General features: G+C 42.5%; 1 protein-coding gene across 1 annotated transcript; it reads right to left on the minus strand.

Moving 5' to 3' along the window:
- Positions 1 to 3,989: 3,989 nt before the first annotated feature.
- QRFPR (pyroglutamylated RFamide peptide receptor) lies at positions 3,990 to 118,719 on the minus strand. The gene is made up of 6 exons (XM_082247956.1): positions 118,119 to 118,719; positions 49,941 to 50,099; positions 35,629 to 35,690; positions 17,099 to 17,334; positions 6,597 to 6,694; positions 3,990 to 4,727 (listed from the first exon to the last, which is right to left on the minus strand). Exons 1-6 carry the CDS (start codon positions 118,456 to 118,458, stop codon positions 4,357 to 4,359), a joined length of 1,266 nt encoding a protein of 421 aa, XP_082104082.1. The 5' UTR covers positions 118,459 to 118,719; the 3' UTR covers positions 3,990 to 4,356.
- Positions 118,720 to 144,179: the final 25,460 nt, after the last annotated feature.

Here is a 144,179-nt window from a genome sequence, read left to right on the forward strand (position 1 = left end):
GGGGGGCAAGAGCACTTTGCTGCCCCAGAACTTGAAGAACAAGTCCTTTCATGGCAAGTGGGGTTCTGCGCCTAGATCCACTCAGGGGTCCTTTCGTGCCTTTTGGAACCAATCTGAGGGCAAGCCCTTCAAGGCCCAGGGCAACCAGAAAAAGCCCTGGGCGGGTAAGCAGAAGTCAGGCAATGCCGGCTCGGCGGGTCAGTCCGCCTCTGCCTGAAGGGGCGCCCTCACCCATTTCAGGGGTGGGGGGACGTTTGCGCGGTTTCCTCCAACCTTGGCTGCTCATCGGGACAGGTTTCGGGGGTTTTATTCAAATTTGTTCTCTGTGCCAAGAAAGGAGGGCAAAGTGCGTCCTATTCTGGACCTGAAAGCGCTGAACCGTTTTGTGCGTGTTCGGAAGTTCCGTATGGAGTCTCTCCATTCGGTGGTGGCCTCCTTGAGTCCAGGAGAATTCCTGGCCTCGATAGATCTAAAAGATGCGTACCTGAACGTCCCCATTTTCGAGGGTCATCAGCGGTACCTTCGGTTTGCTATCGCAGAGGACCACTACCAGTTTGTGGCGTTACCTTTTGGTTTCGCTTCGGCACCAAGGGTTTTTACCAAAGTGTTGGCGCCAGGTTCTGGGCCTGCTGAGGGTAAAGGGCGATCTACTTCTGAGATCAAGTGCCAGCCAGGACCTAGTGCGCGATCTGTCCACCACGGTGCATATGCTCCAGGAGTTCGGATGGACCATCAACATTCAGAAATCGACGTTGTCTCCATCGGTTCGTCTTCCCTATCTGGGATTGATTCTGGACTCTGCTCAGGCAAGGGTGTTTTTGCCGGAGGACAAGCTCCGGACCTTGCTGGACGAGATCAGGTCCCTCAGGGACAACCCGTCCTCGTCACTCAGGACCTGTATGCAGGGCCTGGGGTTGATGGTATTGGCCTTTGAGGCGATACCCTTTGCTCAGTTTCACACGCGGGCTCTCCAAGCGGAGATCCTGGCCAGGTGGGACAGAATGCCTAGGTCCCTGGATCTGAGTGTCTCCTTGAGTCGTCAGACCAGATTGGCTCTTCTGTGGTGGCTCCAGTCCCCGTCGGTGGCGGAAGGCAAGTCCTTCCGTCCGTTGGTGTGGACGTTGATTACCACGGATGCCAGCCTGTCGGGCTGGGGTGGAGTCCTGGGCAGTGCACTTGGTCGGAGGAGGAGTCCTCCCTCCCGATAAATGTGCTGGAATTGCGGGCGATAAAACTCTGTCTCTTCCAGTGGTCGGACCGTCTGCGAGGCCGTCCTGTCCGGGTACAGACGGACAATGCTACCGCGGTGGCATACATCAACCACCAAGGGGGCACCAGGAGTGCTTGGGAGGCCCGGGAGGTGACCGACATTCTGTCTTGGGCCGAGACTCATGTCCCGGCGATCTCGGCAGTTCACATTCCGGGTGTGGAGAATTGGCTGGCCGACTATCTGAGCCGCCAGACCCTGGACCAGGGGGAATGGTCCCTACACCCGGAGGTCTTCCAAATGCTGTGTGCGAAGTGGGGATCTGTTCGCATCTCGGCTAAACCGAAAGGTGGAAAGGTTCGTGGCAAGAACGCACGATCCGCTGGCGGAAGCCTCGGATGCGTTAGTGGCCCCTTGGCACCAGTATCGTCTAATGTATGCCTTTCCTCCGATTCAGTTGCTATCCAGGTTCCTCCGCAGGTTAGCTTCGGAACCGGACCTGGTGATTCTGGTGGCTCCGGACTGGCCACGCCGGTCCTGGTACGCCGACGTTGTTCACCTGGCAGTGGCGCCTCCGTGGCTACTGCCTCTGTGGGAAGATCTCCTGTCTCAGGGTCCGATCTTCCATCCTGCTTTACAGTCGCTGGCTTTAACGGCCTGGCTGTTGAGACCCAGGTCCTGAGGGACAGGGGTCTCTCCTCTGAGGTCATTTCTACCCTTGTCAAGGCTAGAAAAACCTCCTCTGGTAAAATCTATTACCGTACCTGGAAGGCTTATTTCGCCTGGTGTGAGTCCAGGGGGTTCTCCCCTCGCTCGTACTCGGTGTCGAGAGTGTTGGCCTTCCTCCAGTCTGGGGTGGACCAGTGCCTGGCGCTGGCCACGATCAAGGGCCAGGTGTCCGCACTGGCTATTCTTTTGCCCTGTGGCGTCTCATTCTCTGGTTCGCACCTTCATTCAAGGTGTGTGACATTTGGCTCCTCCCAGGAAGGAGCCCTTACCTCCATGGGAATTGAACTTGGTTCTGTCCGTGTTACAGCGTGCTCCCTTTGAAAACATTTGGGATATATCGTTGCCTCTGCTGTCTAAGAAGGTTGCCTTTTTGGTGGCGATCACTTCGGCTCGCAGGGTGTCAGAACTAGCAGCGTTATCTTGCCGTTCTGATTCACCGGGATGAGGTGGTCTTGCGTCCGCATCCCTCCTTTCTTCCTAAGGTGGTCTCTGAGTTCCACATTAATGAGGACATTGTCCTGCCTTCGCTTTGTACGAAGCCTAAGCATCCTAAGGAGGTTGCTCTGCATTCCTTGGATGTTGTCAGGGCAATCAGGGTTTACCTGTTGTCTACAGTATCCTTTTGTAAGACGGATTCCCTCTGTCCTTTCTGAGGGACCTCGGAAGGGCATGGCTGCATCTGCAGCGACTATTGCCAAATGGATCAAACAGACCATTGAACAGGCTTATGCCTTGAAGGAACGGGTTCCACCCTTCCCTGTTAAGGCGCACTCTACCAGATCTGTGAGTGCGTCCTGGGCCTATTGGCATTGGGCCTCGGTGGCCCAGGTGTGCAAGGCTGCGACTGCAAATTCTACAAAGTAGATGTTCTGGCGTCAGCTGATGCCTCCTTTGGCCGCAAGGTTCTCAGTGCGGCAGTGCCATGAAGGACTCTTGTTTCTTTTATGGGTCCCTGGCTGTTGGTATTTGCTTTCCTGGGCTGTTGCTCCTGTTGAGCATTGTTTTCTGTTGCCCAGCTGGTTCTCTTACTGTGCATGTAAGGTTCCTTTCTCTGATGTGGGTACTGCGTTGCCTTTTCTACGGTTGCGTCTCCCACCCCTCATGTCTATACTGCTTTGGGACATCCCAACAGTGATGACTTAGAGGCAGCGGCGACTGTCGGAGGACGTAAGAGAAAACTGAATTTTTGTAAAATCTTACCTGTAAAATTCCTTTCTCTGAGTCCTCCGACAGTCGCCGCCCCCGCCCCTCTTTTGGGGTTGTGTCTTATTACCTACTGCTATGCTACCAAACTGAGTTGGGAGTGGTCACTGCAGGGGGGTATTGACCAGATGGGACAGCCCCCATGGGTGTGTATATGCAAATGCCTTTGTTCTTTTGACTAATGGCCATACACACTATAAGATTTTCTGAAGACTTTTTCCTTTAGATTTACCAAAACCAGATAATATGAGGTCAAACCTAAACACTTTCAATTTGTATGCAATCTGGCAGGCCCTTGCACTACATAGAAAAGGTAAATCTGAAGGTAAAAGTCTTCAGAAAATCTTATAGTGTGTATGGCCCTTTAGTCTTTATGCCTAGCTACTCCTGCGGAGCGGAAGTCAATACCCAACAGTGATGATTTGGAGGCGGCGGCGACTGTCGGAGGACTCAGAGAAAGGAATTTTACAGGTAAGATTTTACAAAAATTCTGTTGTTTTTTTTTTCAAAATTGTCGCTCTTTTTTTGTTTATAGCGCAAAATCTAAAAACCGCAGAGGTCATCAAATACCACCAAAAGAAAGCTGTATTTGTGGGAAAAAAAGGACTTCAATTGTATTTGGTACAGCATCGCACGATCGTGCAATTGTCAGTTAAAGCAACTCAGTGCAGAATCGCAAAAAAGGGCCTGGTCATTAAGGGGGGTAAAACCTTCCGGGGCTGAAGTGGTTAAGTACAGTATAAGTAAAACCCTTAAAGGAAATTTAACTCTTGAGAGAAAAGGATGCAATTGTACACCATACTAATAAATAAAAATACTTTTTTCTCTCTTTATAACCTCAGGCCTTAGATGTTTTTATTTGAAAGGATTCATAAAACACAGTTAATCTTATATAAAAGAAATAAAAATAGCATTCATTTTAGATGATTGTACATGTGTCATATAATTATATAAATGTAGTTACCTGATAATGTCTTTACATTTAATGTGCTGTTGACAGGAGTCCATTGTATGCTGTAATACATTTTAGGCAAAAAGAATCCCAACTGAAAGGTAGCATACAAATCACTTTTCATGTTTAAATCTGCCACAAACACATTTATTGATACATTTTAGATGTTCTGGAACCTGTGAATGCAATCTATAGCTTTTTTAAATAAAGGAAATGGCTGCTTTCTAAATAATAAATGACAAATCATTTTTGTGTGTTTACATGATCACGAACAAACAGTGAGTTCGGAGGAAAACAAGTGAAGATGCCTTTTTGAGGTTCTTTTAGAAACAGGTTGTTCAAAAAATTTCACCTCAATATTACCTTCACTAAAAGCTTCTCTCCTGGTCTCTTCACTAGTATTTTCTCTTGATTTTTGTTGAGTTAATGTAATGCCAGAGTTCCCAGGTCTCCTTGAGGGCGAAGAGGAGTCTTTTATGAAACAAAAACATATGGCAGACAAGAAGTTTTTCTTAAAGTTTTCATTCATAAAAGCATATACAATTGGATTGCAAATGGAGTTGAAAAATCCAATAATTTGCACAACAGCAAATATTATCTTGATCGTGACATCGTCATAGTCATTTTCAAAATTACCTGGAAAAAAATGCAGTAGTTAAAACATTGTCAAAATAAATTTCACATTTTTTGTACTAGCAACCCTATACAACAATTTTAAAGCCATAATTTGGAGATTCTTCACTTTTCTTATATTGCTATCCCATGCCATTATTTTGTATACATCCTTTTTCAACAGGTAGTGCCTCGACCTAGACAGTGTAGTTCTCAGTTCAGGCCTGAGAGGCCTTTGTGATTTTGTCAGGTCATGGAACTGTAAGTATACTTGGATTTCTGATGTTTACAGGGATATATATATTTTTTATTATTTATTATATACAGTGTACACATTTATACATTTATATACTGTATTTTATAATAATGAGATTAGACTCATTATAACTTCCAATGGCCTAAAGAAAGTCCAACAAATAGTGGTGCTATAATTATTCAGAACAAATAATTATTGGCTGGGAATAGGTATACATATTGAGTATTATGATAATAAACACACAAAGAAAATTACCACCATGTAGTACTACCAAGGTAAATAATGTTCTCATAGACAGATAGACAGATACACAGTGGTATAGTAACTGGAGTAGCACTGGATAATTAAAAATGGATGTCTAAACCCTGATAATGTCAGGTCTTTCATCTAACTTTATTGTACCAAACAAAGCAAACTGCAGTCTCACCTGGGACAACCCCACTTTGAGGCATATGTTCCTTATGCAGGACAAGTCATAGAGATCTCTGTGATGAAGATTACATAAAAGTGAAACATGTTAAAGTGGGACACTTCCAGGCAGGGCTGTTGTGTGCTTTGCCTGGTACAAAAAAAGTTGGATGGAAGAACTAAAGCCCCATACACACGCACAGATTGTTGGCCAACTGATCGGCCAACTTTTGTCCAGTGTTGTTTGTTGGTTGAAATGTGCTCTAGACTTGCACTGGACTTTTGTTGGCCAACAAAAACCAACTTCAGAAGTGATGTCATGTGATGGTTGACTTTCTGTGTGTTTTTTCTTCTCTGAGAATGCCCAGTCTTGCTCATCTGATTTTTGTCTGCCGGAATCTGTACTGACTGAGGAACAATCGGCCGTTCTTTGGTGGCCAACAAAAATTTTATAGCATGCACACCAGATTTTTTTCGGCCGAAAATTCACAGTTGATTGTCGGAAGCATCATACTAACAAGCCTACAATCGGCAGATCGGACGCTGGCCAGCAATTTACGGCCAACAATCTGTGCGTGTGTACGGGGCATTACTGTTAGAGTGTTAAGGAATTGGGTGGGTATATTGCCCAACAGAGTAAGGGATTAAAAACACACATTTTCCGAGACCTGCTGCCCAAATAAATTACTGGCCAAAATCACAAAATGGGGCTGTGCTAATCTTTAAATAAAAACACATTTAAAAAAGAATTAAGAATTAAAAACAAATTGGGAAGCAGGACAAGAATCAAAGTAAACCCAATTCCATTACATAATAACAGCAGCACAATTAGTTCATTTAAAAAAAAATGAAAGGCCCGATTCCAAAAACGTTATCATAAATATAGGGATCTTAATTTTAGCCACATGGCTGTAATTTACAAATCTCACTGGAATGGGATTAACCATCATTTGACTTGATGTGTCACCTATGCAAACCAAGCCTTACACATAAGTTATTTGTATGGTGGCACACAGATGTATTGTACTCCTAGACTAGAGTCTAGTTTGTGTCTAATTTTGGGCAATTTGTATGTGAACAATTTGAGTTTCGTTAAGCAATTTTCGAGAACCCACTAGATACAAATTATCCTTCTCATTATGTGTGCTCTTTACAAAAACTGGAGGAAGAAAAGCCATAAAAATAGGATCAAGCATTAGCACTAACTAAAAGACACAGCATTTACTTACTGTATTCTATCATCATGTGCACAACATGAAATGGTGCCCAGCAGACTGCAAAAAGCACAACCACTGTTATCATCATAATGATTGCTCGTTTCTTCTTCCTGGCATGAAAATGGTTGCTGATTAATCAGGATCACGTATCATGCAATGTGTTGTATAAACAATTCTTTATCTTAATTGTTAAATGTTTATTCATTTATCTGTTTAAACACACATATGTATATGTATATATATATACAGTGCCTTGCGAAAGTATTCGGCCCCCTTGAACTTTGCGACCTTTTGCCGTCATTTTTTGTGAAGAATCAACAACAAGTGGGACACAATCATGAAGTGGAATGAAATTTATTGGATATTTCAAGCTTTGTTAACAAATAAAAGACTGAAAAATTGGGTGTGCAAAATTATTCAGCCCCTTTACTTTCAGTGCAGCAAACTCTCTCCAGAAGTTCAGTGAGGATCTCTGAATAAACCAATGTTGACCTAAATGACTAATGATGATAAATAGAATCCACCTGTGTGTAATCAAATCTCTGTATAAATGCACCTGCAGTCTGATAGTCTCAGAGGTCAGTTTAAAGCGCAGAGAGCATCATGAAGAACAAGGAACACACCAGGCAGGTCCAAAATACTGTTGTGGAGAAGTTTAAAGCCAGATTTGGATATAAAAAGATTTCCCAAGCTTTAAACATCCCAAGGAGCACTGTGCAAGCGATAATATTGAAATGGAAGGAGTATCAGACCACTGCAAATCTACGAAGACCTGGCCGTCCCTCTAAACCTTTAGCTCATACAAGCAGAGGACTGATCAGAGATGCAGCCAAGAGGCCCATGATCACTCTGGATGAACTGCAGAGATCTACAGCTGAGGTGGGAGACTCTGTCCATAGGACAACAATCAGTCGTATACTGCACAAATCTGGCCTTTATGGAAGAGTGGCAAAAAGAAAGCCATTTCTTAAAGATATCCATAAAAAGTGTAGTTTAAAGTTTGCCACAAGCCACCTGGGAGACACACCAAACATGTGGAAGAAGGTGCTCTGGTCAGATGAAACCAAAATCGAACTTTTTGGCAACAATGCAAAACGTTATGTTTGGCGTAAAAGCAACACAGCTCATCACCCTGAACACACCATTCCCACTGTCAAACATGGTGGTGGCAGCATCATGGTTTGGGCCTGCTTTTCTTCAGCAGGGACAGGGAAGATGGTTAAAATTGATGGGAAGATGGATGGAGCCAAATACAGGACCATTCTGTAAGAAAACCTGATGGAGTCTGCAAAAGACCTGAGACTGGGACGAAGATTTGTCTTCCAACAAGACAATGATCCAAAACATAAAGCAAAATCTACAATGGAATGGTTCACAAATAAGCATATCCAGGTGTTAGAATGGCCAAGTCAAAGTCCAGACCTGAATCCAATCGAGAATCTGTGGAAAGAACTGAAAACTGCTGTTCACAAACGCTCTCGTTCCAACCTCACTGAGATCGAGCTGTTTTGCAAGGAGGAATGGGCAAAAATTTCAGTCTCTCGATGTGCAAAACTGATAGAGACGTACCCCAAGCAACTTACAGCTGTAATCGCAGCAAAAGGTGGTGCTACAAAGTATTAACTTAAGGGGGCTGAATAATTTTGCATGCCCAATTTTTCCGTTTTTTATTTGTTAAAAAAGTTTGAAATATCCAATAAATTTCGTTCCACTTCATGATTGTGTCCCACTTGTTCTTGATTCTTCACAAAAAATTACAGTTTTATAACTTTATGTTTGAAGCCTGAAATGTGGCAAAAGGTCGCAAAGTTCAAGGGGGCCGAATACTTTCGCAAGGCACTGTATATATATATATATATATATATATATATATATACACACAGTATCGCAGTGCTGGAAAATAGTGGTGGCCACACAAAATATTGACACTTTGGGCCCAATTTGGACATTTTGACTTAGGGGTGTACTCACTTTTGGTGCCAGCCTTTTAGACATTATTGGCTGTGTGCTAAGTTATTTTGAGGGGATAGCAAATTTACACTGTTATACAAGCTGTACACTCAGTAATTTACATTGTAGCAAAGTGTAATTTCTTCAGTGTTTATTTACAAAAATGTGAGAGGTGTACTCACTTTTGTGAGATACTGTATATATATATATATATATATATATATACACACACAGCGGGTAAAATAAGTATTGAACACGTCACAATTTTGCTAGGTGAATATATTTCTAAAGGTTCTATTGACATGAAATTTTCACCACGTCAGAAACAATCCATGCAATCCATACATACAAAGAAACCAAAACAAATAAGTTCAGACAGTATGTTTTATGTAATAAAATGGAATGACACAGGGAAAAAGTATCAAACACGCTAACTGAAACTTTATTCAATACGCCGTACAAAATCCTTTGTTTGTAATGACAGCTTCAAGACGCCTCCTGTATGGAGAAACTAATCGCATGCATTGCTCAGGTGTGATTTTGGCCCATTCTTCCACACAAACAGTCTTCAAATCTTAAAGGTTCTGTGTGCCTCTTTTATGATCTCTGATCTTTACTTCTTTCCATAGATTTTCTATTGGATTCAAGTCAGGTGAATGGCTGGGCCATTCTAGCAGCTTTATTTTCTTTCTTTGAAAGCAATTGCGAGTTTCCTTTGCTTTGTGTTTGGGATCATTGTCTTGCTGAAATGTCCACCCTCATTTCATCTTCATCATCCTGGCAGATGGCAGCAGATTTTTATCAAGAATGTTTTTCCATTTATCCTATGCTGAAAAACAACCCCACACCATGATGTTCCCACCTCCAAACTTCACTGTTGGCGTGGTTTTTTTTTGGGTAGTGTGCAGTGCCATTTGACCTCCAAACATGATGTGTATTATGGCATCCAAAGAGTTACATTTTGGTCTCATCTGACCAGACTATATTCTCCCAGTATTTCAAAGGCTTGTCTAAGTGTTGTGCAACCAACTTTAAATGAGCCTGAACATGATTTTTCTTAAGCAACGGAGTCGTGTGGAGAGCGTGCATACAGGCCATGGCGGTTAAATGCATTACTTGTTTTCTTTGAAACAATTGTACCTGCTAATTCCAAGTCTTTCTGAAGCTCTCCACAATTGGTCCTTGGTAGTGTTGAGCGAACACGGACTGTATTATTCGTGTTCGTACCGAATAATTGGATTTTTGTTCCCCGAACATGAACCCGAAAACTTTACTGTATGTTCGGGTTTAAAATTCTGTCATTTTATTTCCTGTTTTGTATGCAATGGCGCGCTTTTAATGGCGGGCTTTCAACAGCCAATCAACAAGCGTTTAACTGGTGTGCGCCATCACAGCCATGCCTACTAATGTATTAGTAGCTGTGATTGGCCATCTGAAGCATGTGACCATGTCTTTATAAGTTCGAGAGCCCCAGCGCGCCGCGTCATTCTGCTGTAGTTTAGGGACAGAGCACACATCACACGTGCTGGCTGCTCATTAGGGACAGACAGTGATTCTGTGAAAAATTGTGTCCGAAAAGAATGCAGGGACAGGTCGGAGTGCAGGCAGGGAAAGTTATTAGAGCATTTTAGGAACCGGCTGGAGATTAGGCAGGGTCAGTCTACATCGATTTTGCTTTGTGGGGGGTGGTGCAGTGAACGATCTTATTGAGCATATTAGGGCCAGGCTGGAGATTAGACAGGGACAGTCTACATCAATTTTGCTGTGTGGGGGGTGGTGCAGTGAATAATCTTTTTTCCCTCACTTGAGCCCACTGAGGAGGAGGAGGAGGAGGGAGAAAAAAATCTATTTTTATCAGTCTGTCGTGTGCAGCGTTCAGCTATATTTCACTACAGATTGCTGTTCTAATCTGCTATTAAAAAATTAATTTAAAGGGGAATTTTTTTTAAGAGCACTTGCCATGCTCTTAACTACATTTTTCTGCCATTTGCAGCACTCTAGCCCTTTCTATTGGTGTTTTAGAGGCATTTTAGTGCCTGAAAGTTCGGGTCCCCATTGACTTCAATGGGGTTCGGTGTCCGGGTAAAGTTCGGAAAAAGTCCGGGACACGGACCCGGACTTTTTTTTCAAGTTCGGCCAAACCCGCCGAACACGGACATCCAGGTGTCCACTCAACTCTAGTCCTTGGCTCATGGACAACTCTTCTGATAATTATTTTCACTCCTCTGTCAGAAATCTTGCAAGGAGCACCTGGTCGTGGCCAGTTTATGATGAAATTATGTTTTTTCCACTTCTGGATTATGGCCCCAACAGTGCTACCTGGGACATTCAGAAGTTTAGAAATTCTTCTGTAACCAATGCCATCAGTATGTTATGCAAATATAAGGTTGCGAAGGTCTTGAGAGAGCTCTTTGCTTTTACCCATCATGAGATGTTTCTTGTGTGACACCTTGGTAATGAGACTCCTTTTTATAGGCCATTAGTTGGGACTGAACCAGCTGCTATTAATTTGCACTGACAAGGGGCAGGGTTGCTTTCTAATTACTCATAGATTTCAGCCGGTGTTTTGGCTTTCCATGCCTTTTTGCACCTCCCTTTCTTCATGTGTTCAATACTTTTTCCCTGTGTCATTCTATTTTATTACACATTACCTAATTTCTGAACTTATTTGTTTTGGTTACTTTGTATGTATGGATTGCATTAATTGTTATCGACATGTGGTGAAAATGTCATGTCAATAGCACATTTAGAAATACATTTACCTAGAAAATTGTGACGTGTTCAATACTGATTTTACCCACTGTATGTATTATATATATATCTATATATATATATATATATATATATATATATATAGATATATATATATATAATTATTTATATTGCACACTTTTTAAAACGTGTTCTTTGTTGTGAGTTTTTGTCTGGCGACTCCGTGAGGGGGGTCTCTTCAGCCCCCCAGTGGTTAGCAGTGGCATCACGTCCCAGCTGTGCCTTATTGTGCTGTGCTTGAGCTGCTCTTGGTTCTGCCTTTTACAAATTCATACAGCGGGTAGAGGAAAAAATAACCCCCCTTTAATAATCACATTTTGTTGCTTTGCAGCCTGAAATGAAGACAGACACAGTTTTTGTTTTTTTTTTTCAGCTGTGTTTACTCCATACAACTTATAACATCCAAATGAAAGATATAACACCAACATGTCAGAATTTTTTTTTAAAAATTCAAAAGCAGAATCACTGAGTTGGAAAAAGGATCACCCTCCTCCTAAAAATGACTTGTAAACTCAATCAGGTGTAGCTAATCGCCTTCTCTGTGGCACACAAAGCCATTTCACTTTTAACTGAAACCAGCTGTAGTCATTTTGATTAGCTCAGCATGAAAAGAGCTTTCCTGGAGCATTTTAGTCGCGGTACCGGAACTAAGCTACTCAACTGTGGATGGCAAGGCACTGTAAAAATATTTCTGAGATAAAGTCGTGGACAGGCACAAGTTAGGAGATGGATACAAATACATTTCAAGGGCTTTATCAATGCCTAGAAGCACGGTGAAGTCTATTATTAAGAAGTGGAAGGTATTTGGTACAACACAGACCCTCCCTGGATCAGGACGTTGCTCCGAACTGGATGAAAGAGCCAGGAGAAAACTGATCAGAGAGGCTACCAAGAGGCTACAGCAACTCTGAAGCAGTTGCAGGAATTTATGACAAAGAGTGGTCATTGTGTGCATGTGACAAGAATATCAAAATTCTCCACAAATGTGGCTTGTATGGGAGGGTTGCAAAAAAAAAAAAAAAAAAGCCACTCCTCAAGAAAGGCCACATGCAGTCACAACTGAGCTTTGCCAAAATGCCCCTTGAAGATTTTAAAGGTTACATTGGAAAAGGCATTATGGTAAGACTAAAATTGAATGATTTGGCCTCAACACCAATTGATATGTCTGGCAGAAATCCAATACTGCTAACCATCCATATAACACCATTCCTACAGTAAAGCATGGAGGTGGTAATATCCTGTTATGGGGGTGTTTCTCTGCAGCAGGGACTGGAGTACTTGTCAGGACTCAGGATAGAAAAAAAAAAAATGAATGGGGCAAAATACCATCAAATTCTTGAGGAAAATCTTCTGCCCTCTGCAAGAATGTTGTCAATGGGAAGACGGTTTACCTTCCAACATGACAATGACCTAAAGTACACAGCAAAAATGACCAGAGAAAAATATGAATATCCTTGCATGGCTTAGTAAGAGCCTAGACTTAAACCACATTGAAAATCTGTGGAATGACTTGAAGACTGCAGTCTACAAATGGTCACCATCAAATTTAACTGAACTTGAGCAGCTCTGCAAAGAATAGTGGGCAAAGATCGCAAAGTCTAGATGTGCAAAGTTAGTAGAGACATATCTCAACAGACTAAAGGCTGTAATTAACCACATCAATACCAGGCACTTTCACCCCCTTCCTGCCCAGGCCAATTTTCAGCATTCAGTGTTGTCACATTTTGAATGACAATTGCGTGGTCTTGCAACACTGCACCCAAACTGAATTTTTATCATTTTGTTCCACGCAACTAGAGCTTTCTATTGGTGGTATTTATTCACTGCTGGGGTTTTTAAATGTTGCTAAATGAATGAAAAAAGCCTGAAAATTAAAAAGAAAACATTTTTTTATAAAATGTTGCAAAAAATAATGGTTCTTCATTCATTTAGCCTAAAATGTATTCTGCTACATTTCTTTGGTGAAAATAGCCCAAATCAGTGTATATTATTTAGTCTGTAGGAAAATGATAGAGTCCGCAAACTATGGTATATATATATATCTGAAAATTAATCAATCATGGTGTACTGACAGCTCATTTCTTGATGCTCTAAAATGCCAGGACAGTACAAATACCCCACAAATGACCCCTTTATGGAAAGTAGACAGTCCGAGGTATTTAGTAAGAGGCATGGCAAGTTTTTTGAAGTTGTACATTTTTTATCATAACTTTTTGGGAAAATTAAGAAATAAGAAAAAAAAAAATATATATATATATATATATATTTATATATTTTTTTACATACTGTCACCAGTGCTGTACAGCATCATCATATAACTGGTATGGTAGTGATCAGGGAAATAACTGGGGACAGCACAAAATATATTTATATAATTTCTTTTTGTTACATTTATTTATTTTTTATTTTAAACACACTGGGATCAGAGCAATATAATGTTAACACAGTAACATTGTGCTACTTTGGAGAAGTGATCAGGATTTCTTTTTGTTTTTACACATTATATTTGCTTAATGCAGTAAGTTACATTGCTACAAGCAAGCATTTTATTTAATTAAACTGATTGCTTTGTTGTGATTAGCTGTGATAGGTCAAAGCTAATCACATGGTAAAGATGGGCTGTGATTGGCCCTGTCTGTATCATGTGATCACATTGTCCAACCACAGCTAGCAACACAATTGTACACAATGGATGGCATTAAAAGAAGCCATCCATTGTGTACAATTGTCATGTGACCTGCTATGATTGGTCACATGGTACCGGCAGCAAGCCGGTACACTGATCAGTCATCTGCTATGTCCCGTGGACACAGCCAGTGACAGATCGCCAAACTTTCTGAGAGGACGTCATCTGACGTCCACTCAGAATGGTAACGCCACCGTCGGGCCATCATCCTGCTATAGGCCGGGAGGGAAGGTGTTAAAGCAAAAGGTGAATGAACAAAATACTGACTCAAGGGAGTTACCCTTTTTCCAACTCAGTGATTTGGTTTTTGCATTTTTTTTTCAGTTGGTGTTAAATCTTTCACTTAGATGTTAATTTGCATGAAGTAAACACAGCTGGATAAAACAAAAATGGTGCCTGTCTTCATTTCAGGCTAAAAAGCAACAAAATGTGATTATTTTAAAGGGGGTAGGATAGGGGCTTATGAAAAAGCTTGAAGCTTGGAAACGCATTCCTGTATCCTACTGCGCATATGAACATCAGCTACATTGGGCAGCCTCCACTTCCGGGGGTTGTTCATCTGTAACAGTGTTTCTTCAGTGACAATGTCTTTATTCTATCACATGTTCTCTCTTACGCCCTTGCTGGTGGCCAAGGTAGGGGTCTTGGTTCACACTTCAGGTGATCCAGACTGTTATGTCTAGCACATGCCATCTTTGTGAGGACAAGTTTATCTATTTATTAAATGCTTTCTGCTTAATTTACTACACTTTTCTCTTTCCTTCCAGTTCATAGTTCCAATGAAACTTGCCATATCTGTGTGATATAATTATTTTATATAATCAGTGGCACCATTTAGTGGCCATACTACATTCTTTTTCCTGATTGAATTATTGAAAAAAAATACAACATTAGGATAGGTTCACACCTCCCCCTCACACCCACGCATTTCAGCATGCAGCACTTTTGTGGGTGCATGGTCAAAAAGACCATGTGATTTCCATGCGGCCGTGTTTTTGATAAGATGCGTGCACCTTTTTTTATGCAGAATTTCAGGCACAGCAGCCCATTCATTTGAATGGGCTGTCATGCCCACACAAACGTGGCCTGCGCAAAACCGAAAGTGTGAACCTAGGGTTAGGGCTACTACATGACACTAACAATTATAGGAGATAATCATATTACACATAGTATAGAAAGTTTTGTTGGAGTTGTGCAGATGTGTATCCTATTATTTAAGCAAGCTTTCTATAAATAAAGTATATAGCTTGTGTGTAGGAAAAACTCAGATGTACCTTTAAGAAACATGACATCCCTATGTCTTTCAAACCAAACAATACACAGAGGCTTGAAAATCCAAAAACCTCAACGTAACCACGATAAATTGATATATGCAGTGCAAATGAGTGAAAAATGGAAGATCCGTAATTTACGGAGACAAAAACAACCCAACATAGGAAGACAAATTCTACAGGCAAATGCAAGAAATACAAATTATACCAACTAGCTAAAGCAAATGTAATTGCCTGAACTATTTTTAGTTTGATAAAGCATTGTGTATCAAAAAAGGAGTCAAATTGTCTTTTTTATTAAGATACTTTTTTTTTTTCATACTTTCTTGTATCTCAGTGCTGATGATCTCCTGCAGACTCCTTGCAGCCACTCCCTGTTATCATGCACTGTTTCCAGTGATGGCCACATGGTATTATTTAAGTTGGGTTTTCCAATAGTGATTAGAGTTGACTTTGCCTGCTTATTGTGTAATAAAATTGGCACTTGTGATCTCATGTGGCAGGTTCACAATGCAAGTGCACAGTTGTGAGACAGGGACAGTGTTGTCATGATAAAACATGAAGTGACTGAAAAACTACCTTCATAGAAGGATCACCGGGTATGGTTTATAAAGCTGCAAAATGTAAATTAGTAAAAATTACTTTTGATATATGAATATATTAAAACGTATATAAGATTTTACTGGATGGATTTACATATACTTAAAAGCCCCACTCTTGATAAAATCTTCCTACCATCCCTCCCTATCCACCTCCTTTGACTCACCTGCCAGGTTTAGTGGTTGCTTACCCTGTGAAGACAGCTATACTCACCTAAATCCCTTATCCAAGTCCCACACCATCGCTGTTTCCAGGTGGGTGGAATGCTAATTCAGGCACTTCAATTGCCCCTTGAGATCCAAGGTCCTCCTCACTTCCCTCCACTGACATCAACCTTCTCTTTGATCCTTAAAGGACCCAACACTAGCCATCCAATGTCCCTTTCATGCAGGCAGTGATGTGGACACCCAAAGAAGTAAAACAGAACAGTAGAAGGCTTTTTGCCAGCGTGTTACATGACAATGGCTATGGGCACATTAAGGGGGGCTTTTATATAGGGTTTATACTGGTATAGTGATTAGTTAGTTGGCCAGTGTGTAGGGGGCTAACTGAATTAGGTACCTTGTATTGGGAGGAAATATTCTCACACAGTTTATAGCGCACCAAAAAGCTTTATATATCAAAACTTGCACAATTTGGTTACAGCAAAAAACAAACTGTTCCTCAGTACCAGTATAAGAAATCCAGATGACATATATTTACAGTATATGTTACCTAGGGACAGATTTTGTTACCAGGGGTAGCGACCCTTCTTTGAATAGGCAGAGGATGTTTCTGCAGTCTGCTCTGGCTCCACACCAACACACCACTTACCAGAGTGTTTGAAATTAAGAACGAGACTTCCCTGAGCTATCTCTCCTCATCTGGAACATGACCCTGTGCTAAGCACTATCCCTCACAAGCAGGTTCCTCTATCTACCATACACTCATCAGAAGTGCGCCAAAATAATGTGGGGTTCTTTACTTAAAAGTTTCCCTGGCCCAAGATGGCCACCAAAGTATCTTGAGAGTTTGGTGTCCAATCAGACTACCTTCCTCTTTCAAGCCACTGGACTGTACAGACCTTAGAAGACAACCATTCCCATGCAATAATGGCACTAGGCCACCTACAGGTGGGAAGCCTAACTGCACCTGCCTACAGGTGGACAGAAGGTGTGGAGATGGGGTGACTTTATCCCAGAGTGGGCTTTAATTGACAATGATTGGTTACAGACCTAAATAAATATAAAACTAACCTGGCTATTTTAGACATCTCATTGCCATGGATAGTTTGAAGCACTGATGCATCTCCAACTCGTTTCTTAATCCAGAGTTCGTAGCCAATTTTACTGTAGAGCAGAAGCATCAATGTTAGTGGAAGGAGAAACAGGATCACTAGAATAAAGGTTGTGTAGATTTTCTGGTGAACAAGTCTGTTCCATTTTTCCAAGCAGCACACGTATTGTTTTTCATACAAAAAGTCATATTTAATCTGAAATACAACAACAATAAACACATTAAAAACCTAATCATGGAATAAATATGGCATATTACACTAAATACCATGTATACAATGGCTTAACAGTCAAACGTATGTCGCTTGTATTTGACCAAAGTAGCTAGAATAAACATAGTCACTTAGGACTTTATATAGTAACATATCAAAAAAGACCAATCAAGTTCTGCAGCCTGCCTCCAACCACAAAATTACATATCATAAGATGATTTTAGATCAGTTGATACATTTACTATACAAAGTTTGATCTTTACTTGACATCACTATATAAAATCCATAATGATTTTGCTCCAATAAAAAAGATCTGAACAAGACAGTCATTTTCCCTCTTTTCTAAACTTGATCATTACTCTAATACACCAACACATTTCTCTGATTTCTGGAGGTAAAGTGAATCGAGAGTTGAATATTAATATCTTGTTCATTGTGTTGTTGGAGGAATCATGCTGTCTGCTTTATATTCACATCTATTTTTCAGCTGTATAGGCCAACAAACAACAGAAAGATGAGATGGTTTCATGCTTTTTGACTACATGCTATATCCCCTAAGTCCCTTACCACTACAGATATCTTGCTGAATTCAGCTATATATGTCCAGAGGAGACCAGAAAAGGAAAGCACAATAAATGTATAATTTTGATGTACGTTGTGATACTTAGTGCAGCCTCCTTTAAAGCCACTGTCCTAGGAAGTTGCTCACAAATAACATTATGAGAAATACTAGCCTGGTAAAAATCATAAAGCTCGTAGTCATATAATGCTAAATAGTGCATCTACGAAAAATGTCAGCTAAATTGAATGTTACTAGGCTATTTCTCTCCAGGTTGGATGTTCTCTAATCATAAAAATAGAGTGAATCAGGAAAATTTCACAACTAGGTGTAGCTGATAATCATAGTAAACAAGCATGTATTTCTTATGATCATCAGCTGAATCTACTGCAGTGTCTATAACATTGTAGTTTCCTGACAAAATAGGCAACATTTGATTTTTTTTTTTTTTGACATTCACTGCACTGAATTCTGCAGCTTTGTAGCTCTGCGATTTTTTAGTTTTATTTTTATAAATACTCTCCTTAGTGTTTGTGTACACTTTGTTGAGGTAAGCAAGTAACTATGCATAATAACATTTACTGACTTGACATGATTACTATGGCTTGTGATATCAGAGATTAAGGACAATACAAAATGTTAATTGCTTTTGTGTAAATGCATACATTGCTTATATATTTAACATCTACCCATGCAAACATTCATAGCTATAAATAGATTATATAATGCGCTACCAGGCCGCAGGATGCCTAGGCGCAAGAGTTATATAGGTGCCACATCCCTTAGAATAGGAGTTGAGAAGGAGAAAAAGAATTGGACTTTAATGGCACAAGTACTAAAAATTATATGTTTTATTAAGGAATAGTATAAAATTGTTGAACAAGAAATCAAAGGAAAAACAGACAAACATACAATCTTAAAAATAAGGCATACAGCCTCAAATACATGTGCAAATTCCGTCACACAAAATGTAGTAAATATAATTCTCAAATGACAACAACAGTAGAATATATCACATATTTGATATGTTCATGAGATGGCTGTAGAAGGAAATGTACAACTGTCTCTGAAATCCATCTATACAGTGTTGATAAACAGACGTTGAGTTAATCCAGGTTGCCCTACATGTTTTCACTATTCCTGTAGACTGGAGCTTTTAGACTGGTGCTTTTAGACACCTGGCTGTATCAGTTTTGAAGCCTTTGAGTCCTTCTTGGCATCCCGACTTCGGGGTCCCCCTTGTCAGGCTCCATATTTGATGCCCTTTATAAGCATCTTATACCTGGTCATGTGGAGACAATTACTTATGGGCTCCATTACAAATACTACCATACAGCCCTGATAACATTGGTGCATGTATAGGCAGCATACTCCAGTCTCAAAGAATAAACCCCCTTGTTATCTGTTACATCTTGTAAGGTTTATCCACCTTGTAAGTACTTATCACCTGATTCTCACTCAGATGTTTCATGTACCACTTGCTCCAGAGGAAGCTTACAGTAATAAGCGAAACATGTAGGGCAACCTGGATTAACTCAACGTCTGTTTATCAACACTGTATAGACGGATTTCAGAGACGGTTGTACATTTCCTTCTACAGCCATCTCATGAACATATCAAATATGTGATGTATTCTACTGTTGTTGTCATTTGAGAATTATATTTACTACATTTTGTGTGACGGAATTTGCACATGTATTTGAAGCTGTACGCCTTATTTTTAAGATTGTATGTTTGTCTGTTTTTCCTTTGATTTCTTGTTCAACAATTTTATACTATTCCTTAATAAAACATATAATTTTTAGTACTTGTGCCATTAAAGTCCAATTCTTTTTCTCCTTCATAGCTATAAAGCCACACAATAAAATAGAAACTTGACAACTAATGCCATAGGAGCCGCTGGATGATGCTTGTCCTCTGGTGCTGCCTTGACCTTGTAAACCCCTCAACCCTTCTGACACTCTAGGTTTAGACATATTCTGCACACACAACAGCTCTCTGATAGCAAAGTAGAAGAATAACACGCAGGTCTGATGCAGTAAATACTATATTGAAAGAAGTTGAGTATATGATTTAGGATACACACAATATTCAGTGCTGTGATAAGTGCAAATAAAGTGCGAAACTGCAAAGAATTACAATTATAAATGAAGTGTTAACAAATAGTCCGGAGTGAAAAAGAGTCCTTCTATATCTCACACTAAACTAATATCTTTCAGTGATCCAAAATGTTGAATATGAGTAGTAAGGATATTAATTAGGATTAGAGGCTTAACGGAAATATTTGCTGCTCAATCAAGTGCAGCAAACATGCACAGGTTACGCCAAACTTGGAGAGTTGATATCTCCTCTCAATAATCCTAGATCGTAGAACTCCAGATGTATCCAAAGATAGAAAACTTCTATGATGTAATATTGTTATGCAAAGTAATGATCCCACCCAGGAGAGTAGAATATCACTACATACATCACCAACCTTTACCCCCATGCAATGCACACTCACCCCCAGCTAAATCTTTTATAGCAACATAGGTGAAGTGGACAACAGCTGCAGGCATCAGCATGAAAACTCCTTCTGAAACTCTCTCCCTTTTCAGGGTGGTGCTCCATTTATATGTCCCAAAATACCATAGGCAATAGACAAAAATGCGCCTCATAGTGTAGTATTTATTGTAAAAATAGACATAAAATTAAAAACGAATAAATATAAAGCCAATGCAAAGCCACCTAACTCACATCAAACACCCCCACCCCGGCCCGGATTTTGTTGTAGGATAAATAAAATAACAATTGTCGCCATTTTCTTGTAGATTCTAAGTTATATATAGACAGAAGATGTTCTTACTGTCTGAATTAATTAAAATATTATGTTTTTAGAAAACGTAATGCTCTCTGGTGGACAAACGGAAGCAATTATCGAGTTGCAAATCAAAATGATAAAAAAACACATATTAAAAGGATAAAGCCCTTATCTTTTAAATTTAGATTTGAACTTCTGGAATTGGCCACATAAATCTAATAAACATCTGCTTTTTATATAAAAATGATGTACCATATACAAGCATCTACCCAAAGTGGGACTATATGTGAAGACCCATGTAGATGTGAAAAAACACTTTCACAAATAACAAACATATACAGGAATGCTAAAAATATATAAATTTGTTGATAAAATTATATATATATATATATATATATATATATATATATATATATATATATATATATATATATATATATATATATATATATATATAATTATGGAAAAATTGAGGAAAAAATATGAGGAAAGAAATTAATGGACTCATATCTATAAAGCAATTACAGCCCATTCTATATTATGTTCATGGAGCGCATGGGACTTTAATTTGTACAACCAATATATTTCCATTTTTGATATCTCCCTGGTATGGTTGCAACATCTACAATTGGGTTGGAACCTGGCTATACCTACAAATTTTTAATCACTAAGATCTCTATTATGATTTTTCCAGAAATGCATAGATAGACTGTAGATAGAGATTGACTTAAAGAACAAGTATACAGTATTATGTTCTAATACTGTATACATGTTCTTTAAGTCAATCTCTTAATGTACGTGCTGTCCTACCTCTGTACTGTTTATGACATGTACACTCAAGAAGATACACCATGTGTTTGTTTTAGGATAGCAGTTAAACAATTTTCAGGTCAACTTCGGGGAACATTCAAATATCACACCGACAGTTAGATAACACTAGAATTACACTAGCAATATGAATATAAGGATGTCAATCTGGATATGTGGGTTAGCTGTAGAGATGCAGGACATTAATGATAAAAATGGACAAAATGCACCTGAACAGTATGATCAAGTGCAACACTGATTCCAGAGGAAGAGACTATAAAGCAGGTCAACTACCTCTGGACCACTGATACACTGAGCAAGCCCTCTGATATAGCACCAGCGGTAGCATAGAGTTCCCCTTTATGATATCCGCAAACCGTCAATAGTAACAGTTCATAATAGTATTAACAGCAATAGTAGGGCAGTTTCGATGTAGATGTAAGGGGGCCCATAAACAAGATTTAAATCTTTGAGGATTCATAGTGCCAGGAAAATGGTGACTGAAATAATGGTGTAGTGGTTACTTAAATTGTCACAAGTATGATGTCTGCATGCTGTCTAGGCAAGAGAAGGACAGGATGAAGAGTTTTGTGTACTCGCCCACATATCAATCCATATTTGAAGAGAACCCCTGCGGTAAAAGCACAAAGCTACATAAAAGCCTGGCTACATAAAAGATGAACTCTTTAAACCGTATCACTATAGGTTTTTGTCACTGTGGATAGTAATTTTTTTTTACCTTTAAGCTATGTACACACTTATGGAGTGGTGGTGACCTTAAGTTGGCTAACGAAGCTTACATTTTGCTAATCTCTATGTTAGTCATAGGGTCTTTTAAACATTTTACTAATGTACAATATAAAGCACAATTTATTTGTATTTATTGCAGGAGGACTTAATACAAAGTAGTAAGTGCATGCACCCTCAGTGGTAATGAAGTCCAATACTCTCTAAGATGACATCTATCAACTGTGTAATTATGGAAACTAGTTACCAACACTGAGGAAAGTCAAACTGGAGCAATAATGAAGCAGTTTCTTTGCTTTATTGTCCCTGATAAATCAAGCAGGTTTATTGCTTTTTTAAGGCTAATATAAATGAATCACAATGCAACTGTATACTGTGCTGTGGGACTGCACAACCAGTAGTAGTTTGTATGCATATCCAGAGACTTGATGTTCCTTTGAGCAAAATAATACAACTTCTGCACAGTTGAGCAGTGGCTAGCACTGATTTGCATCACTGAAGTCCTGGTTTCAAAGCCCACTAAGACCCTTGGGCACAAAGCTTTTATTTTTCTTCCTATGTGCGTATAGATAACTTTGTTGTCCATCAAACAAAAAAAAAAAATATATCAACAGACTTACTGGATTCTGAGTGAATAAAGCAGGGATCCTAGTTTCCACCATGCACCACCAATGGGAAAGAAAGCAATGTGAATAGTAAATATGCTCTGTAAATTTCTGCAGAATTTGATGATGGTGTTGCAAAACTGTATTTAATAATATGCTACTGTAACTTTCTCCAGTTCAGCAAGGATTATTTTACAGATATTGCTACAGTTAAATGCTGTATGTTCAAATCAGTAACATACCACTGACATTTCAACTTTTATCAGTTTATAGTAGTCACTCACAACAAAAAAAGCTGATTTCAGATTATAAAGTTTGCAACACATTTTAAAAATCAACATATTAAAAAAACAAACACTATTTAATTTGCATCTCTATTTTTGTGCACTATCAGATGAAAAGATGAGAGAGTAGAAATCTCTGCACAGACAAGATTAGGAACAAGGGAAAAATCTTTTTGCCCTGAGGCAATTAATCTTTCCAGCCTCTAGATTTTTATGCCTGGTGCCCAAAGATTCAGAGATGCATTGCATCCTAAAATAGCCAAGGTAATATCAAAATCTTTAACCCTTCATGTAGACTATTTAACCTCTCTATGCAGTGTTTTTCACTAAGCAACTCTGTTTTTCAACAGTATGAGCATTACGCCTTGCCTGATAAACAGAGTATCGGTAGAGGTAAATTATATACCGAAAAAAAACGCCTACGTGCTCCAAGTAAGCTTAAGAAACTCAAGAATAAAGCTGTTGCAAAAATGACAAAATTACAGGTTTTAATCTGAAAACATGGACATAAAAATACAGATGTCTGCTATTATTAGACGTGGGCACCTTGCTTATTAGACCCAAATTATTTATGTAACAACCGTTAAGAGTAACATAAAAATGTATGTGAATCCTAACAATTAACTTGTCTTATTTGTTAACTTTTGCTCTTGTTAATACACATGTAGGTAGGTGCCTACTGTATGCTTCTGTTTTAATATGTTAGCATTAGGGATGATCAAACTTTTGAAAAGTTCGGTTCGACCAGAACACCCGAATTTCCCAAAAGTTCGGCTCGGATTCCAGAACCCCATTGAAATCAATGGGACCCAAACTTCTGGAATCAAAAAACACAATTTTGAAGCCCTAAAACCCAATAAATGCCCCTAAAAAGTGCCTAGGGTTCTGGGTCATGCCCCAGGGACTATTAATCACACAAAAAAAGTTCTTAAAAATTGTCGTTTTTGATAGAGCGCCAATTATTGAAAAAAAATATTGAAAAAAAATGAGATTTCTTTGGATTTAGTGTCTGGTGGGTTTAAAAAGTGTACCTGTGAAGTTTCAGCTCTGTAGCATGTCCAGAACCAGAATTATAGCATGCCAAACCTTCAAAAATGACTTTTTTGCTTAACCGCGCCTTTGTTTTGCTCCTAATCAACTGCACAGCCAAGATTAGAGTTTTTTTTGGAAAAAGGTACTGTCTCCTTAAATGTGGATATAATTAACGGGTGTATTTTCACAATGGGGCTATTATTAACAAATGTTTTCAAGAAGTCAAAAGATATATGTAGATGCACTTTATTTCATGTAAAATGGTGTTTGGTGCACTTTAACTTGAATTCTCACAAGAAACAGACATATATGCACGGATACATTGAGGGTTAGGGGTAGGGGCCACAATGAAGTGCACAGTGAACAAGATTAGAGATGTTTTGGATGAATACTGTTGTCTCTTGACTTTGAATAGAAGTAAAGGATGCTTTAAAATTGGGCCTTTGGTGGTGCCGACGATGACTTGACACCATAACCCTGTTAAAGTGCTGGTCATGAAGGCAATAATTGCCTTTGTAAGGAAAAAAATTGCAATGATATGCATCTGTGAAGCCATACCACCGTAAGCCCAAAGAGCTGGCATTGAAGAAGGCCTAAAATCTATGAAGGTGTGCACCTGTGGAACAGGTGCGCAAACATGGTATTTTTGGTATAACTAAAATGAGGTTCTGTGAACCTAAACAGAACGAGAGGAGGGTTGGAGGGTGGTTATCACTGAGGCTTTGCCAACTCTGTCCGGTGAAAAACGCACACTGCTATGCGACCCAAAGTTGTCGCTGAATACAGCACAGCAGATGTGTGTCACGCACAGTAGCAAAGCCTTTTGCACAGTGCACTTAACGTTTACAAGAACAGGCGTTGTTGTCACTGAGGCAATGTATTTTGCTGACTAGCAACCACGTATACCTGCTGTAGATATATCAGCAGTGCAACATGCTCACTAGACAGAACCCTGACACTTTTAACTGTCCCTACAGAAACTAGATTGTTGAATCTAACTACAGTGGTATATAGTACCCTAACTACACTGCATATCCCTTTCCTCACACTAAAAGAACAGCTCCATACAGCAGAAGACAGTTTCTAACTGACACTGTCCCTTTATTTTTATTTTTTTTCTAACTCAAACAAACAGCAAAATCGCTGTATTTCTAACTACACTGACTGTCTGTAAGCTGAATGCTCTTCTGCTGATATGGAGCTTTAGAATCACTCGGTTATGCACCAAACGTAGTGTAACAAAGCAGGAGTAAGATAAATGCTTCTACTCTCTTCAACAGACTCTGTATCACTGTGCTAGGGGTTAGGCGTGGCTATGTTATATACTGTGGGGCGTATTCACTCCTGATTGGCCTCTGGTCCCTGTAGTCACTCCAATCCCATTCCTAGCAGACTCCTGCCCCCTCATTGGCTTTTGTTGATGTTTCTGGGCCAATCACTGGCTTTTAAAGCCCAGTTCCTGTCCCATTGCATTTTGGGCGGTTCTGGTGGCCGAATTCCGAACTTTTACCGCAAAGAGTTCGGAATTCGGCCAAATTTCGAACACCCAATGTTCGGGTCGAACCGATGGTCGACCCGAACCGTTCCATCATCCCTAGTTAGCATATGTTTTTTATGCTGGGTATGATTACTCTAAATATTTCTGGCTGATGCTGTAGCTGTCGGGTCAGGTATGATTTACTTCCTCTGCAGATGTGTTGAATCCTGCCTTTTCTTGGTTATATACTGTATATACACAGGGGAATGACTTTAAGGGGGCCATGAAGACCAGTGCTGTGATGTAGCTTTTCTTATTGTCATCATCCCTCCAATGTGCCTGCTCTAAGGCAAACCATGTCTCTTGAACTCTAGTTACTATGGACATTTTTCATCTCAGGTATGGGCAGCAAAAGTTACCTACCCACCAATCTTGTACCGCTAGGGACACTGTCTTGATTCAGCAGCACAGCCAATCTGACTCCAAATATATTGCACAGCTAAATGTATGTTTATCAATTGCACATGTGGAAGAGATGTTCTGAAGAATGATGTGCTATGTTCATGTAAACTTTAAAGCTAAAATGATTTTTATAAATGAAGAAGTGGTCTGTGTCACCTACTGGAAAGAACGTTTTAGGTATAACAAGTGTAACTATGGTATATCACAAGAATCTGAATACTGTAAGTTGGAGGAGGGTGTTGGCAGCCCTGATGGTAGAGGAGAACTGGGTACTTTTTTAGGAGGCTGCTGTGGCACAAGGTTGGTCTAAACATGGCCTAGGAGTCAAGTCAAGCCTGCTATATGAGTATGCTTTGGTGTCAAGGAGAGACATAGTGGACTGGTGAAGAGCACAGCTTGTTCTGCATTCCTGCCTTGAAATACTATGGAATACTGTGAGTGTGAGGTCAAAAGGAGACTGTCTCTGTATTTTTGGCATGAAAAGTTACTGCTTAGAAAGTTCAGTGGTGTAGAATGCTACTTAACCACTTGCCGACCGCCTCACGACTATTTACTGCGGCGGTCAGCCCCTCACAGGCAAAGCGACGTACGTCTACGTCGCTAGCCTGAGAGGGTTCTAGGGAGCGAGCGCGCGCCGCCGGTGGCAGGCTCCTGTGCGGTCACGGACCCCCCCCGCGCGTGTGCCCGGCGGATCCGATGTCCGCCGGGCACTCGTGATCGTCCGTGACACCGGAAGAAAGGCAGGCGGCTGATGTAAACAAGGCCGCCTGTCATTATTCCCTGTGTAAGAATGGAGATCAGACGGTTCTACTATGTAGGACCGTTGATCTCTGTTCTTACACCAGTAGCCATGTCCAATCACAGTTAGAAGCACGCCCCTAGGACACACTTAACCCCTCCCTCTCCAATACAGTTAACCCCTTCACTGCCAGTGTAATTTTTACAGTAACAGTGCATATTTATAGCACTGATTACTGCAGTAATGTCACTGGTAACCCCAAAAGTGTCAAAAATGTCAGTCAAGGGTCCGATCTGTCCACCGCAATGTCGCAGTCCCGCAAAAAAAATCGCATATCCCCGCCATTACTCGTTAAAAAAAATGACAAAAATCTTTCCCTTTGTTAGTAAACGCGATAACTTTTGCGCAAACCAATCAAAATACGCTTTTTGCGATTTTTTTTTTTTTACCAAACATATGTAGCATAAAACAAATTGGCCGAAAATGTTAAAAAAATTTGATTTTTACATTTTTTTGGGAATTTCATATAAAAAATATTGTTATTTTTGCAAAATTGACACTCTTTTTTTGTTTACAGCGCATGATCAAAAAATCGCACAGGTGATCAAATACCACCAAAAGAAAGCTCTGTTTGTGGGGAAAAAAGGACGTCAATTTCATTTAGGTACAGCGTCGCACGACCGTACAATTGTCCAATAAAGTCAAGCAGTGCCGAATCGCAAAATAGGCCCTGGTCAGGAAGGGGATAAAATCTTCCGGGGCTTAAGTGGTTAAAGCGGCTCTTCGGTTATTATTTCATCTTTCCATCTATTAAAACCTCTGTCCTTGTTGTTTTAACTTTGGATAGTAAAACATTTTTTTTCTGCCAGTAACTACCTTTTACAGTCTACTTCCTTTTTCTTGTCTGGTAATTAGCCTAGGCTAATGGCATCATGCACAGCTCTCTCTCTCTCACTCTCGTGAGAGTTTGCCGGCAAGGGAGGGAGGGATGAGTTATAGGACAGCCAATGAGAGCTGCAGAGCTGGAGGGGGCTGGATGAGAGGGGAGATAACCGGAGACTGCAGAGATCCATGAGTATTTAGGAGAGTGAAGGCAAGCAGTGGTGTGAGTATGTCTGTCTGTTTATATATATATATATATATATATATATATGTAGCACCCTCCTAGCTAGGTGCTAGGAAAACCCATAAGGGGTGACCTGCCTGCTTATCAGGGGGGTCTGATTGTTCAGCTAGGCTGTCATGTGTTCCCAGGTGTGCCTGTTGAGCTTGGGGAGTCTCCCCACTGTGTCCAACGAGGACTCTTATTGGGAAGTGGAGGAAACCTGAACAATAGCAAACCAGGGCTTGTATCTATCTCAGAGCGCAGAATCTGCCGCAATGCATCCTGGGATGGGGTATAAGTCTGAGGGGAGCCCATGACCAGGTGTCTTTGGCAGGAAGAAAAGTCCCAGGAGGAGGGTGACGGCTGTCTCTCCTCCTGTCAGCACTAGAGAAGGTGTCCTTGGAAGGACAGAAGGTTGACCTGAGCTGCAGAGAGGGATCCAGTGTGCTGAGGACCGAGTGGAACTGCTGGGGCAGAAGTTTCCAGGAAAGCAATATCGTGAGTACTGTAAACTGCCCAGGGGTCTGCCTAGGATAGGGGACCACTCCAGAAGGTTGGAGGGATCTAGGAGCCAGCTAACTAGTAGAGAGGGCCTGGAAAGCTGGTGCCAGTGATTAAGCCCTGAAGATGAGTGTGTGTGAAAGAGGGTGCCGGTGCGGGCCCTGAAGTGTTAAGCAATGCAGCAGTCTTACAAGTAGCTACCTCAGTGAAGAGGGGTAAAGGAAGCTTTAATTAGGACTTTGTGCCACATCAAATTGTTAGAAGTCAGTTCAGCGTTAACAGACAGCAGGTCAGCGTTAACCAGCATCAATCAGCGTTGACCGGCATCTAGCCAGCATCAAGTCAGCGCCAACGGGCGTTTTTCAGTTGTCTCACTAAAATTGTGTATAGTTGAGCCAGAGGAGTATCCCACTAATCCCTTCTCCCATCCAAGTTCAAAATAAATACAAAAAAACCCCAAAGATACTGGACCGTTCCTTGTCTCAGTGCTCACACTTGGGGAACATGCTTAAATGTGCTGTTGGTACTAGCGGTAACCCAGGCGGACCCACATCCAGCAAAATGGCTGGGAATCCTGCTATATATATATATATATATATATATATATATATATGTGTGTGTGTGTGTGTGTGTGTCTGTGTAAATCCAGGAAGTGAACAGTCAGCAGCTTCAACTGCCCACAGTTAAAATGGCTGCAGCCAGACTTAGTGAAGGGAGATTTCTGCAGCATATTTGGCAAGTACAGAATCACAGTATATATAAAATAATATGCAAAGTGGTTGGAGGGAAGCTTCAGAATGGCAAAGATGTTTTTATTACAAACTATGTGCGCAGACTGCAGTTCATCTTTAAAGTATAAATAAAGGCAAAATGTTTTTTTTTTTTTTTTTTGATGGAGAGGAGAGGAATTAGGATCCCTGTATGTTTTTGCTGCTGTCTGTGACCCGTTAAGGCGATTCACCTTCCCTATTTGTAAAGTAATAGAGGGAAAATCTTCCAATAAGAACAATGGTTCTTGGGACCTGAGGGTCCCAAAGGAATTCCTCTCATTTGCATGGACTTCTTCTCACTTCCTGTTTGGTTATGGGACAGGAAGTGAAATCTTCAAAATGGAACACAGTTTGTGAAAAAAAATCTGGCAGGGGTTAAAACCCTCCCGTGCTCTATCCAAAAAAAAAAAAAATGGCCATAGTTCTACTTTAACACGGCTTGTAGATACATAACCTGCCCCTTGGAAGCAACCTCCCTACATAGCATTGATTTGTTATATCTGTTTGATCATTTAAAAAAAAAAACATGTTGTTCATGTCTGAAATGTAGAAATTTAGAACTGCCCTGTGTCTAGCGCACAATTCCTGTGCTATCTTAACCACTTGCCGACTGCCTAACGCCGATCTACGTCGGCAGTCAGCCCCTCACAGGCAAAGTGACGTAGGGCTATGTCACTAGCTTGTGAGGGTCTAGGGAGCGAGCGCGCGCCCCCGGAGGCACGCTCCCGCGTGGTCACGGACCCCCCCCGCGCGTGTGACCGGCGTACCCGATGTCCGCCGGTCACTCTGCGATCGGCGGGGGAGAGGGAGAAAGTCAGGCGGCTTGTGTAAACAAGCTGCTCGTCATTCTCCCCTGTGTATGAAGGATGATCATACGGTTCTACTATGTAGAACCGTTGATCACTCTTCATACATCTGAAGCCACAGCCAATCACAGTAGAAAGCACGCCCTTAGGGACACACATAGCCCCTCCCTTTAAAAAAAAGTTAACCCCTTCACTGCCAGTGTATTTTTACAGTAACAGTGCATATGTATAGCACTGATTACTGTAGAAATGTCACTGGTAACCCCAAAAGTGTCAAAAATGTCAGTCAAGGGTCCGATCTGTCCGCCGCAATGTTGCAGTACCGCAAAAAAAATCGCAGATCGCCGCCATTACGCGTTAAAAAAAAACAACAAAAATGACAAAAATCTTTCCCTTTGTTAGTAAACGAGATAACTTTTGCGCAAACCAATCAAAATACGTTTTTTGCGATTTTTTTTTAACAAACATAGGTAGCATAAAACAAATTGGCCAAAAATGTTAAAAAATTTAGATTTTTACATTTTTTGGGGGGGGAATTTCATATAAAAAAATGTGAAAAATATTGCTATTTTTGCAAAATTTACGCAATTTTTTTGTTTATAGCGCGTGATCAGAAAATCGCACAGGTGATCAAATACCACCAAAAGAAAGCTCTGTTTGTGGGGAAAAAAAGGACGCCAAATTCGTTTAGATACAGTGTCGCACGACCACGCAATTGTCCGTTAAAGTTACGCAGTGCCGAATCGCAAAATACCCCCTGGTCAGGAAGGGGGTAAAATCTTCCGGGGCTTAAGTGGTTAAGGAGCGTAATTAGCCCTCTCAGTTTGTATGTTGGAACTACTTAAGATTAGCCTTTATGTTGTAAATATGGGAGTGTAAAGCAGATAAGAAGTAGTTAGGCAAAAGAAAACTGGGCAGGGCTGACAACACTCATTTCACAAAAAAGTTGTGCAGTGACGAGCTGAACATAACTGGGTTTGGTTTGGAAAGATATTCCAAACTTTACTGAAGTTTGAATGCAGAATCCACAAGTAGGTGGCCTTGTTCCATTTCTGTATGGAAAAAAACTCCCAGGAGATTTGTCATTTTGGGTAAGGGAAACTTTTAAATAAGTGAACCCACAGCACCTTGGTGCGTCTCGGTAGTGTGGACAGGAACAGAATCCTGAATCCTCATTGTGAGGGACAGTACTTAGCACAGAGAAGACTCCTTCAATACTACGATAACTCTGGTGATTAATACAGGAGCATGGAGCCAGTGCAATTTGCTGAAATCACAACTCTGGTATTCCATCAAGGAACACTAACCTGGGTAACTGAAGCCAAACTCTGGTAACACGTCTTGTCAAATGCTTATCTGTTGTACTAATAAGCCTGATCAAGACCAATATAAAATACTTCAGAGCACCATACGGTGTGAGTGATTCCTCCCAACAAGGTACTAAAGGTATGCCCCCTCTTCACTGAAGGAAATATACTGCAAAGTGTTTGTATTGCATTGATGTACTACATATGTTTTTTTTGTCCTTATATACACTTTAAAGTATACATCCATTCTGTAGCAGAATTTTTGGCGAAAATAAAAATCATCCCTTGCATCGGGGCTCTATAAAGGTAGCAGAAAAAAGGACTTTTACTTACCTCATCCCTCGCTCCCCTGGAAGCCAGTGCTCTCCTCTTCTCCCTGATGCTCCAGGTTTTGGGCTGTCCCTTGGGGACCTCACATACAACCCAGGGCTGTAAGGCATGCATTGTACTTAATGATATCAGAGTGCCTGCAACCACAGTAGTGCTTAAGTGAAGAGGATGCTGGACCCAGCTACACAGCATGGACAGCATGGACACAAGCCCATTGAAGCAGGAATGAGGCAAGTAAAACATTTTTTTTACTGGTACCCTAGGAATAAAGGATCATTTAACTCTTGTAATGAAGATGGAGCCCCCTTTGTAAGGAAGCATCTTTCTTTTCCCTGGAGTTCAGCTTTAAGTTAAACTTTAGGATAATTAATTAAGGATTAAAATGGCTTTAGTAAATAACTAATTAACCATGAGTGAATGGAAATTTCCCATGATACCATGCACCTGCATTCAGAATATTAATTCACAATCTTCATAAACACTCTGTGCACAAAATGTAACTTTGCTCCTATGCTTTTTTATGCTTTGCAAACATACTTAAGCATAACTATATTGATGGTCCTTCACAATTGTATCATACAAAGCGTGATAATATTATCCTAATAATCTCCTATGAGCTCATATTGAAGCACTTGCTCTCTACATCAATACGTCAATAACTCCTTATCCCTGACACTGTGTAGGTGTCATTTCACTGGCATGGATGCTTGTTAAACAAAGAAAGATTCAGTGGCGGCTGGTGCTCAAAATGTTTTTTTTTGGGGGGGGGGGGGGGGGGGGGCAAACAGAAAAATGTAATAGGCATTGCTTCGTGGCAAAAAACGCAGTAAAACAATTGCATGCCCCAATCAGGCATGCCTTAGTTGGTGGTAGATTCAAAAGATATTGTACAATCAGATTTTATAATATATGGTAAGCTGGAGGCTGGCTATAGATGGATCAGTGTCTGATCAAAAAAAAACTGAGCAGATCCTACCATCCACACAGCTAAGGTCCTTTCTGCTGAGACATCTATGTTAGTGGAAGGAAAAATATCTGCTGCTTTGATAGATGTTGATCTTTAAATGACCATAGATGGATTGAAACTCACCCGGTCCTTGCAGAATCAGTCAAATTTCTATCCATCTATGGCCAGCTTTAGTGGGTCCTGTGTAAAATCCCTGTTTTCTTATACCTAGGAAGATTACTAAGCCTCCATATACATGGGTTATTTAGGGCCCATTCATATGCAGCGCAGATATGTGTGTCCTGTGCAGGGCATTCTGTTATCAGCACGGGCATGTACGGGCGCTGTGTGCGTCCCAGTCCCTCATTCTTTTCTTTTGGAACCCACTCCTGTGTGTCATTAGTATACAGAGGCTGTGTCCATGCGGCCTCATGTCCCAGTAGATATGAATGGGATGCTGGCATAGCGATGCGCACAACACCTATGTACCCCCCCTCCCCCCCGTGCTCATAAAAGACAGCCCTACATGGGAGACACATTGCTTGCACCTCTTGTGAATAGGCCCCTACTAAAAATAGAATGTGGAAGAACAGTGGTCTCCAGAGCTATATCACTGATATAAAGTGTGAAAGTGTGTTACCTGTTAGCTGAGTAGTTAGTGGCAGACTCAGCAACACAGAGGGGAGAGGGCACCACAGACACAGAGGGAAGAGGGCACCACAGACACAGAGGGGAGAGGGCACCATTCAGCAGCACAGACACAGAGGGGAGAGGGCACCATTCAGCAGCACAGACACAGAGGGGAGAGGGCACCATTCAGCAGCACAGACACAGAGGGGAGAGGGCACCACTCAGCACCACAGACACAGAGGGAAGAGGGAACCACTCTGCACCACAGACACAGAGGGGAGAGGGCACCACTCAGCACCACAGACACAGAGGGGAGAGGGCACCACAGACACAGAGGGGAGAGGGCACCACAGACACAGAGGGGAGAGGGCACCATTCAGCAGCACAGACACAGAGGGGAGAGGGCACCACAGACACAGAGGGGAGAGGGCAGCATTCAGATTGACAGTAGGGCTGGAGAGGAGGGGGTGAGAGGAAAAGAGCACAGGAGGAGAGGGTCACTACACAGACAAGGAATGGGCTCCTACATCGTCCAGAGCAGGGAAAGAAAAAAAAAAAAGAGGCTGGGGGAGGGGGGGAGGCGGAGCTTGTGATGTCCATGGGACACTCTTAAAGACAGACAAAGTAAAAGTGACAGAAATAAAGCGAACGGGGAGGGAGAAGCCGATGTTCAGGCAGAGAAGCAGGAAAGTTATATGCATTGTAGATCAATCAGGAAACATTGATGTCCAATGCCATCCCCACCTCATGTGCTGCACCTGATCCACTCTATTGCTGAGGGAATATTACAGTGCACTGTGTGCAGGCAGAGGGAAGGTACGAACATCTAGCTTAGATGCAGAAACAAAGCTGCTCTCTGTCTACTGTGTTGCAGCATATTCCTTAATGGGCATGGCTGTACCTGGCACACTGCGTCCTCTTCCCACATTACCCGAGTGAGTCCTGTCCCGCTCTGCTCACTGCATGCGACGCTAGAGGAAGGGAGGTGTTGTCATTAATGATGTGCCCGCCCCCCAACACTAGTGATCCTTACACTGCACTCTCCAAAACATCGCCCCTATGACATCAGACGTCCTGATTGGTCCAGGCTGGACCAATCACAGCACGGCAATCATGAATGGGAGTGTTCGGGGCGCATCCCTCTGTGCCCCGAGGGCACTCTAAAAGGCCACCAATCACCTTACAAGCAAACAGGCACATGATGCCAAAACCCCCACCCCTCCCATAGCCAGCAATGTGTCCGGCGCCCCGCTGTATTAACGGTACACTTTTTTTTCATGCCAATTTTACACAGTGACTAGCCTTTGGGGGCGGCGCCCCTGCGCCCCCTATTGACCAGCCGCCACTGGAAAGATTATCAGTTTTTGACAAACTTTTTCTTTTTATGTAAGGTGAGGTAGATCTCATAAATGACATTTGTAATGCAACCATTAAAGCAACCAGTGTCCGGTATGTGTAACACTTTATGACCTTGTATAATATCCTCTCAGGTGTTGTGACAAAATGAAGGCTGCACACCAATGATGCACATTCTTTCCCAAACAGCATAAAGCATGTCCCGACTGGAGAACTGCCTATTTATTATGTTTCACCCCCATGGCCTTATTTTTAGAGATCTCTTTACAATTAGGGCCATGGGGTGAAACGGGTAGGGAGGGGTGGCTCTCAGGCAGAGGCAAGCTGCATGCTGCTTGTTTTTATTAAGAAGTGATGTCATCAGCGTGCAGCCTTTCGTTTTTAGGATCGGGGATGGGCCCCTGCTAGTACCTGACATGCCCACGGAGAACAAGAGACTAAAGCTTCTGGCATGGTGCTGCTTGGTTTGGACCTTCTCAGATATGTTACACCCTTAAGAGTTTTACTTTGAGCATTGTTGCCTGAAAACATATTAAAAAAAACATACCTTATAGAAGAGCTTTAAAACCTGTGTTGGTGGAATGTGGGCTTGTGTTGATGGCATCAGTTTAACATAAGTTTGATATACTGTATCTCTGAAAACATTCAGAATTTATTTACAGGTGCATTTGACCTGCAATTGACCTGTTTGAAGGGGGTTTTGTATTTCCATAGACTTGTACGGTAATGCAAAACGTGTCCAACGTAAGCAAAAGCCCAATGACGCTTGGTACCCTTACTTTTAATCCATTAACCTTTACATTAAACTTTACATCTATTACAATAACATAATTAACAACATAACCAAACAAAAAAGAACAAAATAAACCCAATCTTTACTTTCTCCATACTGATCTGTCCAATCTCACATTGTTCCATCTAAATCGTATCCATTCCACCAAAGCTCTGGCCACTGTGTCAACTATAATCTGGGAATTACTTAAGACATTCTAGTTTATTGGTAAGAAAGATGTTACCTCTAAATGCTGTACATGCCACATAGGTACACCAACAAGTGCTGCTATCAACCACACGATACCTGTAAAAAGATTCAAATATTATAATACTTATGTAGTTTTAGTACACAGGAACACTACACAAACAGTTATACTTTTTTTTTTTTAACACAATGCTTACATTCCTTGTAAGGAACTTACCTGCATCTCCTAGATTTCCATACTTGTGTGTGTAAATATCTCCTAAGCTCCTTTGTAATATATTGTACACATGTCCTTGTGGCAGGGCACGCTCCCACCCAGCTTGTTCTTTACCTCATAACCGTAGTACTACGCCCGCAGGAGTTGCTGAAGTTAGGGTTCCCCACTGCTGCACAGCCAGTCACACCACATTTTCTTTCATCCGAACACAGAAAATTAGTTATTGGCTTGTTTTGTTGTTTTATTAGGAGATGATAACATGTATGGGGTAAGGGATTATGGGATGTCCTGTGTGACAACAAATGGAACTTTAGGGACAACTTCCTCCTTATTTACAGCTTCCTCTTCTCACTTCCTCCTACACACACTTGGTTCATCTATGTACATCTCATGCTGGTTCACTCTTGAGGGAGCTAGCTGTATATTGTTACTTCAGCAAAGGCTCATTACAGGCAGGAACTCTCAGTCCCTTTGTTGAAGTAATACATGTGCAGTTAACAACATAACGCATCTCCTTCTGCTTTCCTGTGGCCACTGATCCCAGTTCAGCTTGCTTGCAGATAGCTACAGTAGCCCACCTGGCTACCACCAGCCGCACCTGGCTGCTCTTCTTCCCAGTCTTCCTGACTGACTCTCTGCCTCAGTCTTGCCTGACTGACACACACACATGGAGATTCCCCAAGGCAAGGTTGTATGAAGACTTGGCACACCGCTGTCTTCAGAAGAGACCTGCTACAGATGGCAGTCTCTCCCCTTGTCTATCCCTGCACTGTACTGATTTACTCACTGTCTCTCCTTGCTCTCTCCACTGCCTCTCAGGCTTGAAACTCTCCAACTGCCTTCTGTGGTGGGTTCCTTCCAGACCAGCCTCCCAAGCTCCAGCCCAAGGTAACCCCCCCCCTCACAGTGGGGGTTCGTTAAGGTCCACTAACAGCCTCTTCTCAGCACTGATTCTTAATTTTCCACCTGAAATCCCTGCTGGTATGATCCATGTCTATATTTGGGTGGTCTTAGTCCCTGCCTGGACCACTCCTGGGGATTGGCTGAGGGTCCATACATATTCATGGCAGCCCCTCCTAGCCTTCACCCACTAGTTCCAGAACATTCTCCAATGTCCTAGAAAAAGGGGGAGGCACCAGAGAGCTACCAGCTCTAGCCTTTAGTAACCTTGACCCATATTTAATGACTCAGAAATGACCTACTCTCCCTACTAGTAGTGCACACTAGAGGGTGCTACATAATCTCTAGTTCTTCATTGGTAAATTCCATGTGGTTTGTGGCTTTTCCCTTTGTTTTGTTATTTGTCTCTTCCTGGTGACCTGTGACCATTGCTGCTGGTTAGTGACTTGGGAGTGACCATTGCTCTTTTCCACTTCTTGTTTGGTCACATGGGGGTGACCTTTGATCCTGATCTCTGATTTATTTTCTGTCCTATTTAAAATAATTGTTGTTCTTTTCTGACTTGGTAATGCTAAAGTTTAGTTTGCTCTGTGTATGTGTCTGCTATGTGTTACTTTTGAATTTCTGAGTCAGCTTGAGCCTTGACCTTTTTCAGTTTGCTGCCCAATCTGCCATTAGGGATTTAGCTCTGGTTTGTGTACCAAGGTTTCCGGCCTCTGGCTTATCCCCAACAATTATTCAGGAGTAACCTTGTGTACTACATCCTGCTCGCCAGCAAGGTAATCATGTGGTTTGCAGTCTATGATGGCTAGCAGCACAAGTCCATCCACACCATCAGTGGCCCCTAGGAACACCTCTTGTAGCATCCTCTAGTGTGCTTCTAGTGGTAGTACAGGCAGACCATAGTCTGGTCCAGAGAAACCTAAGTCACTGAATCTGGGTCAGGGTTATTAGAGTTTAGGGCTGGATGCTCATTCAGGCAGCTCTCTGGTGCCTCCCCCTAGAATATTGGAGAATGTTTTGGAACTTAGTGGTCAGATGCTGGGAGGAGCTGCTCTGCATATTTGGAGGTCCTTGACCAATCTCCAGGAAGTGGGCCTGGCAGTGAACCAAGGAGCCTTTAAATTTTGTGATGCCAGCAGGGGAGTCGAGTGGAAGATAGAGAAGCAGTGCTGAGGGAGTCTTGTCTGTGGCCCATGAGGGACCACTGCCAAGGAGGGCATTTACCTCAGGCCGGAGCTTGGGTGGCTGGCCTGAATACTACTACAGGAGACAGTTGGAGGAAAGCTTTCCAGGGAGGCAGCAGGAGCAAAGAGAGACATCAGCATGGTGCAGGGACAGACAAGGGGAGAAACTGCCAGCTGTAGCAGATCTCTCTTTAAGACAACTGTGTGTTTAAGTCTTCATCCTACCTTGTCCTGGTTGGTCAAAGTCCTCATTGTGCTAGTCTGGCAGGAGGACTGGGAAGAAGAAGCAGCCCACTGTTCTTGTGCACTAAAATGTCTATTAGCCTCCTTATTATGAGTTGTTTTTTTTTTTTTCACAGAAGAAAATTTAGACATTGAGAAAAAAGAAAAACAAAAAATGTAAAAAAACAACAAGGAACATTGAAACAGGTAATTTAATAAACTAAAAAATCCTAAATTCAGCAAAAAAAAACTCTAGTTTCAATATGTTTTTATTGAAGGTAGATTTTCAAACAGAAAACATACAGCCTGTAAGGAAAATATTCACATATATAATATAAAACAGTAAACTTTATAAAGAGAATAAAAAGAGAGAGGAAAAAAGAAAAAAGGGGGGGGGATCAGGGGAAAAGAAGAAGAGGACCGGGAGGTGGAATGCTGGTACGAGTGGGTACTATTAGGAGCAATAATAAGTGATAGACAATAAGTTTTAAAGGCAACCCGTAAAGGTAAGGAGTTACAAACTGTAAGGCCATGGTACATAGCATCAAGAAAATGTAGTTATTACAGAAGAGGCTTGTTAGACTAACACGACGCATGGGCTAAACATTACTGTATCAGGCAAGCATAAGTCCAAATTTTCATATATAGGTTAATATGCGATGTCAAATGTTCCGTGAGCAATCAGGATGTTGGAGCCAGGGAGACCAGTAACGGTAGGATTTATTTAGGAGAAGGTGAGCAAAAAAAAAAACTCTAAATAAAGTAAAGTAATGTTATTGAAATGAAATGAAATTATAGCTAGCAATCAGCGCTCAATTTACTTCTGTAAATTATGAATTTTAGTTGCTTGATTACACATAATACATAATTACTACAATTATTAAATTAATCCTCTGGTTTTATGCTGAGCCCTGTGTGGTTTGACCGTAAACTCAGTATGAAGGGTACTCTGCCAATCTGAAAAGAAAGTAACTTTAGAAAGTTCTATAAATCTGGTGAGTATAATTTGTTTTTCTTGTTCAACAAGTTTATTGAATATTTTCAGTAGGTACAACAAACAGAGTAAACAGATGCACAAAGTATAAAATGGTTACAGGTGGGGGGTAACCTTGGAAGCATCCAACTTGGAAGTCAGGGTACGCGATGGAGAAATTAAAGTGAACAGTTGCAACAGAAGAGAGTTGGACATGCACGAGTAAGTATAAAGTATCAAGGTAGGGAGAGGAAACAAGAGTAGAAGGGGTTTTATGCTGAGCCCTGTGTGGTTTGACCGTAAACTCAGTCTGAAGGGTACTCTGCCAATCTGAAAAGAAAGTAACTTTAGAAAGTTCTATAAATCTGGTGAGTATAATTTGTTTTTCTTGTTCAACAAGTTTATTGAATATTTTCAGTAGGTACAACAAACAGAGTAAACAGATGCACAAAGTATAAAATGGTTACAGGTGGGGGGTAACCTTGGAAGCATCCAACTTGGAAGTCAGGGTACGAGATGGAGAAATTAAAGTGAACAGTTGCAACAGAAGAGAGTTGGACATGCACGAGTAAGTATAAAGTATCAAGGTAGGGAGAGGAAACAAGAGTAGAAGGGGTAGGAAGCAAAGGGGTGGTCAAGAGGGGGAAGGGGAGAAGAGGGGTAGTTCCCAGGGATAGAGTATAATTTGTTGCATTTATCAATTAACAAACTACAAAGTGCATAAACAATAAAAGCTGATTTTCTCTGCACACCAATTCCTGTGTTTTCATGCATAAGCAAGTCATTTAGCTTTTTTTCCACATCAGAAATTTTGCTTTTCAGCTGCAAGTCTTCCATGAGGACCATTTCTAACTTTTACTGTAGATGGGTGTACCACGATCCAAGGTAATTCAGAAGCAGCAGCCAGCAGCCAATGGAAGGGGGAGACACAACTTGCATTCCCCCTATGGGTTCTCATCAGAGCTGGCTAACATAGCACCAGCATTTTATCGGCTGCCACCTCACCAGCATTAGCTACATTAGAATGTTAGGGAAAACCCAATATATATGCCCTCTCCCCTCTCAAACTGACATTTGTCAGCTAAAGGACCATGGCTTCTCTGTGTTGTGAGAAACAGGTGCAGCTACCACAATGCAGGCAGGGCCCAATGGCGGCTGGTGCGTTGGGGGCGCAGGTGCGCCGCCCCCCCCCTATCCATGCATCCGGCCCCCTAATCTACATGCGGGGCGCCGGACGCATGGAGTTCAATGGGGCTTTTTTTTAATCACCTGATTAGAGCCAGAGGCTCTAATAGGCTTCAGAGAAGGGTGGACCCGGGGCGCAGAGCAGTGCACCCGAGCCCACCCATTGTGTGACAATAGCGAAAGAAAATTCGCTATTGTCACACGGATCCTCCTCCTGGCCAATCAGGAAGCAGGTCCGAGACTCGCTTTCTGATTGGCTGAAAGGCGAACACATGCCATTGGCCGAGGCATTGATGGCATTGATGGGGGCACGCTGGTCACTGCATTGATGGGGGCATGCTGGTCACTGCATTCATGGGGGGCACGCTGGTCACTGCATTGATGGGGGGCACACTGGTCACTGCATTGATGGGGCGCATGCTGGTCACTGCATTGATGGGGGGGCATGCTGGTCACTGCATTTATGGGGGCACACTGGTCACTGCATTGATGGGGGGCATGCTGGTCACTGCATTGATGGGGGGCACGCTGGTCACTGCATTGATGGGGGGGCACGCTGGTCACTGCATTGATGGGGGCATGTTGTAGTAACTCAGCATTGAATGGGGGCATGCTGTAGTAACTCAGCATTGAATGGGGGCACGCTGTAGTAACTCTGCATTGAATGGGGGCACGCTGTAGTAACTCTGCACTGAATGGGGCACGCTGTAGTTACTCTGCTTTGAATGGGGGCACGCTGTAGTAACTCTGCATTGAATGGGGGCACGCTGTACTAACTCTGCATTGAATGGGGGCACGCTGTAGTTACTCTGCTTTGAATGGGGGCACGCTGTAGTAACTCTGCATTGAATGGGGGCACGCTGTAGTAACTCTGCATTGAATGGGGGTACGCTGTAGTAACTCTGCATTGAATGGGGGCACGCTGTAATAACTCTGCATTGATGGGGGCATGCTGTGGTAACTCTGCATTGAAAGGGGGCACGCTGTAGTAACTCTGCATTGAATGGGGGCACGCTGTAGTAACTCTGCATTGAATGGGGGCACTCTGTAGTAACTCTGCATTGATGTGGGCATGCTGTGGTAACTCTGCATTGAAAGGGGGCACACTATACTTTGATTACTGAAGGCCCCTTTCACACTTTTGTGACCTCAAAGTCATGCAATTTTTTGCCGCAAAGCAATGCCTATTCGATTTTTTCTGTTTGCCCCCCCCCCCCCACAATTGTGAGCACCAGCCGACACTGAGGCAGGCCCATCTGGCACTTTATTATCTTTATATTTTTATTTAACCATTCTTCTGGTAAATTAATAGTCTTTTCTGCTTTTTTATTATTCATTTAAATTATTTAAATAAAGTATTTTTTTTTCTTTAACTGTTGCTTAACTGTAGATTTCAGCTACCTATATAGTCATTTGCAGGTTACAGGGGTGGCTCCTGCTGAGTCACGTTTCTACCACTACCCAGTCACTCCCACTTCAGCTGCAAAGCCAATAGATGGAGGTGTACACATGGCACAGCATGACGGCAAGGCAAAACTGATGCCCCCTTTTGTGCTTTTGACCGGCTGAACACAACCTATTCACCAGAACGTGGCCAAGTCACAACCACCTTTCAACCTTTTGCAATGCATGTGTCTGTGGTGCAGTGATGTGGGTTTTAGGGGTTAAAACATAACACCTCCCCATTGCCAGTCAAATGTCCTCTGAAGAGTAATCCACCACAGGACCACTCTTCAGAGGGATAAAGCTTGTGTAAACTAGCCCTTACTGTGTATCCACTTGAAGACCAAACCTTTTCTGCCACTTTTTGTTTACAAGTTTAAATATTTTTTTCTTTTTGCTAGAAAATTACTTATAACCACCCAAACAGTATATACTGTTTGTTTTAGCACAGACCCTAGGGAATAAATTGTCAATTTTTGCAATTTTTTAGGTCATATGGTATTTGCGCAGCGGTTTTTCAAACGCAATTTTGTGGGAAAAATACACTTTAATGAATTAAAAAAACAAAACACAATAAATAAAATGCAAGAGGGATCTTGCGAGCTACCATGCTTGTTCACAAATTAGTGAAAGGGGCAGCTGCTGACACTGTTCACAATCCCATATGCATGTGCAATATACAATCAATTCAAAAGTAAGTGCCACGCCAAACCAAAATAAAATAAAAATATATACTATGGGTGCGTGAAATAAATATGATTAAATGCAAACAAAATCCTTTGAGAATATAAGTGAACTTATATTGCCTATACGTGCAAGATGTTTTCATGTAATAATAAATTATACTAAGGTGAAGTTCATAAATATTTGTAAAAGCGTGAGTCCATCAACAAATCAAAATTCCATATGAGGCTTTTAAATCTGGATTATCCATCCAGTAGTGCTCCAAAACCATAAATCAATGCGTCACTACACTCCCCAGTGGTATTATTCTCATCCCAGGGAGTGTGACCCTACAATTAAGTATGGTCAAACTAGCTTTTGAGCCTCTCCTGGGCTCCATCAATATGGATCAGGATCTCCCAGCATCTATATTAGGTCAATTAGGCCGCCAGTAGGTGTCATCAGGTGCCTGGCTGATGCTGTCCTATTCTGGAGGTTGATGTAAGGCTCCTCTAAAGAGTCTTTTATGGTTGAGTGACTTCTGACTCCTCCCAGCACGGTGACTGGACATGAAGGGGGAAATCTCTCCTAACTCTCGGCTTCTATTCCTCCTGCTCACAAGTGTCCACAGTCAGGGAAAAGTTCCCCTTAAATTGTCATTCCACCTTGTGGGGGGGGGGGGGGGGGGTCCTAGGCCTGCAATGTGCAGACTGTAGACATGAAGCTGATTTTGCTATGACCTATGTGAGGCTCTTCTCTGTCTCTCCTCTGTGTCCCCGATGGAGGATGGAAGCTGTTTGTCCTGGCTGAGAGGTGTGAGGGTTGTTCTGTGTCTGCACTCTGATGACACTGGCGGGGAGGGGGTTAACATCAGGAGTGATCAAAGGGTTAAATGTGTTCCCTGGGAGTGCTTGCTAACTGTGGGGGGGTGCTTTGACTGGGGGAAGACAGAGATTCGTGTTTCTGCTTAGCAGAAACACAAGATCTCCATCTTCCCCTCTCTCAGAACAGAGGTCTGCCTTGTTTACATAGGCAGACCGCCATTCTGCCTGTCTCGGTAACCCTGATTGGCTCTGATTGTCTCCCGCTTTGTCCAATCACGGCGGTAGTGGGTCACTGGCAGCGCGCACCCCAGACTTGAAGAAAGAAATCAAGTACAGGTACGTGGTTTTGCACTTAAGGGCCGCCCTGCCTCAGTATATGTATGTGGGGCTGTCCCAAAGCAGTTAAAAGCAAAGTGTGGGCACTAGTGATGGACGAACATTGGCCGGGGCGGTTCGCGAACGTTAGCCTTTAGGTCATATTTGCAGCCACAAAAGACTTACTAGCTAAAGACTTTTCTAAATCACCTAGAACTGACAGCAGCCGGTAAATACATGTCAAATACATATAGGGTTCATTCACACAGTGTCGGCCATTCCAGGCCCCAAAAATTAGCCCACATGCGTTTACCTGACAGCTAAGATCTTTGTATTCTGTGGCTGAAGGTACATTAGGCATTCACAGGATAAATAAGTAAGTGTCGGCCATGAAAGGCCCCAAAAATTAGCCCACATGGGTTTACCTGACAGCTAAGAACGTTGTATTCTGTGGCTGAAGGTACATTAGACATTCACAGGATACAGAAGTAAGTGTCGGCCATAAAAGGCCCCAAAAATTAGCCAACCTGGGTTTACCTGACAGCTAAGAACATTGTATTCTGTAGCTGAAGGTACATTAGGCATTCACAGGATACAGAAGTAAGTGTCGGCCATAAAAGGCCCCAAAAATTAGCTCACATGGGCTTACCTGACAGCTAAGAATGTTGTATTCTGTGGCTGAAGGTACATTAGGCATTCACAGGATAAATAAGTAAGTGTCGGCCAGTATAGGCCCCAAAAATTTGCCCACATGGGTTTACCTGACAGCTAAGAACGTTGTATTCTGTGGCTGGAGGTACATTAGGCATTCACAGGATAAATAAGTAAGTGTCGGCCAGTATAGGCCCCAAAAATTAGCCCACATGGGTTTACCTGACAGCTAAGAACGTTGTATTCTGTGGCTGAAGGTACATTAGGCATTCACAGGATAAATAAGTAAGGTCAAGCCTGCCCACCCAGTAGTCAAGGGGTTCATCACTCCTCAGAGCGTCCACATCGGTCGTTAACCCGATGTAGTCGGACACCTGTCGGTCTAGGCGTTCCCTGATGCTGGACTCGGAGTACAGCTGTGGATAGGTCGGCTGAAAGAAGGATCTCATATCTGAAGTGACCAACACATCTTCAAACCGCCCTCTTCTTGCAGGCGCTGTTGGATTGCTACCCGCAACTGTCTCTCTGTGACTGGAAATTCCTCTGCCAGCGCACGCAAAAGCAGAATGCAGCATTTCTCCCAGCAAGGCCTGGAAGTGCTGTATTCTGACTGCCCTCTGTGATGGTGGTAACATTTCCGCCATTTTTTGTTTGTACCGGAGGTCTAAGTACGTTGCCACCCAGTACTGGCCCTTGCCCTTTATGCTTTTTATACGGGAGTCCTCCTTAAAAAACTGGAGCATGAAGGCCCCCATTCGCACTAAACTGGACGCGGTGTAGTGGCCTGGCTCCAGCTCATCATCCAGGATAATGTCGTCCTCGTTCTCCTCCCCCCATCCACGGACAACACCAGGTATCCCAGACAGGTTTAAAGCATGCTCTTCTTGCTCCTCCTCATCCACCCCGGCACTATCCTCCTCTGACTCCTCTTCAAACTCCTGTTGTTGACTTGCCTCAGATGGAGTAGCACCCCCTGGGAATTCATCCAACATTGCGACTTCCTCATCTTCCTGCTCCTGCTCCTCGATGGCTTGATCAATGACACAACGCAATGCACGCTCCAGAAAGAAGGCGTAAGGTACGATGTCACTGATGGCGCCCTGGCCGTGACTGACCAGTTTGGTGATTTCATCAAATGGCTGCAGAAGTCTGCATGCGTCGAGCATGAGCAGCCACTGGTGAGGTGAAAAAACCCCAAGCTCCCCAGAACCTGTCCTGACTCAGAGTTCATACAGGTAGTCATTAACTGCACGTTTCTGCTGGAGCAGCCTATCAAGCATATACAAGGTTGAGTTCCATTGCATTGGGCAGTCACAAATAAGACGCCTGACGGGCAGGTTGTGTCGCCGATGAATGTCAGCAAGGCGAGCCATGGCTGTGTAAGATCTTCTGAAATGGCCCGAGATTTTCCTGGCCTGCCGCAAGACGTCCTGGACCCCAGGGTATTTGGCAACGAATTGCTGCACCACAAAGTTCAGGACGTGTGGCATGCATGGCACGTGTGTTATTTTGCCCTGTTTCAGCAGATTGGCACCGTTGTTGCACACCACTTTACCAACTGTCAAATTGTGCGGTGTCAGCCACTGATCTGCCTATAAACACAAAGCTGAAAGGAGTGCAGGACCAGTTTGGCTCTTGACTTCCAGGCACAACAGACGCAATGTCTCACCTGGCATGTGGAATAGGTTCTGGGGATCTTGGGCAGCGCAGCAGAAGAGATGGTGGCAGCGGAAAAGGAGGAGTCAGCCGAGGAGGAGAGGGAGGACAGAGTAGGAGGAGGAGAAGAAGGGGCAAGCCTGCATGCAATCCGTGGCGGTAAAACCAAATCTACACGGGTGCCACGGTTTACATGCTTGACGGTTCACCCAGTGGGCAGTAAAAGTGATATACCTTCCCTGCCCGTGTTTTCTAGACCATGTGTCTGTGGTCAGATGTATCTTGGCACTGACACTGTGTGCCAGAGATACATTCACTTGCAGCTGAACATGGCCATACAGCTCTGGAATGCCCTTCTGCGAGAAATATTTCCTGCCTGGGACCTTCCATTGTGGCGTTCGAATGGCCACAAATTTCCAAAAGCCCTCCGAGTCCACCAGTTTATATGGCAGTAGTTGGCGGGCTATCAGTTCCGACAAGCCAGCAGTCAAACGTTGGGCAAGAGGGTTATCCCGCTTCATTATTTTTTTACGCTCTAACATTTGGGCCACGGAAGCCTGTCTTTTTCCAGAACAACATGAGGACGGCATGATGGAAGGTGGAGTGGAGGACAATTGTGAGGAGAGAGGAGAAGGAGAAGAGGCTGGATGGTGAGAGCCTGGAGTGTGGCTTTGTGGGTTCTGACGGCGTTGCTCCCACTGGGCTCGGTGATGGGAGTTCAGGTGCCTTCTTAAGGCGGTCGTCCCTAAGTGAGTGTTGGGCTTACCGTGACTTTTGCGTTGACTGCAAAGGCTGCAGATGGCAACACTGTTGTCAGCAGCGGACACATTAAAAAAAGCCCACACTGCGGAGCCATGTGTCGGCGTCCTGGGAGTGCCAGATGTGACTGTACATGGTTTATGGCTCGCTCCTGATACATTTTCAGTCTGCTTTGTCCCTCCTGTGCAATGCAAGTTCCGCCTGCTTCTCCTCCCTATCTGCTGGTCCGTCTCTCCCTCTGAACTCCCCTACTCTTCCTCTCTTGTGGCCACCCATGTAACGTCCATAGAGACGTCATCATCCACGTCACCTTCACCTCCACTAACATTCGAGATCTCGGAGTAGGCAGCAACAGCGGGGACCAACCTCCTTGGGCTGATCTGGGTACTGCCGTCAAACTGCTGAGTGGCGGCTGTTGCTGCCTCCTCTTCCTGATCCGATGCCAACAATGGCTGCGCATCGCAAATGTCTTGTGATGAATCGGAAAATAATTCCAGTGACTCAAGCGGAGGGTATATGGTGGTGGTGGTGGTGGTGTCTTTGGAGGTGCACACAGCAGAGAGTGAAGAGGGTGCAGATAGAGAGGATGAGGAGGGTGCAGAAGAGGAAGGCTGAATGAGCCACTCAACCAAGTCTGGTGCGTCCTTTGACGTAATCGAACGCACCTTCTGAAAATTCACACTTTGGCTCCGGCCTACTGCTCCTGCGTAAGGGCCTGCCTCTTCCTCTGCCTGTCATTTTTTTTAATTACCCTGTGACAAAAGTCTCTAGAGAAGCGCAGTATATGTGGAACAAGGTATATAACACCCCGCTTCAATCTGTGGTATTGGGTGGCCACTGGTTTACCACACCAGTTCTACAAATAATTGGCCAGTAACTGTTTTTACTGTGTGTAGCACAGTTAACGCAGCAAAAGAGGCCAAATCTTTGCAGGACTAAAATACACTCTTATAAAAGTATACTGTTAAATAACACCCCACTTCAATATGTGTTATTGGGGGGTCACTGGTCTATCACACCAGTTGTACAAAAAATTGGCCAGTGAGTTTGGCACTGTGTGTAGCAGAGTTAACGCAGCAAAAGAGGCAATATTGTTGCAGGACAAAAATACACTTAGACAAGTATACTCAGATAACACCCCACTTCAATATGTGGTATTGGGGGGACACTGGGCTATCACACCAGTTGTACAAAAAATTGGCCAATGAGTTTGGCACTGTGTGTAGCAGAGTTAATGCAGCAAAAGAGGCAATATTGTTGCAGGACACAAATACACTTAGACAAGTATACTCAGATAACACCCCACTTCAATATGTGGTATTGGGGGGCCACTGGTTTATCACACCAGTTCTACAAATAATTGGCCAGTAACTGTTGTCACTGTGTGTAGCACAGTTAAAGCAGCAAAAGAGGCCACATTTTTGCAGGACTAAAATACACTCTTATAAAAGTATATTGTTAAATAACACCCCACTTCAATATCTGGTATTGAGGGGCCACTGGTCTATCACACCAGTTGTACAAAAAAATTGGCCAGTAAGTTTGGCACTGTGTGTAGCAGAGTTAACACAGCAAAAGAGGCAATATTTTTGCAGGACACAAATACACTTATAAAAGTATACTCAGATAACACCCCACTTCAATCTGTGGTATCGGGGGGGGGGGGCACTGGTCTATAACACCAGTTGTACAAAAAATTGGCCACTAAGTTTGGCACTGTGTGTAGCAGAGTTAATACAGCAAAAGAGGCAATATTTTTGTAGGACACAAATACACTTATAAAAGTATACTCAGATAACACCCCACTTCAATATGTGGTATTGGTGGGCCACTGGTCTATCACACCAGTTCTACAAAAAATTGGCCAGTGAGTTTGGCACTGTGTGTAGCAGAGTTAATGCAGCAATAGAGGCAATATTGTTGCAGGACACAAATACACTTATAAAAGTATACTCTGATAACACCCCACTTCAATATGTGGTATTGGGGGGCCACTGGTTTATCACACCAGTTCTACAAATAATTGGCCAGTAACTGTTGTCACTGTGTGTAGCACAGTTAACGCAGCAAAAGAGGTCACATTTTTGCAGGACTAAAATACACTCTTATAAAAGTATACTGTTAAATAACACCCCACTTCAATATGTGGTATTGGGGGGGGGGGGGGCACTGGTCTATCGCACCAGTTGTACAAAAAATTGGCCAGTAAGTTTGGCACTGTGTGTAGCAGAGTTAACACAATAAAAGAGGTAATATTGTTGCAGGACACAAATACACTTATAAAAGTGTACTCAGATAACACCCCACTTCAATATGTGGTATTGGGGGGCCACTTGTCTATCACACCAGTTATAATACTTTAAAAGTGCTTTTGTCACTGTTTGTAGTATTGCTGCAGAAACGCTCAACACACCAGTCACAATGCTGCACAGTGCACAATACAAATCCACTATAATATGCTTTCTATATTAGAAAGTATATTATAAGTGGATTACACCCCTATATAGTGCACTGCACACCTATAACAAATACCAGTCCTTAAAATTACTTTTGTGGACCTTAAAAGAGCCATTTGTGTCACTGACGAATCTGTCCCTGGTGCACACAGCAGACCTCTCCCTACACTGACAAAAATGAGACAGTACACCTATACCAAATACCATCCCTTAAAAGGACTTTTGTGGACCTTAAGAGAGCGATTTGTGTCACTGACAATCTGTTCCTGGTGCACACACTAAACCTCTCCCTACACTGACAAAAGAGACAATATAGATAGAGTACTGTACACCTATGCCAAATACCAGCCCTTAAAAGGACTTTTGTGGACCTTAACAGAGCGATTTGTGTCACTGACAGTCTGTCCCTGGTGCACACAGCCAACCTCTCCCTACACTGACAAAAAGCAGAATGTGAAATGGCCGCCATATAAGGTCTATTTATAAGGTAGGAGGTATGTCCATGTGCTGAAATGTTTCAATTGGCTGTCCCGTTCCACCTGATGGCTGTGTCATGGGTCAAAATTCTCATCAATGTAAACTAATGTGGCCGCCGAGAACAACGCTATATGTTTGCAAAATCGGCGGGCTGTGAATAAGCAAAGTTCACCGCGAACTGACCGCCGGGCGAACTGCAAGGCCATCCCTAGTGGGCACATCAAATAGCGATTAGAATTTGTTATATTCTTTTCTGTTTGTGCACTTTGTAAGTTGTTAATCGGTAAATAAAAACAGTTTATTGCATTCTTTTTTAAAACATTCTCATTTTACAGCATTTTTTCACAAGTGCCCAAAACGTTTGCACAGTACTTTTTATCTCTGATATGCTAAATTATTATGATTTCAGAAAATGACTCACCTAGCATGGTGAATGCTCTTCTGTTTGTATATTGCCATTTCATCTTCAGAGGATGTATGATTCCCTGATGTCTTTCCACCGCAATACATGTCATTGTGAGGATTTCAGTGACAATAGCAGTAGACTGAACAAATGGGACCATTTTACAAGCAAAGGCACCTGCAACATGATCAAAACAGAGGTAAATGAGTTATAACATATATTCCTATGAAACACAAAGGACACATTTATGCCCTGTTTACGTAGTGGAAACTTGTGTTGATGCTTGCAATTTTGTTTGGGCAATTCTGCGTGTTGCATTAAGGGCAGCACATTCACTTGAATGAGCTGCCCTATGAGCATTTGTCGCCCAAAAGGGTTTCATTCAGGATGAATGGCACCCAAAGACATGTTGCGCATTTTGCCATGATTTTGAATCGCGGGCAGAAACTCATCAATTCTGTTTGCAATTCCTAATTCCTAAGTGTGAATGGGGCCTAAGCTTAACATACAAAGTATTGTTACTAATCTCCTTCTGCAAGTATTATTATTTTTTAAATGTTTAAACATTGTCACGTCCATCTGGAATGCTATGGCAATTTTTTTTTTCTTATTTGTAAATACCTTATTTCCAATTATTTTCTGCAGCACTTCCGGCTGTGGCCACCTAGGCGATTTCTTAAATAGGGGATTTGCATGGACTCCTGGAATATCGGCATCATCAATCATAGGAGTCCATGGGAATCGCTTGATACCGAAATCTCCCGTTATTTCCAAACCAGAAACCTCTGACATGTTGCTATAGCAATGGGGTAGGGAACTTGCGCCGCCATTGCTATGGCAACCTGTCAGGAAGAAAGAGCACCGCGCAGTAGCATTACTGGGCAGGCGTGAAATTGGGAGGTGCATGCTGGGTAGCCAGCTGCACTGAATCCTGGAAATTAATACAAGGGGCTTCAGATGCCCACAGCAAAGATGGACCCAGCCTGCTTCCGAGATCAGGTTAGTTTTGCACAGATAAAACATAAAATAAAATGACCACATTAATGACATTATCTAATTGTTGCAGCTGAAGTAATGACACAATTACAGCAGAGTATTTTAAAAAATGAATTAGGGGACTGAAACTCCGCTTTAATGTTTTTATACAACAATTATTTTGATCTCTTGCCCTTTTAAGAAATATCTTAGCATAAATCTTATTCCATGTCATGAATATAAAATATCAAACAAATCAGCCTATGGATGTCATAATGCAGACATAGAAATTCAACTGCTAAAAGACATTTCCCTTGAAATGTTCCCGGAGCGTGCATATTTATCTCAATTCAAAACAGAGTGAGAGAAAAGCAACGTTACCTGTAGTATTAGTTTTTCTTGGTGAAAACAATACCAGCCAGCGGAAAATATTCAACATGATCAACTGCTGTTTTACCAAAAACCTGGTATTGAATCCAGTTTGATAACAAATGGGCTGTTAAAGTTCAAGCTACTTTTTGAATAAAATGAACAATGCAGTAAAGGGGCCGCAGCTGTTTGAACTCTGCTATGCAGTTTTGAAAAATAAAGCCTAATGTAATTGCCATTCCTGTAGTCTATTTGCGGCACCCCTAAAGCCTGGTGGAAAAAATCCCATATCCTTTGCTTTCTCCTGTCCTGGTTATTTTCTGTAACATGGCAGATGTTGAGCGGGTACCTGCATCATCGCAGGTGTGAGTGGTTTCCTTAGTTCAAAAGCTGCTCATACATAGTGCACTCTCTCAGTGTAAAACTCAGTGATACTACTACAGGGAGAGAGAGAGCACACTGTGCACATGCAGCCTTGTAACTAGAGAGAGTACTCATTCCTATAATGCTGGGGGTGAACAATGGTGTATTTCATCAACTAGCCAGGAAGAAATGCAAGCAATATGTTTTTTTATTTGCCAGTCTTCAGGGTTGACGCAAATGCCCAACAGGTATAGCAATTACATTAAGCAATATTTTTCAAAACTGCACAGTGAATTTTGACCTGCCAGGGCCCTTTACTGTATTGTCCATTTTATTTAAAGATAAACATAGTCTTTATCCAATCTAGCTGTATCAGACAGTAAACCTTTCAATATGTGCGAGAGTATTCTACTAGATAAGTAAATCACTCGTGCTCCTGTTCTGCAATATATCAATACATAATCATGTTCTTTTTTTTTGGTTCCAGTTAAGGCTCCATTCACACTAATGGGATTTCAGATGCAACCTGGGCTGCACAGAATTGGATGACAATGAAAATCTAAATAATTTATTACAGGTACTTATATAGCGCCATCTATTTATGCAGCCCTTTACATATATATTGTACATTTATTCAAATCAGACCCTGCCCTCAAGAAGCTTACAATCTAAGGTCCCTAACTCACATTTATACATACAAACACTAGGGCCAATTTAGACAGGAGTCAACTAACCTACCAGCATGTCTTTGGGGTGTGGGAGGAAACCGTAATACCCAGAGGAAACCCACGCAGGTACGGGGAGACACATGCCAACTCCAGATAGTGCTGTAGTTGGAATTTGAACCGAAGATCCTAGGGAGAAGAGCTAACCATTCTGTTTTCACTGGTGCCCGATCATATCAATGCAACTCTGCTTGGCGGCTTGTCGCAATTGTGGAAAAGGTTCCTGTACTACTTCAATGCGTTTCCAGCATGATTTGGGCCCCATAGGACATGCAAACCACTTCATAGTATAATCAAAGAAGGATCCAAGTTGCACTGCATAATCACACTGACAGTTAAATCAAAATCGGATCACAGCAAGCGAACCTAGCTTTAAAATTCCTGGAAAAATATTAATAGGTTTCAGGAGATAACATAAAAACAGATTCAAAATGAGCAGGAATCCTCAGGAGGATTGTTTTCCAAAACACAATTTCTTTCAGTCTTTCTTGGGAATGCAAAAGAGAGCGGGAGGGAGGGGCCCTCCCACCTGAGCTTCATCTGCTTTTGGATGCCCCCAAAGCAACCTAAATGAGATACCCTCATAAGCTGTATTTTACAGTGGAGCTTGATTGTTTTGCTTAGCACTGTGATCAGAATTTAAAAATGAAGCATATTCATATTCAGATGTGTTTCACTGTGCTTGCAATAGTAAGATCTCCTTCTGCCACATACCCCATAGACGCTGTTCAGAACCAAGTACTAAAATGCTTGTTAGGTCTTGCCACAGACCAAGATGAGGGGGCACTCACAAGACCACAGGAAATCTCTCAGCAGCTGCTTGGTATAGCCTACTTCTACAGTGTTAAAATTTCTATGAGAATAATTATATTTCCATTGTTTTTACAGCTTGAATCATGGATGTTTTAAAACTGAATAAGCCCCAAAGATCCAGGGTCACCTTCATATTTCCGTTCACGCAAGAGACAATCTCTTTCCCAACTGACATAGTTTGTTCTTGAAAACAGAGCGTGTACATAACAGAGGTAAGCAAGGACACCTCTCAGCGCATGAACAACGGCAAGGTTACCCGCACAAGGAAAATAAACCTGTGGTACAAAAACCCTCTAAATGACTGAGATTTTATTGTTTCAGCAATGTGAAAAAAAAAATGTTATACTAGTCACTAAATTGCTGTGTTTACAGCTGAACTAAGATCACCATCTTTGTACATTTCAGTATCTCTTAATTGTTCCAAAGATTGAAGGACATGGTTGGTTAATACAACGAGCACCTACAAGAAACTATCTAACAAGAAATTACACATTTTAAGAGTCATCATATATAACTTAATATTTTTGGAACATTTTAAGAAAATAAATTTAAGTATTAGGCCTCATGCACACTGGACATATAAAAACACCAGTAGTGTTACCTGTAGAAAGCTGTAGCTGTTGAATGAGTTTTGCAGCATTTTTGCAGTAGCGTTTTTTAGTTTTCATTTAGCAAACTATACTCCCTCAAAAGCTTATGGATCAAAAAAATATTATATAATGGTCGCATTTTTCAGCGTTGTTATCAGAGTTAGAGCATTTTACAGCTGAAAAGCCCCTCATAAAACCCACTAGTTCTGTTTATTTTTTCCAGCCAGAAAGTGCTTCTGCTAAAAAATGCTGATAAAAGCCTACATGGACACATAGGATAACATTCTGGGGAGTTTACTGGCTGCAGAAAAAATGTGTGCATGAGGCCTTAAAGCGGAGTTCCGGTCACAGAATCTTTTTTTTTATTTTTACAATTACTTTCCAAACAGTGATCCCCTGCCCTTAATACATCAGCTAATCCGGTTTTATACATTTAAATAATATACTGACAATTATAAAATCTTACTTTATAAATTGTTTGCAGAGCTGCCATCTTTTTCCTGGTCACCCGAAGCCGCAGTATGCCAGTATATGCCCTGCTTCCGTGTTATAGATGGAGGGGGCCGATGAATGCAGCACGAAAGGAGCGGCCGGCCGCCTACATCACTGCCCATTGCATCCTGGGAGCGACGAGTTAGAGCTCCCAGGACGCATTGTGGGACAGGAAGTGACGGCGCGGGCTGCAGCCGAGGAAGGAGGAAGTGGATGTAAAGGTGAGTATATTATCTTCTGAAATGAGGTAGGTAAAAAAAAAAAAAAAAGCCGGGAATATCCAATTCTTGTACAGGTAACAATAAGGAAGCGGATGCCATAAAATCTGAAGTAAAGATTTTGTGGCCGGAAATCCGCTTTAAGATGCTTGTCCATCCAAATGCATATGCCCAAGATGAAATATCATATTATTTGAAGGAAGACTGAAAGGGAAGTTATAATCCCAATATATACAGTGAAGGAAAAAAATTTTTGATCCCCTGCTGATTTTGACATTTGCCTACTGACAAAGAAATGATCAGTCTATAATTTTAATGGTAGGTTTATTTTACTAGTGAGAGACATAATAACAACAAAAATATCCAGAAAAATGCATTTTAAAAAAGTTACAAATTGATTTGCATTTTAATGAGTGAAATAAGTACTTGATCCCTTATCAGTCAGCAAGATTTCTGTCTCCCAGGTGTCTTCTATACAGGTAACTTGCTGATATTAGGAGCACGCTCTTAAAGAGATTGCTCCTAATCTCAGTTTGTTACCTGTATAAAAGACACCAGTTAACAGAAACAATCAACCAATCGGATTCCAATCTCTCCACCATGGCCAAGACCAAAGAGCTGTCCAAGGATGTCAGGGACTAGACTGTACACCTACACAAGGCTGAAATGGGCTACAAGACCATCGCCAAGCCACTTGGTGAGAGAATGATGACAGTTGGTGCGATTATTTGAAAATGGAAGAAACACAAAATGACTGTCAATCTCCCTCAGTCTGGGGCTCCATGCAAGATCTTACCTCGTGGAGTTTCAATGATTATGATAACGGTGAGGAATCAGCTCAGAACTACACGGGAAAATCGTCACCAATAAAACAATTGGTAACACAATACGCCATGAAGGACTGAAATCCTGCAGCACCTGCTAGGTCCCCCTGCCCAAGAAAGCACATGTAAAGACCCGTCTGAAGTTTGCTAATGAACATCTGAATGATTCAGAGGAGAACTAGGTGAAAGTGTTGTGGTCAGATGAGGCCAAAATGAAGCTCTTTGGCATCAACTCAACTCGCTGTGTTGGGGGAGGAATGCTTCCTATGACCCCAAGAACACCATCCCCACCATCAAACATGGAGGTGGAAACATTATGCTTTAGCTGTGTTTTTCTGCTAAAGGGATAGGACAACTTCACCACATCAAAGGGACCATGGACGTAGCAATGTACCATCAAATCTTGGATGAGAACCTCCTTCCCTTAACCAGGGCATTGAAAATGGGTCGTGGATGGGTATTCCAGCATGACACTGACCCAAAACACATGGTCAAGGCAACAAAGGAGTAGCTCAAGAAGAAGTACATTAGTGTCCTGGAGTGGCTTAACCAGTCACCAGACCTTAATCCCATGGAAAATATGTCAGTTTGTGTCCAAACAGTAATGATATACATTTTCATTAAATATTGCAAAATACAGTATATCGTTTTCTTTCCATTCTTGCTCTGTATTTGTGCATTTAATATTTTAATTGTTATATATGAAATTCTCTTAACATTTTCTATTTAACTGTTGCTGCCCCAGATTCTCCAAGGCATTCCACGTATTTCAGAGAAACTGACATAGGTATAGCTGTGCATGAATTTATCATATCAGGATTAATCACCAGAAAGTATCCAATTAAGCTCAATGTAGTATATTCTTATCTGAGGAGGACACCCAGTGGCCAAGGGAGATAACGTTTGAATAAACACGGGTTTGGTTATTAACCACTTCAATACAGGGCAGTTACACCCCCTTCCTGCCCAGGCCAATTTTCAGCTTTTAGCGCTGTTGCATTTTGAATGACAATTGCGCGGTCATGCAACACTGTACCAAATTTATGCAATTTTTTCCCCCACAAATAGAGCTTTCTTTTGGTGGTATTTTATCACCACAAGGTTTTTTTTTTTTTTTTTTTTGCTAAACAAATAAAAAAAGACCGAAAAGTTTGAAAAAAATATATGTTTTTTTGTTTATGTTATACAAATTTGTAAATAGATAAGTTTTTTCCTGCACTGATGAGGCCGCACTGACAGGCACTGATGAGGAGGCACTGATGGGGTGGCACTTATGGGGTGGCACTGATGGGTTGGCACTAATATGAGGCACTGATAGGCAGCACTGATAGGCAGCACTAATGGGCACTGATATGTGGCCCTAATAGGTAGCACTTATATGCAGCATTGGTGCACTGATGAGGCCGCACTGACAGGCACTGATGAGGAGGCACTGATGAGGAGGCACTGATGGGGTGGCACTAATATGCGGCACTGATAGGCAGCACTGATGGGCACTGATATGTGGCACTAATAGGTAGCACAGATATGCAGCACTGGTGCACTGCTGGGCACTGATAGGTGGCATTGATGGGCACTGATATGTGGCACTGATGGGCACTGATAGGCGGCACTGATGTGCACTGATACAGTAGATGGCAATGATGGGCACTGGTGGGCAGCACTGATGGGGAGGGCACTGCGGGCAGCACTGATGGGGAGGGCACTGGTGGGCTCCCTGAGCCCTGATTGCCATCCCTGGTGTTTATGGCGGGCATCTCTGGGGTCATGGGTGGGCATCCCTGGTGGTTCTAGGGTCTGCACTGGTAATCAATGCTCTGATTACCAGTGCAGAACCCCCCCTGTCAGGAGAGCCGCAGATCGGCTCTCCTCTACTCGTGCTTGTCAGGCACGAACTAAGGAAAGCCGATCAACAGCTCTTCCTGTGTACTATGTGACCAGCTGTGATTGGACACAGCTGGTCACATGGTAAAGAGCCTACGTCAGTAATATACACCAATATAATATATGTATTAGTGTCTATGTACATCACAATTGGGCTAATATGTATGGTGTCTGAATGTGACTTATTGTATCAAAATATTTATTTTCAATAGCTCAGTCTGTACTTACACTGATCTTGTTTGTGTTCTTCTTTTTTTCTTTTTTTTTTTTTTTTTTTTAATAGATTTTATTGTAGGAACAAGAAAATACAAGAAAAGCAAATTGAACAACATTTTGCCATTTGAAACAACAGTTGCAGAGATCATCCTAATTAACTCAACGGATGAAAGAAAAATAGGTCAAGAAGAAAGAGCAGAACTGTAACAGTGGCATAGTTGGATGGATCTATGCAAATAGCCCACGGACGTGGGCGGGAGGTTGAGGGAGGGGGGGGGGTCAAAGTCCCTAGACCTACAGTAGGTGGGCACTAACTGGTAGCAGAATAAGTGAAAGTTTCACTGTGCGATTCCAATTGTTCACCATGAGGTAGCGATGTCAAAAAGTCCTGCCATTTAATAAAGAAGTAATCTGATGACGACTTGAGATTGAAGTCCGTGTTGATCTGGTACTTGTGGAGAAGGCTTAGAAGCTCTCGTTTGACTTGGGTGATAGAAGGACAGACCTGGGATATCCAGTTGGAGAGGATAGCTACCAAAAGGCAAGTCAGAATCCAAATGTGAGGGTGGGGAGGGGGCCGGTTGGACCAAACCTGAAGTTGTTTGTCCCAATAGCCGAATATGAGTAGAAGAGGGTCCTGGGGAAGCTGCAGAAGCATGATTCCATTAATAAAAGAGAGGACTTGGTCCCAAAATGTCGAGATGAAGGTGCACAACCAAAAACTGTGTTTCAGATTGGGTCTGTCCGCGGTACATAACGGACAAGCACTGGTTTAGGGATTACCGTTGTCAGAGAGGAATGGGATATAAGCCCGATGAAGAATCTTCAGCTCGGTTTCTCTCCAAGTTTTTTTGCCACAATGTCCTCAGTCAGAAAGTCTTTAGCCCAGTTAGCTGTAGTCGAGGATTCAAGGTGTAAGGAGGTTGAACCAAAGAACGGTTTGTAGATGTTCGGAGATGCTGTATTTTTTCACTGTGTCCAATAGGGGGTCTTTCAATTGATCTCAGAATCTACGTTTGGGGTCACTGCAAGAGGACCGAATGAAGCTGAAACATTGAAACAGAAAGAAGACGTGAGATCCCAGAAGACTGAATTGTTCAATGATATCCCGGGGAGATCGTGACAGGCCTGTATTAACCACTTGCCGACCGCCCACATTATATTTACTGCGGCAGTCAGCCCCGTACAGGCAAAGTGACGTATAACTACGTCGCTAGCCTGAGAGCCTCTAGGGGGCGAGCGCGCTCCCGCCCCCGCTCGTTCCCTAACATGTCGGCGCGTGTGACTCGCAATCTCCCGGTGCAGAGGGAGAAAGGCAGGCGGCTAATGTAAACAAAGCCGCCTGTCATTCTCCCTGATCTAACTGCAGAGATCATACGATCCTGCTATGTAGGATCGTATGTCTCTGTGGTTACATCACTAGCCACACCCCTTTACAGTTATAAGCACGCCCCTTGGGACACACTTAACCCCTGCATCACCAATAAAAGTTAACCCCTTCCCTGCCAGTGTCATTTTTACAGTAACAGTGCATATGTATAGCACTGATTACTGCAGTAATGTCACTGGTACCCCCAAAAGTGTCAAAAATGTCAGTCAAGGGTCCGATCTGTCCGACGCAATGTCGCAGTCCCGCAAAAAAAATCACAGATCCCCGCCAGATCGCCGCCATTACTAGTTAAAAAAAAAAACAATAAAAATGACATAAATATCCCGTAGTTAGTAGCTGCGAGAACTTTTGCGCCAACCAATCAAAATACGCTTATTGCGATTTTTTTTACCAAAAATATGTAGCAGAATACAAATTGGCCTAAAATGATAAAAAATTTTGATTTTTACATTTTTTGGGGGGGGGGGGGGGAGTTTCATATAAAAAAAATGTAAAAAATATTGTTATTTTTTCAAAATTGTCACTCTTTTTGTTTATAGCGCAAAAAGTAAAAATCGCACAGGTGATCAAATACCACCAAAAGAAAGCTCTATTTGTGGGGAAAAAGGACATACATTTAATTTAGGTACAGTGTTGCATGACCACGCAATTGTCCGTTAAAGTAACACAGTGCCGAATCGCAAAATATGGCCTGGTCAGGAATGGGGTAAAACCTTCCAGTCATAAAGCGGTTAAAAATGCGCTCATTGAGAATTTTTTTGTCAAAGACATGTAGCTAAATATATTTTGGCCTAAATATATGACAAAAATTGAATATATTGGATATTTTTTAACTGTTAAAGTAGAAAAATATTGTTATTTTTTCAAAATTGTCGTTTTTTTTTATTAATATCGCAAAAAATGAAAATCGCACAGGTGATCAAATACCACCAAAAGAAAGCTCTGTTTGTGGGAAAAAAAGGACGTAAATTTTGTTTGGGTACAGCGTTGCATGACCGCGCAATTGTCAGTTAAAGTCACACAGTGCTGAATCGCAAAAAGTGGCCTGGACGTAAGACAGCAAAATCCTCCGGTGGTAAAGTGGTTAAATAATCTAACATCAGGGAGATTGATACCGCCCTCACTCCTGGGAAGACACAGCTTTTTCAACAATATATGTGGTTGTTTGCCCTTCCACAATAATTTGGAGATGGCTTTATTAATCAGTTGTATATCCTTGTGTTTGATCAATATAGGAATAGTCTGCAATGGGTATAAAATTCGAACAAAGCTGACCATTTTAACTAAGTGACACCTTCCCAACAGCAAGAGCGGCAGATCCATCCAACTACACAACTCCTGACAAATCTTGCTAAAAAGGGGAGGGTAGTTAAGGGTATAGATGGAGGAGGGAGTTTTGCCAACCTTAATTCCCAAATAAGTTATGTGTGACTTGGCCAAGGTAAAAGGGGAGTTCAGCGCCCAAGTGGAACTAAATAGGGGGCCCAAAGAATTTCACTTTTGGCATAATTGATCCGTAAGCCTGAGCAGAGTGTAAACCTGCCAAATGTGAAGATTATGGTTTGCATGTCGGCAGAGGGGTTTTCGGTAAAAATCAGGATATCGTCCGCAAATAAGGAGATACGCAATTCCCGATAAATATCCCGCAATGAGGAGCTACCTCCAAAAGATGCCTAGAAAGGGGCTCCAGCTCCAGATTGAAGAGCAACTGCGACAGGGGGCATCCGTGCCTCGTGCCCTTGTGAAGGCAGAATTCCTCGGTGAGAGACCCAGCTACACAGAGCCTGGCTGCAGGAGAAGTAACATGGCCTCTACAATATGCGTAAATGGCCCAGCAAAACCCATTTCAAGAAGGACCATGGAGAGCCAGTCAAAATTCACATTATAAAAGGCCTTCTCCGCATCCAGGGTTATGATAGCTAGATCCCTCTCCGGGTGTACCCTGGCAGGATCTAATGCCAAAAGTACCTTCTGTATGTTAGAGACAGCTGATCTGCCCTTAATAAAACTGGATTGTGCCGGATGTATCAAGGACAGCATGATAAGTGCAAGTCTTGTGGCTATAATCTTGGGTAACACTTTTACGTCTAGGTTTAGAAGGGATATGGGCCTATAGGAGCCTGGTTTGAGGGGGTCTTTCCCTTTCTTCGAGAGAAGTTTAATTATAGCTCGGTTCCCGGTAGGGAGGTAGGGACCCCCCGACCAAACAGCGGAGTAAACGTCAAGTAGGGTGGGAGTGATCCACGCCGACAGGGACCTGTAAAATTCCCCCGTGAACCCATCAGGACCCGGGCTTTATTTGGGGCCAATTGTTTGATGGTATCCGATATTTCTGATAGAGATATAGGGGGAGTTAAGTTGAGCAAGATGTTCAGGGTAAACTTTGGACAGAGATACCCCATCTAGAAAGGACCGAGCTTGGGCTTGTCAATGGGATCAGTCGCGTATAGGGAGGAATAGAATTTGTGCATGACAGATTTTACCCCTCGTGGTGTAGTTTCCACCCTACCCGTAGAGTCTCTCAGGGAGATAATGTGAGTGGGTCTATAGGGGCCTCCACATTATCTCGCAAGAAGCTTTCCAGATTTGTTACCAAATTTGTGAAGAGTAGCTGACAAATGGGCTCTCTTGATCAGTTTGATCGTGTCTGCCCAAGTATTGAATGCTTTTTTGGCTTTCGTCTATTCGCTTCTATTATCCGGGGAGTCTAGGGACACCAAAACGTGTTGGGCAGCGCACAGTCGCTCACTGGCTAGTTTATCATTTCTAGTAATGTTTCTTTTTTTTTAATGCTGAGGCATAGGAAATTACATGACCTCGTAGGAAGGCCCTGCCAGATTCCCAGAATAGATTGGGGTCAGAGGTATGTGAGAGGTTGGCTGAAGAGTATTCAGCCCAGGCCTGAGCCATATAGGCTTGGAAATCTGAGTTGTTGGGTAGGTAAGCAGGGAATCTCCAAAGATGAGAGTTAGTTTGAGTGTCTGGGGATCTAGGGACAGAGAGATTGGAGCATGGTCTGATATTACGATCTCGTGTATTTCTGCATCTTCCAGCCTGGGATGACATCAGAGCAGATGAAGTAGTCTATCCTAGTGAAGACATTGTGAGGATGGGAGTAAAAAGTATATTCTCTATCGGTAGGGTTAAAGAGGAGCCAGACGTCAGTCAACTTTAGAGAGTCAATGACAGACGCAAAGAGCGTCAGTACAGAGTCTCCGGTGTGTTTTGTCTTGGACTTACTCTGCGAACTGTCTAGGAGCGGGTCAATTGTGGAATTAAAGTCGCCACCGATTAAGTGAGGGGCGTGAGGGGGTTTAAGAAGATGGACTGACAGTTCCCCCATAGAAGGATTGGTCACGGCTGTTAGGAGCATAGACATTAGTTAAAACCAGCTCTCTGTAATTCAGTTTAACATGGGCAGAGATGTAGCAGCCCTTATCGTCGGTATTGAAGGAGAGGACTTTGCATGAGAGACGTTTATGTATCAAAAAGAGAACCCCAGCTTTGCGGCCAATGGCATCAGACCCCAGAACTGTTCCCACCCATAATTTTTTCAAACAAAAGAAGTCTGCGGAGGATAGGTGGGATTCTTGGATGAAGGCAATATCGGCTTTGACCCGCTTAAGGTGACGGAGGACTTTCATTCTCCTAATGGGGGACTTTAGGCCCCTGACATTCCAGGAGATGATCCTCATGGGGGTTCATGCAAGTAGGAAGTTGAGGCCGACAGTATGATTAGAACACAGATGGGAAGGGCAGGAAATTTCAGAGATTCCGCAGATACTACTGTAGGAGTAGAACAAGAGTAGGCCGTGAGTAACAAAGAGAGGTGGGAGATTTCGAACGTGGAATCAGTGGGAGGGGGGGAGCAATTACCAAACAGAACAAAAGCCAACAAAAAAAGGTAACAGAAAAAACAATATGCACATAAGGACTTCACTTTTTTCCGCATTCTGTCACTGTGAGAGGTGGCATATCCCTTACCGTAGACTCAGACAGAAAGAAAGGGTTGAAAGCCTTAGCCGCGATACTTAACTCGGGCTGGTATTGCAGTAGGCCCGTATGAATTGCCCTTATCTCCATGAAAGGAGCGTCTGTGGATCCAGGAGAGAAGGCCGAGACTGCGGCCTCAATTATTTGCTTGCCTGGTGGAGCGCGCGGGCTGTTTTTTTACAGGTATCTATCCATGGATCAAGACGTGGCGCAGTGGATGGATGCCCAGGGTGCCGCAGAATGGGTACTGAGGTGTCGTGGGCTGGAACGAGGGCTCAGGCTGGTTTTTTAATGCAGATTTATAAGTCTTGCCGTGACAGCCGAGAGAGAAGCGGCTACAGCATTTGGCACCGGAACCGGAAGTTTGTTTGTGTTCTTAAAAGAATTTTGCTTTGCTAAAAATGAACTAAAAAAAAATAATTTTTAAGTTGGGTAAATTATGTGATTTGATCGATTTGGCTGACTAGGTTATTTGTTCAGGCATTCCCTGACACAACAACAGATACTATACTGAGCACCCACCTCTTCACCCAGGTTCCAGCAGTGGTCTATCTGCAGAGGTCCGATGCACTCCCTGCTGGGTCACAGCTAGAGTTCTCCAATAGAAAAAACAAACAACTTATTCTGCTTGCAGACTGGAGATCTCTGTACAAATGTTGCCTAGTTTTTTAGTAACTGGCTGAAATTTGCTTAGTGGGTGGCCCTGTCAGCTCCCTCCTGCATGGCATCTTTTACATAGTAGGTGAGTTCGAATAAAGACAATAGTCCATCCAGTTCAACCTGTGTAGGTGTGTGTGGCTGAATGTTCTGATCCTTGAGATGTACGTCTAAGAGTCTTTTGAAAGCCACCATACTTCCCGCAGAAACCACCTCTTGTGGTAGAGAATTCCACAATCTTGTAGCTCTAACAGTAAATAACCCCCCACGTTGCCTGAGGTTAAAATGCTTCTCCTCTAATCACAATGTATGCCCTTGAGTCCTCATGCACTCTCTATGACTGAATAGCTTTTTTTCTATGTCGAGATCACCATTGAGATATTTATAAATTGCTATCATGTCCCCTCTCAGGCGTCTCTTCTCCAGGGGGAATAAATCAAGCGATTGCAGACGCTCTTCATAATTAAGGTCCTCCAATCCCCTAATTAGTTTAGTTGCCCTTCTCTGGATCCTCTCCAGCTCCAACACATCCCTCCTGAGGACTGGTGACCAGAACTGGACAGAATACTCCAGATGTGGTCGGACCAGAGTTTTATAAAGTGGAAGGATTATAGTCTTATCTCTAGAATACATCCCTTTCTTTATGCATGCTAATATTCTGCTGGCTTTGGCAGCTGCCGCTTGACATTGCATGCTATTGCCTAGTCTATCATCTACAAAGACTCCCGGATCTTTCTCCATTTTTGATTCCCCCAAGGGTTCCCCCCCTAGCGTGTATTGTGTTCTCATGTTTTTAGTCCCCAAGTGCAAAACCTTACACTTCTCCACATTAAACCTCATTTGCCATGTCGTAGCCCACTCTGTTATTTTGTCCAGGTCATTTTGTAGGATAACTGCTTCATGCTGTGCAGTTATTGCCCTGCCCATTTTTGTGTCATCCGCAAAAACTGATATAGAACTACTGATCCCATCCTCGATGCTGTTTATGAATAAATTTAACAAGGTTGGTCCCAGGACTGAACCTTGGGGGACCCCGCTTACCACCTCAGACCAGTCTGAGTATGCGCTGTTTATTACCACCCTTTGGACACGCCCTTGTAGCCAATTCCGTATCCAAGAGCAAACCCTGCGGTCGATACCTGCAGACCTTATTTTATAAATTAGGCACTTGTGGGGAACTGTATCAAACGCCTTGGCGAAATCCAGGTACACCACATCCACTGGTCTGCCCCTATCTAGCTCACAGCTCACCTCCTAATAGAATGTTAAGAGATTGGTTTGACAAGAATGCCCATTTGTAAACCCGTGCTGATTACTGCTGATGATGTTGTTGTCTTTAGCAAACTCTACGATATAGTCCCTTATCATCCCCTCCAGAAGTTTACATACTATCAAAGTCAGACTGACAGGCCTATAATTACCCGGGACATGCGTCTGCCCTTTTTTGAATATCGGTATTACGTTAGCTTTCCTCCAATCCCCTGGTACATTTCCTGTCATAATACTATCAGCAAAGATCAGGAACAGTGGTCTAGTTCATGTTACTGAGTTCATTGAGTACTCTCGGATGTACGCCATCCGGGCCTGGTGATTTGTTTGTGTTAATTTTATCCAGCTTTTTCCTGATTTCACCCTCTGTTAGCCATAGCGGCAAGTCCTGTGTAATACTACTGACCATACAATCATGGTCAGTGTACCCCTCCTTTTCCTGAGTAAAGACCGATGAGAAAAAGGCGTTCAGCACGGTTGCCTTTTCAGTGTCCTCTGTAACCATCCCCCCATCTTCGTTAATTATGTGTGCAATATGCTCTGCCCTAGCTTTTTTGCTGTTGATATATTTAAAGAATTTCTTTGGGTTCTTTTTACTATCCTCCGCTATTTGTCTCTCAAAGTTGATTTTAGCCATTTTGATTTCGTATCTACTTTTCTTATTTGCCTCCTTGTATTGCTCGAAAGCCGATACTGTGCCCTCTGATTTATATTTCTTAAAGGCGATTTTTTTTCCCCTAATAAGTTTTTTAACATTACGGTTTAGCCAGCCAGGTTTGGCCTTGTCTCTTCTAAATGTATTTCCCATAGGAATGCACTGCAGGATGCATTTGTTTAATATGTTCCTAAAGCATTCCCATTTGTCCTCCGTGGTCAGTGATCCCAGGGTTTGGTCCCAGTTTACCCTTTCCATCAATGAGCATAATTTTGGAAAGTTTGCCCTTCTGAAGTTTAGGGTTCTTATGTTCCCCACTTGCCTTTTTATATTGTTATTTACGCTAAATGTGATCATCCTGTGATCGCTAGAGCCCAGGTTGTCCTGGACTCCTACCTCCGAGATTAGGTCTGGGTCATTAGTAATCGATAGATCCAGGACTGCATTTTCTCTAGTAGGAGAATCCACCAACTGTGACATGTAGTTATCCTGTAAGGTTACCATGAATAGACGGGCCTTCTGTGAGTGTGTAGTCCCCTCTTCCCAGTCAATGTCGGGATAATTGAAGTCCCCCAATATGATGACTGATCCCAGTTTTGCCACTATACCCAACAGTGATATAAATTCCAGCTCTACCTCCTCCCCTTTGGTTGGGTGGCCTATAGCAAACCCCCACAATTACTTTTCCCTTTTCTTCTTACCTCTGGAGCTCTACCCACACGGATTCTAACTCCATACTCATCCCTTCCGTAATATCATTCCTCTCTATCACCCTTACATTATCCTTGACATAGAGACATAACCCTCCCCCTCTTTGTCCTACCCTATCCTTCTGGTATACCGAATACCCTTGGATATTGGCAAGCCAGTCATGTGAGGGGTCGAACCAAGTTTCCGTTATTCCCACAAGGTCTATGTCTTCCTCATGTACTAACATTTCCAACTCATCCATTTTATTAGCTAGGCTCCTGGCATTAGCATATACCGCTCTTAGTTTTGTGGAAGTTGATCATGAATGGTGATTATGTTTATTCCTGTTTGGTCTGATGTTTTCCCGTACAGACCCCCAAATTGACGTTAAGGAACTACTGTCGCTGCTGACTCTACTACTGCCTTCTGTCCTTTGCTCCCTCCTCACTGACTCTACATCTGAGCCCACCCCCCCTCACCTCCTAGTTTAAAAGCCCCTCCAACTTGGTGATTGAAAAATTAAAGGAGCTAGGTGGAAAATTATTGGATGAACAGCAGCTGCATCCAATCTGATGCAATAGCTGTTCAGGTATTTGGACAGCCAGTGGGCCTTCAGCTGGAGATTAATTTACTTGCATCATATAGTGTGGATGGATATGTTTGTACCAGTGTGTTATGACCAATGCCTACAATACCATAGGATTCTGTAAAGTATAGATATATCAAAATCAGAATTTTGGATAACCTATTCAACTTGCTTCCTCATAAATATTATAATTCAATTTAGATATGACCTATCTTTGTGGAAGATATGCTGATTCTCTGGTATTATATTATTCCCTATTCTACTTTTTTGTTTTGCAACCTCAACAATATATGTTGTATTTAAATATCAGAACAACAGACGTCAGGATCATTGTTTAACAATATCCTGGTTCCTTTTTTCTTCAAGGACCCGTTCATACTAGATGCGGTGGGATGGCATAGTCACAGCCCCATTGCAAGATAAAATGCTTTGTCTCATAAAAGGGCAGTCCATACCAACCATTGAAGTAGTGTGCATTCAAAAAAATACAGCATACAGCTCTTCTTTTCCACCGCCTTGCAACACGCAGTCAATAGAAATGTGTTAAATTTTAAAAAAGTTCGCAAAAAAATTTAAAGATAGTGCATTGCACCAGGATTGGCGCATCATGTCTGACACAATTCTATTGCAGGAGCTGTAGCATTCTATGGAGCTTTTGGGCAGAAAAAACTCTTGACGTACATAAATGCGCCTAAATACGCACATACGTGTCATTTAGGCGTGTTCGACATTTTCAAGTGTACATTGATTAAAGTGATAAATGAGCAGAGGAGAATGTCTTGGAAAAAAATGCCCATAAACGCACATAAACTCTTGTGCAATACGAGCCACTATGAGCGCTATTATGCTGCTTTTTCTGCCAGAGGATCTGGCTTTTTTTAGCGGCCTAGTGTGTATGGACCCTAATATCTGTTTGTGGATATTATGTATGCTGCTGCCTGGTTTATTTTATTGTATGTCACATCAAGCACACAAGATTTTCTATTTTAAAATTTGCACAGTCTATTTGCCTTTAGTATTTCAACAATGAATCCGCGCTGTAGTAGGAAACGTGGCTACTAGCACAAAAAGGTTGATATACAAAAAAAACAAAGAAATATAAATAATAAGTCTGTGCACCGTTTATTTGATTCTGCATAGTCTTTTATTATTTATGTTTGCATTAGTAGTATATTCACCCTAATGTGCCTGGCCGTGCAGTGTGCTTTACAATATTCGGAATTACATTTCTTTAGCAGGAAACTTGTATGCAGTAAATCCAGGATTTGTACACTAGCTGTGTAATTAATTGTTTGATGGTTGCTGGGCATTCAGCTTTTATTTGTATACATTTTGTATACATTAATTTAAAGTGGAGTTCCACTGGTTTTTGTGCTTATTAAAAGTCAGTAACTACAAAAAATGTATCTGCTGACTTTTAATAAACACACATTGACCTGTCCCACTATTCTGACTCCAATTGTTGTTATAATGACTTATCCCTTGCTGAAACCTATTCCTGGCCTGTATAAGCAGATACAATCAGTGCAGACAATCGTTATCAGACAGCTGAACTCACCAGACACTGTTTCTTTCCATCCACTAAGGTTTTATTGCAAGCAGTAGTTATAGCAGACAACAAAATGTAGTAGATGATTGAAGATGGTATCTGCAGATCAAAACATGGTAATGTGTTCCCCGATTCGAGCAGATTGTGTGAAAGGCCTAGACAGATGTAGCACAAAAAAACTTTACCAGTATATGCGCAGATCCTAAACTTCAGTTTCCAGGCTGGGGATACCTTAAGATGTAACTGACGGTGAAAGATATATGGTGGGGCGTGGCAGCTCTCCTAACCCTCCATCGGGACATGGAAAAACGTCCCTGCCAGCCTACATTAGAGATTCCTCTCAGGTACTTGATACAGTATAAGTGGGAAGCTGATTACCTGTGGTTATCTTTAGACATATGCTCTCTATATACATATATTCCACATGAGGGCCGGTTAAGAGCAGTGGAACACTTCCTGTCAGAAACAGAGTACATGCATCCACTGCAATTTGAATTTATATGCTTATGTACTAAATTTGCGTTGGAAAGGAATTACTTCCAGTTTGATGGCTCCTTCTATAGACAAGTTGCTGGCACAGCTATGGGTGCACATTTTGCACCCAGCTATGCCAACTTGTTTATGGGATGGCGACCTCAATTCAGTATCTAAATTTGTAGCCTATTGTAATTCCACTCCCTATGGCATAGGTTTCACGCATGTAGTTGATGCACATGTTTTGGTCTTTCTGGATCTGGAGTTGTCCTGGGATGCTGAAGGTAATATTACTTCAAGGACACACTTTAAGGAGACGGCAGGTAACTCATACCTACATCAAAAAAGCTGCCATCTGCCGAAATGGAAGGAGAATTTACCTCACAGCCAGTTCTGCAGATTACGCAGGAATTGTACGGATATCTCAGAGTATCTATTGCAGGCAGACATACTTTTAAAAAAAAGGTTCCTAGAGAAGGGTTATCATGAGGAACATATTAATGAGGCAATTGAAAGGTATAAGGTGAGTGGTGGTAGTAGGAGGACTGAGGGTAAGGGTGAAGAACATTGTAATGTTCTGTTTATCACTAAGCTCAGTAATCAACATTGGGCTGTAAAGAGAGTGCAAGATGCAGCCCTATGCCGAGTACTCCCAAAAATAGACCAGGGTGGTCTTTAAGCGGGCAAGGAATGTTAGAAATATAGTGGCACCTAGCCAAATCCGAAAGAAAAAACAGCAGTCAGTGAAGAGTATCCCTCAGTTTTTGAAAATGATAGGTTCCTTTAGATGTAGACTTAAGAGGTGTATGGCTTGCATATTTATGCACCATGGGAAAAATAACTTTACCAACAAAGATGGGTGGGTATTCAACCTCCAACAATTCATTTGTTGTGGCACCCAATTTGTTGTATATGGGCTTAGGTGCCCATGTGGATTGTTCTACGTGGGTAGAACAGTCAGGGCCATGAGAACCAGGTTTGGCGAGCATCGCCGGCTTATAGAACAAAAGAAGGATAAGCACAGTGTCCCTCTGCATTTTTGCCAAGTACACGGGGGCAGTACGGAGGGACTGGAGTTGTTCGGCATTGAGGCCATCCCTATGGCACTGCCGGAGGGTGAAAGGTTTTCACGTTTATGCATGCGTGAAACCTATTGGATTTTTTATGCTTAACTCCATGTCTCCCGAGGGCTTGAATGAGGAGTTGGAGGCTGGCACCCTTATTTAGTTATATATGTGTGTGGGTATATCTTCATACAGTTAGTGTGTATGTGTGTGGGTGTATACTTATATACATATATTTACATGCATCCATGTGTGATTTATTTGAGGATGGTCAATTAAACTGGCATGATATATTTTTGGGGTAGGGTTACTTTCCCTCTTTCCCAAAAAAAAGCCCCCCCCCCCCCTTTTTCTTTTTTTTAACAGTGTATAATTTGCAAATTTGTAATCATCATTTATATATATATATATATATATTTTTTTTTTTTTATATATTGTTAGTAACTGTTCATATGTGGTTGTATACTCTTGCCCCTATTGGTTGCCCCTGATAATGGGTTATTGTGCCTTTTCCCCTTTAAGTATATATAAGGGGAGGGGCTGTCACATTTGTATTTAGGTGTGAGGGTACCAGCAGGGGGGGTGAGACCTGTAGAAGGAGGCCACGCCTCCGAAACGAGTTGCCCTAGTAACCATACTTGTGTCATGTCAGGGTACCTGGTGGGGGACTTCCCCTCTGTGCACCTGTACCAGTGTGCTCTCTGAGCAGCTGTCCGTTCTTCTTCTGCCTTGCCTGTACGGCGACGGTTGGACCGGGCGCAGGCGCACTATACACAGGTCTCTCGAGGCAGAAGGATCCATTCCGGATGTCACGGATCTAGCAAGTGCAGGACGAGCTGCGGGCTGGCGGGACCCGGAGGAGAGTCTCTGTCCAGGGAACATCAGGGATTGATTTGCTCTGCATGACTTTTAAACATGCTTGTGAGTAACATTTTATGGCTTTGTTCAATTTCAATAAAACGGTGTTATGCTAGGGCGGTTGTGCGCTCTGTCCTTTGTTTTTTTCTAGACAGATGTAGCCATCTCTATTGTTATACATTCACATGTACTGTCACTTTAAGGCGGGCTCCACCCAGGAGTGATGACAAGGGTCAAGGGGCAGAGTGGCCATCTTTGAGACATGTAGGAGATGTGTGGATATACAGAGCTGTCCTGTAATGCTCTACAGAGAGTCCTGAATAAACATCAGTTGTTCCAGATCAGAGTCCTGTGTCTCTCACAACACGGAGAATATAACAGTGGCGACGAGGATGGGATTTACAAGGTTACTATCCGTGTGAGAGAAGAAAAGAAGGAAAAAAAACTCTGGATTGTCAGCAGAATACAAACACCCACACCCACAGAGCCCAGCAGGAAAATGTCATTGATCGGGACATTAAGTGAATTTGATGGAGAACAGACAACGTGGAGCTCCTGGATTGAGAGATTAGAACAATATTTTTATGCAAATGCCATTCCAGATGACAGGCAAGTAGCAGTATTTCTGACAGTGGTTGGTGCTAGGACATATGACACTCTTAGGGATCTCCTTTTCCCTGAAAAACCAGCAACTAAGACTTTGGCAGAGCTCCTGACACTGTTAGGGAATCACTTCCAGCCTAAACCACTAGAGATTGCAGAAAGATTCCGGTTCTATCAGTGGCAGCAGCAGCCGGGTGAAGATATTAAGGCTTATGTGCTCGCCCTTCGCAGACTAGCCTCAACCTGTTCTTTTGGGGAGTACTTACCGACTGCACTGAGGGATAAGTTTGTCATGGGACTAAATAGTGAGTCTAGCCAAAAGAGACTTTTAACAGAGAAAGACCTTACCCTTACAAAGGCAATTGAGATAGCTTCAGTGATGGAAATGGCTGTGAAAGATACAGAAGCTTTGAACCCCCAGAGCAGAAGGGAAGAGGTTAAAGAGGACGTTTTCAGAACAGCACTCAAGCAAAATGCAGCTAATTGGAAAAATAGAACCTTACCAACCCGGAAGTCAGCTTGCTACCGTTGTGGGAATACAGACCATGATCACAAAGTCTGCCGGTTTAAGGATAAGCTTTGTCATAATTGTGGTAAGGCAGGCCATCTGAAACGAGTCTGCCGTAGTAAAAAGGTGCGAAATAAACAACCTCTGAACACCAGGACAAAGGCATATATGGTGGGAAGATATTCCACGTCATCGGAATCAGAGGATGAGGAAGTGCTCCACAGATTAGACATACATCATATGCATTCATCACCCTCAGCAATGACTGTAGAGGTAACCGTGGAAGGAAAGAAACTCAAGATGGATGTAGACACAGGAGTAGCAGTTTCAGTTATCACCCAGAAACAATGGAGAAAACTTCTCATCCGAACAACTGTCCGTCCAACACCAATTAAACTGCAGACATACTCAAAGCAGATACTCCACCCACTGGGTTACGTGAAAGTACAGGTATCCTACAAGGGTCAGACAAAGAGAATGCCATTTTATATCCTAGAACATGGGGGACCCCCTCTCTTTGGGAGAGACTGGATTGCTCACTTTGGCATGCCAGACATCGCCATAAACCCCTGCAACACCGTGACCATCCCATCAAGAGATAACGAGGGATGGGTGGAATCTCTGAAACAGCAATTCCCACAAGTCTTTGATAACCATTTGGGAAAAATAAAGCATGACTGTGTGAGACTCAGGCTGAAACCCAACGCCCAGCCTAGGTTCTTCAAAGCTCGGACGCTACCTTTCGCACTCCGAGCAGGTGTGGAAGCTGAACTAAGCCGGCTGGAGGAACAAGGTGTCATCTCAAAGGTAGAGCACAGCGAGTGGGCATTGCCAGTTGTACCAGTAAAGAAAGCGAATGGGGACTTACGCATTTGTGGCGATTTCCGCATGGCACTAAATTCTCAACTGGAGATAGACCAGTATCCCCTACCCAGAGTAGATGACATTTTTGCCTCTCTTGCAGGAGGTCAAAAGTTCACCAAGCTTGATCTCAGGCAAGCTTATTTACAGTTTGAGGTCCACCCTTCGTCCCGCAAGTTTCTAACCATCAACACTCACAAGGGACTGTATGAATACAATCGGATGGTGTTTGGGGTAGCCTCCGCCCCAGCCATTTGGCAACGCAAAATGGATGAGATTTTGGCGGACATTCCTTTCACACAGTGCCTGTTAGATGACATGCTCATCATGGGCCTGACGGACCAGGAACACAAGCGTAACGTGGAGCTTGTGTTGGCGAGACTCCAAGAGCAGGGTCTAAAAGTGAACTTAGCGAAATGCCAATTCATGGTACCTAAATTGGAGTTTTGTGGCCACCTTGTGGATGCAGAGGGTATACACACCACGGAAGCCAAAGTTGATGCTTTAGTAAAAGCTCCGGCCCCAACCAATGTCCAACAACTGCGATCATACCTGGGCTTGCTGAACTATTACCACAAATTCCTGCCGGATCTAGCACACACTTTGTTTCCATTAAACAAACTTTTGGAGAAACACTCCAGATGGAACTGGTCGGCTGCATGCCAACATGCATTTGAAGTTTCTAAGCGAAAGCTGTTGGCGTCACGCATGCTCGTGCACTATGACTTCCAAAGGCCTCTCACCTTGGTTTGTGATGCCTCACCCTATGGTCTAGGGGCTGTACTATCTCACGTTTTACCAGATGGATCAGAGAAACCTGTGGCATTCGCCTCTAGGTCCTTGACAAAAGCATAAAGCAATTACTCTCACATTGACAAAGAGGCTCTGGTGCTCATATGGGCAATTAAGAAGTTTCATCTTTACCTGTATGGTAGGGAATTCACCATACTGACTGATCATAAACCACTCCTTCAGATCTTTAGCCCTGACAAAGGCATCTCCCAGACGACTGCGGCCCGTCTTCAACGCTATGCCCTATTCTTGGGAGCATATAGCTACAAAATCCAGTATCGCAGCCATGATGCCAATGCTAGTGCGGACGCCATGTCCCGTCTGACAAGGACATTAACAGACTCTTCTCCACCTGTCAAGAGTTGTCGTTACACCAGCCTGTCCTTTCTGTCTTCCGGGGAAGTGGCAGCCCATACAGCCAAGGATACCTTCCTTAAGACAATACTCTCCTGGGTACGGTACGGTTGGCCTGCAACTGTCACACAGGATTATGAACCTTACTTCCGTAGGCGTCTGGAATTAACTGTGGCTGGCAACTGTGTTTTATGGGGAGACCGAGTGATCGTTCCACAGACCCTCTGGAGACACATTCTGGACTTGCTACATACTGGTCATCTCGGGGGCACACGTATGAAACAAAAGGCCCGAGGCTATGTGTGGTGGCCGAACCTCGACTCAGATATCACAACATATGTTAATGCGTGTGCTGGATGTGCACAAACTGCAAGAGACCCTCCTCGAGGGTGCGTCCAGCCCTGGACTTGGCCCACGGTTTCCTGGTTTCCCCTACACTTGGACTTTGCAGGCCCGATCAGAGGACACACATTTTTGATCATTATTGATGCCCATTCAAAGTGGCCTGAGGTCATTCCTGTTACCCAGCCAACGACTAAGGCGACGATTTCCATACTGTTACATCTCGCTGCTACATTTGGATACCCCAGAGAAATTGTCACAGACAACGGTGCACAATTCACAAGCCAGGAGTTTCAGAGTTTCCTGACTGCCCACAACATCAAACACAAGTTGACCGCACCTTACCACCCGGCTACAAATGGTCAAGCAGAAAGGTTTGTACAGACCTTCAAACGCTATTTCAAAGCTACTGTGGCTACAAGTAAACAACAGTCCCTGTCACCCCAGCAGCTGGACTCCTTGCTTTCTGCTTACAGAACCACACCACATGCAACCACTGGGAAAACTCCAGCTGAAATTCTTTTGGGTCGGCAGCCATGGACTCTTTTGGATATGCTCCGCCCTCAAACGGTCCAGGAACATGTACGGCAGTCCCAAGACAAGAGGGTCGAACACGACGAGATTCCCCGGTTTACAGCCCAGCAAAAGGTATGGGCCCGATCTTATGGCGCTTCCAACACTCGTTGGCTTCCTGCTATCATCGCAGAGACTTTGGGACCCAAAATGTATAGGGTCTGCCTGGAAGATGGTTCCATTTGCAGACGGCATGCAGACCAATTGCGTCCTCGTTCTCAGCTGCCCGAATCCCTGACATCGGCTGCACCTCCAGTGTCTCAAGGATTTGCTCCTACCGGATCAGGAGGCAATGAGACTGATGCTTGGGGGGACTCTGAACTTTTGAACTCAGCTCCAACAGAGCCCTCCAGCCCTGGTCCAGAGGTCTGTTCACCCTCTGAGCTAGGGGATCCCCTCTTGGCCCCGCCAGTGTCCATTCCGGCCAGCCCTGCTTCCTCCGGCCCCGAGTCCCTGGGTGCCCGTCCTCAACGACACTGTCGCCCTCCTGACCGGTTTCAGCTGCAAGAGCGGTTACGAGACTTTCGACGGGGCCGCCGAAAGTGATCCGCTGCCATGTTCTCCCCGTAGCGTCCCTGGAAGTTGTTCTCACATCCGGACGCGGAAGAAGCCATGTAAATCTCCTGAGTTGGAGGACTGCATGGGACAATTATTAGTTACTGTTTTATGCCTGTTCTCGTTTTGTTGTGTTTTTTTTTTTTGTTGTGTTTTTTTTTAGGGATGGATGGAAGGTGTTATACATTCACATGTACTGTCACTTTAAGGCTGGCTCCACCCAGGAGTGATGACAAGGGTCAAGGGGCAGAGTGGCCATCTTGGAGACATGTATGAGATGTGTGGATATACAGAGCTGTCCTGTAATGCTGTACAGAGAGTCCTGAATAAACATCAGTTGTTCCAGATCAGAGTCGTGTGTCTCTCACAACACGGAGAATATAACATCTATTCCCACAAGCATAAAGAAAGAGGAACAGGAAATACATCATCAATGGGAGGGGACAGGAGGGAACACAAAAGGGATAGACAGTAAGCAAGTGCAACAACCGAAACAACCACTAGATGGCAGTATAATAACTAATTATATAGAAGTCAAATAACAATGGCTTATAAAAATTAACTATATAAATTCTCACCACTTGTGTAACAACACACCCACGGTCCAGCGATGCGGCCGGCGGTAGCTCTGGTTCTCTCCCTAATCTTCCCATGGCGCCGGCATCCCTACTGTGGGTACCCGGCTGTGACAGCTTGCAGCATCACAGCCAGGTGTACACTGCACATGCACAAGTTGTGCTGCATGTCCTGAGTGGACAGGCAATCTTCTAGGACCTGTGACGTGTCGCAGAAGATTGCATGGAGGGAGGGGGAGAGGAGAACTTCCTGTCAAAACTAGGTACCCACTCCCCCCCCCCAAAAAAAATAAATGACATGTCAACGGGTCAGGAGGCCTTAAAGGGGAAGTTCCCCTTTTGAGTGGAACTCTGCTTTAGATTTAGACTCAGGATGTAAATCCTTAGAAAAGTGTGCTTTTTTGTAAGTGTAATTAAGGTTGGGTTCACACATGTCCGATGCGAATTTCACCTCAGTTTTCACTGTGAATTTTCGAAGCAGCTGTTCAGAATTTCAGCTGTGATTTAGATGTGGTTAAGATGCAAATTTTGCCACCAGCATCTTTACTATTATTTGGTTGCTAAAGAGTGGGCCGGGAAGCTGGCTGCCATGTCCTTAACAATGGATGACTCATCAGCTGTCAAAAAAATGCGTCTTAAATTGCCGGTAAATGTCAGCTTGGGTCACTTAACTTCTGTTTGTAAACAACTAAAGGGGCCTAAGTTACCAACTTCCCTATGTGAATGGGTAAGGGGTACAAATTACCCCTACTCATTTAGAAAAAAAAATGTAAAATAAAAGACACCACAGGCTTTAAGTCCTTTATTAAAAAAATAAAAAAACATCCCTGATGTACAGCAATGCAGAGCTGGTGAACAACCCCTGCTGTCTCTTAGAAAGAAAAAAAAATGCTGACTATCCAGCATGTTGTATCCTGTTGCTACAATCACCATGAATGACAGCTCCGGTCTCGGCTTCCAAGGAGCGGTGTATACCCAGTGATTTTATTGACAAAATATGGCCAGAAAATGAATGGGCCTGGGTGATATCATTGATTGCTAATAATGTAGCAGATACCAGCACCCACTGCCTCTTTAAAACCTGCATAAACACTACTATGATGTTTGGTTCCTGACAAACTGGCAGTCTCACATTCAGATGAATGCCCAAACAAGCCCTTTAGCTAATCTCTTTTAAATAACTACTAAAGGCAAATAGAGCAGTACACTGCTCCAAGAAATTAAGCTGAATGACCTTGGGGATTCATAAAGTAATTTTTTCCCCCTGTGCATCAAAATTTGCACGGGGGGCTTACTTTATGAATCCCCAAGGTCATTCAGCTTTATTGTTAATTTGTTTTGCTTTCTTCTGGGGCAGAGCTAATAAAATTGTAAGAGGTTGAACTTGCTAAACATCATTCTATTTTATTAACTAACTAAATCTGTAAAATGTATTTATTACAAATGTTTATATAGTACAAACAATTTTTCCAGTACTGTGCATATTATGTGCATTTACATCAGTCCTTGCCCTAAGAGAGCTTACAATATAAGGTCCTTATCTCATAAGCATACAAACACATACAACGGCCAATTTAGATAATGACCAATACATCTACCAGCATATCTTTGAAGTGTTGGAAGAAACTCACAAAAGCACAGGGAGAGCATGCAATCTACATGGTGTTTAAACCAAAAACCCTAGTGCTACAAGGTTGGGATTCAAACCGATGACCAGAGTGTTGTGAGCTTGGGATTCAAACCAATGACCATAGTGCTGCAAGGTAGAAGTACTAACCACTAAAATACATTCTGCAGTAGGTATTGTTGGTCATTTTCATAAAGAATGGACATGCTGACTAGTGAAAAATTTAAAGCAGGTCACAAAACGCCCTTCCTACTTTATGTTCCACCTTGCATTATAGGTGAAGGTGGGCTGAGAAGCCACAGTGTAGTCAACAAGGTCTCAGGAATCTACAGATTTGCTGTTTCTAAGCTGACTTTTTGGCTGCAAGAGGTATTTTCTTCTAAATAAATAGCCTGTCGTGCTTTTCTCTCTAAAAATAATTTACAGATGTGCTGTCCTTTTTTTATATATAACAGAAAACCTCACAAATCCTTTTATTCCAAACCTTAATTAAATAATGTACATGGTGCAAAATATTCGATCACATTTTCTTTAAAGTTCATAGAGATTTTTAAATACTTGCAGGGGGTGTGGGAACAGGAGAAGCAATTTACATGAAAAATATGCTCTTGCCTGTTTGATATTGCCAGTAGAATTTCTAATGCCTTTTGGATAATACAACCCTTGCCAATTATACCTAAGTAAACATCTTATTTTTACATCATTTTCCAAGACATTATGACTTCTGTAAAACCATTCAATATAATAGCAGCAATTAGAACTTTCTGCTGAGAATCTAATGGATGGAGACAGCTAAACTTAAAAAACACAGATCTGAAACCATAGCAGATGTGTTATAATGTACGCTTTCTCGGACTGTTGCTCTGTAGTAGGGTCACAAAAATCACATACGATTTGTATACTAGCATTTTAGTAGTGATCTTTTCCCCTCCTCCTCATTGTAGAATAAAGTGAGAATATATATATTCAGCAATATATTCAGGTAAAAGTAGCATATAAACAAACCAATAAAGCTGAACTTGATAAAAAATAATGTTCTTTAGCAAGAAACATACAATCCACATTAATAATTATGCTACCAATATAAGTGTGTGCTGTAAATTGCCTCCAGCATTGTTCCTGTTTCTTCTTGCTGGAGGCTGCTATTTTGCTGAAGCCAAGAGTCCTTAGCAGTAGTAAATCTTTAGGCTGTCAGCAAATTGCCTTCTAGTGGCTCTGATTTTCAGCACAATGCCAAAAAAGGCATCTGAGAGCAAGTGAGCATGTGCACAGTAAGGCTTTTAAACAGTATAGACACATATTTTTAATGTTTTACATAGCTATACCTTCAGAAGGGGCCAGCCTGAAGTAATCTAGCAGGACTTAATTTTCTTACTAAAATCCCACTTTAAATATATGACTCTATAAAAAAGGTAACAATCGTAAAAAAATATTATTAGAAAAGATTCTTTAACCACTTAAGCCCCGGAAGATTTTACCCCCTTCCTGACCAGGGCCTATTTTGCGATTCGGCACTGCGTGACTTTAACAGACAATTGCGCGGTCGTGCGACGCTGTACTTAAACAAATTTGACATCCTTTTTTTCCCACAAACAAAGCTTTTTTTTGGTGGTATTTGATCAAAAAAACATAAAAAGAGCGTCAATTTTGCAAAAATAACAATATTTTTCACATTTTTTTATATGAAATTCCCCAAAAAAAATGTAAAAATCAAAATTTTTTAACATTTTTGGCCAATTTGTTTTATGCTACATATGTTTGGTAAAAAAAATCACAAAAAGCGCATTTTGATTGGTTTGCGCAAAAGTTATCGCGTTTACTAACAAAGGTAAAGATTTTTGTCATTTTTGTTGTTTTTTTTAATGAGTAATGGCGGCGATCCGCGATTTTTTTGCGGTACTGCGACATTGCGGCGGACAGATCGGCCCCTTGACTGACATTTTTGACACTTTTGGGGTTACCAGTGACATTACTGCAGTAATCAGTGCTATACATATGCACTGTTACTGTAAAAATGACACTGGCAGTGAAGGAGTTAACTGTATTGGAGAGGGAGGGGTTAAGTGTGTCCTAGGGGCGTGATTCTAACTGTGATTGGACATGGCTGCTAGTGTAAGAACAGAGATCAACGGTCCTACATAGTAGAACCATCTGATCTCCATTCTTACACAGGGAAGAATGACAGGCGGCTTTGTTTACATCAGCCGCCTGCCTTTCTTCCGGTGTAATGGACGATCGCGAGTGCACACGCGCGGGGGTGTCCGTGACCTCGCGGGAGCGGGAGCGCGCCTCCGGCAGCGCACGCTCGCTCCCTAGAGTCTCGCAGGCTAGCGATGTAGTACTACGTCGCTTTGCCTGTGAGGGGCTGACCGCCACACTAAATAGTCGTGCGGCAGGTCGGCAAGTGGTTAAAAGTGTACAGACCTTTATTACTGTATGTGTTAGAAGCTTATTAAAATCACATTTCCTAGGGATGCATGATATTGCACAATTTTCCATTAATTTATACATAGTTATCTCCAAAAGCATTAATCTCCAAGACCTCCATTTTGGCTCATATAAATTGTATCTACTTGTTAATATCAAATATTCAGTCATCTTTTAGTTTTTCAACTGACACTTGTAGAGAAATGGGAAAACTTCTGAACATGTTTCCAGATATTAAATGTGCTTTTTCAGGGAAAAAAAAGAGATCATTTTATGTTTGCACTTGGCCAATCATACACCCAATCCAATGAAGCCCCTGAAATAGGGGGAAGGGCCACAGGGGGATCTGATGATCTTCAAATGTTCTATATTAGAGAGAGAGGGGGGAGAGAGGGAGAGAGGGGGAAGGAAAACATGGGGGAGGGATAGAGAGAGAAAAAGAAAGGGGGAAGGAGGGTGAAGGTGCATAGCACAAAGGGGTGGGAATAGAAAGGGGGGTTATTCAAAGGAATGGAAGTCTCACTTACCAATTATGCCTTCCTCGTTCAGGCTGGTGTCCCCCATGGCTGTGGCAGCTAGCAGCTTTTGTTTGAAAACTGCCGCCCAGAACCCATTTCAGACCTCAAGGAGAAATTTTTTATACTGTTTTGTGAGATTAAATATACTAAATACACTATAGTAAACTCATAGGCCCCCATCTCCGTGAAAACAAAATGTCTACTTAAACTGCTTAAAAAAATAGAGAAAGTAAGCACTGGCCACTTGCTTATAGCAGGAGACTTCAATATGGTACTACATCCTGATCTGAATTCCTCTGCCGGTTCTTCACATGGCGGTCCTACTCTACAATCCTTTTTGAAAGAAGCTAATTTATATGACCCTTGGAGATGCCTGCACTTCACAGAGAAAGATTACACACATTACTCGGCACCTCATAACTCATATTCCAGAATAGATTTCATATTCACTGACTCTACTCTAACCCACAAAGCCATTGCTGCGGACATTATGTCCATCATATGGTCTGACCATGACCCATTTATTTAACTTTATTTAACTTTAATTGAGGACCACAAGTCCGTCCCAACACGCTTATGGCGTACTAATGCTTGCATTTTGACAAATCGTACTTACAGAGAACGCCTACTAAGCCAACATAAAGAGTTCTTTATTAATAACTGGAAGGAAACATGGGGGAGGGATAAAGAGAGAAAAAGAAAGGGAGAAGGAGGGTGAAAGTACATAGCACATAGGGGTGGGAATAGAAAGGGGGGTTATTCAAGGAATGGAAGTTTCACTTACCAATTATGCCTCCCTCATTCAGGCTGGTGTTTCCCCCAGGGCTGTGGCAGCTAGCAGCTATTGTTTGAAAACAGCTGCCCAGATACCATTTCAGACCCCAAGGAGCTTTTTATTATACTGGTTTGTGAGATTAACAATACTAAATACACTATAGTAAACTCATAGGCCCCCATCTCCATGAAAACAAAATGTCTACGAAAACTGCTTAAAAAAATAGAGAAAGTAAGCACTGGCCACTTGCTTATAGCAGGAGACTTCAATATGGTACTACATCCTGATCTGAATTCCTCTGCCGGTTCTTCACATGGCGGTCCTACTCTACAATCCTTTTTGAAAGAAGATAATTTATATGACCCTTGGAGATGCCTGCACTTCACAGAGAAAGATTACACACATTACTCGGCACCTCATAACTCATATTCCAGAATAGATTTCATATTCCCTGACTCTACTCTAATCCACAAAGCCATTGCTGCGGACATTATGTCCATCATATGGTCTGACCATGACCCATTTATTTAACTTTAATGGAAGACCACAAGTCTGTCCCAACACGCTTATGGCGTAATAATGCTTGCATTTTAACAAATCCTACTTACAGAGAATGCCTACTAAGCCAACATAAAGAGTTCTTTACTAACAACTGTACATCAGATGTTAAAACACATACAAAGCATATGTCAATGGCCTACTAATACAATTAGCTGCAAAAGGGCAAAAAAACTTAAACAACAAGCTATCACAAAATTATTATTACAGATACAATTCCTTGAAACCCAATATAAATTGACCATGAACAATGCCACTCTTAGCAAATTAACACAGTTATATACTAATTGCAGCACATTTACCTATAACCAGTAAATGGAAACAATTGCTGGCAACTCAATTGTCAAAAGTAATTCAGAGAGTCCACGTACAGTGCACTTATAAGAAACACCTAGGGGGTATTAACCATTCGGTAGAAAAGTTTTATACCAAATGGAACAACTGGTTACTCATATATAAGCTAGATTCCACTTGGTAAAGAATGAGAGATTCCGCATTCCTGCCAAACTAATAAAAGAACGTTAAGGTTTAAGACTTTCTTATAACATGTCATTTAATAGTACTACGCAATACTAACTACAACAGGTCCCCTCAAAGGGCAAGTAATACTCACATGTGTGAAAAGTGTTTTCCCTAGGTTAGAAGTTATTAAGGATATTTCCTTATTTTTGGCATGTGACCTGACTTTTATTATACATTCAAGAAAGGAGTCTGTGTGTTAATGTTGTTATTGTCTGGTTTTTGTTCCTCTATTTTTTTTTTTTTTTGTTTGTTTCTGTTGAAATCTATTGATTTTTTCATTGCTGATGTAAAACTTTTTACTTTGAGCAGTGTACCAACTGTACTGTCTGTACCTATGATGTGTCCCAGAAGATTGCAGGGAGGGAGGGGGGAGGAGAACTTCTGCCCTAGGAAGTGGAAGTGGGTACCTGTGAAAACTAGGTACCCGCTACCCCCCCCCCCAAAAAAAAATAACATGCCAAATGTGGAATCTTAGTGGGCCAGGAGTGCTTAAAGCGGAAGTTCCACTTTTGGGTGGAACTCCGCTTTATGTTTAAAAAGGAACACAACATGAAGAAGAAGGGTGCATAAAATGACACCTCAGGATATTCTTAAATTGTTTAATACAACCATGTAGTCTCCCCAACGCTGTTCAATTAAGCTCCCATTGGTAATTAAGTAAGAAAGTGCTTGAGTGGTTCTAAATAATATGTTGGAAAGTTTGTACTTTAACACTTCTGTTATGTCTGCTTTGGTCCATCAGATGCTCTGGCAAAAAACAGCTTTGCAAATGCATATAGTAGTCCTATATTTTTATACTAAATAGATCAATAAAAGGCTTTCAGATATGCGTGTTAAAACAACAATGGGTTTCCCTACTCATTCTTTGCAGGGAACATGAACAACTATTTTAGAAGAGAGGAGTACCAAAGTAACTACACATACATAAGACAAGGGTAGTGTTAGTGGTAGGGTTTATACAACGCATGTCAAAATGGGCAAGTATCACCCAGTGATGGCTCTTGGAGTGATAGTTGCCTGTCTATGAGCATCCTAATACCCATTTAAATACTCAATTCTTACCTCAAACACATTCAATACTGCCATGTTTATCAGTGTTGAAAAGCTACATTTAATAGAGCAGAATACAAGAATGTCAAGCCCTGGCACTAAACATTATTAATTAAAAAGTGTGTCATCTTATCAATTTTAAAATACTGAAATAATAAAAGAAAATAAAAAAGAGCGCATTTAGTAAAAACAGCCAATGAATTCATATTCTATAATAGTTTTCAATCTGAGCTACAACACCAAAGTATAAAAGGCTCTCACAAATGACTTGCCCTATTGTACAAAAAAAGATGTATGCTTCGGTGAATCACTGTCTAACATATGCTTGTAAACACTAATCTACAAAAGATCAGAATAACTTAATAATTTTAAAAGCATTTAATAAGCTTTGAGCTGATTTTTTTAAGCCCGAACACAGTGCTATGGCTGTAACTTTAAATGATTGTATACTGTAGCTGTTTCAAAAACTTTTTGGGTTAATTTTATTTAACGTTTGAAATGTTTTTTAAATGATGTTTGATATGTTTTTTATTTATTTAGACATTATTTAGCAACTATTATTTGATACATGATAACTGTTTCTGCAATCCATACCCCCATACTAACCATATCTTATGTAAACCAAACTTGTTTGCATACTCACCTCGCTGGGATTGTCTGCACTAAAGATGAACAGCAATACCAGCATTGGGATTTTGCTGCTAAAATTTACTGTTTTGGCATACACAGAAGGAAGAAGGAAAGTCAGTCACTCATTTAACTCATTCAGCTGTGTAAGTGATTTAAACTTCAGCTATTGAGCCCTGTTTTTTAGTAAAGCAGTTAAGGTTAGCTTTAAAAAAACATGTTGAAAGAAAAGCTCCAACTGCCATATATATTTACCTATAAGAAAATATATATTATAAAACCTTACATTTAGTTATAAGGATGATAAATAATCGAAATATTTACAAGAATATTTTTAACCTCCCTGGCAGTCTGATTATGTCAGGTTTTTGAATGTCAAAGCGATACATTGTTTTGCATGGCAATCAGTTGTTTTATATTGTAGGCCTATAATTCTTAGGAATAACTCACTTAAAGAGGAAGTAAACTCTCCTCAGGAAGTTGTACCTATAGGTAAGCCTATGATAAGGCTTACCTATAGGTACTGTAAATATCTCCTAAACATGTACCGTTTAGGAGATATTTACCTTTAATGGAGCCAGTGACGTCACTGGCGCATGCGCTCTGAAGGAACGGCTGATCGTGCCGTTCCTTCAGAGCCCCGTGCCGTGACCGTCGGCTCCCGCGCGCGTGCGCGGGAGTGACGTCACCGCGGCTCCGGCCAATCAGATGGCCGGATGCCGCGATCCTGGAAGACGGGCGACATGTCATGTCGCCCGTCATACAGGTAAGAGAGCGGCACGGCGGGGGCTCGTTCTAAGGTAAGTATTTCATAATGAGCTAGTATGCGATGCATACTAGCTCAATATGTCTTTCTCTTGCAGGTTGTAAAAAAAAAAAAATTTTTTTAAAACGAGTTTACAACCTCTTTAAATCTGTTCAAACAAGAGTCTAGTAGACATCCCAGGTATGATACACGAAATCATAAATTATAATATAATAATAATACATTTTATTCAATAATGTAATCAAACCAAAAACACTGAAATTTGTCCAAACAAGCGTGCAATATTATTTAACACTGTAATACTAAACATTGCATATTGGTTTAGTAAACATCCCAGGTATGAAAAATTTTGAAACATGAAACTGCCCAAAGTCCGACGTCACAATCAGGACAATGGAACCTGGTTTATTTTCTGATTTTCCTTCCACTGTCATCTCACTTCATAACTTAGTAACTTAGTAGTTAAGGTAGAATAAAGACAATCGTCCATTCAGTTCAACCTGTGTAGGTGTGTGTGTGTCAATGTTACATAGTTAGTTAGGTTGAAAAAAAACACAAGTTCATCTGGCTCAACCAATAAAAAAAAAAAAAGACAGTAAAGAAAAACCTAACCATACATTCCCATATACACAATTCTATACCCACAGTTGATCCAGAGGAAGGCAAAAAACCCCAGCAAAGCATGATCCAATTTGCTACAGCAGGGGAAAAAAATTCCTTACTGATCCACCGAGAGGCAATCGGATATTCCCTGGATCAACTTTACCTATAAATATTAGTACCCATTTATATTATGTACACCCAGGAAATAATCCAGGCCGCTTTTAAAGCAATCTAGTGAGCTAGCCAGAACCACCTCTGGAGGGAGTCTATTCCACATTTTCACAGCTCTTACGGTGAAGAAACCTTTCCATATTTCTGTTTTCCTCTAGACGCAAAGAGTGTCCCCTTGTCCTCTGTGTTGATCTTAAAGTGAATAACTCATCACCAAGTTCACTATATGGACCCCTTATGTATTTATACATGTTGATCATATCCCCCCTTAATCTCCTCTTCTCAAGAGAGAATAAATTCAGTTCCTCTAATCTTTTCTCATAGCTGAGCTCCTCCATGCCTCTTATCAGTTTGGTTGCCCTTCTCTGCACATTCTCCAGTTCCCCGATATCCTTTTGAAGAACTGGTGCCCAAAACAGAACTGCATATTCCGGATGGGGGTCTTACTAATGATTTGTACAGGGGCAAAATTATATCTCTCTCTCTGGAGTCCATGCCTCTGTTAATACAAGAAAGGACTTTGCTTGCTTTGGAAACCGCAGCTTGGCATTGCATGCCATTATTAAGCTTAGGATCTACCAGAACATCCGGATCCTTCTCCGCTATGGATTCCCCCAGTTCTACTCCGCTTAGTGTGTATGATGCATGCATATTCTTAGCCCCAAGTGCTTACCTTTACATTTATCAACATTAAACCTCATTTGCCACATAGTTGACCAATGAAACAGTGCATTGAGGTCAGCTTATAAATTGGAGACATCCTGTAAGGAAGTTGTTCTGGTGCAAAACTTGGTGTCATCTGCAAAGCCTGAAATGGTACTTTTAATCCCAGACCCCGTTTCATTTATAAAGATATTAAAACGTTTGGGTCTCAAAACTGAACCTTGGGGTACACCACTGATAACCTTAGACCAGTGATGGCGAACCTTGGCACCCCAGATGTTTTGGAACTACATTTCCCATAATGCTCATGCCCTCTGCAGTGTAGTTGAGCATCATAGGAAATGTGGTTCCAAAACATCTGGGGTGCCAAGGTTCGCCATAACTGCCTTAGACCATTCAGAGTAAGAATCATTAACTACTTCTCTCTGAATTCTATCTTTTAGCCAATTTTCTATCCATTTACAAACTGATCTTTCCAAGCCTGTAGATTTTACCTTACACATTAGCCGTGTGTGGGGAACTGTGTCAAACGCTTTTTCAAAATCCAAGTATACTACGTCCACAGCCACCCCTCTGTCCAAGGTTTTACTTACCTCCTCATAAAAAGAAATCAGGTTTGTTTGACAACTTCTGTCTTTCATGAATCCATGCTGTCTGTTGCTTAAAATATTTTTTTCCAGCAAGAACTCATCTATGTGGTCTTTTATTAAACTCTCCAGTATCTTCCCGACTATAGACGTTAAACTAACAGGTCTATAGTTACTTGGCAAAGACTTTTTAAATCCCTTTTTAAATATAGGCACCACATTGGCCCTACACCAATCGAGTGGTACTATTCCAGTCCTTAACGAGTCCCTAAAAATTAGAAACAAAGGCTTTGAAATTACAACGCTCAGTTCTTTTAGGATGCGTGGCTGGATGCCATCTGGTCCAGGTGCTTTATCCACCCTAATTCTGTCTAAATATTTTTGGACCATTTGGGGCTGTGTCAATACCATCCTTATTATGGTCATGAGCTCCCCCATGCTCCTTTGTATACACAGAGCTGAAGAAAGTAATTAATAAATGTGCCTTCTCTTTGTTCCCAGTCACCCACTACTGATTATTTTGTAAAGGACCTACATGCTCATACCTTTTTTTACTATTAATATATTTGAAGAATTTTTTGGGGTTTATATTACTAACTTTTGCAATCGGTCATTCATTTTGAATTTTTGCGACCTTGATTTTCTTTTTACATATTCTGTTATATTCTTTATAACAATTAAACAATGATAGTGTTCCTTAATTTTTATATTTTTTAAAAGCTCTTTTTCTTACTATTTATAGCTTTTTAACTTTGGCCGTGAGCCATATAGGTTTTATTTTTAGCCTTTTAAACGTATTACCCATCGGAATCTACTTTGCAGTGAGTTTGCACACAGTCTTTTTGAAAATTTCCCATTTCTGTTCTGTGTTTATGAATGCCAATATTCCCTCCCAGTCTAAATCCTGGAGAGCAGCCCTCATCCTTGGAAAATTTGCTCTCTTAAAGTTAAGTGTTTTTTTATTTCCTGTATGCGTTTTTTGCTTACAGCTAACGTTAAATTAAATGATATTATGGTCACTGGCTGCTACCCAGATGTTCTTTTATATGAACATTATTAATAAGCTCTGCATGGTTTGAGATTACCAGGTCCAACAGAGCATCGTTTCTAGTGGGGGCTCAATAAACTGTACCATAAAATTGTCTTGTAATAGGTTTATAAATTAATTCCAGTCAATGTCCAACTCACCTATTTTGCTTGGCAGACTTCTGGCATTGGTGAATAAACACTTTAATTCATTGTCACATTTTACACACTTATTTTGCATATTTTTTTATTTTGGTTCAAATAGTACAACTTCCAATGGTTGTTTGTAACATGGGAACTTTCTTATTCTCTGCCATAACTCTCCCTCCTATCTTTCCCCATTCCACCCACCAATAGGGGCTGACCCCTGTCTAACCTGTCTGCCCCATTATAATCAAATTCACCCTCCTTCCTCAATCCTAGTTTAAAAACTCCTCCAGCTTTCCCATAAACATCTCCCCTAGCACAAAAGACCCCTTCCATTTAAATGCAAAACATCTTTAGCATACAGGTTGCACCCCAATGAAAAGTGAGCCCAGTGCTTTAAAAGCCCAAATCCCTCCTTCTTGCACCAGGTATTTAGCCATGCATTCAGCTCTCTAATCTTCCCCTGTCTTTCCTGTGTTGCGCATGGCACAGGCAATATTTTAGAGAATATCACCTTGGAGGTCCTTCCCTTCAACTTGCAGTCTAGTTCATTAAATTGGTTCTTAAGGAGCCTCCACCTTCCATATATTCTGTCATTTGTTCCAATGTGGACCAAGACAGCTGGGTTATGCCCAGCCCCTCCCAGTAATTTATCAACCCAGTCCACCACATGCCAAACTCTGGCACCTGGGAGACAGCAAACCATTTGGTTGAGGTGAGCCTGGCAACAAATGATTCTATTTGTCCTTCTGATTATAGAATCCCCAATTACCACCAACTGTCTAGGCCTACCTACAGTTCCCTCACCACCTCTACTAGACGGACTGCTCTCCCAGCTGTTAGGGATAGCAGTGACATCTAGGGGTGCCACCTCTGAGCTTGCCACCCTTACATCATCACCCAACATGGCAAATCTGTTAGGGTGCTCAAACCCAGGGCTGGCCTTCCTTTTCTGTGAGCCCCTACCACTTCCTCTGACTGTATTAACCCATCTTCCTACCTGATAATTCTGACTTACTCCTCCACCATCCCCATTAACCCCACTAGCCACCTATTTAGCAAGCAGAGGACCCCTTTCAAGTTTGTCAGTTCTGCCCAGTGTTGCAATTTACTCCTCTAGATCTCTAATGTGAGCTTCCAGAAGGGCAACCGTCTCACATCTGTTGCAGCGGTATCCATCCTGGAGTGGTTGCTCCATTATTGTATACATAGGGCACACTGTGCACTGCACAAAACCTTCAATCTTGCTAGCACACATTTTCCGGTTACAACAATAATACAACTAATAGAAAATTTCAGATGTTACTTACTGGTCAGAAGATTCCTGTTATAATCTCCTGTTTTAAACTCTGGTTTTTAACTTACCACTTAGTCAAGGTTCACTTGGACAGAGATCCTCCAGCAAGCAAAAAGGTAGCAAGCTCAAGAAAGAGCAAGCTCAGAAAGGAGTCCTGCAGGAATTTAAATAGGACCTGAAGCACCTGTGACCAATTAACCACTCCCTTAATTAGAAGTCTGAAGGAAGAAAGAAAGAAAGAAAGAAAGAAAGAAAGAAAGAAAAAAAGAAAGAAAGAAAGAAAGAAAGAAAGAAAGAAAGAAAGAAAGAAAGAAAGAAAGAAAGAAAGAAAGCTATTTAAAAAGTGAAAGAAAAAAAGATTTAAAAAAAGGGGAAAAAAAATAAAACTGCAAGGAAAGAGCCCCTACAAATGCAAACAACAGTCACCAGCAGTCAAAAGCAAAACTGTTTATCACTCTCTACTCAAATTTCCCACTCGTTAGCCTCCAAACTGCAAATCTGGCAATTCGTATAACAAACCACGCGCATCTTTGTAGGTGCTGACTTTTTCTCGGTTGTTGGGATGTAATCCATGAAGTGATGATCACTAAGGCATTCCAGGTTGACAATGCCAACAGCACGATGTCAAGCTCTGTTCAAAGCCATTGATGGTGTTTGGTGGTTCACAAAGATACGTTCGGAAACATTCCAAATGAAGTCAGAATAAATCACAGGCTTGTGACTCTTTTTTTTTTTTTTTTAATCAGAATGTAGGAATTCCACAAGCATTGCTCAAGAAGATGTCTGAAGATCTTCTTGTAGTACTTCTTTTGCTTTTTCCACATTGCTGGGTAGAATGTCATTGCTTGGTCGGCTTTGTCGACACCTCCCATGGTGTTATTGTAGTCCTTCACTACTTGTGGATTCATGATTCCTTTCCCACCTTTCGTGCGTACCATAACAGTGGAGGTATTATGAATTGTACTCATGAGGCACACATCTTTCTTGTCACGCCATCGCAGTGCCATCATTTTGCCTTTCTGCCAGGCAACCATTTCTCCAGTCTTCAGCTTCTAATTGCCAAACATTGGTGGCATGTCATGCCAGTTAGCCCTAACGGTTCCATAGGAATCTGTTTTGTACTCATAATGTTCAGGAGACGTATAAAAGTTGTTGGTTGTTACGCAATAGCCCTGATTTGGCAATGGCTCAATTTTGTTCCTTTTCCAGTATATGACTGAATTCCAAATGTAGCCAGTTGAAGATTTGCATAGCATGTAGGATTTTACGCCAAATCGTGCCCTCTTTTATGCAATGTATTGTACCCAGCTGAGCCTTCCCTTGTAGGCCATTAGACTTTCATCTATGCTGATATCTCTTTATGGCACATAGCTCTGTTGGAAATTCTTTAGAATCATTCAAGATACTTCCCAAATTTTCTTTAGCTTTGGTGCAGGATGAGTAGCTTCATTAAATTCTTTGTTGTTTTCGAAGTGTAAATATTTCATGATCAGGGAAAATCTGTACTCTGATATGACCAAAGAATGGAGTGGCAAGTAATGTATTAGTTGTCCAATACCACTTCTGCATGGGGTTTCCTCACCACTCCCTGAAGTATTTTTAGGCCCAGAATTTTCAAATATCCTTTTTGGTCACTGGTCCCCACTTTCTGCTTCTTGAAAACTTCCAGTGCAGAGTAGCTAATTGTTGCTCTTTGTACCGGTTTGTCTCAGTAACTATTTTTTCAAAAACCTCATCGGTCAGAAATAATTGTAAATTGTAGAACACCAAGTTCGCACATCAATGAGCTCAGTCGCAGAATCGTCACTGTCGTCACTTTCAGTGTCTGTTGACAAATTTCCCACGAATCACTATCGCTCTATTCTTCAAGTAATTTCAATTCATTATCGCTGTTTTCTAGCTGGGCTAAAATTGCTTTTGAACTAAAGGAATGCTTTTTGGATGCCATGGATGTTCTCAAGTTTCCAGGCAGAAAGAACAGTAAAAGTGCAGACAGGGCACTGGACAAAGCACTAGGGACAAAACTGACGTGAAATGGTTTCACACAGTAATGTAATCCTAACAGATTACAATGTGTATATTGTCATGTTTTGTTTATTTTTTTACATTTCCCGCTGGGTTCCACCCCCTATAAGTGTATTTGCGCTTACCGGTGCAAAATACTGACCGGGAACGCAACATTTTTTTTTTTTTTTTTACTCAAGAATACACAGTGTTTGTTTATGCACCTGTGTGTACAGGCACATTGTAAACAATCGGCTGCATTTTAGATCAGAAAAAAAACTTTTTTCAAGCTGCAGTATGCAAGAGGCCTTACAAAAATTTAGAATTTAGCAACATTCCAAAATAAAGTGGCTGTAAAGACAAAAGGTTTTTTATCTTTTTTTTTTTTTTCAATCAATCAATTTTTATTGAGTTTCAATACAAATGAAAAAAAAAAACAGAAAATCATATCAACAGAATGTGATATAAGAGAATGATAACAACAAGGTAGAACATTATCCAAAAGTGGATGATACAGTGTTCAAACAGTAGTTATAGACTTCATACAAGAGTACTTTGACATCATGCATGTAAAGATTAACATAGTGTATTCCGATGACGGGAGGAGAGGCGTCGAATCACCCCGACTCAGAACCCCTAGGAGAACAATGTGAGTCGTCGACACCCCCCCATCATCCCCAGAATCAGAATGAGTAGAACTAATCCAGATAAAAGGTTCCATTATAAGCTTCTAGTATCAGGTGTAAAATAGGGCCACTCCGACCAAGCTTTTTGAAATTTGTGATGGGTTAATGCATTGAAGGATAAAGCTTTCTCTAGTTTATAGTTCTCATTAACTAGGGTAATTGCCTCGGAAAGATTTGGGGTGTCGGTGGTTTGCCACTTACGTAGTATCAAAGTTCTGGCAGCCGAAAAGAGATGCACAATCATTTGTCTATATGTCAATGGGTATAGTTCAATGTTTAGATTTAATAATGCCAACTCTGGTTTGAGAGGAGATAAGATTCCAGTGATGGATGCCATACATTGGAAAATTGCTTTCCAAAAGCTTGTGAGGGAGGGGCACTCCCATAGGACGTGCTGTAAGGTACCCACTCTACCACATTCTCTCCAGCACAGTGGAGAAAGGGAAGGATTCATCTTAGATAATCTATAGGGAGTGAAATACCACCTATTTACAATCTTTGTCATCATTTCCCAATGGTTTGTACAATGGGATAGTTTGTGGGTCGAGTTGATCGCTATTTACCATTGCTTTAGGGTGAAAGGGTGATTGAGTGTTTTCTCCCATTTCAGCATGTGTGGCGATTTAGTTTTAAGGGAATCAGAAGTAAGGCAGGAGTAAAAGAGGGATATACCTTTAGACAGGGGCGGTACTGTGGAGATGAAATTCCAAGTTTGGGAATTAGTTAGTAGTTCTGATATTGGATGTTTGGCTAGAATGAAAATTATTTTAGAGATGGTGAGTGACAGGTCATGAGGAAGGGAGAATTCCTGGATAATTTCTTCTTTTTCTTTAAGCCTAAAGTTTCTGTAGAGTTGTGTAATGAGTGATAGCCCATAATCCCCCAACTTAGTGATGTTAAGCTTTTTAAATTTAGATTCTAATATGTTAATAGGGATACCACAGGTGTGAAAAAGGTTTACTGTGGGTCTTAGTTTAGAAATAGCTCTCCAGGCTTGCAGGAAAAGCTTTGACTGTGATGGGAATATTGGGCCAGTTCCAAGGTATCCATAAATCACACTGAAGCATGAGTGTTAGGTTTTCAGTCGGTACTAAGTCTCCCTCAATTAATGCCCATAGTGGTGTTTCACTACTGGTGAACCAATGTTTTATTTGGTCAAGCCTTGAGGCCCACCAATAAGCTTGTACGTTTGGTAGTCCCGCTCCACCCATGGATTTGTGTACCGTGAGTACATTGAAGGCTACGCGGGCTTTTTTCCTGACCATACGAATTTCCTAATAATACTTGTAAGGGCATTTAACTGTGTTCTGGGCATGGGGACAGGTAATGCTCTAAATAAGTATAAGATTTGAGGAAGGATGGTCATTTTTATTACCGCCATTCTTGCTCCCCATGATAGGTCAATTTTTGAAAAGTTATTAAGGTCTTCACTGATTTTTTGCTTTAGGGGTTTTAAATTTGAATCTATAAGGTCAGAAGTTCGAGGTGTGATGTTAATGCCTAAGTAAGATATTTTCTCATCCGTCCATGAGAAGGGGCAATGTCTTATCAAACGTTTTTTTATGTCAGGACAAACATTCAGGTTCAAGACTAGTGATTTGGAGTTATTTAAGTTTTTTTATCTTAATGCATTCTATGCATTAGGATAAAAAAAAAACCCTTCTGAGTGCAGCAGCCCCCCTCAGCCCCCCCCAATACTTACCTGAGCCCCATCTCGGTCCAGTGATGTGCCTCGGCCATCCAGGACTCCCCCTTCTGATTGGAGACAAAGCAGTGGCGCATATGGCTCCGGCGGCTGTGAAAGTCAGTTAGCCAATAAGGAGAGGGAGGGGGTAGGGGCCGAACCTCAGGTCCATGTCTGAATGGACACAAAGAGCTGCAAGCTGCGTGCTGTGGGGGAACTTGACAGGACAGAGGGGCCAAGAGAGCCAGCGAGGGACCTGAGAAGAGGAGGATCTGGGCTTCTCTGTGGAAAACCAACTGCACAGGGCACGTAAGTATAACATGTTTGTTATTTTAAAAGAAAAAAAATGAGGCTTTAGTATCACTTTAAATCCATTGAAAAATGTTTGTCATTATACTTCTACACTGTTTTTTTTGAAAATTATTTTTATTGTTTTTTAAGAAGAGTACAAAAACAGAGCCAATGGGCATACCCTGGCTCAAAAGAGAAAAACAACCAGTAACAAAACATATAAAATTTGTATCGAAAAACCAAATAAAACACACAACCATGGCTGCTACTACGAAAGTACTGAGAGCGTATTACATCAGGAGAAGGCAGTAATAATAACTTGAAATAAGTCCATCAACCTGTGGAGAAAAACAGAGAAAAAAAAAAAAGACAAAGGTGACGGGAGGGAGGCTGCGGTCCCCCAGATCCCAGGACACAGGAACAGATAAGATCAAGGAGCAGCTACAATAGGGTCATCGGCAGTTTCCGCCGTTTCCAACCATATATGCCATACTTTGGTAAATTTCTGCGGGCAACCCCTGTTGGTATACGTAGCTTTGTAAAGAGGTACATTAGAATTTACCAGTGCTTTCCACGAGGAAAGGGTAGGCGCGTCAGTCCTACGCCACCAGAGTATCACCAATTTACGTGCCTAGAAGAGCAATAATCTCAGCAGAGTGCGGGTCACTACAGAATGGGCTAACGCATTCACAAGTCCCAGGACGCAGAACTCAATGTTCGGAGGCACTCGAATGGTGTGCCGCAAGGAGGGGCAATGCATATGAATATAGGTGGGTGCATCTGAGTGGCAGCGCCAAAAAGTCCCCAGTGTATTCGGGAACGCCCTGCGCAGTCTGGTCTGTGTCAGGTGAAACCTGTGTAATATTTTGAACTGTACAAGTCGGTCTCTAGAGGCCACACGGTGCCTAAAGGTATAATCCCAGAGATCCTGCCAGTCCTCCGAGTCTAGGGTTGGGACCTCCACAGCCCAGAAGGCTGTAGGGCCTCCAGGCCAGTGGGCACATTGGGGAGAGACATAGGGTGTTTTTTACTTAAACTGGGGGGTGCAGAATATGGTGCAGCTCTGCATAGAAACCAAAGAGCTTTAAGGTTTTATTGTCAAAGCTTACCGTATTTACCGGCGTATAAGATGACTTTTGAACCTCAAAAAAAATCCCCCAAAAATGGGGGGTTGTCTTATACGCCAAGTATAAAAATCCCAAAGGTAATTAAGTAAGTGTAATCTATGAAAGCGCTGGCTGTCTGTGCCCTATTTATCAGCAAGGTACCGTAAGTATCGTAAATGTATCTTTATGGTATTGTAAGTAAAAGTATTACCGGTAGATGTATAATCTTTTCAAGGCGCTGGCTGTGCGTGAATCATGTACCGGTATACTGAACCGTACTGTACCACACTGAGCCAATCACGGTGAGCGATCTATTCTATTATTGAATGCAAAGCCTGCTCGGATTGGCGGAGTCAGGGAGGCGGGATGATGTTACTCTCTCTGACTTCGCCAATCTGAGCAGGCTTTGCATTGAATAATAGCATAAATCGCTCATTGTGATTGGCTCAGTGCGGTATACTGTATGTAGCCAAAGCTACAGTACATACAGTATTCCGGTACAGGATTCCTGCACAGCCAGCACCTTGAGAGATTATACATATACCGGTAATACTGACAATACCTTGGAGATTTATAACAGAATACAGTTACGGTACTTATGGTACCTTGCAGATGTATAGGGCACACAGACAGCCAGCGCTTTAATAGATTACACTTACTTAATTACCTTTGGGATTTTTATACTCGGTGTATATGGTATATGGTGTTGCCTTGATTTGCTTCGGAAAGGGGGGTAGTCTTATACGGCGAGTATAGCCCAAAACCTATGTCTTAACTTGAAAAGTAGGGGGGGGTCGTCTTATACGCCCAGTCGTCTTATATGCCGGAAAATAAGGTAATTGAACAAGCTGAACTTGGAAGCTGATTGGCTACCATGCCCAGCTGCACCAGATTCGAATGCTCCAGTTTTAGTTATTCTCCCCCATAGTTACATAAAATAGTCAGTCAGTTTGAAAAAAGGCACAAGTCCATTTAGTTTAACCAATGAAAAAAAAAAAAAAGAAGAAGAAAAAAATCTCCATATACACAACCCTCTATCAATACTCACAGTTGATCCAAAGGAAGGCAGAAAAAAAAACAATCAAACATGACCTAATTTGCTCGAAAGTAAAAAATAAATTGCTTCCTGATCCCTCAGGAGACAGTTAGATATTCCCTAAATGAACTACCCTTTCTGTTATTACCTTAAAAAGTGCCTCCTTGTCCTCTGTAATTACCTGAAAGTGAACAACACTAATGGCCCTTTCATATGGGCTGTCTGATCAGGTTCGCCTGAAATCCACCTGTCAGTTTTTCAGGCGGATCCTCCATTCACCCCAAGGTATGCAAACATCCCTTGTGAAAGTAATAGGTAGTGACAGGTACTCTTTGTGGAGGGATCTGGGGTCTAAAAGACCCCAAACCCCTCCACTGCACTTAAAAGCATACAAACCGCCATGATTGGCATTTTTGAATACTTTGGATTTTTCAAAATAGGCGCTTTTGGCAGCCGAGTAAACCAGAACTGACATTGTGACGTCACTTCCGGGTTACTAAATTTGTAGTGTGATGATTCTCGCGCTACCAAAGTTGGATACCTCCGTGTATATCTAAGGTGCTGTAAGTACTGGGCTGTTACCTAAACAGTATTATTGACCAATATAAGGGAAAATAGGTGTTATCCCCTGAAGTCACGTGATCCGTGACGCAACGCGTAGGGCAGGTCATACGAGAACCGGAAGTGACGCGGCAGGACACGGACGCAGCGGGTACCGCACCCTGGAATACTGATTGATGCAGTTTTAAATGTGAGTGTATATATTTTTTTGAATAAAGTATGAATTAAATACTACACCATGATGGCCCTTTTTGCTTATACTACGGAGCTTAAGGGAGAGGCATATACGAGGATTGGAAGGAATATACAGGAGTGTCCAACCCCCCCACCTATAATAAGGAGAAACCATCCTGCTGGAGGCATCCATATTACTGACAGGAAAAGGACCAGTGGCAATTTTGATCTTTAATACCCATATGACATATGTGGCTAGAGGTGAGAGGCTAGCACACACATAAGTGATTTCACTGAAGAGCATGCACAAGTAGGAGCACAATAGGTGGAGGCATTTCCACTACAGTTGGGAATCACGGCTAAAGAATTGAGTTTTTGCACAGAACATCACTATTTATGGACTTTTGTTTGCACAAGGAACGAATATGTGACAAACTGGAATAGTATATTATGATTTACTGTAATGCCATTTTGCACAAATTTTTGGCACTTTAAATAATTTATTGCACTTTATTTGCTTATTTGCACAAAACATTAATTTGTTATACAAACACTTGAAGGTTTGACATTTATAGTTGGATTGCACATATGCACTTTTTATGAAGCACAGCACTACTTGATTTAAGATTTTACGTATGCGATTCCTAATTTTGAATTTTATATTTTACGTATGCGATTCTCAATTTTGGGTTATATGAATTAATTTATTCTATATTACTTTATATTGAGTTATATATTTACACTTGTGCACTTTGATTAGTCATATATGATCTAAACCGTAACATATGTGATTCCGTCAATTATAAGATAAGTCTGTGCCCAATATCTGATTTGGTTTGAGATCAATTGCACACGGGGGTTATACCTATTGAAAAACATGTGTTAACATACTTCCGGGTTACTACATCAGAGACCTGATCGAAGCCAATTCTGGGTTTGTTCGGGACTCCGACCAGCTGGCGGACGTGCCGGATGCTCGCTCAGGTCTGCTGGGGGAATAGGAGACGCGGGTGGAATGGCGGTATGCAGCGGAAGAGGGGGGATGTGCCCTCCTGCTCCTTGTGATAACGGTTGAGCGGCTACTTAGCTGCGCCGGTTGTTATCACCTAAAAGCCAACACTCAGCTCTAAAAAACTACAGGAGGGATGGAAGGGAGCTTACGTTTTACCCAAAGATGGGCTTTAATGCTTTTCCCATTTGTTATAGACAGAGTTGGTAATGATGGGTTAAATGCATAAATGCACAGATATAAAAGGGAAAATAAAAAATGTTACACACCACCACTACAATCCCTGAAAATAGAGACACACACAAAAACAGGTAGCTGTAATCTATAAACTTACATAACATAGAAAAAAAATACAAAAGGCGAAATGGGGCATTTAAAGAGGTATTAATCTCAAAACTGAAAATGTAATAAATTGCAGCTTACTAATCATCAGATGCGACGGCTGCATTAGTTTTCTTTTCTTTGTTTTTTTTTCTCTCTGTTTTCACCTGGCCAGTAACACAACTCCAGTATTAGGCCCCGTTCACATTGCCGCGTTCCGACTTCGGGGGGCGACCTCCGAGGTCGCGGTGCGAGCAGCGCGCCGCGACCTCAGAGCGGCCGCCACGGACTTCATAACATTGAAGTCTATGGCGGTCGCCTCCGGGTCGCCCCAAAGAAGCTCCGGACCCTTTTTCTAAGTCGGAGCGACTTGTGTCGCTCCTATTAGAACGGGTCCGCAGCTTCCCTATGGAAGGCGACCTACGGCGACCTGTGAGGCGACCAGGTCGCCTCACAGGTCGCCTTAGTGTGAACGGGGACTAAGTGAAACACAACTCTAGAGGAATAAGCACAAGACAACAGGCAGCAGTATTGTCAATCTGGGGGGTGGGGGAAGGGTAGTGTTTAAAGTATTTAGTAAATTTAGATACACTAACAAATTGAAGCCAAACACCAGCTCACACTTCATAATCAGTCACAGCAAACAGTTTTTTTCCCTTTGGGATACAGGCTTTGCAGGAAAAACTAAAATCTGATCATTTTAATCACCCCTGCCAGTGTTATATGGTTTGTTTCTTCCATGTAAACTGCTTGTGATAAACAACAGACTTGCTGGCTAGATCGCCAGATGAAAACAGAAGAAAGAAAACCTAAAAAATAATGCGGCCATCACATCAAAGAATTGGTAAGCTGCAATATAATAAATGTTTGCTTTTATATTTACTACTGATTTAACCACTTGCCGACCGCTCACTCGAGCTCTACTGCGGCAAAGTGGTTAGTTATCGTCCAGCGACGTAGACCTAAGTTGCTGGACTCCTCCCCTTGTGGGCCGCTGCTCTTCCCCGATCGTCGGGGAATCGAGTTTGGAGATCCGCCCCTTGTGTAAACAGAGCGGGCGGATCTCCTAAGTAACAGGCAGGGACAGATTGCAGGGTTCAGCATAGCTGAACATGCGATCTGTCCCTGTGTCACTCAGTCACCCCCCCCCCCACACACGTTAGTAAGCACCAGGCATACATTAACCCCTCCCTCTCCAATAAAATTAACCCCTTCCCTGCCAGTGTTATTTTTACAGTAACAGTGCATATTTATAGCACTGATTACTGTAGTAATGTCACTGGTACCCCCAAAAGTGTCAAAAATGTCAGTCAAGGGTCCGATCTGTCCGCCGCAATTTCGCAGTCCCGCAAAAAAATCGCAGATCGCCGCCATTACTCGTTAAAAAAAAAACACCAAAAATGACAGAAATCTTTCCCTTAGTTAGTAAACGCAATAACTTTTGCGCAAACCAATAAAAATACGCTTATTGTGATTTTTTTTACCAAAAATAGGTAGCAGAAAACAAATTGGCCAAAAATTTAGAAACATTTTGATTTTTACATTTTTTGGGGGGAATTTCATATAAAAAAATGTGAAAAATATTGCTATTTTTTCAAAATTTACGCTCTTTTTTTGCTTATAGCGCAAAAAGTAAAAATCGCACAGGTGATCAAATACCACCAAAAGAAAGCTATGTTTGTGGGAAAAAAAGGACGTAAATTTTGTTTGGGTACGGCGTTGCACGACCGTGCAATCGTCCATTAAAGTCGCACAGTGCCAAATCGCAAAAAGTGGCCTGGACGTAAGACAGCAAAATCCTCCGGTGGTAAAGTGGTTAATGCAGCTGGGGTGTTATCTACAAACTCCAGGAAAAGTAAAAATAAAATACACAACAGTAAATCAAGTTGAAATTTTTCCAGATGCAGCAAAGAATCTGACTGGTCTATATGGGTATATAGCTCCAGTTTTTATTACTCATATCTTTGGAAGTCTGATTTAGTTTAGCAAAAAGCAAATCCTTATATGAAGTAAATCGCAGCAGCCAAAAAAAACAACTTTTGAATTGTAATATCCTGAAATCCAACTGAACTGACTTGAGTAAGGAAAATTGAGTTGATGCAGCAGGCTCGGCCTTTCAATTCCAAACCAATATTCATGCCAGGTTATAACAAACATGCTGACTATTAAGCATAGCAAAATTAAATGGTTTTAATAATGATTAACTAATTGGTGGTTCGGCAACCTGGGCAATGGATTTAAGTGGTGTGTATGGCCTGTACTGCAGCTACAAACAGTTTTCCTATCCCACTGTGGATATCTACAGTAGGCTTAGTTCCCACACGTTAACCAGTAGAAGAAATGTAAGTATTAGCAATATTTTTTGAGTGTTAAACTGAATTGATTTACATGATACAGTATCAGGTTTAAAAAAGTGCACCATTTATGGTGGCCTGTACTGGCCTGTACTAAGTTTTCTTTCCAGCACTGATTCCGAAAAGTCTTGCCTTTCTCCCAAGCAATGGCAGATCCTGTGTTTATTCTACTGCTCAACTTACTTCTTACAACTGGATTCTTTGCCATAACATAAGTGGTCTTTATTGCCTAGCCATGGTTACATGGTGTTATGCAAACAAATCTATTCTCAGCCTATCTTTGAGTGGAAGACATGGATGATAAATGGGATCCACTCTTAAATACACAGTTCCAGGTATGGGGCAGGGGTCTATGGGGACAAGACTTCGAGGAGTCCTTATGGAGGCAGATTTAGTCATGGTGGGGGTGGATGTAATCTTTGGAAAAGCAACATATGAGAAAAGGACTAGATGAGGGGATATTTTATGATGACTGACCATTATAAAGGACAGCATGTATAAGGAGGACTCTATGGGGCAGCATTGTATATTGGGTTGACTGAAAAGTATAGAGATGCAAAAGGACAGCATAGGGACACATATATGATTTAACCATGACTCCTTTAAATCCAACACATTTAATAATGATTCACTAACTGGGGAGGGGAATATTTAATGCAAACCATTTGAAACTACCATATTGAAGAAAAGCAAGCTAGAGATTTTACAGGTTTATGCTTTTCATTATGGATGTTAGTTTAACTGTGCTGACTTTTTCCAAAAATATTGAAAAGTATTACAGAGCTCGCAGTACATTAACATGCAGTGATCTATTATGTAAAAGAATGCTTCTTTTTTCTGCTGCTCATTACACTCTCCTCCTCTCTCCATCCTAGAGATAGCAGGACGTACCAAACAGTGGATGCATGGCCTCAGAAGCTCATGAATACATGTGCAGTCCTCTCTCTGTGCTGTCAGATTAGTTCCACAGCCTCTTTGGACTTGTGATGTGTCCCGGGAGGTTGTGGGCAGACAGTGGGTAGGGCAAACTTCTGTAACTGTTGCCTATCTGAGAATTGCAGAAGTGGGAGTGGGTCCTTGTCAAAAAAAGTTTCCGGCAAAAAGAGTGGGATAAGTCAGGCACTCTTGATAAGTGCCTGTCAGAGCTCCCTCAGTTCGATTAACCCACGTCACACTGGAAGATTATGTCAGGGATGAAGGCAGCGGGGATGGGTTCAGAAGATGAAGAGATAAAGATAAACAAGAGCCGGCAGCACAAGAAACACATTAGCTAGTCATGTCCCTGGCACTGATTTGGTGTTATATATGCAGTTTATATATATATATATATATATATATATATATATATATATATATAGCAAGGTTTCCAGGCCTGTGGCCTGATGTGGGTCTGCTATTAGTACCGGAATCCTCTCCAGCCCATGTGAGCTGAGTTCCCAGGTGTGACAATTGAAACAGTGACAACTCCGGCATCTTTGTTTGTGGTTTTTATTATAAATTAAGGGGATTGGAGAAGGGAATGAGTGGGGAACTCCTTTAGGCTTGAACTAATTACAATCGGGAAAATGCCCGTTGGCGCTTCCTTGACGCTAGCCAGCGCCAGCCAACGCTCACTGACTCTGAGAACACTGTAAAACAGAGGAAGTGTTGAATCCCCAACCTATAGTCCAGTAGATCCAGGACTGAGAACTGTAGAACTCCTGACACTGCTTCACTGTGTAAGTCTTCAAATACTTTCCCCCACCTGGCACTGCTTGAGGTAGTATTTTGTAGAACTCCAAATAGCTAACACTGTAACTGGCACACGCAATACAATTCAGGGCCCAAACTGCAGGTGCCCCCCTTTGCTCCTTGAACTCTTCAGGGTCCACTGACTATGTACCCCCTTTATACTTCAGGGTCCCCAACCTAGGTACCCCCTTTACAGCTAGCTGACCTTGGATCCCCGAACCTCTTCCGGAGTGGTCCCCTCTGACTCTAGGCAGACCCCCAGGGGCAATCTGCAGTACTCACGACCTGTGTAGGCTTTCCTGGGACTGGACCCCTCTCTCTCTCCGCAGGCTCTCAGCACACCATATCCCCCTCAGCTCAACTCAGCACTCTCTGGATTCTCAGGTGACACCCCGAGACATCCACCTTCCTCAGACAGGAGGAGAGACAGCCACACTCTCCTTCCCGGGACTTTGCTCCCGCCAAAGACACCTTGCCATGCACTTCCCCCCAAATTTATACCCACTCCCAGTATCCCTTGCAGTGTAATCTGCCTTCTGGGTTAGATACAAGCTGGGATGTGTCCCCTGATTGGGCTTCCCACACTGCCCTATGAGAAGCCTCTCACAGGAGCCAGTGGGGATACTTCTCCCCTTAGCAGGCACATCTGGAAGCCATGACACCCTGACTAGATAAATCACAGCCCTGCTGTTAGGCAGACAAGGCCCACTATAGTTTTACCTAGCACCTATTTGTAGGCTGCTATATATATATATATATATATATATATATATATATATATATATATCTTGTGTTATACTAGTATACCATCACCCCCTTGTTAAAATATTATCAAGTTAATGTAAAGGGTGTTGGTCAGCCATCTCTGCAGTACTTGCTTTTGCAGGACTTACATGAGTGCCAATTGTTCAAATGATACTTGGTTCTGTATTCTCCAAAAGTAGCAGTAAAGAGAGGTGGGTAGGGGGTGGAACCAAGGAACGGTGCTCAAGGGGAGGTAGGGGGCGGAGACAAGGGGTAACTCCGAAGGATGAGTTTCTGCACCTATTCTCTGAGAAGGAAAGCCCTGATTTTCAGATATACAGTATATAAACCATAGTTTGTAGACTCTAAACCTTTCACATAGACTAAATATAGTTATTTTTATCAAAGAAATGTAGCAGAATACATTTTGGCCTAAAATTATAAAGAAAGAGTATTTATTTGCAAAATGGTATAACGGAATTTAAAAATTTTCTGGCTTTTTTATTTATATAGCCAAAAATCCCAACGGTAATTAAATACTTCCAAAAGAAAACGGTCTCAAAAAGTGATACAAATTCCATTTGGGTAGTGTTGCATGTCTGAGTAGTTGTATTCGAAGTGTAGAGCTGAAAACTGAAAAATGGCCTGGCAGGAAGATGATGAAACAGTCTGGCCTTGAGGTGGTAAAAGTAGAAAAAAAAAAAAATAGTAAAATAGTCAAAAAATAAATTTATTAACTTTTTTCAATTCATGTGTATTTTGTTGTCGTTTAAGGTTTTTAACACAATGAAAAAAGTCAACGTGACACATTTAAAGAGACAGTAACCCAAATATACAAATATTCAGTGTTAAAAGGCAATAGTTTATGTTTTGACTTGATTCAAGCCTAACACTAACTAATCTTCAAAAATTCCCTTCCGTCTCATCCTACCTATCCTGCCTTTCAAATGTAAAAAATAACTGTATACTTACCTTTTTTTATTCCACTCCAATGTGGTCACATGATCCTGCAATTCAAGGCTCCCCTGTATCAGTGAGCAGCTTCTGAAGTGCCACCAGCCTTATACTCACACAAAGCTGTCCTTCTCAGTATACTGGATGACAGTGGTGGCTGGTGCTCAAAATGTTTGGGGGGGGCGCAAACAGAAAAATGTAATAGGCATCGCTTTGCGGCAAAAAAAGGCGGAAAAAAATTGCATGACTTTGAGGTCACAAAAGTGTGAAAGGGGCCTTCAGTAATCAAAAGTATAGTAAGCCCCATTCAATGCAGAGTGACCACAGTGTGCCACCTTCAATGCAGAATGACCACAGCGTGCCCCAATCAATGTAGAGTGACCACAGCGTGCCCCCTTCAATGCAGAGTGACCACAGCGTGCCCCCTTCAATGCAGAGTGACCACAGCATGCCCTCTTCAATGTAGAGTGACCACAGCGTGCCCCCTTAAATGTAGAGTGACCAAAGCGTGCCCCCTTCAAAGTAGAGTGACCACAGCCTGCCCTCATCAATGCAGATTGACCACAGTGGCCCCCATCAATGTAGAGTGACCACAGCATGCCCCCTTCAATGTAGAGTGACCACAGCGTGCCCCCATACCTGATCCAGCGGCGGCTTCTCCTCAGTCCTCTGCATCTCCCGAGTCCTCCTCCTCCTTCTTGGCCAATGGCAAAGGTTCACCTTTCGGCCAATCAGGAAACAGGTTTCGGACCCGCTTCCTGATTGGCCAGGAGGAGGATCCGTGTGACAATAGTGAATATTCACCCTTTTCTGAAGCCTATTAGAGCCTCTGGCTCTAATCACGTGCTTCAGAAGAAAAAAAAAACCCATTGAACTCCATGCGTCCGGCGCCCCGCATGTAGATTAGGGGGCCGGACGCATGGATAGTGGGGGGTGGCGACCCTGCACCCCCAACGCACCGGCCGCCACTGCTGGATGATCTAAACACATCTTGGACAGACTGAGCGGGAAAGGGGAATGAGAACGGAGGAGGCAACATGTTTCTAGGTTTCATGCCCCTTCCATGCCTGTCATTGTGGAGTAAAACTATACTGTTGCTACAGCTTCTATTGGTTGTTTCTAATTTTTAACCCAATGAATACCGTGCACTGGAGGATAAAACAGTCACATATGGTGGTACTGCCCTAAAAATCCCAACCTTCTGGAAAAAGATATCTGACCCTATCTCTTCCACCACTGGGATAACCTGCCCGATGTTTCCTGAAACAGCCTTTTTTGGCATTGGACTGTATAAATGGCAGAGCAAAATCAACGTCTTCATCACTCTTGTTCTAATCTCAGCCAGAAGAGCTCTTGAAAACGCCTGGAGGCCGGATACTTCTCCTTCCCCCCTCACAGCTATCAACTTTCCAAACACGCATGATTCCTTTGAGAAAATGTTTGCACGACTTCAAGGCAAAAACACCTTATCCCAACAAAATTTGGCGTGCTGGATCAAGGACAACAGAAACATGGTTAAACCATGACCAATAATAGCCCAGACTCTCATCGTTATCAGTCTTTATCTGTCACTTTTTTTGTTTATCTGGGAACAACCAATCTTCCCTTGATCTACTCCACCAGTTATTTTTCTTCTCAAGATTCTGATATTGTTTTTTCAGGTACTGTGTAACAGAGATATAGCATGAACATTATTCACCTTTTTGAGTTAATGTTTGCGCTTAAAAATGTCTATGTAATGCCTCCCTTTGCCTGATCCAATCTCCAATTGGTGACCAACGGCATTAAGTATACAGAGACCTGTATTTTTCTGTTTGTTGCTATTTGTATTGAAATACTCTTTCAAGAAAGATCAGGAATTTAAAAAATAACAGCTTGACTAATTAGATCTTAATATTGTAAGAAACATACATGCTGCACTTTTTGATTGTACAAACCCTGAACAATCTCATTTAAACCATTGAAAACAAAGCAATATGTGGACATATTTATACAATGTAATCAGTTTCTATACAATTGCACAGGCCCCCTACACTTCACAGCTTTCGGTAGATACAAAGGAAACTGCAGATTGTATAGTGAATGAATTGCTCTATACTGTACATACATGATTAACATTAAACCAGGAGTATAAACATAGATTAGTAGTAAAAAATGTATAATTCTTTTTTCAGTTTTCATTTTGTATTGTGACTATTTTAAGATATAGTTCTGCCATGCAGCAGCTAGTGTGATCCAGCCCTTAGTATTGTTTAATCCAAAGAATACTTCTTAAATCCAGTGCCATGTAACTTGTTTTCTCTGCTTCGTGCATCACCAGTAATGATTAAACTTCTAAAAAAGGCTGAGGTTTAACTAAAGAGAAAACTTTTTTTTAAGTTTTGGATAGGGCAGAGATAAATTAGAGCACAGTCAGGTTTTGTTTTGCTGTCTGTACCCCGTTAGGAAGACTCACCCCAACTATAATTCATGTGTACTGTTATCATTGACAGTGAAACTAAAAGTGCCAAATTTTGGGTTGACATCAGAAAAGAAATAGAGGGGAAATCTTCCAATGGGGACACTAGTTCTGGTGACCCAGATGGCACCCCGGGCTTCCCTTTCTCTGTAGGGATTTCCTCTCACTTCCTGTTTTGTCTAGAGGACAGGAAGTAAGGGGAAATTGTCCCAACTGGACACAAATAGCTAAAAAAAAACAAAAACTGATGGGGTTATAATCCTACACTATCCAAAATGTAAATAAAAAATACAAAAATTTGTACATAAGGCTTCCTCTTTGTGAGCGATGGCAGGGAGCATGAAGTTGGTGTGTTTGAGAATACCTTTACGTTTTGACTTCCCTACCTACAGTAATTGAAACTCCACATATCTCCCTCCCCTACTCATCTAATTCAATTAGCTGTGGTTGTAGTTTCATCTACATTAAAAAAAATGATGAAATCAGTGCCCCTATTATGCCACTAGAACTGTATGAACAAAACACAGAGATGAGAACAGTCTTTATGCGATAATGGCTGGCAAGGAGTAGATAAAACACTTTGCAAATAAAACCAAAAAAATTTACCAAAAATGCACCAAGGTGAAGGGTCCGAAGAGGCAAATCACATTGTTTCTAGATCATGGATCATGAAAATTATATATATATATATATGTTTATTGTCGGAGCCCTCCAACCAAGATAGACATGAAATCACATAAAGACGCCACAAGATTCACAACATACCATAAACCTGAGGTGTGCCCTGGTCAGCTGGTCAGTACACCAAAAAGGAGGTAAAAATACCAGGATAGGGAAAGTTGTTTTTATTGGTATACCTGACATTTATTGGGCAAGCTTGGTGAAGGCTTGTGATATCTCAACCTGGGGATTCAAGATGTACCGGGTAAAGCAGGCGGATTTCCATCTGCCTAATCTTCTGATGGCATGACCTGGCATCCCATCGCGGGAGATGGCCGAGTCTGCTCCGATTCAGTGCCCAGGAAAACTGGATAGGGTTGATTAGCCAGGAGGATGCGAACATGTTTGATGAACTGGCTAGCTGTTAGTGGGCTGTAAGGAAAAGGTAGCAATAGGCTGGAGCTAGACTGGCTCGTCAGGTGTGATAACAACTGGTCCAGAACCACTACTGGACACCATTCGTTGTGGGTCTGGAAGAATTGGACGTCGACCCTGGTGCCGGACTTATGAGTTTTGGACACTGCCAGATAAAGGACAAAATGGTCTTGAAGTCGGGCCAGTTGGAACCCGCGTAGCACCTGGCAACCGGGGCCACTGTAAGTAAACCCGTAGGCCAGGTAGATAGCTGCTTGGATGATCAGGCTGGGAAGCAACCCAAAAGGGGACAGTGACAGGATGGCTGACATGTCCCAGAATGTGGAACTTGATATGGGCAAGTGTTTGCTACTGGTTATGGGCTGATGTCTCTGGATGCCACACAGCAATGCTTTGACCATATGGGTCACGAACAACAAGGGTTTCCCAGGGGCTTGTAGGGAGAGAAAATGCTGGATGCCAGCTAGGTACAGTCTGACAGTGTTGTGGGACAGGCTCAGATGAGTGTGACAGTAAGGCATGAAGGCCAGGACGTGCTTGATGTGACCTGGGCCCCGTCTCGGGGCATGTGGCTAGGAATTCCCTGTAGGCATTCCAGGTGATGTGGTAGGCCTTCAGCGTGTTGGACCACAGTGACCGGGTTAATGTGAAGGTGGTCTTTTAGCCAATCGTTATCTGCGACCGAGGTGGGATAGGAAATGAGGTCAGGTCAGCTTCGGGTCTCTGTAAGAAATACAAGGGAAAATTGAGGCGGGACAGTGCATCTGCTGCGAGAGTGCCCTTGCCAGGTATGTAAGTACAGTGCACATTGAAATTGCAGGGATATCTGCACCAGTCTGCGTAGGAACAACATGATGGCCAGGGACTTGGACCTACCTTTGTTGACAATCTCAGCCGTGGCTAAGTTGTCAGTGGAAAAGACCACAGTCTGCACCGCCCAGGTGTGTCCCCAGACCTGAGCTGCCGCGATGATAGGGTAAAGCTCAAACAATGAGGACGTCTGGCTGAATCCGGGGACCAGAAGGATTTCCTGCGGCCATGGACCAGCAAACCAATGGGTGCAAAAAATGGCAGCGAAGCCTGTGGAGGCTACCGCATTTGTTATTATATGAGGTCAAGAGGCTGAAGCTGCTGGGATGCACATGGATACGCCGTTCCAGTTCTCAGGGAAGTTGTCCCACATTGCTGGATCTGCAGCAGCTGCCTGATCTAGCCTGATGGTTTGATCGGGGTCCTGTGCGTGGAAAAGGAAGACTAGGAGGAGAGAATTGAGGGAACGCCCCTGAGAGACAATCCTCATAGCAAAGTTCAGCATGCCTAGCAGGGACTGCAGCTGTCAATTTCATGAGTTGGTGAAGGCGTGAATGACCGCCCTAATCCGGCACAGCTTGTCAGGGGGTAGGCTGGCCTACATGGAGCAGGTGTCAAGGGTGATTCCTAGGAAGGACTGCGTGGGACCTTCCACTTTATGCTCCACTTTGGGCACGTTGAGGTTGCCGAACACTACCCTTAATTTGTCTAAATCTGAGGGGGGGCTCGTCGGGCTGTTCGATCAGCAGAAAGTCGTCCAGGTAATGGATGGTTTTTGACACTGTGCCTAGTGAGTTAGGATCCAGGTGAGGGACTGAGCAAAAGTATCAAAGAGCCATGGACTGCTCTTTGAGCTGAAGGTCAGTTTGGTAGTGAAGTAGTATGAATCTCTCCATATGATGCCATGCTGCTGCCACAAGAAAGGTTCAATAGGTACAAGCTTAAAAGCATCTAAAATGTCTGCCTTAGACAGCCATGCGCCTGTGCCTACGCTAATGATGGACTGTATAGCTAAGTCAATGGACACATACTTGAGAGAGGACTCTTCGAAAGGAATCAGTGAGTTAAGACTGGGGATGTGAGAGGAATGAGGTGCAGACAAGTTGTACACCAAATGGAATTTATTTGAGAATTTGCTCTTAAGAAGCCCAATAGGGCTAACTCTCCATGTCTCAAATGGCTATTCAGTGAAGGGGCCGATAATGAATCCCAGGTCCAGCTCCGTCTGCAACAGATTGTCAAAAGCCTGCTCATCAGTGGAGGCTGAATGGAGGTTCTTGCACTCATGGGTTGAGTGGGGTAGGGTGATGAGCTCTGTGTGGGGAGATAAACCCGTGCATCAGGAATAGTGCGTATGCGGGTGATGGGTGAGAGTAAAGGTAGGACTCCAGCCATTGTACGTTCCCCCGGCTCAGTCAGGATGAGTTGGGACTCTTGAGGGTGCATGTGCTCTTTGGAAGAGCTCTATGACAGTTGATACAAATGTGGAGCAGTCGGAATTGTTTGAAGCTGCAAGTGCAATAGTTGAAGTTGTTGCAGATAAGCGTCTTGCCTAGTAACTGGACGGGCCGTCCCAACTTGTCTGCCTAAAGATGTTGCATAGGGGCAAGCATGCCTTGAGTGGCACTAGAGGTAGAGGGGAAGGTCAAGAAAAGTCTGGCATCCGTGTTGGAGCACCAGTTTGCTGTGTGCGTGGAGGACTGGCAAACGGCACAGAGCGGGGAACGCAGACCCGCAAAGTGGCGGCAGAAAAAATTGGTGTCCACGATGCTCCAATTCGTGCTGGTTTGAAACTGGGCAAGCTTGTCACGGGGTTCTCGTGGGGGAGGCCATTTGTGGAAGCTTGTAGTGCCTGTAAACGGATAATGAGTGGTATGAGTGGCGACTAAGAGCTTGTGGCAAAGAACCTCGAGAAGGAGGCCACGTAGCAGAAGCTCGTGGTGCCTTTAAATGGGTAATGAGTGGTATGAGCACTAACTGAAAGCTTGTGGCAGGAACCTCATGGGGGAGGCCGTGTTGTAGAAGCACTGTGCCTGTTGGAAAAACGTGTGTGTGTGTGTATATATATATATATATATATATATATATATATTTTTTTTTTTTATTTATTAATTTTTTTATGTTTTTTTTTTTTTTATGTAGAAAGCACGTTCATCCTTGTGCGGAACAACTTGGACACAACTGACCTAACCGAAAAATGACATACAAGAAAACACGAGTGGCCGAATTGTGTGCCACTGGAGCCAATGAGTGGTCGGATCATGCGCCACTGGAGACGTGCTTGCAACGATTGCAAGAAAGTAGCCTCAACATGGAAGGGAAAGCAAGGACAAATCGTGCTGACCTTGGTCGGAGTTATGAAGCTAGAGTATCGTGTTTGAGTAAGTGCGACCGTATGAATGGTCTGAGTAACGAATGGTTGCTTGTGGCAAGAAGCCTCATGAGAGAGACTGAGCTGCAGGAAGCTGTGATGTGTGTGACAACTGGAATCAACTTGTGTCATGTCGAGGATACTAAACACTATGGCGCCGACGTGACCGGGATTCGAATCAGGCCGTCCTAGAGTGTTAGGCTGCCACCACTGTTTCAAAACCGAACACATACCAACCACCCAGCCCCCCAGGCCAATCAAAGTGCAGACAAGGCACCAGGTGGATCTATTACCACCTCAATCAGCCACAGAACCCGTGCAAACAACACATGCTGATCTCCAAATGGATGAGGCGGCCACCCCATAGAGAGTAAAATCCTATAACCAGTGAAGCCTGTGTCAAGTGATATTGGACAGAGATCGACAGTGGCTAGGAGGCTTGGATTTAAGAACAAATCATATGCTTATTTGGTTCAAAAGGTGTCAAGCGTGTGTGGCGGTAACCAGGTGAGGAGTACAAAGACAAGTTTCTCTTGCCTACAGTCAAGCATGGTGGTGGGAGTGTCATGGTCTGGGGCTGCATGAGTGCTACCGGCACTGGGAGCTACAGTTCATTAAGGGAAGCATGAATGCCAAACATGTACTGTGACATACTGAAGCAGAGCATGATCCCCTCACTTCAGGGATTGGGTATTCCAACATGATAACAACCCCAAACACACATCCAATATGACCACTGCCTTGCTAAAGAAGCTGAGGGTAAAGGTGGTGGACTGGCTAAGCGTGTTTCCAGACCTAAACCCTATTGAGCATCTGTGGGGCATCCTCAAATGGAAGGTGAAGGAGTGCAAGGTCTCTAACATCCACCAGCTTCATGATGTAGTCATGGAGGAGTGGAAGAGGACTCCAGTGGCAACCTGTGAAGCTCTGGTGAACTCCATGCCCAAGAGGAGTAAGGCAGTGCTGGGAAATAATGGTGGCCACATAAAATATTGACACTTTGGGCCCAATGTGGACATTTTCAGTTAGGGATGTACTCACTTTTGTTGTCAGCGGTTTAGACATTAATGGCTGTGTGTTGAGTTATTGTGAGGGTACAATAACAATAAATTCATACTGTTATACAAGCTGTACACTCACTACTTTGCATTGTAGCAAAGTGTCATTTCTTCAGCGTTGACACATAAAAAAGATATAATAACATATTTACAAAAATATGAGGGGTGTATTCAATTTGTGAGATACTGTATGTGTATATATATATATATATATATATATATATATATATATATATATATATATATAGTATCATTTTCTAATGAAAAGTTATATAAATATATAAAACTGTTGCACTCAACATTCTGTCCCATGTGGCTGCACTAGCAGTGAATCTATAAATAATGCAAATGGAAGTTTTATGACTGCATCAATAAAGCCTTTAAAATGTAACCAGTGATTATTTACTTTGACAAGAAGATATGCAACACAAAATAGGTTGAGGAATTGTGTCTCACGCTTTCTCAAATTTATGTGCCTTGTATCAACGTGTTATGAACGTAAATTTCTGAAAATCTTATGAGGTTATAATATTTCTTGATGAAGGAACCTGTGTAGCCAGTAAACACTACCTGCTCATTTCTCCTAATTTTCATTTATTATTTTCTTATAGTTATGGTATATATATTTGCTCAATATCATAGCAACCATAGACCTTTGTCTCAGCACCTTTAATTTATTAAATGCTTTTATTGATTATTTGCATCTATGCTTTAGAACTGATTTTGGAACTAAAATAAACATTAATAGTTAGTTGTATAATCATATTATGGGTATCTGTAGATTTCATTAGCTGGGCTTACGTATATGTGTCCTCAGGGACTCCCACTGTGTGGCACACTCCTAGCTTGGCTATGTTCATGTTAATCAATGGAATGTCTATCACAGCAGAGATTGGGACATATCTTTTTAACCGCATGTTCAATTCCTCCTGAGAGTGGCCAGTTGAGGTGATTTATCTCATGTCTGTGACTAGACTGAGTCTTTTTCTATGATTAATTTGAATTTCACAAAGATCCTGTTTTGCTGTCTTTAACAATAATGTAGTGGAATGTATATAACTAGCGGCAAGTGAACAAGCTCAATGTTAGGACTTTTTTTCAGATCTTTTATGTGTTTTTCTGTATTTTATGCAATGTGTTTAAGGAACCAATTTCTTTGCACTCAAGGTCAGACTAATTGGGCAGCAGGTCCAAAAAATAACACACTGGGGTTGAATAACTAAAGGCAAATGAAGGCTCCATGCACACTGGGCTTAATAAAGCCAGTTCCCTTGGCAGAAAGAAAAAAGCTCATACTGAGCACTTTTGGACAGGAGTTTAGGAGAGTTTAGGATTTTCTGGCTTTTCTGCCAGAAAGCTCCAAATCAAAATGCAAACCAGAAGGGTTTTTTTTCTGCCTCCAAATGCTAAGCTTGAAATATGCCTCTCAATGTCCTAATGTGCATGGACCCTTAGGATAACATTAAGCTGCTTCTACAGGCAAAACACAAAACTCCTCTATAAGCAGCATTTTTTAGGCTAGTGTGAAAGGACCTTTAGAGCTTAGAAAATGTGGTAAAGCTCTGCTGATTTCCATCATCCAATCATGTACAAGCAAAATGCTTCCTATTTTCCGTGCACTAAGTGGGTGTTCTTTACAAAGTGAAACTTTACCACATTTAGATTTACTAAGGAAAATGAGTGCAACTGCCCTTGCAAAGTGCACAGTCTATTCGCTTTTAGTAAATCAACCCACATGGGGGCACTAATCATTGACCACCAATGTAAGCATGTAAAGGGACACTAAGAACTGGCCATCAATGTAGGGGGGGCACTAAGGACTGTCCGTCAGCATAAGGGGGCACCCAGAGCTGTATAAGAGAGCACTAAGCACTGACTACCAATGTAAGAGAACATGTTGACCGCCAGTATACAGGGGCATGCTGATCTCCACTGAAGGGAGCACACTGTCCACCAACATAAGGGGACACTCACTCTTCCACTCCACTACAAGCTGTGCCATCCAATTACATAGTCCTGACCGCTGCACTCTGACTGCTGCACTGTATGTGCTGTGTTGTATAGTCCTTAGTCCTGATTTCATATGCTCTGTTGTATATTACACATTTTTGACCCCCTTGAACTGGATATGCTATATAGTACTGACCTCTGCGCTCTATATGCTACGCTGTATGTCACACAGGGAAGAGGGGCACACTGACTGCTATATGCTGTGTTATGTGTTGCACAGTCCTGACCACAGCACCCCATATGATATTTTATAGGTTACACTGGTCACTTGGTCACTGCACTTTATATACTATATTGTACATAGCATAGTCCTGATCACTCACTCCATATGTAACGTTTTATATTACATAGCCCTAGCTGCTATATTCTATACTCTATTGTATATTATACAGTCCTTACTGCTACAAATGTATACTCTATGTTGTACATAGCACATTCCTTACCAAGGTGTCGTGTCTCAAACAATTGCTGATTGCCAAGTAGTTCCAAACTATTTTGATGAATTTCCTCTTTAACTACAATTTTGTTTTATTTCTGCACACATGTTAAATTCTGCATTTTTTTTTGCTGGAAATTACTTTAAACCCTTAAACAAGTTTATATTTTCTGAAAGCAGAGGCCCTGTAGAATAAATTGGTAGCAGTTGCAAATTTATATGTTGCATGATATTTGCACAACTGTTTATCAAATGCATGTTTTCAGGGAAAAAATACACTAAAATTTATTTTATAGCAAACAAACACAATATAATACATACATTTTTAGTAAAATATAACATATGGTGTTGTGTCAAGTAAATAGATACCAATCATGTCAAGCCTTAAAATTGTAAGCGCCTGTGGAAGTGCACAAAATTATGTTACCCAAAATTCTTATTAGCTGATAAAGAATCCTTTCACACGAGCGATCCGATCAGATCCGCCTGTCAGTTTTTTAGGCGGATCTGATCGGATCCCCCATGCATCCCTATGCTATGGGGCAGCGGATTTCAGCGGAGACATGTCCGCTGACAACCGCTGCCATCCGCATTCCGATCCAATCTGTGAAATCCGGATGGATGGAAACCCTTTTTTCCATCCGTCCAGGGGATGGGATCGGATGGGATCAGAAGAGATCGGACAGGCGGTCCGCTCTCATCCGATTCCCCCATAGAGATGCATGGGGCTCTGACACCTCCCTCTTCGCACACAGAGCGGATTGGGAGCTGTCACCTGCCTGCTCAGCGGGGATCTGTGTATCGATCCCCCACTGAGCAGCACGGGTCCGCCTACGGAGGCGGACCGTGTGAAAGAAGCCAAAGTCTTTACAGGATATCAGTTTAGAATTAATGAAAAATTTTGGTCCTAAAATTATTTCTCTCAATCTGAGGTTCGCAGTAATACTTCACACAATTTATGCTTACATACACATGGGCACCCTACTCTGTGCATTTGCATTGAGGTGTACACAGGGGTGCTTTTAAAAAAAAAAAATCTTATTTTTATTTGTTTAATTACAATTTATTTTATTTTTTTTTTCACTTTTAAACAAGTCCCATATGTGATAATATGGGCAGATGACAGGTACTCTTTATGGAGACATCAAGGGTCTGTTTGACCTCCAATGTCTTACCTGCCCCCCCACTGCAGCTAATCAAGCGCAGAGTGTGTTTGATTAGCTGAATCCTCGGCTACAGCAGCCAAGGAATGACAACTGTGAACCCGGAAGTGATATAATAAACATTGCATCCAGGTTCATTAATTGCATCGGGGATCACCTCCTGGTCTTCTAGTTAATGGTGTTTTGGGGTCCCTGGAGCAACAGGAGCACCTGGAAAACGCTGCAGGCACTGGTGGCGGGGGGAGTTGGGTGGCACCCTTGGAGCCCTGTTAAATGTCATTGGGTGGCTCTAGAACTACCTGGATCACTTTTACCTTAAAGTTTATGACTGAAGCACCAACAGCCTTGAGCTTGTTTTAACCCATAGTTTACCATGCTGTTTATAAAGATACCTTAATAGACAAGGGGTTAACTTAGGATCAAATGAATTGTTATGTCTATATACTATGTGCAGAAAAGAATATGTTATGGAAGAGAGAAAATTGCACCACTCACATATCCACTGTCCCCAGCATATAAGCGATTAATAATAAGCATAAGAATTGGTAAAATCACAAACTGAACTTTAGTGGATATGTGAAGGGAAGATCCAGAAATTGGGGTTGGAAACTTAGCATAATGTAGGACCTAACAGCATCATAAAAGTATTTTGTGCTCATAACTCCAAACAGATGGGAGTCTGTTAATGTCAAGTGGCAGTTTGTACTGGCCAAACAACAAAAAAGCCCAAAAGAAAAATCTGATAGTGCAGTAACATTTTATTAAAATTGCATTCCATAAAACATTAAAGTATAACAGAAATATATAAAATGCGACACAGTAATTTTTTTCCCCTGGGTTTGGACACTGCTGGATGTGGAAGGCACAAATTGAAACAGAGAGGTCTCACTCCTAGCACTGCAATTTGTTCTAAGTTTATTTATAAGGACTTCATATATCATGAAATGATATAGAAGAAGCTTCCGCTTTCTAAAAAAGGATCCTTTATCATGAGTGTTATATGTGACACTGTAACTTGTGGCACAGAATTTACAAGAACATATATGTGTTGAGTGTATACATCAATTAGGCTGCAGCTCTAATTTATTCCTCTTAAAGAAGAACTAAACCCATTGATTTAACTGTTTCCAAAAAAAAGTTATATTCAAAACCTGCAGTGAATGAGAACTGTCCCAGTTGCTTGTGCTCTTAACCAAACTGTTAAACCTTTAAATGGCTGGTGTTATAATTAATCACGAGCGGCACTGTGGCAACTGCAGATCAAACAGAGGCTAATATGGCAGCTTCCTTAGCTGTAAAGTTCAGAAGGATTTCTTTCCACTTAAAAGTATAATCAAAGGCAAACTATATATATATTTTTTTAGTTTAGGATGGGGTAGAGGAGAATTAGAAGACCTGACAGGTTTGTATTGCTCCTTGTTAGGGACGTTTAGCCCCTCTACTTGCCCCATTATCACTGAAAGTGAGAGAAAATCTCACATTTTGACTAATCACCAGAACAAGAATAAGAGAATTTGTCCGAGACTTTGTTCTGCTAACAACCAGGAAATCCCTCACTTTGGACGGATTTTCTCTTACTTCCTGTTGAGACTATGGGACATAAAATAACAAAAAACCGACAGGAGTTAAAACCCTCCTTTACTCTATCCAAAAACAAAATGCTTTTAGTTGCATGTTAAGCCATTCCAACTGGTAGGTGTGATCTCCCCACCAAGAGCCGCAGCATGCTACATACATAGAAATTGCTTTCCCTGGTATGCCCCTGGGTGCCTCAAGTCTTTTACAATCTTAGCAATGCCTTTAGACTGCTTACTAAAGCCTATAGACCTAGGAAGGATCTGTATAAACTCTGTTTAAATGGAGGAAAAAGAGGTATGGTCAAAGCTTTTTTTTGGCCATACCTCTCTTGTGGGTGGCAGGGTTGCCCTTTTGCTCTCCTGTGACCCAGAGCTAAAGCCTGCTGTCAGCTGATGTCACAGCCAGGCCCGCTAAGGGTTCTAAAAGAATCCCAAGCTTATTGTTAGAATCCACCCAGCTGCCTGATTGACAGCTTGCTCTGCTTCTTTGGTATGCGCATAGGGTGGGCCGGGTGTGCCCAGGCACACCCTAAACATGCTGTGCAGTGCAGATTCCCCCTGCTGCTTGGCTGCAGAGAAAAGAAATAGGGAATCTCTGCCCTTAGTCCTTTTCTCTGTCTCAAAAGTAAGACATCAGGAGGCCTGTTTAGATCCCTGATATTTCACCAAAGCCAGCCAATGGAGCTCCTAAAAAAATGTATTTAAAAAAGTTATTGTAAAAATACATTGTAAAAAATAATAAAATTGCACAAACGTTATAATAAAAATGTAATAAAAATAAACTACTGATACCGTCCACTGCTCTACCGACACCAAATTCTGTTCTTCTGACAATGTCCACTGCTCTACTGCCATAACTATATACACACACGTGAACTGGGCTATCAACGATCATGTGATTGCAAAGTTCTCAGGCTTAGGAACAGCAGCTGCAGAATCAGTGTGAGGATGAAGGTGAGTATATACAGTAAACCCCCCTCCATTGCGGGGGTTACGTTCCGGACCCAGCCGCGAAAAGTGAAAATCCGCAAAATAGAAAAACCCTATTAAACTGCATTGTAGGCATGTTTTTTTTACTGTAACTGTAAGTGTAAAAGCATTTTAAGGTCTTTAAACACACTTTTAAAACAATAGAAACTCATTTAAACACATAAAAGATACTGAGAGACATAGCAAGAGCTATGGAAAACACAAAAATATTTCATTTTTAATGATTTATTTCTAAAATAACATTCCAAAAAAAAAACGCCATATACCGGGACCGCAAAAACTGAACCGCGATGGAGCAGGGGTTTACTGTATATATACAGTATATATATATTCTTTTTTTTTATGACCCAGAACTTTCTTAAAAGTACAATGCTTTGATAGAGAACCCTTACCTCCCAGCCAGTTGGATGAGATGTTCTGCAGCATAGTGAATGGAATACAGAAGAAGGCAATGAGCAGGTCGCTGACAGCCAGGGAGCAGATGAAGATATTGGTGACTGTCCTCATGGCTTTGCTTCTGGTCACCACATAGAGGACCAAAGAGTTTCCAAACAGAGCCAGCACAAAGATGACCACACAGATGACAACAAATGCGATCTTAAAGGGGGCAGGGAGCTCAGGGATGTAGATCAAGGGCTGCAGCTGGTAGAGTTCAATAAACTGTTCCCTGGTGACATTATTCTCCTGGAGAAGTCTGGCGATCAGCTCTGGGGTGATGTTCAGGGAATGCATCAGGCCAGCCTCAGATCAACCACTGCTCTTCATAAAATGTGTCACCATGAATGGTGACATCCTTTGGGACACAGGTGGAGGTGACCACACTGGAACACAACACATGGGATACAAAGGTTCCTCTCAACCCTGGTTCTGGACATGCTGCTAATCCACTAAGGAGACATAGATCGCCTGGTAGACATCACAATGAGTTGGATCCAGGATTACACAGTTGCAAAATAAAGTAACTTATTGACAATCAAATGATTGAAAGGATGTCCATTCTGAATGCATTGTAGAAACTTTTCTAGAAGATGAAGTGCACTTTCACTGTAGATTAGGGCGCAGTACACAGAAACAGCAGCAGGACAATAATGTCCATGTCATCAATGAACATGAGATCGGTAATCTGTGCCGCTTCCTACAAGTGACCCTCTGCCAGACATATGAATACAGCAGCCGGGTCCCAGCACTGCTACTGCGTGGTGCTGAAGGAAAGCTCCTCTTTATGTACAGCTGAGCAGCCAATCACGGCACAGCACGGCTTGTCCCTGCAGTACATGACACAAGGCACCCCCAGCATCCCTTTAGCTGTGCACTCCTGTCAATCAGTTATGCAGTTCCAAGCTTCTGCTACAGCTGTTACAGGTGGGAATCTTAACAAACACTTCTTAAAGTGACTCTAAATTCTGGTTTAACCACTTGAAGACCAGGCCTTTTTCTGGCACTTTTTTGTTTACAGATAAAAAAAAAAAAAATATATATATATATTTTTTTTTTTTTTGTAAATTTTTTTTATATCTCTTCATGTAACAACACTGAAGAAATGACACTTTGCTACAATGTAAAGTAGGGAGTGTACAGCTTGTATAAGACCCCATTCACACTAGTGCGACTTGTCAGGCGACTTGGTCGCCTGAGAAGTCGCGGTGGGTCGCCATTGATTAGCACAGGACCCGTTCTAATAGGAGCGACACAAGTCGCTCTGACTTAGAAAAAGGGTCCTGTGCTACTTTGGGGCGACCTGGAGGCGACCTGCATTGACTTTAATGATATGAAGTCCGTGCATGTCGCGCCGCGACTTCATAGGTTGCCCCAGCAAGTCGCGTCGCCCCTGTCTGAACGGGGTCTCACAGTGTAAATTTGCTGTCCCCTCAAAATAACTCAACACACAGCTATTAATGTCTAAACCTCTGCCAACAAAAGTGAGTACACCCCTAAGTGAAAATGTCAAAATTGGGCCCAATTAGCCATTTTCATGTCATTTTTGTCATGCGATTGGTCTCAGGTGTAATGGGGGGCAGGTGTGTTAAATTTTGATGTTATCGCTCTCACTCTCTCATACTGGTCACTGGAAGTTAAACATGGCACCTTATGGCAAAGAACTCTCTGAGGATCTGAAAAAAAGAATTTTTGCTCTACATAAAGATGGCCTAGGCTATAAAGAAATTGCCAAGACCCTGAAACTGAGCTGCAGCACGGTGGCCAAGACCATACAGCGGTTTGGTCAGGACAGATAACACTCAGAACAGGCCTCGCCATGGTCAACCAAAGAAGTTGAGTGCAGGTGCTCAGCGTCATATCCAGAGGTTGTCTTTGTGAAATAGACGTATGAGTGCTGCCAGCATTGCTGCAGAGGTTGAAGTGGTAGGAGGACAGCCTGTCAGTACTCAAACCATACGCTGCACATTGCATCAAATTGGTCTGCATGACTGTCATCCCAGAAGGAAGCCTCTTCTAAAGATGATGCACAAAAAAGCCTGCAAACAGTTTGCTGAAGACAAGCAGACTAAGGGCATGAATTAATAGAACCATGTCCTGTGGTCTGATGAGTCAAAGATAATCGTATTTGGTTCATATGGTGTCAAGCGTGTGGCGGCAACCAGGTGAGGAGTACAAAGACAAGTGTGTCTTGCCTAAAGTCAAGCATGGTGGTGGGAGTGTCATGGTCTGGGGCTGCATGAGTGCTATCGGCACTGGGGAGCTACAGTTCATTGAGGGAACCATGAATGCCAGCATGTACTGTGACGTCCTGAAGCAGAGCATGATCCCCTCCCTTCAGAGACTGGGCTGCAGGGCAGTATTCCAACATGATAATGACCCCAAACACACCTCCACGACAACTACTGCCTTGCTAAAGAAGCTGAGGGTAAAGGTGATGGACTGGCCAAGCATGTCTCCAGACCTAAACCCTATTAAGCATCTGTGGTGCATCCTCAAACAGAAGTTGGAGGAGCGCAAGGTCTCTAACATCAACCAGCTCCGTGATGTTATTATGGAGGAGTGGAAGAGGACTCCAGTGGCAAACTTTAAAGCTCTGGTGATCTCCATGCCCAAGAGAGTTATGGCAGTGCTGGGAAAAAAAATGGTGGCCACACAAAATATTGACACTTTGGGCCCAATTTGGACACTTTAACTGTGTACTCACTTTTGTTGCCAGTGTTTAGACATTAATGGCCACTGCCATGTTGACTTTCCAGTGAACAGTATGAGAGAGTGAGAGTGATAACACCAAATTTAACACACCTGCTCCCTTTCACACCTGAGACCTTGTAACACTAATGAGTCACATAACACCGAGGAGGGAAAATAGCTAATTGTGGCCAAGTTGGATTTTTTCACTTAGGGGTGTACTCACTTTTGTTGCCAGCGGTTTCGACATTAATGGCTGTGTGATGAGTTATTTTGAGGGGACAGCAAATTTACACTGTTATACAAGCTGTACACTCACTACTTTTCATTGTATCAAAGTGTAATTTCTTCAGTGTTGTTACATGAAAAGGTAAAATAAAATATTTTTCAAAAATGTGAGGGGTGTACTCACTTTTGTGAGATACACTATATATATATATATATATATATATATATATATATATATATATACATACATACATATATAGTAAAACCTTAGATTGTGAGCATAATTCATTCCGGAAACATGCTAGTAATCCAAAGCACTCTTATATCACAGAGAATTTTCCCATAAGAAATAATGGAAACTCAGATGATTCGTTCCACAATCGTTTATTCATAAGTAGAGTTGAGCAAACATCTGGATGTCCGGGTTTGGCGGGTTCGAACTTTACCCCGATCCGAACCCCATTGAAGTCAATGGTGACCCGAACTTTTGGGCACTAAAATGGCTCTAAAAAAAAAAACATGGAAAGGGCTAGAGGGCTGCAAATGGCAGCAAAATCTTCTTAAGAGCCTGGCAAGAGCTCTGCAAACACATGTGGATAGGGAAATAACTTAAATTAACATAAAAAACATAAAAATAAAAATTAATCATCTTGATCTAGGAGGACGAGGCCCATATGGAGTAGGAGGTTGAGGTGGCGGTGGATGTGGCGGTGAAGGTGGAAGTGGCGGTGGAGGAGGACGAGGTAGCCAACACTGGTCTCTGTTTTTCATTTTACATTTCTTTTTAAATTAGGGTACACCCCAAAAGAGTAAGAAAGATCAAAAATACAACAATGGCTGGGTAAGGCACCGGTATACATGTCTATTCTGCGCAAGGTACGGACAAGTCCTGTGGGATCCATGCCTGGTTCATTTTAATGAACGTGAGCTTGTCCACATTGGCTCTGGACAGTTGGATGGAGAGCGTTTGTGAACAGCAGTTTTCAGTTCTTTCCAAAGATTCTCGATTGGATTCAGGTCTGGACTTTGACTTGGCCATTCTAATACCTGGATATGTTTATTTGTGAACCATTCCATTGTAGATTTTGCTTTATGTTTTGGATCATTGTCTTGTTGGAAGACAAATCTCCGTCCCTGTCTCAGGTCTTTTGCAGACTCCATCAGGTTTTCTTCCAGAATGGTCCTGTATTTGGCTCCATCCATCTTCCCATCAATTTCAACCATCTTCCCTGTCCCTGCTGAAGAAAAGCAGACCCAAACCATGATGCTGCCACCACCATGTTTGACAGTGGGGATGGTGTGTTCAGGGTGATGAGCTGTGTTGCTTTTACGCCAAACATAACGTTTTGCATTGTTGCCAAAAAGTTTGATTTTGGTTTCATCTGACCAGAGCACCTTCTTCCACATGTTTGGTGTGTCTCCCAGGTGGCTTGTGGCAAACTTTAAACGACACTTTGTATGGATATCTTTAAGAAATGGCTTTCTTCTTGCCACTCTTCCATAAAAGCCAGATTTGTGCAATATACGACTGATTGTTGTCCTATGGACAGAGTCTCCCACCTCAGCTGTAGATCTCTGCAGTTCATCCAGAGTGATCATGGGCCTCTTGGCTGCATCTCTGATCAGTCTTCTCCTTGTATGAGCTGAAAGTTTAGAGGGACGGCCAGGTCTTCTTAGATTTGCAGTGGTCTGATACTCCTTCCATTTCAATATTATCGCTTGCACAGTGCTCCTTGGGATGTTTAAAGCTTGGGAAATCTTTTTGTATCCAAATCCGGCTTTAAACTTCTCCACAACAGTATCTCGGACCTGCCTGGTGTGTTCCTTGTTCTTCATGATGCTCTCTGCGCTTTAAACGGACCTCTGAGACTATCACAGTGCAGGTGCATTTATACAGAGACTTGATTACACACAGGTGGATTCTATTTATCATCATTAGTCATTTAGGTCAACATTGGATCATTCAGAGATCCTCACTGAACTTCTGGAGAGAGTTTTCTGCACTGAAAGTAAAGGGGCTGAATAATTTTGCACGCCCAATTTTTCAGTTTTTTATTTGTTAACAAAGTTTAAAATATACAATAAATTTTGTTCCACTTCATGATTGTGTCCCACTTGTTGTTGATTCTTCACAAAAAATTACAGTTTTATATCTTTATGTTTGAAGCCTGAAATGTGGCAAAAGGTTGCAAAGTTCAAGGGGCCCGAATACTTTTTCAAAGCACTGTATATATATATATATATATATATATATATATATATATATATATATATATATATATATATACAGTATCTCACAAAAGTTTGTATACCCCTCACATTTTTGTAAATATTTTATTATATTTATTATATCTTTTAATGTGACAACACTAAAGAAATTACACTTTGATACAATGTAAAGTAGTGAGTGTACAGCTTGTATAACAGTGTAAATTTGCTGTCCCCTCAAAATAACACAACACACAGCCATTCATGTCTAAACTGGTGGCAACAAAAGTGAGTACACCCCTAAGTTAAAATGTCCAAATTGGGCCCAAAGTGTGAATATTTTGTGTGGCCACCATTATTTTCCAGCACTGCCTTAACCCTCTTGGACATGGAGTTCACCAGAGCTTCAAAGGTTGCCACTGGAGTCCTCTTCCACTCCTCATGACATCACTGAGCTGGTGGATGTTAAAGACCTTGCGCTTCTCCACCTTCCATTTGAGGATGCCCTACAGATGCTCAATAGGGTTTAGATCCAGATCCAGTCCATCACCTTTACCCTCAGCTTCTTTAGCAAGGCATTGGTCACCTTGGAGGTGTATTTGGGGTCATTATCATGTGGTAATACTGACCTGCAGCCCAGCCTCTAAAGAGAGAGGATCATGCTCTGCTTCAGTATGTCACAGTACATGTTGGCATTCATGGTTCCCACAATGAACTGTAGCTCCCCAGTGCCGGCAGAACTCATGCAGCCCCAGACCATGACACTCCCACCACTATGCAAGAAACACTTGTCTTTGTGCTCCTCACCTGCCCTCCGCCACACATACTTGACACCATCTGAACCAAAAAGGTTTATCTTGGTCTCATCAGACCACAGGACATGGTTCCAGTAATCCATGTCCTTAGTCTGCTTGTCTTCAGCAAACTGTTTACGGGCTTTCTTGTGCATCATCTTTAGAAGATGCTTCCTTCTTGGATGACAGCCATGCAGAGCAATTTGATGCAGTGTGCGGCGTATGGTTTTAGCACTGACAGGCTGACCCCCCACCCCTTCAACCTCTACAGCAATACTGGCAGCACTCATACACTTATTTCCCAAAGACAACCCCTGGATATGAAATTGTGCACATGCACTCAGCTTCTTTGGTCGACCATGGCGAGACCTGTTCTGTGTGGAACCTGTCCTGTTAAACCGCTATATGGTCTTGGCCATTATGCTGCAGCTCATTTTCAGGGTCTTAGCAATCTTCTTACAGCCTAGGCCATCTTTATGTAGAGCAACATTTCTATTTTCAGATCCTCAGAGAGTTCTTTGCGATGAGGTGCCATGTTTAACTTCCAGTGACCAGTATGAGAGAGTGAGAGCGATAAAACCAAATTTAACACACCTCCTCCCCATTCACACCTGAGACCTTGTAACACTAACAAGTCACATGACACAGAAACCCACCACACCTATAGAAATAGGAGAAATGAGTAACCCCAAGTGCTTAGGAGATACTAAATGTTAATGCTGCTACTTAAATAAAAACGTATAACAAAAAGGGGAATCTCCTACAACAATAGCAGAAAAATCCAGTAGCGCAGTAATGGTGGCACCCTCCTACCACACCTTAATCACATACTTCCTAGGCAGTAGTGCTAAATGTTATCACACAGACCCTCAGTGAATAAGCAAAGATTAACATAAAAATTGACATAAATAATAAACATCAATAGTGGCATAAATGATCTGTTAAACCTTTCAAATGAATTGTTAAAATTAAAGTCCATAAGATGAACAAGCATATCGCATAGTCCAAGGAGTGCCTTGATATGATATGTGTTGAGAGTTATGGGTCACCAAATTCCACCACCTGCATGTCCAGGGGAAACAGCTGAAAAACGCACTCACCAAATAATGTTGCTTAATTACTCACGTAACCAAGCTAGAATGCAAGAGTCTCAGGACCACAGTGGTAAACTCCCATAGACAAATTCCAGGTCACATATTCAAACCATGTGGAGAAAAAGCAGAATCCCACTAGTGCAATAATGTTTTAAAATTGCATTTATTCAACCACATAATATGTCACACTCACTTGGTTCCATATAAATGGTTTATATTGAACTTATCCTGCTGGAAAGTGAACCTCCACCCCAGCCTCAAGTCTTTTAAAGACTCTAACAGGTTTTCTTCTAAGTTTGCCCTGCATTTGGCTCCATTTATCTTCCCATCAACTCTGAACACTTTCCATGTCCCTGCTGAAGAAAAGCATCTCCACAACATGATGCTGCCACCACCATGTTTCACGGTGGGGATGGTGTGTTCAGGGTGATGGGCAGTGTTAGTTTTCCTCCACACACAGCATTTTGCTGCAAACGAGACTTCTTATGGCTTTCTTTCAACAATGGCTTTCTTCTTGTTACTTTTCCATAAGGGCCAGATTTGTAAAGTGCACGACTAAAAATTGTCCTGTGGACAGATTCTCCCACTTGAGCTGAGGATCTCTGCAGCTCCTCCAGAGTTACCATGGGCCTCTTGGCTGCTTCTTTGATTAATGCTTTCCTTGCCCGGCCTTTCAGTTTAGGTGGGCGGCCATGTCTTGGTAGGTTTGCAGTTGTGCCACACTCTTTCCATTTTCGGATTATGGATTGAACAGTAATCTGTGAGGGGTTCAAAGCTTGGGATATTTTTTTATAACTTAACTCTGCTTTTAACTTTTCCACAACTTTATCCCTGACCTGTCTGGTGTGTCCATTGGCCTTTATGATGCTGTTTGCTCACTAACAAACCTCTGAGGGCTTCAAAGAACAGCTGCATTTATACTAAGATTAAATTACACACATGTGGACTCTATTTACTAATTAGGTGACTTCTGAAGGCAATTGGTTTCACCAGACATTAGTTAGGATTATCAGAGTAAAGGGGCCTGAATACAAAAGCACACCACACTTTTCAGATTTTTTTTTTTTTAAGTTTTGAAAACCATTCATCATTTTCCATCCATATCACAATTATGTGCCACTTCGTGTTGGACTATCCCATAAAATCCCTATAAAAAAAAACATTTATATTTTTGGAGGTATGAATACTTTTTCAAGGCACTGAATGCTGAGTAAATAGATACCCAACATTTCATGCTTTAAAATTGCACACACCTGTGGAATGGCGCCAAATTTTGATACCTAAAAATCTCCATAGGTGATGCTTTAAACATTTTTACAGATTACCAGTTTAGAGTTACACAGGATGTCTAGCGCTAGAATTATTGCTCTGGCTCTAATGTTCGTGGCAATACCTCACGTGTGCAGTGCGAATGCATATGCATTCACTTCTGCGTGCAAGTACCAGGGGACTTTCGTCCCTTAAAAAATGTTTTTTTATTTATTTTAGTTTAATACTATCCCTTTAATTTTTGTATTACTTTTATTCCTTTTACAAGAAATGTAAACATCCCTTGTAATAGGAATAAGGCATGACAGGTCTTCTTTATGGAGACAGCTGAGATTAATAAGACCCTATACCCTGGAAAGCATGAGATAAGAAAATAAAAATGGATCTCTGCTTTCCAGGGTAAAAAACTGGCAGTTTTTATGTAGCAATATTTCCAGGCATTGGGCCTGAGGTGGGTCTGCCATGGTTACCGGAAACACTTCCAACACCCCAAGTGTGAGAACTGAGACAATGACCATTCCAGCATCTTTGGTTTGTGTTGTTTATTTTATAATGGAGATGGGAGAAGGGAATGAGTGGGATACTCCTCTGGCTCAACTAGGTTTAACTGGGACACTGTACGGAAGAATGCCCATCAGCGCTGTCCTGACGCCAGCTGAATGCCCACCAACGCCTCCTGGCGCTTGAAAATACTGTTATGCTAAACTTGTGCTAGAACTTCGATTTTAATACCCTTGGTTAACTCAGAAGATCCAGGACTGTAATGATCCTTGACTCTTGACACTCTGTCTAGCTCAGAAGTCCTGAGTATAACTCTCTCCAGCCTACTCTTAACACTGCACACTTAACTCTTCAGGGCCCAACCGCTGGCGCCCCCTCTACACTTCCAGGGTCCTCTCTTTAGGCAACCCCCTTGAAACTTCAGGGTCCTTTCACTAGGCAACCCCCTTGACATTTCAGGGTCCTTTCACTAGGCAACCCCCTTCACACTTGCAGGTTCCAGGATCCCTGGGACCAGTGGCGTCACTAGGGTTGGTGTCACCTGGTGCGGTAAAACATGGTGTAACCCCCCCCCCCCCTATATTCGGGCCGGGGCAGCAGCGCTCAGCATTGGGAGTTTTTTGTAGCAGGTTGCGACGGTCAATAAGGCCTAGAGAATAGCAGGTTAGGCACTTCCTAATGGCTCAGTCCCTAGGAGCAGTAACGGATAATGGCTGACAGGCCATCCTGCCAGACCCAGCAAAAATGCAACAGTGATCCCTCTGGTTAGACGTTCGCTCCCTCTGGGTTGACCAGGCTGACTTTGGTCAGTAGTGTAGCCCGTCTGTACCCTGGCAATGACAAAGTCTTTCTCTCTCTGGTGGTGCTGGGCAGCAGCATGGCCCTCTCTCTGGTGGTGCTGGGCAGTGTGGCTCTCTCTGACTTCCCCCAGCACAGTCCTCTCTTTATGGTGTAGCACTCACTCTCTCAGCTTTTTCCCAGGTTCCCAGTCCTCAATCTCTCCCCCCAGCAGAGTGCATGCTGGGGGCTGTGGTCTGCTCCCTGTGGACTACAAATGGGGCCGCCAATCTTCCGGGACTACTCCCATGATGCCCCCCTAGTCTCTTCTGATTGGCCCTGAGCGGTGGCCAATGGGAAGGGAAAAAGACTGGGCAGTAAGCTAGGCGGCAATCAGATGAGAGCCGCTCTCTCTTCTCCTGCACTGCTGACAGGAGAAAAGAGGGGGGGAAGTTAAACTGACAGCCTGCAGCTCGCTACCTGTTCTCTGGTGGACTGAGCGAGGAAAAGAGCCTGCTGTCACTGCTTAATCATACCTCCCAACTTTTGAACTTCAGAATGAGGGACACTGGAGGAGTGAAAAGACCTGCGGCATGCTAGGTCGCGGTGAATTGTGGGAGGAGCTTAAGGGATATGTTTAAACAAAACCCAGGCTTCCTTGTACCTATAAAATATGCTTTGATTGTTTTGTCTGAGCCTACCTTAAAGAATAAATTCAATGAAATAGTCAGGGACTGCATGGCAACCAGCAACTGTTGAGACAATGAAGACTTTGGTGAGAAGTATATAATGTAAAGTATTGTGTATATAGTGCGGGAGTGTGTAAAGCAGAGCACAGGGGTTGGGGAGTGCTGCAGCCAGTGACGGGTTTAGGATACATAGTGCAGGCTGCAGGGGTCCAGGGTGTGTAATGCAATGGGTTCAAGATTTAGATGAATGTAATGCAGAAGGCTGTAGCCAGTGCCAGGTTTAGGAGTACATGATACACACAGAGAGCATGGTCCAGGAGTACATAATGCACAGAACGCAGGGCCCAGGAGTGTGTAATGTATAAAAAAAAAACAGGAGTACAAAACAAAAAGAGTGCAGGAGACAGGGGTGTGTAACTCACAGTGTAGGGGTAAGGAAAGGGCAAAATTCCTCCCACATACAAGAGATGGTCAGAGACTACAGACATGATAAAGGAGACGGTCAGAGACTGTGGAAATAATACAGGAGATGGTCAGAGACTACAGACATGATACAAGAGATGGTCAGAGACTACAGACATGATACAAGATATGGTCAGAGACTGCAGACATGATACAAGATATGGTCAGAGACTGCAGACATGATACAAGATATGGTCAGAGACTGCAGACATGATACAAGATAGGGTCAGAGACTGCAGACATGATACAAGATATGGTCAGAGACTGCAGACATGATACAAGAGATGGTCAGAGACTGCAGACATGATACAGGAGATGGTCAGAGACTGCAGACATGGTACAGGAGACTGCGGACATGATACAAGAGACTGTTAATGACTGTGGACATGATACAAGAGACTGTCAGAGACTGAGGACATGATAGAAGAGACTTTCAGAGACTGTGGACATGATACAAGAGACTGTCAGAGACTGAAGACATGATACAAGAGACTTTCAGAGACTGCAAACATGATACAAGAGACTTTCAGAGACTGCGGACATTATACAAGAGACTTTTAGAAACTGCGGACATTATACAGGAGATGGTCAGAGACTGCAGACATTATACAGGAGATGGTCAGAGACTGCAGACATAGTACAGGAGATGGTCAGAGACTGCAGACATAGTACAGGAGATGGTCAGAGACTGCAGACATAGTACAGGAGATGGTCAGACACTGCAGACATAGTACAGGAGATGGTCAGAGACTGTGGAAATAATACAGGAGATGATCAGAGACTGCGGACATAGTACAGGGGTTGTCGGAGACTGCGGACATAGTACAGGGGTTGTCAGAGACTGCGGACATAGTACAGGGGTTGTCGGAGACTGCGGACATAGTACAGGGGTTGAAAAAAAGTCTGGTGCGCTAAATTGTTACCATCCTGAACAAGTGTTATGTGATACCAAAACTTGACCTTATTAAACAATTGTGATGATTACAAAAAATAAAATACAGAGTGAATAAATATTCCTTGAAAGAATATTACTTAAAACAAAATTATGCAATTGTCACACAGAATAAAAATTCCAAATGTGAAAAGTGACGACAATCGTGATACAAATGGGATGTGAAGGTTTCCCACCACCTCACAGATTTGCTTCTTACCAGAATTGGGTTGGTAAAGGGCAGCTATCAGAAAAATCGGTCCAAATGCAGGGGGTGGGAATGCCACTTACCTCTCTGCACATGGACAGGATTAAGATATGACAGTCAACTTCCAACTACCTACACTTCTCATTGTCTCCTATGTATCAGATCTCCGTCTACCGCTGGTATTTGACATTTCCAGGTAATTCAAATACCAACTTCCCCACCAGGCGAAGTGGCTCCTCCCACTGATCCTACATCAAGAAGTAAAAGGACCTCGGATTGAGCTATATGCCAGGAGCGCCAGGAGTCCCTCTTTACATATGACCTCCAGGGAGTCTGCATAATAACCAATAACCTGAAATAATTGGGATCTGGTAAGCAGCCCTTTTATATATAGGTGTGGGTCTCAGCACAGCACTCCCTCTTGGTTTCATCACAGAGGTTCCCCTTTGGACCGATTTTTCTGCTATCTGCCCTTTACCACCATATTCTGGTAAGAAGCAAATCTGTGAGGTGGTGGGAAACCTTCACATCCCATTTGTATCACTATTGTCGTCACTTCTGAATACCAGTTCACCACTATTTCACGTCCCAACATTCAGCACCTGTGGATTTTAATTGGACTTTATTTTGGGATTCATTGTACTTTTCACATTTGGACTTTTTATTCTGTGTGACAATTGCATAATTTTGTTTTAAGTAATATTCTTTCAAGGCATATTTATTCACTCTGTATTTTATTTTTTGTAATCATCACAATTGTTTAATAAGGTCAAGTTTTGGTATCACATAACACTTGTTTATGATGGTAACAATTTAGTGCACCAGACTTTTTTCATCACTATTTATTCCTATTGGATCTTTGGTTGCAGCTCACATACATTTATCAGCGCACTTTTTTACATACATTATAGTACAGGGGATAATGGAGACTGGGAGCATGCTTCTGTAGTATACAAGAGACTGGACACATAGTACATGGCATATTACAGCAGCACTCTCCTAAAACATAAAATACTGTTGAAGTTCAATTTTCTTGAAGTTAAAAAGAACATGAACGATCCTTCCAGTGATAATGTGCCAGCAGTGCAAGGGTTACTTGCAATTTACCTTGTCCTATGGTAGCTTCTTCTATCCTGACAGAGAATGCCATAATCAGCAGCGTGGTGTGCCTCCTCCCCCCTCCTCCCCCCTTCTCCTCTCTGTACAGGAAGTAAACATCACAGGGGAGGGGTGGCTTCAGTTCAGTGTACTCCGTCCGTACATACAGTGAGAAGTGAAGACTGGAGGCAGCTGGGGAGACATTCCGGGCCGGTGTCACCCCTCTGGCGGATGTCACCCGCCCCCACCGCACCCCCATAGTGACGCCACTGCCTGGGACCTTCATCGGATTGGTCCCCTCTACACTAGGCAGACCCCAGGGGCAGTTCACAGTACTCATGACCTTGGAAGGCCTTCTCCACTGGTCCTCGGCACACCGGATCCTCTCTACAGATCAGCTCTCCCTTCTGGATACTCAGGCAGCCACCCAAGACACCCGATCCTTCTGACAGGAGGAGAGACAGCCGTACTCTCCCTCCTGGGACTCTGCTTCCCGCCAAAGACACTGCGTCATGTGCTCCCTTCAGACTTATACCCAGAATCCTCTGCAGCAGAATCTGCCTTCTGGAGTAGATACAAGACCGAATGGGCCATTGATTGGATTTCCTCCACTGCCCAATGAGAATCCTCTCACAGAGCCAGTGGGGAGACTCCCCTCTCAGTAACCACACCTGGATGACATGACAGCCCGGCTGAAATCATGGCCCTGCTGTTAGGCAGCCAAGGCCCACTATACTTTACCTAGCACCTACCTGTAGGGTGCTACATTTACATCTTCCAGAGTCGGGAGTGATGTCATGATGTCACTTCCTCCCAGGGCCAGCTGCTGGATCGGATTTCTGGCTACCCGATCGCACTTGAGATCCCAGAGGGGCAACAGAGGGTGGGGCAGGAGGGAGGGAAGTCCCCTACTGTCAGAGCAGTGTGAACCTGGGCTAAGGGGTTATAGTTCACCAAAAAAAAAAAAGCAGGTAAAAAAAATAAGTGAATTTTTCTTTTCTAAGGAACCTGGAGAGCATTGTACCTGCAATCAGCAGATTGCGGGTGTAGTTTCAGGCTCTATGCTGAGAGTCTGCAGACTCTCAGCATAGCTGTCTGCACGTACCTCATATGGAAAGACAGTTACCTGAGGGCAGGAAGATCAATAGACTACCAGAGAGCTCACCAGTGCCCTCTTAGTTCATTGAGAATCATAAGCTGTCAGCCGCAATTGATGAGGGCACTCATTCACAGGAAACTATGAATGAATGATGCAACTGTGTGGGGGCGGAGCACCGCATGTTTTCAAATTGTGCAGCAGTTGTGGGGAGATGATCCCCCGCCCACTGTCATAGGGAAGGGGGATCGGGTTGGGGAAGAAGCTGCAGATGCTGGAACATGTTGCATGCTTCACCCAAAAATGTGTAGATCATGTAACATGCTCCAAAGGTGAACTTTTTCTTTTTAAAAATCCATTCAAGTATCCTTTTTAACTCAAAAAATATCCTTCTATTGCTCTGAGCCTCCTCTTGCCTCCTCTTATCTGACTTCCTGGTAAAGGGTGGCTAGGTTCATTCTTCATGATCCTGATGTATGTAGGAACGTAGCTACTCTCTCCATTGACTAGGGACCACGGACTATGGGATTTATAGTGTGCACATGACCACAACTAACGTGCACTGCTCCTTCCAAACAAACAGTAGTGAGTGAGTTTATTCCCACCTTAAAGAGCATTTCCTGAAACCATTATTGCTCTGCTATTACTTACCTTTGACTTTACTGATTTACTGAACGACTCATTGATTTACCAGTTCATACATTTATCCTCCCTTTTCTTTCTAATGCTGAGTTATTTGCGTAGGGGAATATAGGGCTGACTTACAAAAAGGAAATGTACAACAGCAGTGAGAAATCGCTTTGAAGATAATTGTCAAGCTACTCCTACGGGCTCACTTGAGCAAGCAGACCTTTGCACATCCAGCAAATTAAAAATCTTTTAACCTTTCCTAAACTGCACACCATGTTCAATGCATATGTTGTGGCTTCCATTTGCTGTGTTTTTGTTTTTTTATTTTTTGAGACTATGCTGATTAATGGTACTTGAGCTTTTGACCCCCATTAGCACTCATGGGCAGTCAACCTGCCTCTAGATGTCCCCATACACTTTTATTAAATTCCAATTCTTAAACTCTGTATCCACAGAAGATGGATTTGATTGGTCACAAGCAAAGCAAGATCACTGTACTTTGTATTTGTAAATCTAGCAACACATAAGTTAGTTTGCATTAGTGTGATGGGCTCCGATGTACCACATTGTGTGTTCTAGTACTGTGGGATAGTGACAGTACACTGACATTAGAAGGCTGTGTGTAATTGGGCACCAGAGATAGGTGTCAACTTAGCATGCTAAGAAATGTAATGTCACATTGAAGATGCAGGAGGTGTCAACTAACCTGGGCGGGCTCAAATTACAGCACTGAAGCTCTGTGTAGAAACATAATCTGGGCATGTCTGCAAAATCTATTCACCCAGCACATGCACTGTGCTTCATCACCTTTCTAAAGCCGAGTACACACAATGAGAAAATTGGAAGAAAAATACTGCTTTCCAAGAAATCGTACAATAATCTGATCGTTAGTACACAGTTTTTAAAAACCCGATCATAAAAGTTCATGTGAAATTATCAGAAGAGTTAACATATAACTGTCCTTCCCAAACCAGAAAAGAACCCCTCCTGCTGTGGAAGTTATTGTCCTATCTCTCTACTCAACGTAGACTTAAACTTTATGCAAAGGTACTGACTGCCAGGCTTCGTCCACTGCTCCCAAGTTGGACTGGACCAGATCAAACGTGAAGCCAGGGACAATTCCCTACGTACTTTATCCCTTATTTAATTTGTCAGACATCATTCCTAGCCCACTCTGTTCCTTTATTTAGATGTTGAAAAAGCATTCGACAGGGTGGACTGGGACTATTTAATGACGACTTTGACGTTTTTGGGATTAGGCCCTAAAATTCTCCATCGAGTTGTATCTCCGTATACATCTCCCACTGCTAGGATACAGATTATTGGTTCCCTTAGTGATTTATTTACACGAAATAACAGCACCCGTCAGGGGTGCCCCCTGTCATCATTACTGTTTGTTATATCTTTGGAACCTTTTCTCTCAATGGTTAGACATAATCCTGACATACATTGTGTAACTGTGCAAGGTAAAGAACATAAATTAGCTGCTTATGCAGATGATATTTTATTTTATGTTCAGCAACCTAGAATCTCTTAACCAAACCTCATGACTTCCTTACGTATCTTCCAAGCTCTGTCTAATATTAAAATGAATGTGTCCAATTTTGAAATATTAAATATTTATATTCCATCAACTGATGCTTCAAAGCTCAACCCTCTATTCCCATTCTCTCAGCAACCAGTTACTTTAAAATATCTAGGTGTAAACCTGACTGCCCATCTACCAGATTTATTAAGGTATAATTACCTTCCTTTGCCTAATGCAATTAGGACAGACTTATTTGTTATTCATAGTTAGGCAAAATAAATGTTGTCAATATGACTATACTACCCCCTTTTCTGTTCTTCTTTCAAATTCTTCCCATGGGGGTCTCTATAGTTTTTTTTTTTTACTAATTTACACTCCCTTATTTCACACTACATAACTACATATGGAAAGGCAGGCGCGCAAGAATCTCTTGGGATGTCTTGTACAGCACTAAAGGAATGGGTGGTTTGGCACTTAATAATTTTAAAATATATTATCCAGCGATTGCTTTAAAATGTATTAAAGATTGGAAACAGGCAAGTGATTCCAAACTCTGGGTGTACCTGGAATCAGCTCTTAGCCCCGGTTCACACTTATGCGAGTGCGGGAAGGCTGCGAATCCGCAGCCTGTTCCCGCATCGCACACGCACCCCCGGCAGTTCACACTGCCATATGCGATACGCTGGGGGTGTCAATGTAATCTTAACGACACCCCCAGTTTGATCGCATATCGCAGTGCGATCGTGCAGTTCGCACAGGATCGGATCGCACAAGTGTGAACCGCTGTGCGATCCGATCCTGATGCGGCAGCAAAAATGCCTCCTGTGCGTGTTTGCTGCGGGTGCGATGCAAATTTAGCCATACAAACTGTATGGCTAAACTCGCACCGCACAGCTGATCGCATGTAATGTCAGAGCAGTGCGCTCCGACATTACATGCGAACCCCGCACACGCAGAAGTGTGAACCGGGGCTTACAGATAATAATTTATTTGTATTTACATGGCTTTCAGGGGGTTGACATCCTTGACATCTTCTTTGATCATGTAGCACGGTCCCCTTAGGGCTTGCTGTGAAATGACTTCTTGGTTCTCCCTCTGATTACCTGCAGACAGTCACTAGGGGATTTTTCACACATCCATCCTTAACAGTCCATGGTATTTGGTTTTGTATTTATTGTAGAACTTAGATGGGAGACAGGAATAGTGGGATACTCCAACTGAACTATTCACAGTAGATAAGGACAACTCTCACTTGGCCTCACCAGGTTATTTGTGGAAGCAGACACACTGCTTTAATCATACTGCCACTTGTATGGAAGAATTAAGTCATCTTGCTCTCTCTAGAAGCAGACTTGATGCAACTACTTTTATCTTCAAGACACTCTCTATAGCATCCCCTTGACTGACACCCATCCACTGACTCTTCCACTGAAGGGATGGCCCTCACATGACAGGCCCCATAACACAGATCTGTACTCACTGTAGGCAGAATCAGATCCTTTCCAGTGTCTCCCTTCCAGTCAGCTCTGCTGGACATCTGGGTTTAGCTCCTATCTAACTTTCAGGCCCTCAAGTCGACCACCCGAGACCGCATGGCAGCTTCTACAGAGGAGGGGCATCCACCCCCTCCCTCCGGGACCCCACTCTCCAGCCAAAGACCCCAAGCATATGTGCCCTTGGTATTTATACAGTCATCCAACATGCACCGATGCACTTTCCTCTGCTACCAGGGCTGTAACAATGCCTGTGCCCTCATTTGTCAGGTTTCCTCCCACTGTCCAATATGCCTCCCTATTGGACCAGTGTGAAACATTTAAGACAGGCTGAGCTGCACCTGAGCACCATGAGCAGACCCTACCAATGGATTCTGTTCTCTGGTAGGCACAGAACAATCTACATTTACCTGGCAATCTCTCTGGTAAGCAGAAAGACCCAAAAACTAGCACCTACCTAGGAGGGTGGTATAACCATTTCCACCTTATCTACAGTATATGGGACTCTTTACACTCCCGCTACTCCTGGAAATATAACTCTCCATTGATGCCACTTCTTAATCATACTTATTTTTTACCAGGATCTTTGGATAAGGGTTTTAGGCGGTTGTTCAGGGATTGCCATCCTCAGTTACACCAAGCCTTTGAATATACAGTACCAAGTTAAAACCTCTACATTTTTCTTGTGGGACAACTAAGCCCACCATTATGGATCAATGGCGTTCTGCGCAATTGTCTCATTTTGTGTGTATTCTTCCACAACTACTTTGTACATTGTCTGAATTGAACCCTGTTGAAACTATCATGCGATTTAAGGACCCTCTGCCACACTGTGTATCGTTATTTTATAAAGCTCTACTATCTCTCCAAGGCCCGTGACCATCCGGGCTACTTTGCTAGTTGGGAAAAAGATTTGCAATTAGGTATTACTAATAAGCAAAAATATACAATTATGCAGCTCTCTTTTCACAGGTGTGCACAGCCAATTGCATTGGGGTGTGCGCCTGAAAGCTCAAACACATACGTATGTGTGTACATGTGTATATATACTGACGGTGTCAGTAGAGCAGTGAACGGTGTCAGGAAGGCAGAGAGTGGTCTCTCTTTTTAAGAGCTCTGTTTGAAGAAGGGGAATCTGTGCCACACAGGGTGATTAGGGTGTGCCCAGGCACACCTGACACACCCTGTGTACATGCCTATGTCTCTTACAGGAAATGTCCTCTATTTCTTCCATAATAGAGGAAGTAAATTATAGGCTTCTTATTCGTTGCCATTATACACCAGTTAAACTGCATGCAATGTCTTTAGCTGTCTCGCCTATGTGTTGGAGGGACTGTGGAGGCCGCGCTACGCATGGACACATCTGGTGGGCATGCCCCTTTATTCAGATTGGCAGGTGGTTGCTGACATGATCCCTCCCATACAAGTCGACAGGATCAGATTATAACCATTGTCTTTTGTTATTTCACTGTACAATAGAATCATTGGATATAAGAGGTCAATTATTCCACATTTATTGAATGCTGCAAAATCTCTGATACCACTTAACTGGGGACAATGCACTGTACCCACTTTAGCTCAATGGCTAGTTAAAGTTGATGATTTATGCCTTTTAGAAGAACTTACGCATATCGCTAGAAGTACCGCTGATAAATACTCTAAAGTATGGGCCTGTTGGTTTAAGTTTTTAAAAACACTGTTTTATATTATGATATTATTTCAGGTTTCTGAGGGTTTTCTTTTAATAACTGTGGCTGCCTGGAAGTTTATATAGACTATATCCTTTAAATTGTGTACTTTGATCTCACTGGTTAGCATCTTCCTTTCCTTTTTCTTTCTTTTGTAACACTATAATTTATATGTCTGGGGATGCAACTGGTACAAAATATATAAGTATTGTTTAAATGTGACGTAACCCAATGCGTTTTTTACTGTATGATGCATAGTCTCTGTGTTTTTTTTTTTTTTTTTCTCTTGAAATAGTCAATAAAAATGTATTAAACCACATCAGAAGGGTCAAACACAATTTTTTCTTATACAATACAAAAACTAATGATTTGTTTTTAATCAGTACAGTATTTGTCTGGAAAAAATGAGAAGACCGAGACCACATATGCTCAGAAACAAAAGAATACATTACAATACAAGACAACACATTACATCACTTCCAAAGTTGTATTCTGTCATATGAGAATTTTCGTAACTGTAGTAACTTATTGTGATAAACGGTGCGTATATAAAGTAGGCCTATATATAAGCACTAGCAGCGCTAATACCTCTTAATAACAAGAGGAACGAATGTATCTATATTCAAACAAATGAATTTGATCAGGAAAATATATAGTAGCAATCTTAATATCATAAAGGGTATAGCAGCATGCAATGGTGGATATGAAAGTCTCTTAATCCCAGTGATGGAAAAATAGCATGGAATAGTCCCAAACAAGAAGAACACTCCATTGTTCATTTCACACCAAAAACAGAGCCTTTACCACACCGACGTGCTCCCCTAGGTATTGAACACGTACCCTCATCAAAAGGATCAACCACCTTATGAAAACAACCAAGTAATCATCCGCAGTCAAATCACGCTCCACCTCCAGATCCAGGTATTTGATTTGACTGCGTATGATTACTTGGTTGTTTTCATAAAAAAAAAAAAAAAAAAAAAAACTCTACTCTTTCTGAGGGACCTTACACAATTTTTTGTGTTGTTTTTTTTTTTTTTTTGCATTAGGCACTTTCAAAATCCAAACACAAATGATCTGGTATGCTTTTTTATTATTATAGAAAAAATTGTGCAAAGTCAGTGCTCCTAATAGACAAAAATCAGCAGCATGCAAAAAGTGCAAATATATTGACACTTGAATGAATAATATAAAAAATAATGCAGAGCTGTAAATATGAAAAAAACGGTGAAATTCATAAAAAACATGAAATTATTATAGTGTCCATAATCATAAATTAATTTTCACAGCATTAAATGAAAATGAAAAAGTGCTCAGTTGCTATGTAATAAATCTGTGACAGTGAATTTATCAAAGCATAAAAATGCAAATATAATGAAATATCCTAAATAATAAAAAAAAAAGTGTCCATAGAAATCAATTCAAGTGAAAAGCAAAACCGAGATCTGTTTCCTAGTGCAAAGAATTAATCTTCGATATCACTCCGTGCAGTTTTTGCCTTCACCAAATAAAAATTGCACACTCACCAGGATGAATTGCTATCTAAATTATAGGACAGCAATTACGCCCTCAACTGGTGATATATTTCCTCTCGAATTGTCACTGTCAGATTGACAAATATAATGGATCTCCCAAACATCAAAATGAGTCCCTCAGGGATGTCTCAGCCAACCAGACGAGGTAAATCATCAAGCACAAGAGAAAATACTCATAGTGTAGTATTTATTAAATAAAAATAAAAATAAAACAACCAAAATACTACAAGATAAAACTCCTATTCCAAACGCAATAAATAGTGCAAAATACACTTACATCTAGTGCCGCCTCACTAAGCATAGAATGGTGGCTGGACCTAGCAGGCCATATCATCAAGGAGGCATATCATCAAGCTCTACGGCCATTTCGTGCCACACAGATCATCAGGCTTGATGATATGCTTGAGGTCCAGCCGCCATTCTATGCTTAGTGTGGCGGCACCAGATGTAAGTGTATTTTGCACTATTTATTCCATTTGCACTACACTGGACCTTTATTTTTATTTATCCACCAGTTTTCCTTTCTGAGGATTTAGCATTTTGATGTTATGAGTCTAGAAGTTTGTATTTCATTTTTATTTAATAAATTCTACACTATGAGCATTTTCTCTTGTGCTTGATCACTTACCTCGTCTGGCTGGCTGAGACATCCCTGAGGGCCTCATCTATATATACACTATATTACCAAAAGTATTGGGACACCTGCCTTTACATGCACATGAACTTTTTTTTTTTTTTTTCAGAAAATAAATCATTTTTATTAAGAAAAAAGTTGAACATTGTACAAACAGTAGAAACTTTGAGCATAAAAAAATAATAATACTGTACATCAAAAGTTATGGTAGTACAATGCACAAGTAACATTCCATAAAGCAAACACAGAAGCATCCTGAAATCGAGTCTGAAGGCAATACTATCAGCCGGCAGAGAATACACTAGACACCAATTAGTAAGAATTCGGAGTGGTAGCCCCCAGGGAAACCAAAACATATAACCAATAAACATTAGCTGTAGGGGGCACCTAGAGACAACAAACCGGATAAGATTACCCAATGAAGGAATGATGCTAAAAAGAAAATACTGGAGTAGAAGGGGAAACAAGGTAGGGAGAAGGGTTCGGGAGGGAAAGGGATCAGGAATATAGGGAAAAAAGATGGAGGAGAGATGAGAGAGATAGGGAGGGGAAAGGGGAGAGCCTCACCGAACATCAGCATCTAAACATTTCTCTAAACGGGAACTAGCTTAACCCATGAGAAGCCTGTGCATGACTAGCTGAGGAGGAGCCAGGGCCGGATCATCCAGCCAGGGTTGCCACAAGGAAAGAAATTTCTTATGTGCTTTTCTATGTTGATATGTCAATTTTTCTCTAATGAGAGAACTGTTGACGTGCGCAATCCATTGCTGCGCCGTTGGTACCCTGAAGGAAATCCAATATCTGGCAATAAGTTTACGTGCCATATAAAGTAGCCTGATAACAGCCACGTGTGCATTAGGGGTTAATGATTCAACATCCAGGGCCCCAAGAAGGTAAATCAAAGGATCCCGCAGCAACTGGAAATTATAAACCTTAGATATCGTAGCTATAACCGTAGACCAGTATCTGAAGAGTTTGGGGCAACACCACATCATATGCATCAGAGTGCCCAAGTCCCTATCGCATTTAGGGCAGAGGGGGGGTAGGTCTGTGACCCCATCAGTGCAGTTTAACAGGTGTTCTATATGCTCTATGGAACAACATAAGGTGGAAAATCTTTTGAGAGGCCGAAACTGAGACCAGAGGAGCTGAAGGGAGACACAGCTCCCACGTCTCTCCATCAATGGGACCAAGGTCCGCCTCCCAAGCCGCTCTGGCAGGGAGAACGGCCGGGTCCTGCATCGAACCCAGGAGGGCAGCATACACCTCAGAAATCATGCCCTTCTTATCGGAGGCCCGGAGCACCCCCCCCCCCCCCAGAAATCTGTGAGGGGTAAGCCGTAAGGTCGATGACCTGGCCCTAGCCAAGAGAGCATGCCGGAGCTGTAGGTACCTGAAAAAGCTTCGTCTGGAAACCCAAAACTCCCCTTCCAGGTCCTGGAAAGACTTTAAAACTTGCATCCTAAACAATTGTGTCATAAAGCAGATCCCCACCTCCTTCCAGACCTCCGTTCCCTCCAGATAATTCTATAATTCTGATTGTCCCAGATTGGGGTCTCCGGTAGGAAGCCCCCAACCCGGAACATCTCCTTCACACAGCGCCACACCAAACGGAGCAGGGCAATCGTCGGCAAAGTAGCCGGCAGATGCGCAAATCCCGCCTCCAAATGGACAAGTACAGGGGAGTCGGAGTCCAAAGGGGTCAATATGGCCTCGATGGGATCCTGCGGGTCCAGATTCCCCCAGCCGCCCATGTGCTGAACCTGGGAGGCCAGGAAATACACCCGGGGGTTGGGAACCGCCAATCCTCCACCATCCTTCCCCATCTGGAGAGTGGCTAGTTTAATCCTGGCAACCCTCTTGCACCAGATGAGTTCTCGAAACTGAGATTCAATTCTAATAAACCACCGTCTAGGAATCCACATGGGGGTATTGTGGAAGACATATAACAGCTGGGGAGCCCACACCATCTTAATGAGATTAACACGACCAGCAACAGAGAGCGGCAATTTGCACCAACTCGTGCACTTAGATCGCAGTTTCTGCAGCAGAGGCACCAAGTTTAATTCTAGGTATCTAGTCGGGTCGGGGGATACATGTATTCCCAGGTACTTGAACCTATCCACCACCCGAACCGCAGCCGCGCGGGCAGGGAGAGGAACAGGTAGAGGATCCAGAGGCATCAGCACCGACTTATCCCAGTTTATAGAAAAACCCGAAAGGGAACCAAAATAGTCTATAAGAGATATAATGGCATCCAGAGAGGTCTGGGTATCTCCTAGATAGAGCAGAGTATCATCCGCATAAAAAGAAACAGTGTCCTCACGAGCACCTCTTCTGAACCCCACTATCTCGGGGGAGGCCCGAATTCACGCCGCCAAAGCCTCCAGAGCCATAACAAATAGCAGAGGAGATAGCGGACATCCCTGTCGGGTACCTCTATGGAGACAGAAGGGTCCAGATAGCTCCCCGTTAAACCGTAGCCGAGCTGTGGGACCCGAATAGAGCAATTGCACCCACCTAAGAAACGTCTCCCCGATGCCAAAGCGACGAAGTACTTCCCACAGGTAGGACCATTCGACACTGTTGAACGCCTTGGCGGCGTCTAAGGAAAAAATTGCTCTATTACCACTATTGTCAACCGGTACCTGTAGGTTGAGAAAAAGACATTGAAGGTTAAGTGCCGTAGAGCGAGAGGGAATGAATAATTTTGTGTACGACCTGGGATAATCGAGTTGCCAGGACGTTTGCAAAGATCTTGATATCTGCAGTGAGCAGGGATATAGGCCTATAGGAGTCAGGTAGAGTAGGGTCTTTGTCAGGTTTCAGGATGAGGACCACAACAGCCTCAGTCATAGAAGGAGGTAACCTACCCTTCCGCAAGGCCGAGTTATATACCTGGAGCAGCCTAGGTACCAATTGCTCCGCGTACCTACCATAGACCTCCGAAGGGATACCATCAGCTCCCGGAGATTTGCCATTTTGTGCAGATTTCAGAGCATCATGCACCTCATCTTCCATCAGGGGAGCGTCGAGCACAGCAGCGTCCGAGTCTGAGAGGGTAGGGAGGTCACATCCCTCCAGGAAATCAACAATCTCCCGGGAGGTGGCCGAAATCTTAGAGGAGTAAAGGTCAATATAAAAATCCCGCAACACTCTCCCTATGTCAGACGCCGCGTGTCAACGAACCCCCTGAGGGTCAGAAATTGTTGGGATAAATGTTGTCGGCTGTTGGGCTCGTACCATCATAGCCAACATATGACCAGTTCGAAGTACCTCTGCTGCAGAAAGAAACGCTTGTTCTCCGCTCGCTGGAGCGAAACCGTACCCGCCTGGGCTGCCAGCCAGGATCTCCGGGTGTCCTCAGTAGGGGCAGCAACATATGCAGCCTCCGACCTCGCCACCTCTGCCAGCACTGTGTTCTCCCATTCCTTCGTTTTAATTTTCACCCCATTAATAATGTCTATAAATCGCCCCCTCAGGAACGCCTTGGCCACGTCCCACACCATACCTACCTCGGAAGTACCCTGGTTCTGTACAAAAAAGGAGGATAATTGGGACGGCAAGGGGTCAGGGCTAGGAAAGAGCGTCAACCAGAACGCATTGAGCTTCCACAGAGGCCTGCCCCGCCGAGTCGGGAGGGCCAGGCGGACCCAGAGCAGCGAGTGGTCAGATACCAATCTCGGCTCGTAGCCCGCAGCCACCACCAGTGGCAGCAGGCGGTCACTGCCCAACCCCATATAAATGCGGGGGAGGCCGGAGTGGGAGGCCAAAAAACAGGAGTATTGTCTAACCCCCGGGTGACCCATGCGCCAGACATCCGTTAATTCGAGCTCCCCCGCCAAACGAGCAAAGGGCGTGAGACCCCTCGTCGGCGCAGGACCAACGGAGTGCAGAGCAAACCTGTCAAGGGTAACATCTAGTACAGTATTAAAATCGCCCAGCAGTAACAGGGGCACATCCGGGAACCCAGCCACCCGCTCCCTGACCAGACGAAACACACCCACTGAGTAAGGGGGGGGACATAGACCGCAGCGACAACGCAGGTCAGACCCGCCACCTGACACAGCAGAACAACAAAGCGACCCTCAGGGTCAATGACACATTGCATGCATGTAAACTGTACACCCCGTCTAATAAGTATACTAACCCCCCTAGAATAGCTAGAGCAGACAGAATGATATTGGTGACTAAACAAGCTGGTCGCCAAGGTCGGCTGGGTAGGCCCAGCCACATGCGTCTCCTGTAGACATACTACGTCGGCCTGTAGCCGCTTAATGTATCTAAACACAGCAGTTTTCTTGACGGGGTTGTTAAAGCCCCTAATATTCCAGGTGAGTATACAGATAGTATCAGCCATTAGGACGATAGGGTAGGAATTCCTAAGGATGGTGAGGGCGGGAGCCCCAGGGGTAAGTTTGAGCAGAGGAACAATCCATGGAGAGAGTCAGCAACAGAACCCAG

Source organism: Pelophylax lessonae (genome assembly GCF_965119305.1).
Source record: "Pelophylax lessonae genome assembly, chromosome: 1".
Lineage (NCBI taxonomy): Eukaryota > Metazoa > Chordata > Amphibia > Anura > Ranidae > Pelophylax > Pelophylax lessonae.

Excerpts from the sequence above, each read along its gene's own strand:
- QRFPR (XM_082247956.1), bottom strand. The coding sequence starts at position 118,458 with ATGCATTCCCTGAACATCACCCCAGAGCTGATCGCCAGACTTCTCCAG. Across the intron at positions 50,100-118,118 it reads CTCATCCAACTGGCTGGGAG|GTGCCTTTGCTTGTAAAATG; the intron begins GTAAGGGTTCTC and ends ATCATGTTGCAG. Across the intron at positions 4,728-6,596 it reads GCACATGATGATAGAATACA|GTAATTTTGAAAATGACTAT; the intron begins GTAAGTAAATGC and ends ATTTTTTTCCAG.